Below are 121,896 nucleotides of genomic sequence, written 5' to 3' on the forward strand. Positions count from 1 at the left end.
TTATCCGAAATTCAAAAACAACAAAAAATTTTTATTCTTTACGACATAAGCCTATCTATTATGCAAAATATGTAATATGTATATAATCTAGCATTGTTTATTTCTTCGCACATCATGGTCATACAACTAAACTTTTGTGGAAAAATAAATATATATTAGTGGTATAGTAACTGCACTTTCTCACATAGACATCTTTATGTGGTATACGCCCGAGTATATAATTTAGGGCATACCCTACGGTATAAGTAATATATTATGCATTATGCATCTTGCCTGCTATGGGGTGCATACATTTTTCTTATTTTTAAGTCTTAACTTGTATATACTTACGACTTTATGAGTATAATATTATCATCACACGTAAACTCGAATTAATTTACAAACAATAAAAATAATACACCTTAATTATATATAAATACTGAAAGCGCATACTTAATATTATTGCAGAGTCTTTTGAGAAATTTCTTAACTATCGTCTAACAGAAATTAATTTTACGACCGAACGAACCACTCGCAATTTCAAAAACTATTTGAAAAACGTATCGGAAACACAAAAAACCACGCGATGTGGTCTAAACCGAGGAATTGGCAACTTCGTTTAATTCGTATAGGTACGTAATTATATAAGTTTGGTTTGAAAGTTGCGCCGATTAATTTACTCGGTATCGTCAACACGTACCACGATGTACCGATATTTGAGCATAGGCAGTTCCAACGAAATTCGTCTGTTCCTTGTCTGTAACCGTATATTAAAATCCACGTTGAATAATAATATTATACTTTATACTAGGTATATTATACTAATGGTGTGGCGCTTTTATATTTCCTCTTATAATATATTTGAAAAATAAATCGATGGTATATTTGATATTTAATACGCTGATGTTATAGCTTATAAATCTTTACATCAACACTCTGTGAATTCCACCGCGTTATGTTTCACTTAACAACTCGGGTCATATACGTTTTCAACCACCTGTAACTACACTCAAGGAGAAATTGATCTGGAACTGAGCGTCGTACTAAATTCGTGTCTATACTCGGTGGGGGTGGTGGATACAAGGGATGGAATATGGGGGCTTAACCCTCCCTATGCGACACTGATATGTATTAATTGTTAATTGTGTATTACTAAGGGTTCAGATGTTTTAACACTATGAAACTTAAATTTATATTTATTTGACGTGATAGATATTGGATTAAAGTAAAATCTCCCGAAAAAAATGTTCATGCTTCTTACATATTTAATTTAATGATTATGTTACCACACTTTCATATACTATGTCATCATGTTTATACTTAAACCAAAAAACCACCCAATTATCCATCATTGTATCAGTCTATTATCAAGGCCATATTTACCATAAGGCAGGATAGGCAACTGCCTATGTCCTCCGTTATTAGAGGGCCTCAGATTTGTATGAACATTTTTAATTTTTTTTTAGAGTACTACTTTCATCGTATAAAATAAATATAAGAAACATATAATATTTCAAAAAAAAAATAAATAATTAATCCTTATCAGTGTAAAATGGAAATGAAAATAAATAAAAGTCTATTTTTAAAAAGAAAGAATTGATAACTTAGGTTTACTATCAATAGAAAGCGATCTTACATCTTCTTTAAACTTCGATGACATAAATCAATTTGCTTTAGAAAAATCAAGAAAAGTAATTTTATAAAATATCTTATTAATTATTTCTATTATGAATATAGTTAATAAATAATATAAAAAAAAAGTGTTTAATTTTATTTCAATATCAATAATAAATATATATATATATTAATTAATAAATAATAGGTACAAGAAATTTGTAGCCTGTAGAGATAAAAATGAATAATATTATAATTATGTTTGTGAAAATGTATAAGTCAATACTAAATTGATATAAATTATTATTTTGTTATGTACAACTTGTTTGAGGAGGGGGGGCTATAAACGCTACTGTTGCCAAGGGGCCACGTTTTTTATTTTGCCTAAGGCCACAAAATGCCTAAATCAGGCCCTGTCTATTATATTACTCCCAACGTTGTAAAAAGTATTCGAAAAAATCCTATTCAAAGGAAAACTCATCCTACTACCTAACTACTACCTTATCCTTATACTACTCGGTAGATCTTTTTTCTCGGTCCGCTACGAGTCATTCACTTCTTTACCAAAACCAATTGATGCTGGGGTTCTCCAAGGAACAATAGCCACAACTCTTTTGTTTAATATCTTCACATCTGACCAACCCACTCTATCAACTACTCTTATTGGAGACTTCTCACACTTCTCACCCTCCTTAAAAAAAAATGGTTCAAGGAGTGGGGTGTAAAAATGAATGAAACAAGATCCATACAACGCACTTTCATTCTTCGAAATGAAAAATGTACACGCTTTATTCTTAATTAACTAGTATTACCAACTGCACGCTACCTAGGCATTACCATACACCAACATTTCACCTGGCCTTCACATCTATGCAACAAACTTTTTTCCTTAAACGATAGTTTCCATATCCTCCAATATCTATTAATTTTTAACCACACTATAAATTAAAAACCAAACCACTATAAAAAACTTTTCTTCAGATCGTTTTGGACATATACGGTATCTAACCAAGGGGCTGTGCCACAATTAAAAATACAAATCGTCTTCGCCGTTGTCAATCCAAGACGCTTAAAGCCTAAAGGTATAACCAAGGCCATCCCTCCAGTTCACGATGTAGAAAAAATTTAACTATAATATCGACACGATTTAAATTTCCAAAATCACACAAATCTGAATAATGAAATGACATGCGTGCATAAATATACCGGGTAATCCTCAAAAAAAAGCCAAAAAGGAGGTGCACGTGATATCGTGAACGCTTGCGAACCACAATATAGTACCTTTATAGCAAATAATAATATGAAAATTAGGGTGCGGATTTGTATGTATTAAAAATTCAAAAATGTGTACATGTTTGTATTTAATTTTATCCAAATATGTAATTAAAAAAACAAGATATTATGTAAAAAAAAAATTATCATTCATAATATAAACACTTAATATCTTCCTGTTTATGTCAAAGTTCTTCCCCTGGGAGGTTTCTCTATTCTGTGAATCGTGTTTTTTTTTTATTTGTCCATACATCGCAATCGCTTATTGCGTTCGACGCACGCTTACTTATGAAAATATTGTGGAATAAAAAAATGATTAAATTCCGGTGCCAATTTTTTTGTTTACATGTTTGTGAGCAAATCGTTTCAATAGACATCCGTCCAATACATGGATTAGGATTTTTCAAAAAATAAAATGACAGACTACTGGTGTTGTGTAATACATAATAATACGAGCGTGCAATATATTTTTTCTATCAATTGTGCGACACTATTGTACTACAAAGTTTGCGTTTTTTCATCGTAATTTAGGGTGTAATCTATGGGCACGAGTGGACATGCGTGATGTGTAGATTTCGCGTCCATATTTGGACAACCATAATGATATCATAGACGTATTCGTATATAAATGATGAACGTGACTACGAAAACGCGAAAACCACCGAAAATCAAAAGTCGCAACAACAACAATAATGGAACAAAGGCGGGAGCGTGTGTATCCGGACACCGTTTTAGCGCTTGTTGGCCAAGAATAACTTTGGCCCCCGAGACAGTCGATATCGTTGAGAAAGTCTACTTCGAACAAAGAATTCCGTATGATTCGTGTCGCGCTCGTGTTACATCGTCGCCGACGCCTCCACACCGCGTCAAAGAGCGTTCGCGTTCAGCCCTTGGGCACGGTCACTGTATATGATTATTGTTGTTATATTGTTGTGCACACACACTACGAACTCGCGTCGAACAATTAAACGGCTATGGTTTGAATTTATGGCGGATGAGAAAAAAAAAATCGTTTTCCGTGATATTTTACAGCCGTTTTAAATTTCATATTAATCGTTATTACGACTTCCGCGCTCGGCTGCAGCGGTCGGCGTCACAACATCCGCCGGCACCGCAACGAGCACGGCCGCGACGTGATCGGATTTTTTTTTTTTTGCGCTCGGTTCCATTTATTTGCCCTCTCAATTACCTATACAATACGTACGACCAGTCCAGCCTCGACCACCGTTTATTCTGTCGTGAAATCACCCCGTTTGCAACCCCGTATACCACCCACTACCGCACCCCTTGTCTAGACTCTAAATCGATATGTAGGTAAACCGTACATGTGTATTATTTATGACACACTGATAATAATAATAATTACGCGATTCTTTCCGTATGCGCCTCTGTGTGTGTCTGTGTGTGTCTTCGTGCGTCTGCGTGCGTCTGCGTGTGTCTGCGTGTGTCTGTGTGTGTCTATGTGTACGTCTGTGCGTCTATGTGTGTTTGTGTGTGCGGAGATTTTTGATAGACACGCCGGCACCTCTCTTCCGGCCGATCGCATGTTCGAAACGTGATGCGAATCCTCTGCCGATACGTTATCGCCGCTATTATATTATATATAGTTCTAGTCAGCTTCTACCGACCGGCAAAAGCAAATTGCCTACGACCGATTTTTTTCCGCTCTCCCTTCTCTTTCTCTCTCTCTCTCTCCTCTCTCTCTCTCTCTCTCTCTCTCTCTCTCTCTCTCTCAACACACATCACGTGACAGTTGATTCAGTGAGCGGTGCTGTCTGTTACGTGCAGCAGCTAGTGTCGACCATAATAATACATACGTTTATATAATATATTGAGATTATTTTATAAGGTGATTCATTTATCACTAAACAGTAATTTTCTCAGTATAAATATGTTTTTTTTTTACGTTATTGAGAATCATTACAACATCTTTTACCACGATATTCCTAAAACGTGGAGTAAGGTATCAACATTCTTAGTGACTGCCAACTATATACTCGTATACCATATAAATGTATATGCTATAACACTGGTTATTCATCAGCTTCTGAATGTATACCTATTTGGCTTTTAAATATAAATTATAAAAATAATCAACCTTGGTATGTTATTATGAGATTAAAAATATTTGTTGTTCTAAATGTATTAAAAAGTACATTAAAAACTTTTTTTCAAAATTGTTGTATTGTAATAATTCAAAAAGTGGGTAAGTGGATGTCGCTCTGCTGTACACTAGGTTACAAGTGGGTCACTGTAATGGATGGTGTTATATTTGAATTCAATGATGTAATATCATTGTATAAGAAAATCGATTCTGAGCGAAAACGGTCAGTCAGCCTATGATATTACCAAGTATATTTGATGATATTATTGTGAATAAAGTAATTTATATACAACCTATTTACGTGGAACCTTGTTTTAAATTTTTAATCCTTAGCTACAAAAAATGAACATTTTATAAATTTTTAACTACAAAATAATTATTACATTTTAAATTTGATAAATTTTGTCAACATTTGAACTTTCAATGCTTATAAAAAAAAATTGTGCCTATATATTTTCAATATTTTTCAACTAATATTAGAACGATATATCAGGAGCCTTACATTAAATTTTCCCGCTTTTTTACCCAACAGTTAAAATTTTATTTATAATAAATAAGAAAATTGTTACATGAGAAATCGAGTGAATATCAAATGTTGTAAAAACATAAATTTCAGACGCTCATAAAAATTTAATTTAAGTTTCTTGTAGACATTTTTTTTTTGATAAAGGTAGACAAACTTATGAGTAATCTTATATTAAATTTTCAAATCTTAGATTTAAAAAGAAAAATTTTTATAAATTCTCAACTCAAAATAATTTGCTAATTTTCGTGATTTTTCCTTATTTTGTCAAAATTTGAACTTTAAATGCTTATAAATAAAAACTGTGCCTAAGGATTTTTAATTTTTTTCATCTGCCTTTGAAACAATAACCTAGGAGCCTTCTATTAAATTTTCAAGCTTTTTTACTCAACAGATAAAATTTTATTGATATTTATAGAAAAAAAAACTAAAAATGGAAATTGACAATGTCTGTAAACAGCTCAAAATAAGTCAAAATATTTGGAAAATATTATGGTGTATAGGAAATGCAATTATTAACATTCAGTCAAAATTTCATGTCCCTACGGTCATTTGTTTTAAAGTTACACTAAAAACCAAAATCAATTTTCTCGAAAACAGATTTTGCGTAAAAATTCCCGTTTTCCTTAATTTTTCTTTTGTTTTTTACGTCGCGTGTGAAAACTACTTAGAAATTTTTACTTTTGACCTCCCTTTTGACCAACTAGATTCACTTTCCTATCAGAAAAGTTACTGTTGAAGAAAATCCAAGCACTTTTACTGTCCTAAAAGATGATGATAGACACACAAAAAAAATAAAAAAAATACACACATTATTGTAAAATAAATACAATCATCGCTTCGCTCAAAATCTTTAAAAACACACTTCATTATAAAATCAATACATTTATCGCTTCTCTCAGAATCTAAAATAACATTCATTTTTTTTTTTTTTTTTTAAATTATGTCTAATTAGTAATAATCATAACAGTAATAATCACTCTGTAAACATAATATATAATATTTGCATGTGTTTATCTGGGATGGAAATAACCAGAAAATAACGGTATAAAAAACACAAGACACATAAACGCCAACCGCCACGACGTGCGTAATGATTACCGACCAAATGTGTTTATAACCTGGTCTCGACGTGGTGTTTTTACATTTACTATTCGTTTCAATTTTTTTCAATATTACAGTACTCGCGTACCATATATATTTTTTACCCTATGCGTTTGCGAGTGCCACAATAGACAACGGAACAAAAATAATAAAAACGTATTTTGTAGGTGCCATATGACACACTTACGCCACTACCTGCCCCGAAACGCGTTGCCCATCATTCGATTGCCGTAACCGCTATTCAATATTAAAACCTGGACGATATAGGTTAAGCCACGCGTATGTTTACATAACCACTTTTATGCGTATTCCGAAAATCCTCTGGACTTCGCGGCTTCCATTATACTGATTCGAGAACATTATTATTTTTGTCGCCGCACAGTCCGCATATATTTTGTTAAACCGTTATTATTTATACGTTTCATACTTTGACGTGATCAAAATATATACTGCAGTGGATAGGTATCCTCTCGATAAGTGCTCGGCTGCCGGTGCTGTCGTATTAATAATAATATATACTCGTCCGTCCCGTCGCCAATGCGTATGGGGGGTAGGCACATATGTGATGTATAATAATATGAATAATAACGCAAGAGCGTATATTTTATAATACGTTTTAATCACACCGCTCGAACACATACTAACAATAATAATAATAATATGCGATTATCATTAGGTATTATTATCCAAATAATATGACGTCTTTACAGCACTCGGATTTTGACACGTGAAACGATGACAAAGTATTAACGCACCGAAGTCCGTTAATGTGTTTTATACGCACACACAGTACCTAATCATCATCATCGGACAGTTGTTTTATGTGGACACAGACGGTAAACGGTCACTTTGTACGGTCCATTGTTCAAAATGTATAACGCGGACACTTTGTACGGTCGGGTAAAAAGGTACATTGCAGAACGCGGACACTTTGTACTATCATAACATAAAGTATATATATTATAAATATAAGTTATATACCTAAGTTAGCAAGTAAATAATACTATATATTATATATGACAAATTTTACTAAATTTTTGGACGGTTTTGCGAGCAATACAATTGGATGAATGTGGCAATAGACTTCATAAGAGACAAAAATCCTATACTGCTGGCAATAATAAACTATTTATTTAACGAACATCAAAAAAAGGAAATAACAAATATGGAATTTTTAAATTCCATATATTATACATGTAGTTTTTAAAGATTTTTTTAAATATTAAAGAATGGAAATTTTATATTTTATAGATCGTTAATTTTGACGAATTATTTCCATATTATAGGTAAAAAATTATATTTTATTTGTCATTATGACATATTTATACTGTACACATTTTTAATTTGCTTTAAACTAATATCTAATATTATAATACAATTAAGATTTATAATAATATTATTGTTTGTTTGATTATTTTGATCATTATTAATATACCATGATACAATTTACTTTTTATTTTTAGTTTTTCTATTTTAATAATTTACATTATAATTTATAATATTATATATACTTACTACTTAGGTATAATTCGCACTGTCAGTACAAGAGGGCCGTATATCGAAATTTTTAAATTTTAAGGTTTTGGTATCTCTGAATTCGTATTTTTTTTCTCTATTTTTATAGAGTGGCGCGATCTATGCTACTATATTATTAAATTTACTATTAATGAAATAAACTTATTGCACTGAACCAGTTTTATAGGTAGTTGATAATAATAAAGCCGTAAAACGAAATGTGGCCTCCTAAATATAACTATTTAGAACAATACCGCCGTATAATGAAATACGGCCTTTTGAATAAAATTTGTTATACTTATATCTGGCTGAAGATAACTCACTAATTTGTATAAGCTATTGAATCTTAAAAACGCTCTCCTGAACAATTTACCTTTTTAGATATACGGCCCTCTTGTACTGACAGTACGTATTATATTATAACTTATATTTATGATATATTGATATATATACTTTATGTATATAATAGTACAAAGTGTCCGCGTTCTTCAATGTACCTTTTTACCCGACCGTACAAAGTGTCCGCGTTTCGCACTTTTAATGCTCGACCGTACAAAGTGACCTAGAACCACACAGACACACACACAGACACACACACAGACACACACACACACACACACACATTCACGTCACAAAGCTGTCGATCGCACGTTCGTCAGAGCATAAATCCTCGAACCTGCGTCGTTTATGCTCAATCGGAATTCGCGCATATGCTCAACCGGAATCCACACACGTCTGCCGTCGAAATTTCAGAACGGAAGATGTTTTTACGCGTCCGATTCCCTCGGCATACTATTGCAAAAGTGATGCGGTTATCACACGCGATCGTATTACGTACGGAGTACCTGCCTGTGCGTTAGTGTCGGTAAGCAATATTATTATTTCTGTCACTATAAACGAATTATTACTATAATTACTCTATCGAGTGCGCACGGTGAATTCAAAACTATAGTCTTGCCATGCCCAGACATCATGGCATTATCAAAGAGCCTCGTTGCGGTGGACACATTCGGCTTTTTGATAAGGAATATCCACAAATCTTTGGACAAAGAATAATATACCTGCAGTGTATTTCCGATGTGTGAGACCGAAATGAAGAATATTAATCGCCATAAATCAGATTAAACGTAAATACACGAAAACCAAGCGCAGAAAAAAATATGCGAAGACTATAAAAATTGACACTGCAGAATTGACTTTTTAAAGTCGTTACCGCATGGTTTTGAATTTAAAATTATTTTGAAAAATAAATATTTAAAATTGTTTATTTAATAATATATTCGTCGATCTCTGTATACCTAATGATCGATTTTCCTCTCGCTTACCGAACATTTTATAATACCTCGTGGATTAAATTTGACAAGTCTAATAATATTGTAGTCTATATCATTATACTGTGGGGACCATCAAGTTATTATAAAGAGCAGCGTACTATTTTAAATCGCGTTTCAGTAACTTGAAATTGATCTTGTCAAAATATGAATGTCCTGAAGAAAGCTTGGGCAATTCAATAATCATACCATAAAAATAGCAAAACTAACAGCATAATGTTATAATAAATTGCTGAGCGATTACAATGCAATTAACTGTTCCGAAACAAATGTTCAGCATACTCAATTACGTAACAAAATGACGAGCGTCAATCGAATAAACGTATAATACAATATTATTATCGTTCTAGCTAATGTGTGTCGGTATGCACATGTCTGTCGCAGCTATGCTACAGGACAAACGCCTTTCGACGATACGACCCGCGTCGTTTGACATCTCGGAATTCGCAAGATGCACCTGGGATACCTCTACTATCGTAACAATAATATAATATTTTTGTTTTTGAAACACGTAATAAATGCACGCGACGACCCCGCGCTCCTGATAAATTATATCGCCTCGTAAGTCGTAACGAGAACTGCAAAACTTCGCCAGAAAATCCGTCGTCATAATTGAATATATTCAATTAGCCTGTCACGGTAATCTCAAAAGAGATTGTCTCTTTGCAGCGCTCGTTTTAACGACGACGACGACGACGACGACGATGGCAACGACCATGGTATCACTTCAAAGAAAAACAAATTTCAACTCAAAATGCAGAGAGGCATAAACGAATCTCGATATTAAAGCTCGTACCACGCACGTGTATTATACTGCAGTACTATCATCCGGATAATAATATTTTTTACCGCCGTTTATATTACGGTTTCGAGTTACAGTAGACAAAACCGTTTCCACTCGTTGTTATTGCATTATTTAGCCGCGACAAAGTGAAACCTTTTGACTAGGTACGGTGTCTTTTGAACGCTCGGAATTACTGTGAGATGGATACCTCTATACCTAATCGTATTCGTATAATATTTATGGTGTTTATTCTTTTATTATTATTATTTTTTACGGCCTTTTTGACCAAACACGATATTTGTGTCCGTCCCTCGTTTTTCCGTCAGACCGTCGTGCCAATCTGCATCTTGATGCATTTTTAAACACATTTCGATTTCTTTTACAAAGTCCAACCTGTGCGATCTACACGTATAGAAGGTCTTACAAACGATCTTTTTACCTTTTCCGACACTCGAACGTACTGCACCATCTTCGCCGATGCTTCTTGTTTTTCCCATATGCAGGCCATACATTTCAGTATTTTCCTTTTAATCTTACACTACATAAAGGCATCTTTATTCTTCGTTATGAATCATATATGTATAGTAGATATTTATGGTATTTACCTTGTGAAAACCACCGTTGGGATTCATAATAAAATGTACCATACTGTGTTATGATCAAACTATAATGATGCAAAATTAAATTGGGATTCCGACATAGTTTTAATTATTGAGATCGTTATTAAAATATTATTATGCCTTATATTATTGTAAGTTTGTGCAATATTTTCAGCGAAAACTAATATTTAAATATGCGTGGAATTGTGTGTGTGAATTGGAGTGGGGGAATTTCTCTTGTCTAATATCATAATATTTTAAAGGGTAACTTCTTACCTTTAGAAAATTCTAAAAATATTAGATAAATAAATAATATCACAGGTAATACACAACACGATGGAAAAACGCTTATGTACAATATCATATGTTATAAAGAATTAATAAAACTAATATTTACAATGCGTGGTTATGAAACAATAACAGATTTCAGCATGTAGTTCTGTATAAAAGCATTTTTGTTTCAAACATACTGCAAGACTCACAAATAACAGCATGGTGGGTTGTTCAAATATCTTGATATTATATTGTAGAACTCCAAAATATTCCATTGAGAAAACTGAAAATAATGTATATAAACATATTATATAGGTACGCTAAATTATACATTATTATTATTTATCGAGCTTAGCAATAATACAATTTGAGTTATTATCATTGTCGTTTTGTGCATCCCTTCGACCATTATTATTACGAGCATAACGCGTATACATTTCACATTTCTAATATTTTAATCAGATTTCGATTTTTATGTTCAATCAGCGTACTAAATTATATTATTACACCTGATAAAAAAAAACCATCCGTTCACTTCGTTATACACACATGTTATATTATTTTTGTCAAAAACAATAGTGTTATATATTATGATAATATATAATTATAAAAACAAATGGTAATTTATTCGTTAGAAATTAAAAATACTCATTTTCACTCAAATTGTTATTAGGTACCTGCTATGTAGGTATTATAGGAGCAGTTGTATTCATGAAAACTTAACGTTTACTGTCGTGTTTGTAAGAATTTATACACGGATTGAACTTATTCACTGTTCGGTTCTAGCGATTCTCCTATTTTATATGCATATTATTAACATTTGTTAAAATAATGGTCATTATAGTTGTAGAACAAATACCAACATACTTTTTAAGAACTATAATTTAAAAACGCTAAAACAAATTCATGCAAAGGGAATTCTACTTAATGTACATAATTTAAGGGGTAGTGAAGTTAGTCTTACACATAATTATCCGGATAAGTTGAAAATAATGTTTTTAGATGCAGTAAGTGTAATAAGGAATTTTAAAAAAATTATTAAAAGAGATTCTTTTAATATTAGCATTTGAATGTGTAATCGATTAGGTATCAACAGCAGAAACTTTAATAATATTTTAATAGTTACGAAAAATATATTAGTACAAATGTTAAATATCTACTGTAGTTTTTATAATATTTTTCATAGGAATCTATTGTAATTTTTGTAGTTGTATATTCTTCTTCTTTTTTGGTCGTATTTATACATAGACATTATTATGTTTTTATGCATTGTATATTCTTATATTTGGACCGGTTCTTGTTAAAATTTGCATGGTATTTATTGAAGTTTAGAACTCTGTGTCTCCTCTACAGCTTTGCTGTTTGAAGACATCATAATTTCAAAATTCTTATTGTTATAATTATATTATGTATATTTTAGGAATGGAATGAAACAAAATGTATTATTATTATTTAATGTACTCAAAAATTAATACAGAGCTTATAAATTGCGTTTTGAGAATTTTATAGTATATTAGTAAATTACATCGATAAAGTCAAACATTGCCGTGTTGACGGAACAAAGTCGTATAGGAGTTTAGTAAGTCTTATAGTATTAGTTGTGTTCCTATATACTTCTATCCTTCAGCTTCTCACCGTAAACTAAATCCATCGAAGTATATAAAAGTCAACAAACCTACAAAACACCAGTTACATATTAGAATAGTATTATATGTTATTATTATTCACCATGCAAATATATCCAAAAGTCGTGACAAATCGAGTTCAAAGTTATAGAATACTAATTGTACCAATTAATGGTAATTTGACAGATTCGATACAACGCGTATGGTTACACACCTTTACTATGGTTATGTAGTTAAATGCTTTCTATGTGAAATGTATCGATCTGTACTTAAATTATATCAATAAATATTTTAACAAGTAATAACAAATAAGGGACAAGGGATTTCCATGATGTTTAGTGGATATTATTTTAGTATAATTTAACTATACTGTTATATGAAAAAGTTTTAACACATTGTAAACACTAATGTTAACTCAACAATTCTTTAAATTGAGAGGGTAAATGTTAATCATCTAGTACTGCAAAAATGTAAAACTAGTCCCTATAAAAAGGCTTGAAAAAGGTTTTATTTTAGTTTATTTATTTGATTATATTATGCGTCATAATATCTAGAAATTATGTATAGTAAAATAATTGAAATTGAAATTAAAAAAACCTATAGATTACATTTTACAATTTTAAACATTATTTTATGTAATCGATTATTTAATATCCATATTCAAAATAATTTTTTTTTTTATTTTTAAAACATAACATAGAATTAAACATATTTCATTTTTCAATCAATGTTTATAACTACGTCTTGTACTCTTGTGGTGCCGACATATTAGACCTATATTAAAGAAATATAATTAATTTCAAAGCCGTTTAAATCGCTCAACCTGGCTCTATAGAAATGTAACCTTTTTATTTATATATAACTAAAAATGAACATAAATCATTACCTACCTACAGAAACTAAAATCAATCTTATAATAATGTAAGTAATATTTTTTCGTAATTTAATACACACCTTTGTATAAAAATCATCCTACATGTTCGATTTTACGATATAAGATTTGATCCACATAATACATTTTTATTTTTAAGTAACATGATACTAAAATACGTAAATATTATTTTTGGAACTGCAGGCTTCAATGGCCTGGATTATAAGTCTATAGTGTCAAATTAATACATATTATTTTAAACATTTACTTCTTGACAATTTCTGTTTGTATAAGAAAAAACTTAAATATTATACTTACAGTGTTGTATCGGTTGAAAGTCGCTTCTTCTGATGTTGTTGGGTTTTTGAGGAAATGTCGTGCTTTTGAGTATTTTTAAAAGTGGATAATTATGTTAATAATATTGACAATTATGTTTTAAATTATAAAGGTATTTCGCATGTGGAGTCACACGAGGGTCTGGGTTCCTTGCTGAATAAATAAGAGTGTGTAAGATGCGAGAGTCCAATTAATGACTATATTTTACTCTCTTATAGTCGAGTGAACCCATTTTACAATTGTTTTTTTAATGCTCTTCGACTTAAATATTGTCAGGTGGTACCTATTGAGTTACAGTGGTTTTTCCATGTTTTTATTATTGATTTTTGTGCTTCACTTATTGTTTCTTTACTCATTAGTTGGTATTTTGTTTATGATGATAGTATTTTATATTATGAAATTTCCCTGATTATGAATTTGTATCATCAATTTATTTTGTTATAACTAAACATTCATTTATGAACTCGACACTTCCAACACTATTATCAGTTACTTCGAGGGCTCCGTTTTTCAGACTCTTGTAGTCTTGTAGAGTTGTAAGTATGTTACTTGTAATTATTGCTAAATGTACGTTTGCAAAATAAATATATTATTATTATTATACATATTATATAATCCACTTTTATTAATGAATAAAATGATTCTTATTGTCTGTATCAAGTTTAGTATTTTCGCCTTAATATTTTGTAAAACACGAAAAAACACTGAACTTAAGTTTCAAATTATGTAAATTACAATTTTTCATTTTTCTTTTTTTTTTTTATTATACGGTGCATGATCCCAATTAACCACTTATTGGTTACTATTTACGATATTATGGTTGTAAATCACGTGCGTTTTGGTAATTTAAACAATAAAAACGACCACGTCGTGAATTCTTATTGCGAAACATAATAATATAAATTACTTAACGCGGCGCATTGGTTATGCATTATCGCTACACGCGTGTATACGATGGCTTCAGATCGAAGACCCAAATGTAAACCATAATATTTTAATAAAAGTAATATTATAAAAAACCTCAATCATTATTTATTTATTAATTTTTTTACCCATTTATTCTTCAAGAAGAATTATGGAATATAATATTTCATTTTTTTTTAAAAAAAACAAAACATCACTTTATTTATTGTTTATGATAAACGTAACTATGTATTAATTTAACATATTCATTATTTATAAATTAATATATTATTAAATTAAATATTTAAATTGAATATATTATATTATTATTAAATATCTGTGACCAATCTTTTAAATGACATAAAAGTTTTTTTATTGTTATCTAAACTAATTAGATGGGTTTTTTCTCCAATACTATATTATATCATATTATACTTTACACAGCAAAAAAATAAACCTATCTTATTCAATCACACATACAAACGTCAAACAAAATATTAAGTTCTGTGCAATACACTTTTATTAAAAAGAACGTATAATTTGAATTTGAATTATTTTTTTATCGTAAATGCGATATATTTATGATTAATTTACCAATGATTTGAGTAATTAATGTATTATGACGTAGCCTATTGTAGTATCAAATAACATATTCCATATAATTATACTATCCATAGCTATGATATTCATTGTTCGTAGACCGTAATAATTATTATTACCAACACATTCAAAAAATATAATGACAGTAGTTTAATAATCCCACGAGATCTATTCAAAACCATCGTTCGAATGCAGTTTTCACCGTCGCATTCAAATTTAAAATATCAATACAATAATACTCTACTTGAAAGGAGGTGAGCGAAGCGAGACGAGTTCCAACATTTGGTTTCCAAGACCTTTCCCTAATATAATATTAAAATATATATGTATACATATATTCATTTATTTTTGTTTGTTTTTATCGTCGCCATCATTAAAATATATAATATGACTCGTTAGTATTGTGGTATTCGCTTTTTTTTCCAAACATTTTTATATGAATAATAATCATCTGAATACTTTAACGGATACGTATTGCAGATTAACTTTTAAGTTATCTAACGTAGACTCGTCAACGAACTATTTATATCTCTTTTTGATTCTAAGTGGAGCAATGAATGTTTTGGTTTCACAATTATATGTTTTTTTTTTTTTTGGTGTCTGAAGGCACTTTTTACATAAAAAAAATGATTCATTTATCTAATTAATAGTTATTTGAATAAATTATATAAATAGTTGCTGACACGTTGTCTCCGTTCAAAAGTGGTTTTCGTATGAATGACGAATTATCATTGAATTGAAGTTAAACACTTCCATCATACCTGCTCGATAAAGAGGTACACTCGAAACCTAATATAGGTACAGGCGTAAAGCAGATCTACTCCCTCGGTTTTTTTTTAACATTCTATTTTATTTTTATATAGGCACTATTATTTGTATTGTAAAGGCAACAGAAAATATTATTACGAATCAGAAACAATATCGTCTAATGTTTTAAAATAAAAACCCAATAACTGTAATAATAAACGTATTTAATACTACTGCGCGGGTCGTTAAGACCCCTGTGAACTTATATAACTGGTAGGTAACCGGGCAACGATTTGAATTCCACGTCTTGAGAGCAGGGCCACTGTAATGAAAACGAAATAATAAAATGTTTTCAAGAAGTCAGCACGTTTGGTTAATTAAAAAAATAGACTTTTCCGGAAGTTCACAAGCATCCTGAAAATTTAATTAAATTATTCCAACAACGTTACAAAGTTGGTAGTGGTATGCACATTTAAACTAGTCGGGGGGCGCACACGCTTTGGCCATATGCACATTGGCCACTTGAGACTCAAACTACTCGCTAACACGTCCTGTTTAATAATAATAATGCGTTTTCGTCAAAAACAAGACGACTTATAAAGTATTAAGTATAATGTATTGGCTGGGTTTTCAGAAATCAACCATCATAAATACGTCAGAGCATAAATTGTGAGAAAATGTATAATACATTCCAATTTCTTGAGTGTGAAAATACATGGAATCCTAAATCTGACGGAGTAGGTAAACAATCTATAATAACAGGTACCCGTATATTCCACCTAAATACAAACGTAATATTATTTGGCAAGTCCCAAAGTAGATACTAGTAGTACCCAAAGTACTAGGTATGAAGTCTGTGTAGAAATGATTTTAATATTTTTTTTTCTAAAACGCGTTGTCATCTTTTAAACCAATATGGTATAATAATATAACTATCTAAATAGCATATTAGCATCCAACAATTTTTGAAGAACTTCCGGAAATTCACAATATCAAAATATTTAATCCTTATTAAACATATTTTGTCAATAATATTATTAATCATTTAAAAGTTTTAAAAATATTGTGTAAAACTGTGTTACATAAATCCTTAAAATGATTGTATACAGTGTATACAGAGTAATTTATTAAGAAGCAATTTGAATTAACGATTATTATTATTAAAAAAATATTTTTTTTTAATTTTTGACTAGTCGCGTTACATTTTCTATCGCACGTGAGTTAAGACAACATTTAAATTAACATTCTATGTAAATTAAATTTTATTTTTAATATTTCAAAATTATTAGCAGCGCGATAAATAATTATGGACATTTAATGCCACCGTAAATAACTATGTTGATCCGCAAGATTAATGTTTACGTAATTTAATAGGTACGATGTTAACGAACCAGTAAGTGCCAAGTGGTATAAAGTATTTCGAACAAAAATTGAATAAATTATTATTGAACAATGCATTATAGAAGCTTCTTACTCAGACAATTTCAACTTGAGAAACTTACCTTTCCATATTAAGCTAGCGGAAAGCCTGCTTAAAGTGACTTGGTAATTATTTTGGTATACTTGTCCTGGATAAACCAATTAAACGAAAGTTTTCACTGTAATTATTTTTGCCTCAAAATGCGTAAAAAGTAACCTTTGTAATAATACAAGTTTAAATCGTTTGTGCTTAAATAATATTTTTAGTGTCGATATAAGTGTATAGTATACCACTTTTATACTCCGTAAGAATACTCCCCCACAAATCTTTATCAACAATAGTTCCATCGGCCATCGCCACCGTCAACAATTCAAAATACCTAGGTGTGATTATCGCCAAAACTCCTCACTTGGTCTCCAATCAGTTACAAACAATCCAAAACCAACAATTCCACGCAAAAATCTCTAACATTAACAAAATACGAACCCCCTAAGTTGAACCCAATAGCTTATATCGTATCCTCTCCCCTGCGTGTCATCTTAAATAAATCAAAAAACAATCACCTCCTTGATCTTACTGATACTCATCATCTGAAAAGGTCATGTTGCAAATAAACACTAACTTATAATAATCCGACTAAAGTCAGTAGGTAGTGGTACTATTACAGAGTGGCTTATCGTCAAACTACTTTTTACTTTATAGTCATTGATTACGTATTGTCTTATTTGTAAAGATCGTATTTTTTCTAATAAAAACTGTTGACTCGTCGAGCAGATAAAGCTATATAATATAACATAATAGTAATTCAATATAATATAATAAGTATAGTATAATAATAATGTAGGCATATATTATTATAGACTATAGTAGGTACCAATATAAATTACACTTCTTTCTTGTTGTCAATCAGGACTAAATTTTGAGTATAATATTTTCGTCTTTTTCCATAAAGGTACGTGTGCGTAATGGCTTGTACGCGTAGACTAAGTAATCTATTTTACTTATAAAACACTATACGCCTATACCATCAAGTTTTAAGCTGTGTCATCAATAGTTTATATCAGGCTCCTCGATAAAACTTAGTTGATTCCGTCTTGAGTGTTCTTCAATAACATGAAATGATTTAAAGCACATACTTTAACGCTGTTGTCACTGCTGCCTAATATAAAAAATACGATTTAACCAGCAATTGATTGAAAAATACTTAAAATCGATATTATTGTTGACAAGGGTCAATACAATCACTGAAAACTTTTACCAATCAATGTGTTGATTTTACAATTTATTGTATTTTTCTTACAATCAGAATAGTCGTATTGCATTATTGATTCCATAAGATCATAATATCTACAGATTATAAGCTAAACATAAATCGTGACTTAGGAAGTTAATATTACTGTGCATTAATTATTTAAACATTTCAAGCAAACATTATGCAAACATAACATATAATAATAATTCCGGAGATATTATGATCAGGGCTCGCATTTGAAAAAAAAATTTCTTGTTATTTACAATTAAAACGTTACACGATTTTTGCGTTATTAAGAACTGAAACGTAGTAAAATAATTGCATTTATCGTATTTAAAATTAAAACGTTATACAAGTTTTACGTTTATCGTATTTAGAATAGTGTTAATTATACCTATTAAATTTAAAAAATAATAACTAATGCGGGTGGCTCATGGCCCGGATAAAGAATATAATAATATGATAAATCCTTAGATTGTTTGCTAAGACAAAAATAAATCGCATGAAATAATTATTTCTAGGTAACCAATATAACTTTTAAATAGATGGATTTTAAATTATTTCGTTTTGCGTTATGTTTTGTTTAATGATAATATATTATTATATATTTTGTTAATCGTTGTTTGATTTTGCGGTATTTGTAAAATTTTTAATTATCGCTTTCCGTTATAATTTATTACGTTTACAAATTGCAATAGTTTTTTGTCAAATATAACGTTATAATCATAACGTTATTACTTATTATAACTTTTACAAACCCTAAATGCATGATACTTTATTTTGGTATGACAAGACAAAATGTTGAGTTTTTATAAAGCTACACCCGAAAATGTAATAAAAGAGTTGATCATATTATGTAGTTATTTATTTATATGATAACCTACCTACAATTTACAATTGAAACTTATTTGTTATAATAGCATTTAAATGTTTACCATAATAATATTATAATAAATAATTTTATTTATGTTATACCCTCTACATTATGCACTAGTATTACTTTTAAAACTCAAATTTGAATATAAGAATTAATATAATTGAAAAATATATAAAAAATCTTTTTTTATATAACTATGCTTATATACTTTTAAAACTCTATTATAAACTAAACTATTTCTGTGTCCCACCTTTTTTCTCATTATAATTTTAATACGTTGGAACATATTATTTTGCATAATATCGAATTCAATATAATTTTCTTTCAAATTACTTCTTACAAATTGATTATTATTATATGTAATACGTATATTACAACTTCTAACTCTATACGCATTCAGACCATGTCTTAGTTGCGGATTTATACAACTTAAAATGATTAAGTTTGTTATTGACAGTAACAAATAATTGTAAAATCCATTAATAAAAACACTATAAAATTGTATTATTCTCTTTTAATGTACGCAGTAATAATTATTGGTCAAACACATTGAAATTGTTTTCAAAACGCAGTCAATTCACTCACTATACAATTTATTTATACCGCGTCATATTTAGTTTTAATTGAACGCCGTTTATAATAATATTATTATGATCCAGACGAATAAAAAAACAAAATAAAATAAAATATGGACGTTATATTTTCGTTCAAACAATTAAGAATTATATTTAACGAGCACTATAATTAAAGTGTATTACATACAAATATTATAGATAATAATATATTGTGGGTACTGGAATAGCATCACTTTTCATTTACATTCTTCTCACTATACCTACTCTTATTTTTCATATTTACTTATTTACTTTTCAAAAGTATTAAAACTATTTTGATTAAATAAATCTTTAACTATAATAATATTATTATTGTGAAGACGATTTTAATCATAAACTATTAAAGTTATGCATTTTTTTTTTTAGACATTCGTCTTAACATTTTGTCACGTGCCGTAAAATATAATACAATTTGTACTAAATTTAAATATTTCTGTGACAGTACACTTAAAAATCGAATGTTGTTCATATGATTGAAAGCAAAATGTGTTTCATAAAATATTATCACTCGTAGGTGTGTTATATCGCATTATATATTTATACACGATCGGCGAGTACTCCAAATACGGCTGTAGCAGGTAATGGAGTAAAACGCATAATCTGAAATACACATCAAGTACTTAATTTGCATTGTTACTAAAATAGGGGTATGTCACGCACTATTTAAAATCGGTTTGCATCAAGACCAAACTGAACGGCTAAAATATGTACCTACGTGCTATTTTTACACTAAATGACAATCGATCGAAACAGAACCACCGTACGACGTGTTTTGGCAATATACGTTTAGCAGTGACGTTCGTAATCATATTATTAATACCTATATATACAATTATTTCTCGTTTCAAACTATTTTCGGTATATAAACCGATCAACGTCGAATATTTTATAAAATCGGAATTTTATTTCAATGGTGTTCGCATCAAATTACACACAACGCAAAAATAATATGTAATAATATTGTGTGCTGTTACTCCGACAATATTATCGGATGACATTCCGAACAATATTCGTGAATAAGTATATAAACTCAAATGTCTGCGCGTTGCGTAGGTACAATGCTCGCGCCGGATCGAAATTTCGACGTCATGTCAAAACGTATTCCAAATAATTTCTTCACTTAATGATACATTTTCGTGTATTGTCGTGCACTTAGATAGTATAGTATCTATGATATTATTATCTACACGACATTCTGTGTTTATTAAGTGTATTAGGGTATACTATATATAAACGAATTTATAGGTAGGTACCTAGTTACACGTCAAATATCATACCAGTTATCTTTTTACGAACAATATTATATCTTGAAAATTGTTTTAACTGATTAACTTAATATGTTTTCTGCTAAAAATAAATAAATAAACTCGATTAAGTGAATGTAGTTTTGTATACAAAAAATTAAATAGATGTTACTTTTGGTATAATTGTCTTAATCACAAACTATACTACAACACTGCATAATGCATTATCATTATGTACATTTCACATAAAACTATATTTCTATAAAAACAATTTTAATTTACATAAATAATGCATTTAAAAAAAAGGTTCAATTCCTGACTTTCGAAGATTTCACTTAGATTGTTTTATCCGCATCAAAGTTAGGTTTTAAAGTTTACAAACTCGATTTAAGTCATAATAATATGTATAATACCATTCGCGATGGCCTACCGAATACCAATATAATATAAACAGTTGACTGGAACTTGTTCTGATAAGTATCGGTTTATAGTTTGCTGTATTGTATTTTATACTTGTGTCACATTTGAGACTTGTAAACCAAATATTTAAATGTCCACCGTGCCACCATCGTCCATAACGTATCTATACTATATATATATATGTGTGTGTGTGTGTGTAATACCGTTTCACGTACGTGTGCATCGTGAATGTGAAAATTATTATAATTTCTACATTAACAAAACACACGTTTGCATAAGTTTTTAAAGCGACCGTATATTGACACGATGATATTAATAATATATTGTTTTGCATGCACGGAATTTCGTAGCAAAACATTATTATGGTATCGATATAATAATATTTGTTTATGTATACCTATATCACATTTTCAATCAATTAAAATACAGGTCAAATTATAATATTATCACTTAGGCGGTACACTTCGTTTTGCAACATTATATGTACTTACCACATTGTACCTGTGTGTTATTAATTGGGGAGATTCTAAACTCGACCAGAATACCGGTAAGATAAAAAGGTAATGAAAAGGTAATGAAAAGGTCTAATTTAAGCTCCACCAGTTTTTTTCTTACCTAAGTAATGAGTATATGGAAACTCCAACAGTGTTAAGGACCCACTTATGTAAAACTTAATAGCATATCTCAAGCCAATAAAATCAAAATATCTAAGAAAAAAAAGGTAAAGCAATATGCAAAAGCCAAACAGGGACACAATAATTATTATTGGAATTCGAAATACGCGAGGATTAATGTTTTTCTAAATTACTCGATACAAATAAAACCACAAAGTAAACCAAAGTTAAAAAGGTGGATAAGTGCATGTCACTCTGCTGTACATTAGGTTACAAGCGGGTCACTATAATGGATGGTGTTAAATTTGAATTCAATTATATAATATCATTGTATAAGAAAAATGATTCTGAGCGAAAACGATCAGTCAGCCTATGATATTACGAAGTTTATTTGATGATATTATTGTGAATAAAGTCATTTAAGTAGCCTACTTTAGTAACCTATTTACGTGGAGCATTGTTTTAAATTTTCAATCCTTAGCCATAGAAGTTGAACATTTTATAAATTTTTAACTACAAAATAACTATTAAATTTTAAATTTGATAAATGTAGTCAAAATTTGAATTTTAAATGCTTATAAAAAAAATTGTGCCTATGTATTTTTAATATTTTTTAACTGCTATTGTAACAATATATCACGAGCCTTGCATTAAATTTTCATGCTATTTTGCCCAAAAAATAAAATTTTATTATTTTTATTTTATTATAAAAAAAAACTAAAAAAATTAAAAAATTGACAATGTCCGTAAACAGCTACAAAAACGAGTCAAATTATTTTCAAAATTTTATCGTGTATAGAAAATGCTAATATAAACATTGAAATTTTCAGGTATCCACAGTCATACGTTTTTTAATTACAACAAAATAAGAAAATCGATACATGAGAAATCGAGGGAATATCAAGTGTTGTAAAAATTTGAATTTCAAACGCTCATAAAAATTTAACTTGACTTTCTTGTAGACATTTTTTTTTGATAAAGGTAGACAAACTTATGGATAACCTTGTATTATATTTTAAAATCATAGATTTAAAAAGCAAAATTTTTATGAATTCTCAACTCAAAATAATTTGCTAATTTTCGTGATTTTTCCGTATTTTGTCAAGATTTGAACTTTAAATGCTTATAAATAAAAACCGTTACTAAGGATTTTTAATATTTTTCAAATATCATAGTAACAATATAGTAGGAGCCTTGTATTAAATTTTCAAGCTTTTTTACCTAACAAATAAAGTTTTATTGACATCCATAGAAAAAAAACTAAAAATAATGGAAACTGAAAATGTTCGTAAATAGCTCAAAATAAGTCAAAATATTTGGAATATGATATGGTGTATAGAAAGTGCTAATATAAACATGTAGTCAACATTTCATGTACCTACGGTCGTTTGTTTTAGAGTTGCACCAAAAACCAAAATCGATTTTCTCGAAAACAGATTTTGCGTAAAAGTTCCCATTTTTCCTTAATTTTTCTTTTGTTTTTCACGTCGCGTTTGAAAACTACTGGGTAATTTTTGCTTTTGACCACTCAAAGTACCAACTAGATTCACTTTCCTATCAGAAAAGTGACTGTTGAAGAAAATCCAAGCATTTTTACTGTCCTAAAAGTTGATGACAGACAAAAAAAAAAAAACACACATCATTGTAAAATCAATACATTCATCGCTTCGCTCAGAATCTAAAATGATAGTGTTTGAAAACGGTATAAATAGTGTTATAATAATGGACTTATATAAAGCTGAGAATACCTATCGAGAACTTACATCACACAATTGTATTTCACAGTTCAAAATAAAAATATTATTACATAACATACCTAGACACAATATATTTTATGACTTGTACAATTTGTATGATTTGTTTGGACAATAAATTGTATTATTATTTTGATTTTTAAGTTGTATACATAGTATAATATTATATTTACATATCACGCATACCTAACTATTGTTTATGATAACGATTATTATTATAAAAATTATGATTTTTTTTTATAACAATAATTAACCTATTAAATAAAAATATATAATTATTTTATGCTGTTACTTGATTTTCTTCACTGGTGGAGTTTCCATGCGCACATTAATTGATTGCAAATTCTTTTCAAATAGGTACTACCTAACAGTAAACACATCAATAATGAAAGAACATAATAATATCACACATTTGAAAATGTCGTTGTTCAAAACTATAATAGTACAATACCACCATAAAGTGGGCTGGGTGGTATAAATATATCTGACGGCGACTATATATAGATACCTGGAAACACCTGTAGATATGTATAAATTGATGTGTACTAGTGTCCCATGTTTTGTATACTATGTAAGTTATCAACCGTATATATTACTATATTGATATTTGATATACCTACTATTATATAGGTACATCAATAGATCAACAGATATAACGATTAACCTGTATAAAATATGATCAAACCCGAACAGTTTTTCGACAATATAGAATATTCATATCATTCATATAATACAAATTTATATCACGTTATTAATTTGATTTTGTTTTGTTTATTATGTTTTTTTTTTACAATTTATTACAATTTAATAATTGTTTTTCAAATATATGACATATTATCTATATTTTTTTGAATTTATTTTGTCTTATTCCATGGCTATGGAATATTTAAAAAGTTCAAGAGGAAAAAATTGACTAGTTTGTTTCAAAAATATATTTATTTTTGAAACAAAAAAAAAAAGGCGTAGTACTGGAAGTCTAATATATAAAATAAAAATATTATATTATATATCAATATATTTGTGTACGATAACACACTAAAATATACAACTTATTTTTTCACAATGATAATGAGTACCTATGCTACCAAAGCAGCTGAAGTTAAAAGTGTTATGAAAATAATAAGAATTGTTTTTTAAACAATAAATTGTGTGGACAAGAAGCATCTTATAGTTGAACTGGGAAATGTCCACCAATCGTTAATAACTATAATAAACTTTGTATAGCACTGCAAATATGCATAATCAATTTGGTTGGATTTAATAATTATTATGGTGCAAAAACGTAAAAACGCCCCATCACCCGACTCTCTACGATGCCCGAATCTGAAACTAAAATTAATTATTTCCGCCATAATCCTGTCCTAAAACGTTCGCCGAACACGTCAATGATAAAATATTTCGTCTAGACCAACGGTTCTTAAACTGTGGTCTACGGTCTCCTGGGGTCCATGACACTCAACTCGGGGATCCGCGGTGGCTCTAAATAAAAATAAAATATTGCTTGTTTTTAAATAATTAGGTGTAGAAAATAATTATAAAACATTTATATGTATCTACTAACTAATTATGTGGGATTCCCTAATAGTGCCGGACGGTAAAGTGGAAATCCCAAAAAATGCTGGGCGCACATATCACTCGCGTATCCTCTGCACAACCAGACACCTAACTTTTGGTTACATCTTATATTCATATTATTATAACCTCCATGCGTCACGCTTAAAATAAATCAAAACCAAATCGTTTCTTTCATGAAATATCGTTGTCGTTGAATTATGGACTAGTTGGTGCATAGATCCCTGCATTACCTTCGCCGTAATCGATGAATGCAGAGGCGTGATAAAAAAAATAGTATGTGTGGCTCGTGCTGGAGGGCAATTTCCGTCTTGGGTGAAATATCGCCCCCGACTGAAATAGCTCACTTCCCGTCCTTGTCACACAATATACTATTACAAGTTCACGTAAAAAAGAGCGTCCATTACCGCAATATGAGTATAATGTGATTATGATAGGACTAAAACTGATTTATAGTTTAAAGTTGCATACCTACATATTTTTTATGTTACGTTCAGTCATAATCAGAATGGATCGAATGTTGTCTGGAAAACACGTGTCTTTGCGTTACCTGAAAAGAATAATGATGTAAAATTGTGTTTGTAAATTGTAACACAGCATTATGGAATTCGGAAAAAATTCCTGTAGATCGATTGAATATTTTAATCGAAATAATAATAATGTCGTTGATTGAATAAAAATCGAGGCCGGAATTCACGGTGGTGGGTGTATGTTGTTTTTATTCGTTTTACTCCACGTGCGCACTCGTCGAGGGGCCACGTATAATAATATTATATACCCATAACGGCATGTATATAGATATATATATATATATATATGGAATATATACAAGTAGAAGGTTTTATATCTGTTTACGTTGCGTTTTGATGAGCCGGAGGCCGGCAAAAACGCGTAGGTACATACATGCCGCGATCGCGAGTCACGGCGGCGAACCACCACCCACCAGAGGGTCATCGGGTGGACGAGCGGTGCGGACTTTTGCGGGGAGAGACAATTTCCCGTGCGGAATTAAAAAAAATAATAATAATAATAATAATAATAAAAATGAAAACGAAAAGAACGGCGGAAGAGGAAACGTGCTGGTGGCGCTCGCCCCGAAAATAAAACAATATAATATATCGTCAAACGTCGTCGTCGTCGTCGTCGTACGCGGTCGCGGGAAAAATAACCCGTTGACACCTATTTTATTTTTTACGATTATTTATACGACGTCGGCTATAACTATAATAACGCAACGTGTTGCGCGCCACGACGGAGGGCGACAGCTAATTTATGTACGAAGCCCCGACCCACCCTCCCACCACCCCTCAAACATTCGACTCGCTCGGACGGGGGGTGGCGAACATCCGCCCCCTTTCATTATTCTAAAAACCGACTATCCGTTACACGTCGTCGTGGCGATGTTTACAACGCGAGAAAAAGTATTTTATTCCCGTCGTTATATTATTATTATTATAATATCGTTGTCGTTACGCTCGCGTATATAAATAGGTATACCTATATACATATTATATATCATACAAACTTACAGATATTTTGCAAGCGTGTGGGTGTGTGATGTATACAGGTTGGTGGTGTATCTGCTGGAAGATATGACACGTTTAAAATAACATATTATAATTTCGGTGTGTAACTATTACCGTCCACCAACCCTCCAGGGGGGGGGAGGGAGCGCTCGCGACGAAAAAAAACCATCCCCGTCCCCCGCTACCACCGCTCTCCACTCCGGCCAATCCGAACGAGATTTATATATTTTATACATACGCACGCGTTACTATTAATATCGTTTTGGAGGACGCAAAGGCGTGTAGTAGGTATGGTACCCCTAATGACAATTTATAAAATATAACAAAATATGCGATAATATATTAGCGCGCGGTTTATATGATACATTGTGCATATTTTGACAACGACCGTTCCCGTTTTACGTCTAATACGCCTATGACATAATACCCGCATATATATTATATCATCCCCTAACCTACCCACCACCCACATCTGTCAGCTGTCCGTACGTCGTCGGTGGTGCGTCGCCCGTAAGACGGAAAACGTGTCGGTAAAAATGTTTTATATAATTATATTATTATACTCTTCTACGCGTCTCGTCCTGGCGCTCTGCTTACGTAACGGCCCTCTGCGACGACCCGCCGCCACCCACACCACCCACCGACACACCACCACACCGCTCTTCCGCAATATATAGTGGGATAACCGTTTTATTTTTTATGCCCCTTTGCGTACGGCGAAACTTAATTTTAACGCGCGAAAAGTCGTTTAGACGACTCGTCTCGGAGTTATTTGCTCGTGGTTTTATTTTTCGGTATTTTTTTTTTCGTCTCATTTCCACGACACCGTAGACGCGCACAGACGCGTTGAATAATAGACGCGCCAGGCGTAATTTTTTTATTCGTCTTCTAACCGCGGCTATCGCGATTAATATTACCGAGGAGCATATATTATTATTATTATTACAGCTATACGTATATACAATATCGTCTGTTGCAGTATTCGCCCATTCAAAAAAAAAAAAACAACCCATTAAAACAAAGAAAAATATTATAGTAGTTCATCGAGTTTTCTATTATCCCGTATCCGTGTCATCGTCGTCGAATATTCGTTTCAGCGGTATTTATCGTTTTGACACCCTTGACAGTCAAGAAAAACCACGACGACGGTAAAATCAAATACTTATAATAATTGTGATTAAATTTTTAAATAATTACTAAATTACCAAAATCAATCATTATTAACCTTTTACCTTTTTATATAAACCTATATTGGTCATTACCCACACGCACAGTCACACAGGCGAAACTACAGCCTGTGCCACCTGCAGGACATTATTCCGTGCTAATTGGTCTCGTATAAACAGTTAAATATATATTTTATAATAATAACTATGTGTTTTTTTTTTCGAATATTAATAATAATTGTAAGAAATGAATTTCAATTAATAATCAAATTTTTAGAACTATCTAATACTATTCAATGTATCAATCTTTGTTTAGTTATTTTTAAATTGTTATTCTACATTTTAATACTTTAATGCATATTGTAGATGAAATTATACAATATATAATATATTATGTAAAAAATGTATTCTACTAACGTAAAAATAAGATAAATATTAAAATATCTATAAGAAAGACTCTAGTCAATATAGTTATATTAAAATTGGATATTTAAGTTAAGAACCTGTATGATTCTCTACACTTATACCTAAGTGCTATAATTACAGAATGAGAAAAATAAAACTGATTCCAAATATAGTGACACAAAAATCAATGTCCACTCGACACGTGCGTCATACGTACCTACAAAACAAATAATTTAGGATCAAACGATCGTATGCGATTGTAAAGTCTTGTTTGATTTCCACAGACTCGACAACCGAAGCAATTTTTTGTATTTGGTCCTTTTTGTCGTCGGACATCATTAAAAATTCAATTAATAACATGTTATACACTGCAGGGACACGCGGAGTATCTAGGTATTATATTATGTTATTATTGTGTGTAGAGTAACAATCGTATAATATTTGTATACCCATTCGTTCATGTCGTCTGAAATATTACGACCTAAACAATAAAAAAAAAATTAACAAACTAGTTTTATAGGTCTCTATATTATAATAATTATTATTAATTTAGGTATACGTCTTTACCTTTCATTGCCGATGGGTTCGTTTGTCTGTCCGCTGTGAATTTCTTACCTCCAATGCCATTGTCGTCAATATTATACAAATATTATTATTCGGCGACATCTGCGTTCGCCCATGTTGGTGGAGGTATAATCTATATAGCTTTATTGAAATTCAATTAAATTATATCTTCACTATAATTCACTGCACAACATTATTACATAATATAATATAGACTATAGCTGTAGCCTGCAGTAGGTATTCATCACGTGAAGATCAGACGTGTTTAGTGTTTCAGTAATGTCAATTTCAAAGCATATTGTATTTAATTTGATTTGGTACTATCATCATCGCAATATGACATTAATGATATTATTGATTGAATATAATTGTAGACTTATAAATTACGTAGGTATAAGAACTGGCACAAACTTGGTATAATACATTATCCTCGTGCCAGAGCGTTAAGAGGACGTTACACCGACATTGGTTGTCTCCGTCTTACAAGTGCGTAACATGACAAATTGTACGCTCAGTAGAACACGTGTAGCTCCGTTAGTTAAAAAAATTAAGTTTAAAGGTAAGATTATTATCTGGGTAATCTCGTCGGGTTTTTTTATTATATTTTATTTTAAAGCGAGTTATGAGTATTTTAATATGTACAGACAATTTACAATTTCAAAATAATCATAGCTCGCTTTAAATAAAAAATCTAATAAGAAGCCCATGAGATAGCCTAGATAATAATCTTATCTTTAAATGTTATAAGAAGTCAACTCACTATAAGTTTTTTTGACTAACGGAGCTAAACGTGTTCTGCTGAGCGTACAATTAGCCATGTTACGCACTTGTAAGACGGAGACAACAAATGTTGGTGTAACGTCCTCTTATGCGATTCCTTTATTGTTTACTATAGGTACCTTTACCTACATTAATATAATAAAATAAAGGCAATTTTTTTTTTTTAATACGCGCTGGTACAACCGCGGCTAGTTTATTATTTTAATAACAATCAACTATATGGCGTACGATTACAGTTTGTCATTAAATTTGAACCTAATGAGAAGCAATAATAAACAAATATTAATGTCTGTTTATATTATATTATTTTATATGACGCGTTCGGTGTTTATACATAATACATACATATTATATAATATTATCAAGCCGGAGAGCCACCTTCATTATAATACAATGTCACAGTACCCTGAAAAGCGGAAGTATATCTACAAAATCCGATCGAAACGTATATTATCATCAATCATCACCGTCGTCGTCCGTAAAACGTTAACATTCGTCAAGTTGCCTATTAAATATTAATTCTACATATATGGATAATTTATATGGGTAAAGTAATATTATCATTTATGGACATTCCAACAGTGTATAGTGCGCATATTAGTTTCCATTATACCTTGTCGCATTGACTTGTTCGGTCGTTTTCCGTGATATTAAATTTTAATGATTTCATTTCTCTCCAGCGTTGAATGGATAATACCTACGCTATATATTTAATATTATATTGTTAATATGGTTATCGACAATGTGATTTATAAGACATTATGGATTAATATTACTGTAAATACGAAATACATAATCAGATAATCTTGACGACGGCGGCGTAATCAGTGGCGTAGCGAGAGACTTATTAGTGGCCCTAGGGCCATAATAGAGACAGAGGCCCTCTTTAGCACAGAAAAATAAACTCTGATGAGTTGTGCACATTTCTCTATTCATTCAGCTGTATTATGTTTGGTTATTAAAAAAAAAAAAAACAAAATAAATCCTCAAGTAGTCTTGATTTATATAACTATATCAAAACTGGTTAATTGACGGCAGTAGATTGCACAATAATTTTGCCTTATTATATCAATAAATATTTTGATAAAGTATTTTATAGAAATCTTATAATCATACTATTATTTGAAAACGAATCGTAGTATATTATTATAGACGATTTCAAAATGCAATATAGTAAATTCAAATTTAAAATACACAAACCAAAATACAAAATATATTTTACGAAGAATAGGTCACCATGTTCTATTCTGAATAATATTAAAACAAAAAGGGCCCTTCATTAGTTCTGTGTAGTACTATAGTGTATACAATTATATGATATTAAAAACTAATTAAAAAAATTTAAAACACCACAACTCCAACAAAACCGTAAACTCGTTTGGCTCCACATTATTTTCAACGTTATAATTGTCATTCAATTTTACGATAATATTAAAATATAATTATTATAAAAAAATTACGAGATGGCTAATTAAAATTAAAAAAATAACTTTATGCCAGTTAAAGATAAAACTGATATAAACATTGTGCTCGTCCATGCCAGTGTCTTTAAAATTAAATCTGTTATACAAAAATCATAAAAATGTAAAATTTACTTACGAGACTTGAAATAACTATAATATAATTATAATATATTATATATATTATATATATTATATTATATATAATGAAAATTCAATAAAGTAAAGAAATGGTGTAAGAAATTTTCGATGTGCATTAATTATTTTTAATTAATTAATCATTAATCATTAATAATTATTTTCGATAAATAAAAGATTGTTTGGTAAAAACTTGAAAGATTAATACAAGGCTTCGCAAAAATTGTTATTAGGGTAATTAAAAAAAAAATTGGGCTTCAATTCAAATAATTTTTTGTAATTGCTGAAGCCTTTACACAATTCATCGATATCGAGAAAATTTTCAAATTATTTTGACTTAGAAATTTATAAAAAAAACCTTTTATATCTAAGATTTGAAAATTCAATACAATATTTCTCATAAGTTAGTCTACTTTTTACAAAAATAAATAAATAAATATTACTGGGAAGTCAATCGATTTTTTTATGAAGTTTAATTTATTTTGACATTCGATATTCACCGGTAAAATAACGATTTATCATGAAACGATTTTCTTATTTTGTTATAATTCAAAAACAAATAACCGTAGATAATTTAAAGTATCATCAAATGTTTGTATTTTCTATAAATGTTTATAATATTTTGAATATAAATAACATAAAATATAATATTCTTCAATAAATATCAATAAACATTTTTTCGCTGAATCAAAAAGCTTAAAAATTAATTTCAAGGTTCCTCATAACAGTCATAAATTGTTAAAATAACAATCAGTCCAAAAAATAATAAAGACACGTAGGCTTGGTTTTTTTTATAAGCATTTAAAGTTTAATTTTTAACCCCCCCCCCCCCCTCCCAATAACTATTTCTCAAGGAATCTGTAGATATATATTTTATTGAAAATAGTCCAGTGTTTTACATATAGGGTTTCCATTGATTACCAGCAGTAGTATCAGAAGTAGTCTCTGATCCTGCCAGTTTCCCTGCGTGTGAATTGCTCTTCAGATGTTTGAGCAGATCTCCTAGCTGACTATGTTTCAGTGATTTAAAATAATTTTCGGTACTTCGTGTTTGTTGACAGATGAGACGTCCAACACAGTGTGTGTGTGTGTGTTTATTATTTTTCATTTTTTTTTATTGTTTGCGTACATTTTTACAAATATTTAATTTTATTCATTACGAACACAACAGGTACGATTAAGTTTATTATTATTTAATACAAAAATCATATTAGTTGTTTATAAAATACGTAGATATATTATTTAAATTACAAAAAAATCATATTAATAATTTCTTTTTGATGTTCACGATATTTGATGCGACTATGACTATGACAGTTAATCAGAAGATATAAGACAGATAAGTAACATAATATATACCTTTCTCTAACATAGTTGTGACATGAAAGGAAAATTTATAATTTTCTTATTAATTAGTTTTAAATAATTCCGAATAAAGCTATGAATGTATTGATTTTAATATGCATCATTTTCAGAAATTAGTATATTATCAACCCTGAAACGACCGAGCGCAATATTAATTGTCTATCGACCCTAAACATTTTTGAGCGCAATTGGTATGAGAAAAGGTTATTTTAAGTGCAATTGGTAAACTTCCAAAACAACATAATATGTCACGGTGAAAAAAGGCAATCGAATCTATACCACACACGTGATAATATGATATCATAGCCAATATAATATTATATTCGATACCCATTGCATACCGTATAATATATTAACCTATACATGTTTGACATAAATTTTAATAAAATATTCTCACTTACCGACCGTACTTGAACCAGACCCAACCCTTTCGCAAAACACTTATACTTAAAACGGACCTGAAAACAATTCGTAACAAAATAAAAAAAATAAAAAAAAAAATAAATACCTGCAGCATCGGTGACTTTTTTGCTCGCAAAAGTTTCGTAGAAGGTACTTAACTACAAATCAACGGCAGAATATTTACGACTTTGTTCACCGCGTACAACGTTAATACATATTATTATTATTATTATTATATACATATTATAGGTACAGATAAACGTATATTATTCAACTTTGCCGACGGTATAGGATTTCGCGTTGGAAGTCAAATTACGCGTCCTCTTGTTCTCGCAGTAGGTATAGACTTCGTAGACGCGCTATACATTGAAGCAATGCCAATAATGAATGAGTGGGACTACTTCGTAGAAATAATTATCACCTGTATTCAGCTTGCCGTGTTCGGTTTATTTACCTTGATATTTAAAAACAGGTACAGATATATTATAAGGAAGGCGGAAAGTAGGTATGACGAGGGTAGGTGCATCGTCTCTGAGTAAGTCACAGCTGCAGTTGATGTATGTGTGCATTTAATTTCATACCTAGTAAATCGTTGCACATACGAAATACGATTCGTAGCGAAGTCAGCCTACGTTACATGAACGCATTTTACTATTACTAATGCGGTAGATTTAACTAATTATTGCCGAAGAATCATAGAATCTAAGAGATTTATAAATGCAATGTGTATTATGTATAGCATGTGGTATATTGTACGACTAGCGGGTACCTATACTTATATAATAAATAGTAAATAATAATAATAATGTGACTTTTTTATCGTCTACGATACCTATGACGTATGCCATTAATAATAGTCAGACTTTATTTAAAATAATATAATATATTATGTTTAAAGCATTTATAATATTTACGTAAAAAACGAAAGTATGTCTTGGTTGCCTACGAGGCCTTGTAGTGCTGTACGTATTAATTACTGATTTAACAGTATTTCCAATTTGATATACAAACAAGTAAACTCAACAAATGAATAAATTAAACGACAGGATAACTTTATGTAACAAACTTGTTTTACCACATTTAACTTGCCTACATTTGTAAACCAAATGTGTACTTTAAATATTAATCTAACTTTCAATGCGTCAAGGTTGGGTAAATAACATTTTTTAATCATCGTTCTTATTAAACTTCTTTTTATAATTATAATCTCCAGTACAATATGAATATTAACTATTAAGTTAATGTATTTATGTCAAAAACATATATCTGTCTGATACACATCTAAGATTTTAAGTAATAAATGTATTTTATAAATAACAAAATCTCTTTTGTTAATAAAATATATATTTCTTTTTTTATCTCGCGTTTATTAGGCAATATACTTTTGTGACTTTGAAAGTAATTACTTCAGATAAATATTTAAAATAATAATTCGATGCCAAAGATTTTGCAAACAATTGATTGGATTCTGTACCAAATCTCAAATAAAATATAATAACGTGCCTATGACGTGATAAGCTTTTAGTGTTTAAGTTAGGCTTTTAGATTTAGCGTAAACATTTAACGATAGTATTCAAGTATCAACACATTTCTATTTTATTCACAATAATTAATAGTCGTATGGAATATAGGTACTTACTAATGACCTGCAAGGGCCGGGCTGGCCTGACCGGGTCCTTAAAAAGCCCGGCCCGTAGTGACATTGGACCGGGCCGGTCCTTTGAAATAAAATAAAGGGTTGGACCGGGCTTTTTAAGTCTTGTAATTTTTTTCAGGACCGGGCCTGGGCTTTTTTTTGTACAATTTTTTGGGACCGGGCTGGGCTGGGCTGGGCTGGACTTCGAATAATAAATCAGGGGTTGGACCGGGGTTTTTAAGGATTTTTCTTCGACAATAAATAATCACAATTTCAAATAACAAATAATAATTGATAAGACCAATGTTGGTACGGGTAGATACATATAGAGTATACTCTATGGATAGATACTAGATAGTAGATACAATCACAATGAATATAATAATATATTGATTGGTGGGTATAATAAAGCTATTTATATACCATAATAATATTATTTTTTTTTTCACAATATTTTTTGGACCAGGCCGGGCCGGGCCTGAGGATAAAATTGATGGACCGGACCGGGCCGAAAATGTACGGGCCCTTGCAGGTCTATAGTACTTACTATAATAGTGTTATGATAATATAATATAGTGGAAAACATAATATTATTACGATGGTCGGGGGAATGGGGGCGTTGGACGCAGTGGTGGTATTTTATACCGATAAATCATTACATTATTACGCGAACGGGTTAATCGTATCGGAGAATAATATGAGCATACAATATATTGTGCTGGCAGAGTTTAAGATATCTGAGTCGAATTTGTTTATTTTTGTTTTTAATAAAGCACTCGCGGCGGCATTTTGTTTCGAGAAAAATAGAACGGGACTATATTATTATATAGGTACAGCCGGTATTTATATTATACACCGGGAAAGAAAAAGGACAAGATGGGTAGGTACATTTCTAATATACAGATATATACACCTATATCACGTGTATATATATATATATATACATAAGTCCAATGGTATATCAGTACGGTAATATATAACCGCGTGTGCATACATAATAATACCGAGCCTATACGATATTAACTACCGCGTCTGTGTGCCGGGTATATGCGCGCAAACCGTATTGTATATTATGTATGTATAATATAGATGTGTATATAGGTATATTGTATTATGCTCCGACGACAAAGGTATATATAAAAAAAAAAAAAATGCCGGGTGCGCGGGGAGGGGAGGGAAAAACTAGTATAGAAATCAATTTCGCTCGGGATAGTGCATTATGTGAAGCATCGGTGGATACGGTGGATCGCGCGCATTGTCAAACGGGCGCACAATTACTCTGTCGTATATCATATATAACGCGATACCGCAAAGTTCCGCCGCCGCCGCCGCCGCCGCCATACGAATCCGCTCGTCCGCTCGTCGTCCCTTCCGCTCATCCGCGCCCGCCACCGTCTCCGCCGCGGCCTTTGCGTAATTATTAAACTCCCGCTCTAATCGCGCGCGCCGAGTTCGAGTGTACCGCCTTTGCCGGCGCGCCAATTACCCGCGACGAGAACGTTATGATAATGTAGAGACGGCGAACGTGCTGCGCATCGGCGACGATGTCGCGCCCGCCGTTCCCGTAGTCGGTCTTTGAAAAAACGTCGTCGAGATTCCGTCAAAAACGGGAGTTCCCGCCGAAAATATGTTTGGCGACCCCGTGCTCGACGTGCGAAAATTGCATGCCATGAGAATTTCAGCAAACCGTTTTTCAGATATTGCGGCCCCGCCCGCGGGTTTTAGTGATAAGACCTGGCCACACACCTGTTGTAGTTCTGACCAACCTCGCCCACAGTTTAAAACGACCTGCTAAATAGCCTTCAGACCGATGAACATAGGTGTTGAAGCCTTAAATCGATAAAAATATTATGTACCTATTGTACAATAGTGCAGGCCATTTAGTATTTAGTGCCAGCAATGAAGCAATATTATTATTATTCGTCACACTCTACATAAAATCGTGAGAGATTTGCACTTCCAATTGTCCATAGTATGACATAATTATATTTTATATGATAATAATCTTATCATTTGATGAGTCGATAATTTTTATTATTTACTATCATCATCACGGCGATTCTCTTACTTTTTTTTCATTTTGCTTTTAGCTATTTATTTTATTAATTGTATGAAACAAAATATGACAAAAAAATGATATTATAATTACTATAAACAGTAGTTAATATAATAAAACAGGAAACTGGTTTTTTTCGGCGTAAAAAGCTTCTATTCTGTATAATGCCTATGTGCATCTTGTACTATAATAATATATTATTATGAACCCACGATGGGTTCCAGCCCTAAAGCAGTAAATTGTAAATACCGCCTACAGTATTACAATAAACAGTGGACCGGTCGGGCAGCGTATGTGCCGGGCGGGGATCGATGGGAGAGTTTAATTGAAAAAAAAAAGGGAAAAAAACCTGGGATGAGGAAAACTTTTAGAGAATCGATAGAGGTGATCGCCGTTTTGGCGGCACTCTGTAGATGACCGATAATATTTTAACGTGATGGTTAAAATAAAATAATATCACTAGGTAGGTAAGTATAGTATGCAAAGGTGAGCATTAACTTGTTAAAAAGTTAAAGTTAAGTTAAAAAGTTAATTTTCTTTTAACTTTTTAACTTTTTAACTTAACTAGTTACTTTTGGCTTTTCATTAACTTAACTGTTAACTTACTACATTTCTTTCTTAATTAACGTGAAATTAACGAGTTAATTTTTCATTTTAAGAAGTAAGTTAAGTTAATTTATTTTGTTTTTAATTTTATAATATTTCACTGTTCCAGTCTATTTCGTTTTCAGGTCAAAAAATATGTATCGTAAATTGTTTAAAGTTAAAAATGTATATCATTCGAATCTAACTTATATGGAAATACTGTATGAAGTATTAACGCTATATCCTACAGTTTAGTTTTGGGTTGGAAAAAAATTAAGTAGGCTAGCGTTGTATAAACAAATTAACTTTTTTTTAACTTAATAAAAAGTTAACAAAAAGTGTGTATTAACTTTTAACTTAACTGAGTTAACCTGTAGTTAAATTAACTCTTAACTTTTAACTTTTTGTTATTGGTGCATATTAACTTAACTTAACTGAGTTAAAAAAAATCATTAACTTGCCCAGCCTTGATAGTATGTACGTTCGCACTTTTCACAACGGATTTTTACAGTGAGATTTTAAAAGTTTAAGCGTGGGAATGTTCCACTCAAAGTCATATTTTTTTACCGTGTAAAACAAAATCATGAAACCTATGTATTACCATGGGCGTGCGCACGTGGTGTGTGCTTGCATACTGTGTGGGCTGGGGACAGACGCTTATTTTAGATGGCATAATATGAACAAAGTCGTGAAAAACAACACTTTTTAAATACAAAAAAATAACTTATTTAGTAAGTACGATCTACGTTCACGGCTTGATATTATGTGACAAGAATAATGAAACCATTATATGATATACACATCTTTATAAAAATATGTTTTATTTTTGAACATAGAACAAAAAAATTTTAAAAACCTATTTTTTTTTTTTTGTAGGTAATAAGAAGCGATGATAATCAAAATGGTTATCATTTTTAAGTAAATATGGTATTTTTGCTCATGGTGAGCACTAATTTAGGGACATAAATTATACTTTTAGGGAACAGCCACATACCCTGCAACCAAAGTCTGTGCATGCCTATGTGCATTGTGCATTTCCAAAAAGTGTAATGTATGTTCACAGCGGATTGATACTGTGAAACTTAACCTAACCTGTAAAAAGGTGCTGTGAACATATAAAATATATTATACACTAGTACACTACTATTAGTAAGGTATTCAAAAAACGTCTACGCCGCGTGCGGATTTGAAAATCACTCGTCACGCTCGAATATTGTCGATATTCCGAAATCCGATCGATAAACGACAATTGTAGTAGCAGGCAACAATAAAAACACTCAAAATTCGTCGGGAGAGCGGTGGTCCGACTTAAACTATCGATTTGAAAGAAAAAAAAATACGTATAAAATACGGTAATTTATTGGTTAAAAACAAAAAAAAAAACAGAAAAACAATTTCATTGGACGTGGGTAAGTAATATGTTTTTAAAAATCATCCACCTCTTCAATGGTGCGCGCGGCTCGCGGACTCATAAATTAAGAACGCTCCGCAAACACTGAGGACGGTGTACCTAAAATTACCTGTTGTTATGTTTTCGCGCGAGTGCATGTGCGCATGTGCAGTAACGAGACGATTTGAATTTCATCATACCGACGGAATAAAACCCATCGCGCGCATCTTGGGCTAATAATTTTACGACCCTTCCTCGGACAGTGAACACTACATCCTCCCTGTGCGTATGTGTGTGTGTGCGTGTGTGTGTGTGTGTGTGTGTGTGTGTGTGTGTGTGTGTGTGTGTGTGTGTGTGTGTCTCTCTCTCTCTCTCTCTCTCTCTTCCTCTCCCTCTCCATCAACCTTTCCCTCTCCCTCTTCCTCTTTCTCTCAATATATATGTATATTGTATACAGATAAATACTATCAGAGCCTACGTATCACGTAGTATACCTGACCCCGTATACCGCGGTAGTCCCGCCTGTTTCGATGATACCCCTCTCGATTTTATTCGATTATACGGTGGTTTTAATTGAATTTCCCGGTGATAAATTTATAATCCACGCAGGGTATGGAGGATAACGGCGGCTCCCCGCACACACTTATCCGCCTTCCCCTCACTCGGCCGTCCGACCGATGGGTCTCGTCGTCGACTCACAAATATACGGTACCGATAAATACATTTATATATATATATATATATCCATTGTGAAAACGACAACGCTACCGTCGAAGGTATAAAGTCGAGTTTGTAGGATAGTGATAATCAACGGTAGGGAAAAAAACAGAGTATCGAATGTATACAGAGTGATTATTTTACATAGCTAAATATATAGCCTAGCATACAGTCGTCTTACAATCAGGTACCTACCTAAATTTAAAATGTATTATTTTTTAAATAATTTGAATTATTACGATACTTATATGATGGTTTTTGAAAATTCTATATTATCTGATATTTTTTATCGGTACAATATTGTACATATTTAGTTTTTTACATTTTTAAACGATAATATTATATAATTTTAATTTCGTTTTTCAAATAAAAATATTTTTCTGGGATTTTTGATGTACATAACTGAATTTCGCTCTTTTCATAAAAAACTAATATGCTAATGAGTTATAATCATATTAAATAACATACTCAATGAATGTTATTTCGAGAGCTAGGATTTTAATGACCTAAAAAATACACAAAAATGCACTAAAAAAATAAGTTGTATATAATTAACATATTTGATATATTTTATTGTTTTCAATTGTTCGGAAAAAATCATATATAGATTTCAACTAGGAACGGATCTGAAAGTCAACTAGTCGACACCGTAACTAATGTCACTTTTTTACGTTCGTATAATATTCAATAACTGAAAAATTAAATTAAAACAAACAAAATGTATTAAATTGTGACGTGCTTTATTTGTCAGTCCATTTTAAATTAAAAATTAAAAATATTCAAATTGTTGATAATTAATTAATTTGTTAGTATTTCAAAATGATTGACGCAGCCAATGATTAGTATTCGTCATATTTGTTTAAATTGTTAATATTAACCTACCTATCATAATTTTCCCCCACAGCCAGTTAAATCAAAACCACCGATAACGTGGTAAATTACATTTTTTAACTCAGGGAAGAAACATCCATGGTTGGTATTAAAATATAGAAAACCCGTGAAGAAAAATAATTTAATAATATAATATAATATATAATGTAGTAGGTAGCGGCTGTGGAGCTGTCGGTTTCTTCCGTGAAGCGTTTCTTTTCATACTTCTCTCGTCGATCGGACGGGGCTCGCGCGGTAATGGATAATTAGATATCAAGCCGATGGGATTAAATAAAAAATAAATATGCGAACAAAACGAAAACGATGGGAAAAAAGCGAAACATTTCAAGTACATGATAGTATGATACACAAAAGGAGTGGAGAAAAAGAACGAGTAATAATAATGATAAAAAAAAAACCACCAAACTGTTTACCCTTGAGGGTCTTTTTGAAACAAACGCGCAACCTACCTGCCAACATAATATACCTGTGCACCGGCTGCATACTACATGCGTCTCCAAAATGAGGTAAATAACTAAGCAGGCAATACGTTCAAAAGCTATATAGCAGGACGCGAATTAGCAGTAACAAAATATAATATAAATATTATCGACTTCGATTGTGTTTCAAAAGTCGACAATCGCGTTGATCTAGACCGTAGAAATATAAAATGTATAAGAAAAATAATTTTTAAGAATCAAATAGAACATAATTTTTAGTAGAAAATTAATTATTCATCCTTAGATTTTATTAAAATCATATCTTTTACACTGTGACCCGTAGCAGGGTTTGCAGAATTGAACATTTTATTTAAATATGTATTAAACGATTAAAATCAAACACTATGTATTTAAAACATGTTTTTTACATTATTTAGGTTTATGTTTAAAAATGTTTTTTAATTCTTTTGAAACTTTTGAAAAAAACATACATTATTTAAATTCCATTTGTTTTTGGTCTTGTGAATAAGTAATAACAACTAATTATATTAATTGTTTTGGTACTGATGTCCCTTAGGTATAACTTTTTTGTGCGATAGTTTATCATTTAAATATAACTATTTATTTTGATTACCGTTTATTACAATTTATTATTATAACATCTAAGTTTAGGCAACTAAAGAAATATATTTTAATGTTAACTTGTACCCAACTATATAAGTTAGATACTACTAGTTGTGTATTGAACTATTGTTTATGTACTACTAAGAATCACGTAATATTATGAACTTTACATAGGTACCTACTTTTAACATACTTTTTATGACAATCATTGTACTATAGTTATCATGATAGTGTGTCTGTGTGTTCTTTGTTATATTATATAGTGTCTATTTAGGAAATACGATTTATGATTGATACCACTAAAATTGTCATATTATTTAAGAATTAATATTTTGGCATTTATTAAAACTATTGCATAATAATATATTATTATATAAATCAATTAATAGTTATGATATCGATCGTAGTCGTCGATAGGTCAATATGCATGTAACTATGTAAAACAATGGCACGTTGGGACTCATAGGACCTATGACGTTTTCTGAATCGTCTTTTTTTTTTATTCGGCCACGACTTACCTTCTGGGTAGAATAATTTAAGACGCGACCATCGTATGCGCCCTGCGTAGTGTACCTACGTCCTACGCGTATAATATATTCGGACGCCATCGAGCCGTCGCGGTCGTCTCTCGTACCGTATATGCATATATATCTTTGACTTAATTCAAAAATGTTGTCTGTACAAAATAATGATTTTACACGAAATTGAGGGATAGAGAAATAATTGATTTAAATTAAATTGTTTCAATCAGTTGTTTATTCGGGTACCCAGCAGCTGTTAATAATATAGAAGAAAAATGAACAAATACCAACAATATATTATTATACAATATATTCAAAAGTCAAATTCTGGTATTTTTTTTTAGTCAAAAGTGTGCTTAACGCTTTTAAAAAGCTTATAAAATATTATGTAGGTACTTGTGACATTTCGAAACGATATAGGTGGCGCGTAGCAATTAATTGTGTATTGACATCAACGCGTTTCCGTTATAGGCGCGATTTCTATACAGTTGTTTTTAGTGTGAAGGAGAGGGGGGGGGGGGGGGGGTTATAATAATAGTTTAGGACGTAAGTACAGTTTTGGCCCTACGTATAGTGTATACTATTACACGTGTACGCGTACCCATAATAATGTATTCGGACGCGATCCAGCCGTCGTCTCCCGTACCGTGTGGCGTAGTTAGTATATTGTTTAGTCGCCACAGTCGTACGTTTAACATTCGCAGGACACGGTCGTGCTGTCGCCGGTGTACGGTAATTAACAAACCTTGCAATGGTCAACACTTTGCATAACCCTCTTTCAGTTAATTAACGGTCACCGCTGTGTATAATAATGATAATATCGTATCGGAATTCAGCCCACGGGAACTTGCCCCTCGTAAACAGATTAAATATTTGTAAGTCTTGGTTCCGGATGACGTTCCGCAAACACTTGTTCGCTGTTCAACAAAGTGTTTATAATCAAAAATCGCGAGTGCTTTTATCATTGTTGTTGTTGTAGTTGTTATTGATAGTATAATTAGTTACGAATATGGTTCTACGGACACATGACAGTATATAGAGTACATTTAAATATTTACAATGGTCTTGAATTTATTATAATAAATATAATAGGTAACAATAATGATAGGTAGTAATAATAATAATAATATATATTTTTTAATATACCAGGAGAATCACAAAGGTTTACGATATTTTAATTAAAAATCGTCAAATATTTGTGATACATTCTGTATAATATACATATTTCGCTGATTCATAGTGAGAGGTTTTTTTTATTATATATTATGTTACTATAATGTATAAATTAAACAATATAGTTACAATATTTGACGATATTTATTATAATTATAACATAACTATTTTTTTTTTTTAATGCGTAATAATAATAAACAACATTATGATACTCGAATATAATATATAAATGTAATAATGCTATAATATATTATGTTTTATGCTAAAATGATGATAACATATATTATAATGATTAACGACGATAGCTTACGGAAATTACAGTATAATTACTATACATTTTTATATTTGCTAGGTACTCATTGATTAAAATAAACTACAAAGAAGAAAATATTTTTTTTTATTATTACAAAATATTGCAGTAAAAAAAAATGTAATGATACTAATAAATAATAACGATTTAACACTTTTCGTGGAAAAAAAATAATAAACATATATACTTAATATTAAACTTTGCCTTTTGATCTGAAATGAGAATAATTATTTAAATACAAGTAAAATAAAATCTATTTAATGCCATTTTGTTGACTCCAAATATTAAACTTTTCGGGGAAACAATAATATTGGATTACACGATGCTCAACAAAGACATAATGAATAATATTTTCGTAATCGAAAACATATTTCAGTTTGAAATTTATTTGAAAAACGTGAAATAATAATGTTTACAATATAGCTAACAATATATCGAACGCTTCGAAAATGTAACTAAAATGTACTTAGTATCAAAGTCCGTAAGTTATGTTTAGATTTATAGAAAAAAAGATTTTTTTCGAGGATATGTAAACTGATATGTGACGAAAATACATTTGTCCTAAACACTCAATCAAATAAACACGTGACTGCAATATAATATCATTATTATTTACACATTGAAATAATAAATAATGGCATTGATAAGGAAAAAAAACATTACCTAGTTATCGATTCAAATTCGCTTGAAACCACATGACGTGAAGGTACATTACGCCCAACGGTGTTAAACGCAACTCTTGAGGATCGCCTGATAATTATACACAATATTATATTTAAAAAAAAATTCTTTTGGCTTTAGCAGTTGGCACTGGACGACGATACGTCTAAGTTATAACAATATTTATAATGATATTTATAAATTAAAATTAAAATATATCAACAGTATTCGATGGACAATTTTCGACTGTAATAGACGGCTAGGAAAGTCCTTCAACTGAATCACACCGCTAAGTCATGCAAGAATGAACCGGTCGACGTGAGGACCACCGCCGCAACCAAGACCGCAGTCGTGGTAACGCCGGCTTGAGTCCTCGGAGGGGCGGCCACCGACGTCTGCAGGCACTTGTCAACGACCGCGGGATCAACGACAGCGACGGGCTGTCCGTTGAGCTCCAGTGGCGAAATGCAATAGTTCTTGCCGGTGAAAAGGTCTCGGGACGCGTTGCCGAACGGGTGGCCGTCCAGGAACCGGAACAGGTGACAGTCGCACGGGAAATGGTTGCCGACCACGGTGAACCCGTCGGAGGCAGCGGAAGCGAGCCCGGAGAACGTGCCCCGCCGTGGGCTGTCCAGCACGTGGTTGCCGTTGAACCGGAAGTGCCGGATGCGGTTTTCCCGGGCCACGGTCAGGCTCTGCACCGCGTCGATCTTGTTGTTCAACAGGTTGAGACTGCCGACGTGCGCTAGGCCCGTGAACGCGTCCGCCCTGATTACGCCCAGGTCTGAGTCCTGGATGGACAACACGTGCACGTGGCTGAGACCACGGAACGTGTGCGGCTTCAGCGACGTCAGGTCCATGAAGGACAGCTTCAGTAGACCCACCGAGTCCAGACCGTTGAATGCATCGGGCTGTAGCTGCTGGATGCCCGACGGCAGGATGAGGTGCTCAACGTTGGTTAGACCGGAAAATGCATTGGCCGATACCTATATACCAGGTACAAGCAGGCACATAGAATTTTACAATACGGTAGTTGAAATAATGATACATTATTTTGATTGTTTTTACCTTTCATCTCATTAATGGGAAAATAGCATGCCTACCTAATAATATAATTAAGACACACCAGAAAATTGACCTATGATTAGTGATGGAGATAAATTTTCTATTCAAGACGTTGAGTTTCCATAACGATTAACGTTATTGTGTAAATTCATTAAAAAAAAATATACAACGTTTTAATTCTTATAAGGGGACTCCAGTTAGTTAAAAAAAAGTGAAGTTTAGACCAAAAGTCCAGACAAAACTGAAGGAATTTGGTTTGAAGAATTTTAATTTGAAAACGGATCATGATTGATTAACTAGATTTCCATCTAGAGTATTTTAATATTCCAATTATTGTTAGTGTCATAATGCGTATTAATGTATTAATATAAAATATACAACATTATCATATTTTTATTCATGGATATCACAGCTGAAAAAATAGATATTCAAAATTAGCTAGATGAAACCTATATACTATATACATGATAAGAGCGGTACCGGATAGTAGACTTGTGCAAATGGGTGTGGCTTCGTTCTGAATGCTGAACCTGGTGGTTTAATTGGTGGGAGAAGTATCCGACCGCCGCCGGACGAAAACCGATTGCCCCCCGGTACCGCTCTTATACTGAATAGAGTATAGTAAACTTGGTAATCAATGAAACTTGGTTATAAAAATGTAAATCCATTAAACAAAATTCTTTTTGTTTTGTCCGGCTTTTTGGTCTAAAAACCACTTTATTTTCATCGACTGTAGCCCCCTGTAGCCTCCTTAAGATTTATTTTATGATACGGATTTTAAATATATTTAAAATATTAAAAGAAACGAAATTTATGTTTAGTTTGGTCAAGTCTACATTAGTTTGACTTTTGACAAAACCGACTGGAACCCTCATAAGAGACACTGATAAATGGAGCAATAAAACTATAGTATATAAGGAGACTATGTTATTACTACACAACGTACCTATTCGGTATATACGTATATGAATAAATTGAAAAATCCTACACATAATCACGTTTGAATAATAATAATAGTAATAATACACAATTATACTAATATCCAACAACCCGGCAGCGTCGCGCCAAGTATAAAAAGAAAAGGCTCATGATGTGATATCATTTTGTAGCTATGTCTCTGAATTATAGATATCATTTGTATTAAAACAGTCTGCTAAATAATTAAACTTAGCTTGGTGACTTAAGTTAAAAATTTAAAAGTACTATAGCATAATGAGTACCTAGATAATAATAATATAGTCTACTATCATTGAAGTATGCACTATATTACAAATCAAGTGTTTTAAAGTCAATTATTTTGCATTTCACATACATAATATCTATTGTTCAAAGGCATAGCTATAAAATGATATCACAACTTTTAAAGCAGTTTTTTTTTACACGGAGGATGGTTGAGTGGTATTGCATTTTTTTCTAGGGTATACGCGCAACATGGATTGCTTTATTTTCTTAGCATTGGATAATATTAATATCACATTGTATGCATTTACAGTAATTTTACAGAGGATAGTTTTTTGATTTTTTCATCATTTATTAGAATTTAAAATTCAAACATTGAGGTTTTATTTTATTAAATATTCAAACAAGTTTAAGATATTTTTCATACGATTAGTAAGATTGCTTCCTTTTTCCTGGTAAATTCAAATCATATTAGTAAAATCCTATCTTTTATATCTTTCATCTTTTATTCATCCGGCTTAAATGAAACTATAATATTCATCTCGTCGATAAATCACTATAATATACGTCTACGTCGTGGTACAGCATTAAGCATTTTATCTCAGGCGTTATCTGTGCAGTCTGAAGTCAAATATTGTCTAAGGAGTCTCACCGTGTGCAACGGATTGTTGTTGAGCAGTATGAGCCTGATGTTGGCGGTGCCGGCAAACGCGAACTCGTGTATGACGCTTATCTGGTTGTATCCCAACAGAATGGCCGTCACGTTCTGGAGGCCGGCGAACGAAAACTTCTCAAGCGACTCGAGCGGCGTGTGCTGGATGGATAGTTCCCGGAGCCGGCCGAGCCCGCGGAAAGCGAACCGATCCACCCGGCGTATGCCGTTGGTGTCCAATGTCAGCTTCCGCAAGTGCCGGAGACCGGTGAAAGCGTCAGTGGGCAGGTACGTCAGGTTATTTTTGGTCATCGACAGGTGTTCGACGGTCTTGGGTAGGTCGCGCAGCGGCACGAACGTCAGGTGTCCGGAGTTGCAGAGTATCTGAAACGGAACGGCGCGTGTATAGATAATATTACGTCTTGTTGTATCATGCATAATATTGTATAAAAATATTACAGTTAAAACTATTAACTAGGTTAAGTAAACAATCATACTATGTAACAGGTAAAATACCAAAACAAATTATACAATATTCAATAAGCTAAGTAACTACGTAGAAATAATGTATTCCGACAAATTAGGTTAAGATAACAATTATGTAATAAAATAACAATAATTAGTATAATTTTAAGCATAGTCAATAATAGTACAATGTAACTAGGTTAAACTTAATATCAATATTACCGATTGTGTTTCGATAGTAAAATTGATACATAAGAAATATGTGAAGACAGAAAGAGGGTCACCACTGGAAGTGCTTATTGTAATTAAAAGGTTCGTTTATTTGTGTGATACAACATTTTTTAACAAATTTTTCCCTAATCAAAAGTTTTAGTTATTTTTTATGCAAATTTAAAACGTAGTTATTGTATTGTATCAGAGTTCCTGACTATACCTGTCCATAACTCCAGCAGAACAAATGTGCCTAATAGTGTAACCATGATTGATGATAGCTAATTGTTTTAAGTGTTGTACATAAACGAATTGTTGTTAGTTCTTAATTTTATTCTGTTCAACAAATATAATGTAAATATTATTTACTTTATATTTCGGATAGTTAATACAGTAAAAATGTATAAATCATAACACGTACGAGTATATTATATAGGTATTATATATTTTCCTCCTTGAAGTCTGCAATAGGCTGTTTTTATAGTTTGTACCGGTATCTGGCCCCATCACGCCACTATATTATGATAAATTATTATTTGTATTATTATTATTATCATCTGTGTGCAATTTGTATTATAATATTGTACTCAACGCCACCACCTATCACTCCGGTCATATTAAATGTTCACATACCAAAACGTCATCAGTACACACACACACAACTGTAATTAGTTTTAATATTTTTGTAATTATTTCGTATGTGAGTTTTAAACTTATAATATAACATCGATATAATCCATTATCATCGTTCCATCGAGAATGCGACTCCAATACTACCATTATAATTTGTACAGTAAATAAATAAATGCAATATAGATATATTGTATGCACGGCGTTACGACTCTAATATTGCTATATTATAATACCTACTTGTTACTTAATATTAACGGTGGCTCATCTACTCATACAAGTCCAATAGTCAGTTTATTATTTTATTATTTATCCGACACCCGAGTGATCGAATGATTTAAAATAATTATATTTAATATGTCACAACTCACGAGTATGTAACTTGTATATTTATATTTTATTTGTCGTGTCTGTGTTATGTGAAGAATTTATGTAGATTTGAGGCAAAAGCTATTTCTGGCTATAGGTACTATGCGTATGGATGACTATAACTATATTGTATTATAATGTTATTGAATTATACTGAAATAAATAAATATGCGTGCCGTTTCGGCAATAGGTATATTTTATCATGTAAGTATTTATTATAATGACTGATCACTAACTAATTATTATTAAGTACCTACTTAATTCATTTTAAATATTATTTGATGATGAATTTATATGAATAATAAATAAATGGGCAGGAAAGGCTTGTTTAATACATATTATCGTTGAGCAACTAGGACTTAACTGTATGGTTCTTAATATACCTAAGTGTCTAATTTTATTATATTAATTTGTGTATAATTTATTAAGCATATTGTTAAATATATTTAACAAATAGGAAATAGCCACAAATATGTTCCTATTTTTAATAGACTACAAGATTACTCACAAGCACCTGCATACATGGGTGTACAAAAATACTCGTCATGTAACATACACACTCAATTTAGCCGCGTAGCTCATCAATATTCTAAAACGTTTGCCCGGCAATCCCAACCACTGCCACTGCTGATTGAGCTCCTTACACACACAGATAGAATACGGTATTACGGTTCCAATGTCCCATTCACTATTTACTCTTCATAGCTATTCCGTCTGAGTACAAGCCGGTTACTTAACTACAAGGACCACATAGTTTAGGTCTATGCGTGTATGCAGCAGGGATTAAAGTAGGGGGGGCGCAGGGGGACTCAGCCCCCCTACGGCGATTGAAAAGCGTCCCCTTTAACATATTAGGATCAACATAATTCCGGGTTAAAAGTGGAATGAGTATGCTTGCACAATCATTGTTCATACATTACATATCATACATATTTAGACATTATACATAAATGTATACATGAAATGCTCAGAACTAAATCATAGAGACATTAGTTCCCCTCTGGAATTTTTTCACAGTTTAAGTCCTGGTCACGCTAAGTCAGTTGGTGTAGCCGCCACGAGTCATAATATCACTACCGCCCAGAGGTGGTGGTTTGAAAGTATTACATTTAATGTTGCAAGAAAAATAGATATCCACCCGTTCAGATGAATTAGTGATGAAAATAACTGTTAACTGTATAATATCAGTTAGTTAATCACAACCAAGATTAAAGAATTAAAACAATAAAATTAGAGATAATAATATTATCATCGGTTACTTTCTTGAAATTAAAAATTATACATTGCGGACAACAAAATATGTTCTTGAGCTAATAATAGTTAATAAAGGTATAATAATATTATGTTGATTGGGCGGGGGAGGGGACAATACTACACTAGGTACTGAATTTTAAATACGCAAATACATACCTCGCGCGGTCCAAATTTATTATTACGCTTGGGTCATTTAGGTCGCTAAATTGTCTCCAATCCAACCCACGATAGTATTATCATATTATTTAAGGTATAACAAAACAAATCACCTTTTATAGGTAATATATACTACGTTTTCCATACATTGTATCTTATACCTCCAATTCCCCGTCGCTGGCTACTAAGTCAACACAGCCGAGTGCAAACCTTAAGAGCTCTCTGCTGATTTTCAGGATATTTTGCTGCTCAAACAACTTGTGCCCTGGTGCATATATTAATATTCAAAATGTTGGTGATCTTAACGCGATTACATGATAACTTTTATATTATTTTATTATATTTATACGTACCTATTATCTACACTATAGTTTATTGGTATTTGGGAATAAAAAACGTTTTTTCTATTTATATTCGTAAATTGAATTTTAAATCTTTATTTTGTGACTTTTCGTTTTAATGTTTAGTAGTAGGTAGATATAAGTAATGAATAATAATTACAATCTTACATATTTTATAATTTTCTGTGCGTGTACCTTGGTTTGTAAAAAGCTTCTATTTACATACAAATGTATTATTATTATATAATATTATTTTTTTCATAGCTAATATTTTACAGTAGTATAATAATAATTAATTTATAATATAATACTTATTACAATTTGAATATTATTTATTTGTACACTATATAATTTATTTCGTTGTAAACTTATATTATGTAGAAATATAATTCTCGTCAGCAATATCTTAGTTGTATCGTGAATTGTTTATTTTCATATCAAAACCTCTTCAAATTAGGGCCTTGCACCCGAATCATTTATTCGGGTTTCGGGTTTCGGGTGCTGGATGTATTTGGGTGTTCAAACACCCGAATAAAAAATTTAAACAAACATTTGGGTTTTCAAAACCGTTATTATTCGGGTTAATATTGGTTAATATGGGTGCTGAGAAATCTGGATAAAACTGAACTTTTGATGACCCCCCCCTGTACCCTTTTGAGTATTTTTACATAATTTCGTTCGGCCATTTAGAATCATTCTGAATAAAAATTTGGTAGTATACCTACTTAATATTAATTTATTCAGCCGAGATATATATTGTACCGTAGCAACTAACAACTATCAATGACCGATATGAACACTAAATTGATTCAAGATAATAAAATATTTAATAAACTTTATGCTTCGTTGTTTGTTGTATGTATAGGTACGATGAAACTTCCAAAATGTTCTGTTTAACGAAATATTTTTGAGAACGAAACCAAATTACAACTAAATGTTGACTAATTAATTTACATTTAAAGAATGTTAAAAAAATGTATATTCTATATGATCTGATTACAAAAATTAAATATTGAATTTGTATAATATTATTATAACTCAGTTACTAATATAACTGAATAATTATGATGAACTGTATTTTAATCTCAATCACTTGTTTCTCGGTTGACTTAGTTATTGAGAAAAATATATTATATACCTAGGTATACATAATTACATGAAAACTTTGTATACCTTGCTGAGAATTCCGTACAGTCCTGTTGTACTGATAACCTTACGTAATACAATCGATGTATATATTATATTTATTAGTGATGGGCAACACTATCGATGATTCGATACGATATCGATATCGTGACAAATTTTCAATAAAGCTATTGGTTTATACATAATATTATCGTTGCCCACCGCTAATATTTATTATCCGCGGACTATTTCGTGTCGTCGATCGAATAAACGAATGCGTACTACAACATTTTTCGAAAATAAAGTATAATCGAATATACGATTTCTAGAAACGTAAGGGACCCTTTTTTTGTATTTCGACGCAAAATAAAAAACCTCCTATGTACAAAAACCTTTGTGATAAAAAAAACCCCGTGTCCCGCCTGACATATCCCACGTAAAGCAGTTGCCGTAATTGATTCGGTAAGCACGGGGACGTGTAATATAATAGCACGATATTTGTGCACAACGGGAGCGGCGTGAAATATACAATAGCGAATTTTAATATATCAGCGGTGTCCAGTTCAGTAGTTGGAATAAATCCAAATTTTAAACGGGAGATTATACAATAATAATAATAATAATAATAGTGTACAATATTTTGGTATAATAATATGGCCAGAATCCCGCACAGCCATGCAACGAGTTTCCGCATGATAATCTATTATTATTATTATGTACTATTATTATTATTTACTTGCGTGTGCGATAAACAGATACAGTCCGAAGGGCATGTCCACGACCGCACCGAGTTGGTGGCAGTTATCATTAAAATCAGCGTCATCAAAGCTCGTGTGCCGTTCATTTGTCTGGAAAACAAAAAAGTTTTTGAAAATAAAAATAAAAGTTTACAAAACACGATTCAAATTCATTCGCGGCGTGGTGACACTCTATTCCCGCAAGACGCGTACGCCCGCAGAGTACCGGTATGACTCGCTCACATCGTATATATACAGTAGTACTGTGTGTGTGTGTGTGTGTGTTTTCTCTTTCTTTTTGGAATGTTAAGTTTTTAGGTTTTAGGTTATTGCGGCCAAGCGAAAAGGCTTTCGGACGACTTGTTAAATATGTATATAGGGTTGCGAAGTAAAAATATAACGTAGTGGAGGAAAGAGTTTGTGTATAGTTAACACGGCCGTTGACGAAATAAAATATAAAAATATGAAAAATAAAAATAAAGGGAGCGTATTCGATGGAGTTGGACAATCCCGGAGCGCCGCAGTTTGACGAGATAAAATGCAAAACTTTTCTCGCGCATATACACTATTATTATATTGTATATTATATACACAACCGTCATACAAAGTCGACGGCCCGCGTATGAATAAAAGTGCATATTATAATAAATAATAAAATATTCTATTGGGCCGCATTATAATACAATATAGACCAACTAAAACGCCATACCATATAACATGATTTACCAACTATGGTCACCTCCATTTATGTCAGTGGTTCCTAAACTCTTCTATTATACGCCCCATTTGTGGATTTTCAATAATCTCGCGCTTCCTCATTAAAAATTGTAAACAAATTAATTTACGAATGCCGTGGAGGCATAAAATTATGAAGTACCCAGTGCGAAGATTATGAGTGTTTAGAGACTATCGATACCCGGTAACTGGTCGTTATTAATTTTTAACTTTTTCCCTGCATTGTAAAATACAATTAATTGAATAAATACAAATTTTAATTTGTGATGGCTGCTTGAGTCTGTCTTTTTTATTGCCACATGATGTTTTTGAAAATGATGATTTATCAAAATTGAACATGTAATTTTTGAGTTATTATACATTATGAACTAAAGATAATATAGTATATAATAATAGACTTGGAATATAATATAAGGGGGCTACACTAAATATTGCATCTATTTTATGTTTTATGTACGTATATGTTTCGTAGTCCACATACTATTATCTAACAAATCATAGGACATTCCTTAAATAATAAGTTCAAATTGTTCATAAAGGAATCTAAGTAGGTATGTGAAAATATTGTGATTGATAGTGAATATATTATACGAAAAATTCCAAAAATCAAAATTTTTAATTAAGTGATGTAAAATTCTACTAATGTGGAAGCGAAACGCCGCAACGAGCCTCTTCCCTTAATCACGCGTTAATCGTGTGAACTGTCATATTATTATTCTCACAGCATATATTTTGCCATAACAGCATTGTTATATTTTTAAAAAGACTGTAATTTTTTCTATAAAATACCTAAGTGAAAAATAACGGCGGAGCGTGGTTATAACGAATCACCCGGTATACATATACCTACCTATAACTGCATAATATTATGTATAACAAACGCATTGTACGCAGGTACTCGACTTGCCCTGCACCCTTACCCCTTACGGTCGCGGGCTATTTGCAGGCTCGTGAGTATAATATTATGAACAGATCCGATACACACTCTGACACACAGTCGCAGACAATGGTCCATCGAAAACAATAAATAGTGTCATCGTGCTCGGAAGTACGCGTCACTCCACCCCTACGGGCTCCACATACTCGCCGCGCACAATTCGATTATCATCCCCTTCGGCGTTTTTTCTGCGACGATCATTATAATATACGCGCGCATCCCATTATAATATAAAAATATATTTATGTATACGGGGTGATTCTCTTTTACGCAGCCGACCCGCAGCAGACAATAATATCTCGCATAAGGGTTATTATTTTATTTATTTTTTGCTCTTAAACGATAGACGTATTATAATCTTACGCATAATATTATATTATATTTTTATATTTTAATTTTTGTATTATTACACGACCGTCGTCGGTGTTTGCAGTTCTTAAAGTTTCAAATAACATTTTTCTCAAGACATTACCTGGTACACGGTAAAATAATCGTTCCATATATTATTATAATATATAGACTCACTGACATTGTGGAATGCCGGGACGGAACGCACACGGCTGCGTAGGTACTCTGGTGACATGAGTGAGGGGTATACTCGTCAGATCTATGCGTACTTGAGATCCACTCTTTATAAAACTCGCGTAAGGTGAAAACCACTTGTACTCTATATTATACATATTATTAAGAATGTATTAAAACACATAGACGTAAGAAATATTTTTTTTCCTTTTATTATAATTATTAATGGTTTCGCATAGAGTCATTTTAGTGACTTTAAATCTCCAGGAGCGTAGCCAGAGTTGTTCAATAAGCGAGCGGGGGTGTTAGGATTTAGATCTAGATATATGATAAATGTCAAAAAATATTTTAACTACATTACATTAACCGAATTATTGTGCTTGTTTTGATCGCTAGTCTATTTAGGTCATCATAGGGGTCTATCATTATAATATCACTCTGTTTATTCATCATTGGCAAACCATTCAATCTACTTTCACACGTCATCTATCGCAAAATAGATAGTTCACTGCTAGTAGTTGTAACATAGAGGGTTGCTAAAATCTGTAGAAGTTTGAAAATAGAAGGGAAAATTGTTATTACATTTTTGAAGAGCGTCAATATAATTTTTTGGTAAATCTTTAGTTCCTGCAAATTTTTGTTGCCACATTTCAGTTTTTGGGCCGAAGTGGCGCAGTGGTCTCGCAGTTGACCACGACTCACACAGTCATCGTTTCGATTCATAGCAAAGTGCAAAAAATTTGTGTGGTTCTAGGCGATCACCATTTTCCCGTGCTGTCGTCCGATTGCGTCATCCGTTTTCCAACTAGGTCCCACTCCACTGGGAGTGAAGACAGCACTAGGGACGAACCGAAGGAGGGTCATGGGGTAGGGGGGGGGGGGTGTTACACCCCCCCCCCCCCAATCGGCAATATTTGATTTTCAGTCGGCAAAATGGAATTTATTTTCACCTGAATTAAACCAATTTTTTTAAGACGAAGAAAGAAAAATTAAATATATTGTTTAAATGTTAATATTGTTTTAACTCAATATTTTCGTAATGGGTTATGGAGCGGATTCGCAAAAGTATAGCGAGACTGTGAGAATCGGCACTAGGTACAAAATAAAAACCGAATGGACGGCTTATAACCATAAGCGCAACTAGGGAGGGGGCTTAGCCCCCCAAAACTTGTAATAGACCCGCAAAATAAATTATTCATTTGTTTTCTAAAATATTAATAAATCTTTATAAATTAAACTGTATTTCTTACTTTTTTTTGGGGGGAAAAAATTTAATTATCTAATTTTTATTTTAACTTTACAATTATTTTATATTGCCTATGATAAAATAATATGGTAAATATAATTTGCTGTATGCCTGTATTTGTTTGAAGGAAACGATTTATGTCGGTATGTTGGTAAGATTATTAAACATAGTTTTAATGAATATGCACTGAACTAAAGTATAGACTACAGAGACAGTGAAATTTTAAGTAGGTAGGTATGGTAGGTTAGGTTAGGTTAGGTTGCCAACAATTTTTTTTTTTGAACATTTTAGATTACCGATTCAACTATTTAACTATTTAACTATATAAAAAGGTTATATAAGTTATATAAGGAAAAAATATTTAGCTCTTGTACCTAAATGAGGTATTTCAGTTAAAAGTATTAATGCATATTATACTAAACTTCAGATGACTAACCAAAATTTATCATTTGACTGTCAAAATGTTCAGAAAAAAAGCTTTACCGGAATACATCAAAAAATATAGTTGTTACCATTTGAAAAATAAAGTCAATTTTATTATTGGTACAACTGCGTGTTGAAAAATTTTGAAAAAGTTATAAATAAAGAAACGCGTGTCTTTTTTTGTTTTAACGAAATTCCCTATCATCGATCCATAATTGTTAAAAAAAACCTGCGTACAATGACATAAGATACACTATGTACATTTTTTGTATAGTAAAAAAAATAATAAGTTAGGTATTTCTAAGTTTCAACTTCAAATTTAGTTCAAACTAAAAATTGAAACATAAGGTAGTAAAGAAATTATAAATTTATAGCATGTAACTAAAAATATAACTTAATAGTTAACAAAAATTTTGAATTTCAAATTCTAGTCAGCAATTTTGAAGATCGTCCGTGAACAGCACATGTCTCATCTTAGAGAAGGGGGGTAGTATCATGCATATAGTGATACGTACATAGATCAATAGATCATATTATCTTCCTATACTACCCACTTGTGATAAGCATTGACAAAGATCTTGAGGTCGTTTCAATGAACAGATACATTTTAATTTCACTCACTGCTGCTAACAAAATATATTTAATATGGGTTGTATTAAAAATATTCAGTTACAAAAATATCCATTTCAACTTTGATATTTGCAACTTATAGTTCATGAATTGTGTAAGTTCCTCTTTGTTTTGATTTAAACGTTTTCAAAAACATGTAACCTAATACCTTCGTGGGTAAGTTCTATCTAATAAGGTGAAGTGCAGGTGTTATTGTTTATTGTTATCTGTTCTCTGTAATTACAATTCGCGGTAAAAGTAAAAGTTTTAATATCACACCGCGGACAAAGTTCAGTTCTCTCAAAATTATAACTATTATAAGTTATAACAACATAACTCGAGTATTTCATTGTGGACATTATTGTAACGCCTCCGCCCAATACAGTCTATTATTGTCTAATCGTATTTTATTGTAAGCTGTAAATACGCTGTTGTCAAGTTAGTATTACAGCTGCATCGAAAGCGATGAATAAAAACAAAGCCCCGTTTCCTTGATATTTTGTTTTATGTTCGTCTCTCGTATAGTCTATATTAATTTTGTATACACAATATTATGTATAATGAACTATCTACCTCAGTGTGTATACATTCGCTTGCCGGCATTCGCACCGAATAATAATACATATTAACGAGGTTTAAGTTTAGTCAAAATAATTTCGAATTGCTATATTAATGGACGGAAAACAATAATATTAGAGAGTTCACGTGACGCTCTAGCCGAATTATTAAAATACAAGGGGGGGAGGGTAAATAGGTGGTAGCCGGTAGGTAATCATATTTGCGAGATCTTTTATTACAGTAACAGCTTTTTTTTAAAAAAAAAAAACCCCCGTCTAGAGTTTTCCAACGTAATAATACACATATTTTATTTTTTTGCATCCCCTTCCCCTGCCGGCCGTTTGTTGTCAGCGAAGTTTAATCTTGTACCAGTTCCGGAATTAGCAGAAGCTCCTTTATGTACAAATTTGATTGTTTTATATTCCGTCGTCCTCGAAAACGGCACGCGGCGCAGAAAAAAAATTAGACGGAGAGAGCAATAGAGATGGAAATACGTTTTACCTCTGTTCCGGAAAAAAATAAACAGAAACAGAAAAACGTTTACAATATTATTAAGGTAATACCCGACTCGTTTTATTGTCTTCATTACGCGAGCATTTTACTCGTAACCGTACCTGCACACCTTACACCCTTCCCACCCCACCGACAGACCATGTCATATTTACCGTGCCCCGTCTGTCGTCTCTATATATGGATACTAAATCGAATTGCTGGTCGTTTTCCTTTTTATTTTATATTGCGCGGCCGTGGGTTGTTGCTGGTTTATAAGTATTTTATATTAAAAACGCACGACAATTTATTTACCCACTGTATGCTTTCCACAAGTTAATTAGGAGAAAAGCTGAAACATATCAAGTCTAAATGTACTTACATTGTGTGTGTGTGTGTGTGTGTGTGTGTGTGTGTGTGTGTGTGTGTGTGTGTGTGTGTGTGTGTGTGAGTGAGTGTGTGTAAGTGGTTCTTGGGAAAAGTTCAACGGAGCGCGTTATAATATTGTTGCATTGGGGTCGTCGTAAATACTGAATAGGTTATTATTATAGGCATTACATTCGGTCAAGTCAAGATATGTTTTTTTAACATGTATTCCGACTACTCGTCAAATAATATTTATTAATTATTAATTATAGGTATATTATATTTTTATACACAATAATAAATGAACAAAACCAAGAGTCGACGATGTTAGATTACAGTTGTTATACCTACATATAGACTAAACGCATACTTATACGGTTTGATTTTAAAAATTGGCTCAGTAATAGTATACAGGGTGATTCTTTTATCATTGAACACTCTTTATTTCAAGAAGTGTAAATGTTTTTGAAGATATTATTTTAAAAAGTATCAAGTCGCTTACAAAACAACGTTTTTATTAAAAAAATTATATTCTTAAATATTTTTTATCCTTCTCATTTTTTAAGTTTTTTACTTTTTTGAATGATAACAGAGTTTTAATATCATATTCCAAAGCAGAATATTTGTCTAAGTATTTCGAAACATAAAAATCGAATGTAGGGCGAGTAGTTTATAAGTTAATAAGTACTTAAAGTTTTGATGAGCGGAGTGGAGTGGTATGGGGTTACCCCGTGAAATGATTGTCCACTACTCTGCTCATCAAAACTTTAAATACTTATAACCAGGGCTAGGATTTGTATGCAATAAAAAACGGTAAAATATGCATTTTATTTACCAAAATATGCAAAAATATGCATTTCAATTTTTACAAGATAAACACAAAAATATAGTTACAAAAAAAATATTTTTTTGTTGAAATACATCAGTGATTAGCTGTTCGTCTTTAGGGTCACGTTACCAGTTTTTCAAATTTTTCACAATTCTATAAAATTTGAAAATTAAATTTTATATTTTAGTTGCTACTTCAATTATAAGACTTTTACACTAATCTACTACCTGGTACCTATTTAGGGGGGGGGGGGGGTTTGATAGGGTGTATTATATCGAAAAAAAACTACTTTACGGAAATAACGCTCAAGCTTTGTAGAATTGTCGGATTCTGATGACTTTTTTTTTATCTGAAAGAAGAAGACTTCCTACAGCCCACACCAATCTCTGATTTTGTATTTTATTTCAAATAATTGTATTAAAAAATTTGTAAAAAAAATGCTTTTTATCTTATATTTTTTTAGACATATTATAAAGTTTGAGAATGAAATATTGAAAAACAGAGATCGATGCGGGCTGTAGAATATTTCTCTCTAGCAATTAAATAAAAAATTATGAAATTTGGTTGATTCTATAAGGTGGTATCATTCTCCCGCAGAATATATTTTTGAGGACAAAATGGCATCGGCGTCGGGTGCCTTAATATAATATAATTGAGAAAAAAAAATAATTTAGAAATAAATTTTATAATTCACATTCACTACGAGTGTTACATGCTACGTTCACATATTTTGTCAAATTTTCGAAAATGAATGTCAAATTATTTAATCTTTTATCGCATACCTATTGTACCATAGGATTGTATTTATAAAAATAAAATTTATGTTTGACAAATAACCAAGTATTATGAAATTTACTATAAAACATTTATTTTTCGCATTCTTATAATCAAAATGTACAATAATATTCATTTTATTCAATATATGCATTTCATCCAAAATATGCAAAAACATGCAAAATAAAAATACCACCATTTATCTCATCATGAGGTGATTCGTGGACATTACTGACAAAATCAATAATCAGAAGTCGCAAAAAAAACATGCTTTTCCATATAAATCCTAGCCCTGCTTATAACTCATAAACTACTCGCCCTAAATTTGATTTTTATTAATTCGACTTCTTGAAATAATGAATTTTCAATGACAAAATAATCACCCTGTATAGGTTGGCATCGTGTAAAATGTGAGTTTCAAAATCATTGTATGATGTGTAATTGGATTTGTAAAAAGGTATTATTAAAGTACTCGGAGAGAGAAATACCGCGAAAATGGGCACGACTGATTCGTGCATCTATAGTCTATACCATAGTAATATTGTGCACGTAAAGCTATGTACTTTCAAGTATTATAGATGAGGGTGGTTCTGGCAATAGTGGATGGGGCCAACGCGATATTCTGGCAAAGCGGTGGTTAGTGGCCTGGGCGAGAGAAGGACACGGCCCCGCGCACAATGGACTCGCCGCAGTCGCGCATGTAATCAGTGACCGCAACGGACTGATTAGAGGCAAACTGCGCCGGACCACGGTAGACCACAAAACCGATGGCATCCCAGGTTCAACACAAATCGCAATACCTATATTATAATATTAAATAAATACGTTATACGTGGGCGGCGGCGGCGACTTGGGAGATTCCGGTTTCAAAGTCCGTTTTATCAGCGTCTCCCTAGTCGGGCAACAGGGAACTAGTGGCTGCGACTAAGCAGTCGCACTCCCGGGCGAGGGTCCGTATGTTTAAGCAAGTATAATTTGTACAAATTGTCATCGCCTTAAAAATGAAACGCAATTATCAGTATCATCGTTCCGCGGTTGGAAGGACGTTGACATCGGTTCGTATAGTTCCATCCGAAAACACGCGCATGATACAGGTACAATATTATTTTGTGTTTACTATTGTTCATTTAACAATGCACAGTATTTTTTAAAAACAATTCGATATGAAGAGCTGAACGAAAGTATCGATGACCCCGATATTTGGGGTACATCTGGTTCAAAAGTATCTTGTACTAGTCCAAATTATCAAAAAACTCCATCCACCAAGAGACAAATCTAACGACTGTATCCCTGATATATTATTTTAAAAATTTTTTTCTGAAAGTACTGCTCCTTGTCGGTCTATGTTTACAGTAAGATGTAATAAGTTGCCTTACGAAACTGATTTTCGGACTATAAGTAGATATTTTCCTACTTTAATTTTTACTATATTAAGGTTGAACAATTTTAACCTAAATTGTGACACCTAAAGGTTACTTACTTGTATTTATAGTACCTATATAATAATTATGAAAAAAAAGGTATCAAAAAAAGTAAATCCTTATACAAACTAAGATAAATAATCGATGTAACATTCCCTATAAAAGAATTTGGAATGGAAATGCTTGTACATTAATAACAATCATACATATTGAAACGACATACACTGAGAAAATCTTCTGACTTATTAGCCAAACTAAGAGGTGGTTTAGTTGACTCAAAAACAACATACGCTCACCCTACTATTTAAAAGACAAAAAATTTTAAAAAAACGGTATACAATTTTCAATAATCAAACTTGTGGTGAAATAGTAACTATTGTAATACGTTACTCTTATAGTCTTATATTACTACTCCATCTTCAGTACATTAATTATGGTATTGACTATTGGTATACCAGGGTGAATACAATCTCAAACTGTTGCGAAACAAATTATGGCTGTCAATTACTGGTTCTCTGGCATACAATTACAACATAATGGTAATGTGATCGACATTGTCAATTTTCATCCCCGCATTTAAAATTGCATAACAATATCACACTACATTACTGCATTGATAGGTACAGGTCACAGGTCACCACTGACCCGGGAAAAATATATAGGTAGATTATGCCACCGGTTAACGTACATGTTCGACTCGGTCTCGGTGAATCTGAAAAGTTCTTTGAGACATAAAAACTTTCTAGTTTCTGTAAAGTTATTAAAATAACATTTTTTTACGAAATTGCCTATCGACGAATTTACAGTATATAAAAATACCTATATATCCATACTGACTAGTTCAAATATATTAATTTTTGTTATCATAATTATTATCTTGTTATTTTACCCACCAATTAAATGAACACATTATAACTTTAATAGAATGGCAGCTTGAAAATAATATAAATAAAACAATTTCATTCGTTTTATGTTATGTTAATTATCTACATTGTGTAATATTGAGAAATTATATTTATCTCCTCCTTCACATTGTCATTTATCCTCTAATAAATATATTATTTATATACGAAAACTGTAAAAAATGTACTTTAATTTATAATTAACCCCCTCCCCTTCAAAATCCTGTCTACGGCACTGGCCACTGCACCAATTAGGATTTAATTGATTTAAATTTATGTAAAGTGATTCTTAGTTCTTGGTATGTGAATATTGTATATAATATCATTAAATCAATTTATATATATTATTTGAAGAGTAATTGAAAATATCGTTATAAAAGTCTAAGATAATAAGGAGTGTCACAATAGGTGGTAGAAACAGTCACTTGCGATGGAGGTTGGAATATTAAAGATGAAATTTCTTAGAGAATTTAAATAAGGTACATATCAAGAAATAAAAATTGTCTGAAAGTTGAGGTAAAAACAATATTAAAATTTAAAAAAATATTTTTGATAAGAGTTGTATAGTATACTTTATGATTTACTAAATGTTGATCGTCCTCGTGATGTGACCTCAACACCAATAACTAATTTAAAATCACCTATATAATTTATTTTATTTTCTATTATATTGTACCATTATATATTTATCGATGTAAATTCTTGTAATTTGTTGTAAATAATTATGCATTATCAATTGTTAAACTGTTAAAAATGTTAATTAATATTATCAATAAGTTAGATGACCTTGTCAGGAACACTGTATAATAAAAAAAAAAAAGCTAAATGTTGATATAATATATTACTTCTAAGTTACTCACATAGGCATAATAAAATCATCAAAGAACGCCTTAGAAAAAACAATTATTCTAAAAGCCAGGTGAGGGTTCTGAAATTAATAACTTTATTAGTAACTGTGATACTTGTATGAAGTTTAATCATACTTATAAGGTGGAAGAGCCGTGTAAAGAATTATTATTTACTTATATCATTTGAAGAAGTTGTTGTTGACGTTTTAGAGGACCATATAAGGTTGGAATTTATCCCATTGTCACGAGTTATTATTCTAAATGCTTATTAAACTTTTAAGTTTGAAAAACAAAATAAACTATTCTGAAGCTAATAGACCTATTGAAAATTGTTGTAAAATTAAAAACACACACCGAAAACGTGTGGTTTAAAAGGGTCTCTGTGAAAAAAATAATGTAAATACCCTTAATTAATATACAGCTTATAAAATTGTTACTTATGATTCACCTTCCCTCCATCAAAATGTAACTAATACAATTTTATGAACTGTGCCCTAAGTGTGTCTACATGCTTTGTATCTACAATAGATGTATATGCATATATGTATATGCAATAATATTCCTGTATTTATATTACATTTTTCATAGATTGGCCATTTCATAAAAAAAATTAATAATATTTTTCATATTGATTCGTTGCAGAATTAGGTTGTATGTGTAGGACAGGACATTCAATTCAAAATAAAATAATTACATTGTACCCGTCAATATTTAAAAATATAAATAAAGGGTTAGTAAAATCAAAACTCAAAAGAAAAAATGAATTCCGTCGTTATTGGATAACCGTACAGCAAAAGTATAACCCGAAGGCATCGCTAAAAAAAAACCATGTACCTACCTATGTTTATTTTTTTAAATATAAAAACCACTTCAAAAAATGATTGAAAAAGTAATTATTATACATTGGTATTTATAAAAACACAATGCATTATGATACTCATCCAACATAACGGATTTAATTTCTGTAATTTAATATCCTACAGTAACAAGCAACAGCCACAATAAATGTGAATGTTGTACTCATATAGTCTTGTTAATTTCAAAACAGCGCAGTCAAAAAAAATGCGTCAAAACTCAATCTGTACTACTTTAGTTTAAATTATATGATTATATTTTATCATTTTTAAATAAAATATAACGACAACTGTATTATAACTTATAAGTGAATATATATAAGTGGAATTATACAGTTTAATATATAGGTACCTACATAACATATAATATGATAATATACTATAGTGATGGGTATATTGAAATGACAAATGCACGAATAACAGTCGCTAAAATTTATCTTAATCTGAATACAATTAAAATTTAAAACGCAACTTTCTGTTACAATAATATCTACATTGTAAACAACAATTTATACGTTGTTATACGTTTTGTTATTTTCACCGGTAAGAAAACCTAGTTAACAAAATAACGGGTACACCGAGTCGTATAAAATGTATCACCCCGCCACCAGGTGACCACCTTAAGTCAGCAGTTTTTAATCTAAATTCTAAAATTTCGATATTCGTGATCGATGTTTCTCTGTCCTTCTCTGTCTAAAAGATTTAACGTGTAGGGGTTGGTTTAATGTGTGATCTATTTACGGAAAATGAGTAAATACTTCTTAAAATATTTTTAATTGAATTTTATTATAATATTTTAACAGTGTTAATATTATGTTGTTGGCTTGTCGCTATACTGTATTATATTGTAGGTGCAATTAAAAGCGCATACCTACCTATCTTACAAATCTTATTAGAATATTTTAAAATACTGTTAAAAATTAATTTTTATGAGTTTTTTCCAGCAATGTTCAATGATAGCATTTAATTTTTACAAAAAAAATATAATATTGTTAAAACGAATAAAATGTGTGATATTTGATGATAATATTTAAAAACCTGTCTTATTTTTTTACGTGTAATTATAAAACATTAACTTTAAACAACGTTACTATTAATTCTAAACAATTTATTATTATTATTACTATTTACTCTTATTTGAATATTTTGTAACGATATATAAAAATTCTTATAGTACAATGGTCACCCGGCCGCATGGCGATTACAAACCAGTAGATACCCAAAATAAAATCATATATAAATATATAGTTATTAAGTTATAAATTATATTAACTCAAAAAAAAACTCTTTTTAATATTTTAAATAAATTAATAAATATTTATGCACTAGAATTATGTATCTATTTACAAAAATGTAACAAAAAAAACTCTCAAATACTAATGAGATGAACTCTATGAGGCAAAAATAATTAACTATCATGAACAGATTTCAAAACAATTATTTTATTTTACCAATTAGTTTTATATAGAAATAAAAAAGCGGAATTTTTTCCAGACAATATGAAATTGTAAATGCTGTATAATAATATGTTCCAGAATTCAATATTGTTATTTATCTCCAACATATTATATGGCATATTTATAAAAAGGTTAATGGTAAATTAAGTTTGATGTAAAGTGTAAAATAATTGTGCCTTAAAATATTTTATGCATGAGTAACATTCAAATTAAATTATTGTTGACGTCAACTGTTGCCATATTAAAAACGGTTTTTAAACTAAAAGAGTCGAAAGTCTATTTTTTATGTTATACTGTTATGTACCTAGGTACTCTCGGAATATCTTAAAATGTTATACATATATTGTTTTAATAGTTTAAAAATCAATAGTGAAACTTATTACTAATCAATTTATAATCATATATTTTTTAACTATATATTCATAAATATAGTTTATTTTACGTTGTGCGCCACAATAAGTATTTCTGAGATCCAATAATTATTGAAATATAGAAAAAAACGGTTTCAGTATATTTTTACGTTTTAAATTTAGATTCTGTAGGTATTCAATATTCTAAAGTATTTAATTATTTTTTAATATTTAAATAAACATTAAATGGATCAGTTATGCAATTGTCTTTAAAATAACTTATTTGAATACATTAAAATATATCACTTAAGCTTAACAAAACAATATAATATGTATTTATTTCCATAAATTCATAAACAGAAAATAACTTTCATAAAATAAATATGCAACTGGAATTAAAGCATTTTTAACAATAGAAAAACTATTGGAAAAGGTTACTTAATTTTGTAGTATATTATATTAAATGGTTAATCTTTACTACATTTTTAAAAGAAAATTAAAAATAAAACTTTCAAATATAAGATAGTAACGGATATTATTTCCTAAGTGCATGAAACCTTTGTGTGTCCATTCTAAAACCAACTAAAACAATACATTCATTTCATCCATGTTATTTAGATTATTATTTTTGGTGAGAAATATTTTCTAAAAAAACGTTTTAATAGTTTCAATAGATTAATATGATGTAAAGAATTGAAATAACAGAAGTCCAAACAATGTATAGTTTAGTTATTTGAAAATTAATAATCGTGATAAAAGTGAAACTTTTAATATTATTATGTAAATAAAATACTTTATATAATTTAACTGTCAACTTGAATAAATACAACAATAATGATGAAATTAATATTCTATAAAATCTTTCTTAGTAAAGGTCGGTAACATAAAATTGAATGTATCTACCTGTTGCGTTAAAAATTGAACGTCCTAATATTATATTTACTACATGTCGATTGAACCATAACTCATAAGTAACGCACAATTTAAATTTGAAATATTATTAACGACGTAAATATAATACATAATAATATACTATATAGGTACAATGTCTAGTTGAAATTAAACTTCACATGTGACGTTAGAGAAAACCATTTATATGAATTTTATATTGCCAACACGCTATAATATTGTGTTCGCGTTTTCGTGAGTCGTAGAAAGCGAGAGCTATTTGGTTAACACAATAAAATTTAACAGTTGTAAATATGCAATATCAACACATATACTTACCCAGCTACTTATGGCTCTTTTACAAATCATGAAATAGCTGTAAATATCCCAGAGCAATATTTGCTAAAAACAATAAAATAAAATATTAACGGTTCTCCTAAGGAAGTCGTCGTGAAGTAGTGAACTAATACTATAGTTTCGAACTCAAGTAGAGGTATAATAACTAGAAGTAAACTGATCCCTCATCCGTGCTTGTTTGTACGGGGTTTTGTGTACAGAGTGAACTCGCCAATAACTCGTCTTTTAAACGACAAAAGAATAAATTGGAACATTTCCTTCTTACTCAAAATTAACAAAATTAACAGACTGGAAACTGCGGTGTGTGTATACTTATATTTATCCATACAGTGGAAACATGTCAGTAAATACGATTTTGTTGTAATTTCTTGTCTTCAATAATCCCAAATATACATTGAAAATGGATGAATCAAAATATTGAATCAATTATTTATTATTTTTAATTCAAACTTATGCAAATACCATTGAGTATATTATTAAGTGTATCAAGACTAAATTAAGATTAATCCAATGGGGTATTTTTTTTTTTAATAATACAAATTAAACAAACGAAAAGAAAAGTTATACTCGAATTAAAAAAAAAAAGTGGTATATGGTATAGTGCAATTCAACTTTTTTGCTTGTTTAATTAAAGTATGTTTATAGTATTGTACACAAAATAAGTTTTATACTAAAAACAACTCTTTGAACCGTATTTTTTATTCGCACTTTTGACGCTATGCTACTTTTTGTTTTCTTTAGTCGAATACAAGATATTATGTAATATATAATTGCAAATTCTTACGATAAAAATTGTCTAAAACTGTATACTTATTAAAGATTAAAGTTTAGGTAAGTACCTACTTGTAATACAAATAAAATTTGTTTAAAACAATTTCAGCGCTGTGGAATTTAACATTTTAAATGTATTCAATAAGTTAAGCCCGGATTATATTAAGGACCGTTACAATTTAATTGAAAAACAAACATGGAATGCTTGCATAACAATATAATATTTTGAACCTTTGTAAAACCAAAAGGTATTATTATTCTTAGTCTAGTAATTAATTAAGTGAATAAATACGAGGCTATCTTACAAACGGTTCGTGCCTGTGTGGAACTTTAAGTCCAAGGATTCAAAACAGGTAGGTACATAAATAGCTCTAGTTAAAACCCAGTTTGTATCCCTAGACTATATAGAACTAATATGGCATATGGTTATGTTGGTCATAATATAAGATGAAATTTACTTAATTGCGTATTTATACATTATTTAATTTAGGTATACCAAATACCTATAATACGTCATATATCTTCAATATAATAATTACAATTTATATTACAAAATTATATTTGAATAATCAAAATCGATAAAAATTCGAAAACTATAGTTTTAATTTGTTCGGGTTTCGAGTTGGATAATATTACGATTATTGAATATTAATAATAGTTTAATTTCCATATTATATACTATGCCTTTTTCTAATGTTAACATTACACACCCAAAGCTTTAATCATAGTCAACTAGGTATTCTCAAGTTTTTTAATATTGCGAGTATTTAGTTAAATAGTTGTACCTACAACTTATCCTTTCGAAAATGTCGATAGGATGAATTTGTTTTTTTAGCATATTATCATGCAACACGCTCCAACATTCGTGATTTATTTAAGTATAATATAAGCAAATATTCAGCACAGTTACTAATAAATTGAATTTATAGATCTATATTAAGTATCTACAAAGTCATATTATTACCTATACAAGATTTAATACAATTTTTTAAAAGTAAAAGAAAAATTAAAATTAAAATTTGAAAATATCCTTAGTTATTGAATATTCGCAAGAAAGATAAATCGACCATCCTGTACCCATCTTACAAGAATAGATAACAATATGCTATAAAATAATATATAGATAGTAATATGTTAGGAACATTGTACAATTGTACATAGGTACTTAATTAAATTATATGGATTGTGATTACGCGAAATTGTGAATTTGTGGGTAGGTAGGTACACCAATTTTTTCTGGTATATTATTAGTAGGTAGGTATGGTTTTTAAAATATATTTTGATCATATTGTGAGTGACTCGGTGGTAACGATAAGTACAAGGTAAAATTAATTTTTGTAACACACACACATTTGTCTATAACAGTTTAACGGGAATTTTAGAAAACTAGGTAATTATTATCATTCCTTCTTCGTGATATCATGTTTGGATATGCAGGGTACGTGTGTACATTACCACACTGCTGCACACGTCCAAGTCCATAGTTTTCAAATATTATTGACGTGTAATTGTAAAAAATGAAACAAAATTTTTTCGCGTTACCATTATAATCGATGCGAACGATTTGAGGTTTTAATATACACACATTATAGGTATATACTTTATGCATAATATCCGCTGTACGCGTATCGAGCAAATATTATAATGTAAAATACACACATGGGTAATATACCTATGCGCATCGCACACGACATTATCCCAACACTAGCTCTGTATTATTATATGAGGTAATAACACTCCATAGTACATATTATTATTGCTGCCGCGACCGTATTGTACACGCGAAACATACGCGGTAATAGGTATGACAGGTGACCCCGGAATGTCGGCATACAAAAGCGGAACAACAAAATTTAATATAATAACGCACCGATATTAATTTATTAAAGCAAACTGGGAATTGGAATACGTTTTCGGGACGCTTGTCATCGGATTCCCCGGAGCGGTACTCGCGTTACAATCTCCGTAGGTAGGTACTGTGTAAATTTAATCAGACATTATAATATTCCGATTCGCGTTCATTCCTATATAATAATACTATTATTCAACATGTATGATAATACAGTAATTAATAATAATAATAATATATCGGAGGAGATATACCGGCTGGCACTGCCGGATCGGTCGGAGTGCAATCGTCTTCTCAGTTGTGGTGGTGGTGGTGGTGGTGGTGGTGGTGGTGGTGTTGGCTTATAATTGTAATAATAATAATAATAATAGTAACATCGATAATAATTGCAGTTGATAGTATACCATAATACTATTGTTGTACGTCATGAAGATATTTGATTTGTAAAACGTTTGCTCGACTATTTCATCATACGTAAACCGCGTTATTATTGCAAAGTTAATCCGACCACGCCGTGCGGATTGCGATTTAATAATATCCTAACAAAACGCGGTCGTACGATTTAATAATAATAATTATCAATCTCGTTTGCGGGCATTATTATTTTGTTGCGTTGTTGCTAAACCGATTTGAACAATGTTCAGTGTTTCCGCATATTGTATAAAAGGATACCACGAAGCTGTGCACGAGATTCACGATAGCCACACGCTAATAGAACACGAACGAGAACAATAATTTTGTTTAAACGAAATCATATTAATATTTCTGACGTGGACGCAATATTATTAATCAAATCATTTATAAATATTAAGGGCATCCAATCACCGAGTGGAATTCGCGGGGCACAAGCTCGTCCAATTTTTAATCACTCATTTATTAAAAACTACAATAGAATATTAATTAATTAATTAAAAAATGTATTAAAATAATAATAATTTATTTAGCAAAACAATATATATACATATATGTGTGCATTGCCGTGTTGGATGGCCTTAGATCGATTTAATATTATTTATACACAGTGTACGCATTAACATTTTTAGAATAGTATAATATTCTGCTTCGGTCTATTAAGATAATATTATAAATATAGATTTTGATTAAAAAACCAAGAATTCATTGATGTCATTTCCAATAAGAACATTTTTAATTGTCAACAGTTAATATTAAAACGATTATAATGTTATAATTTTATAACCAATATAGTATATACGTGAAACAGCTGGTATTTGCACTGTTGAAAGAACTATCGAGTGTATAGATATTGTATAATATTATATTAGCTGACGTAAACTGAAGTATATGAAAACTAATTATTCATTACTCTAAAAGTCTTAACCCTTAAGCCTTAGCATGGCTGCGCTTACATGTTAATATGATTGCCCATGTTTACCTACGTCCTATACATAATATATTTTGCTAATTATTATGGATGCATTCGAACAGTTTTTGTCGGTAACTCTCAGTGTTTACCCGAACACAACAATATTGTTTAGGTACATAATATTTATATTATATTATCTGATTTCGTATAAAACGATAAATTATTGCAGTTTTTAATATTTCCTTAATTTTTCATTGTATATCTGTTGTTTCGTGTAGTTAAAGATAGGTTCGCTCCCTACACACCCTCATAAATAATTCTTAACAAATTTTTAATTTAACAATCAATTAATATTTATATTGATTTAACAAATTTTTTTTTCCTATTTTATATTTTTTAATTTTGTAATTTTAAATGTTTTGTGTCTGTGTGCACGACAAGTACTCAACATTATGCTTTGATTTTCGACTTTAGCAAGTACCTTTTCCAGTGATATAGTGAATATAGTAAGTGCATTAAGGGAGGTAAAAATTTAAAGCCCCAGGAAAACCAAAAAAATATTAAGGAAAAGTTGGAATTTTTACGCAAAATCAATTTTGGTTTTTGGTGTAACTGAAAAAAATAATTACCGAAGATGCATGGAATTTTTACTGAACCTTTATGCTATCATTTTCTAATGACCATTCAAAATATTTTAAAGCAATTTAGGTATAGGCGAAAGTATGAAATTTTCGATTTTATTAGTTTTTTTTTTCATTAATGTCGATAAAAAAATATCTGCTCGATCAAAAACTTGAAAATGTAATACAAGGTTCCTCATAAGTTGATGTAAGTGGAAATAAAAATAATGTTTAGTGTAAATTCACAGTCATTTATTAGGCTGATCGTCTTCGCTCTGCAGAATCGTATTTCATATACAAAGCTTTAAACTTAAATTTGCATAATTTGTATACTTTTGCAATAACTTTTAGGGGGGGGGCTTGGTGGGCTTTTTTTGAGGGGGCCCCATATCCATCTATGATTACGGGGTCCGCAATCATTTTTACTATAATCTAAGGGGTCCAGCGGAGGAAAAGTTTGGGAAACGCTGCTTTGAAGTTTATTATTATTTATTAACAATTTAGAAGTCTTGTCCGCAGACACGTATGTCGCATATAATATCATATAGTAATAATTTATGTATGTTTTTACATTTGTTTTTGTTTTTCGTGTCTTACTTGTATATTATTATTTCCTTTGGCAAACGTTTCATAGCCAATTAAAACCTGAGACGCCGCGACATACACCGCCATTGCTGCAACTTCCTATTGTATTATATATAATACATTCGTCGCGCATACGGATAAACGAAAACAATTTTCGCTCTTCTCTTATTTGTTTCTTTGATAACATATTATATAGGTATATATTTGAAAACTAGTAGTAAAATATTGAAGACGTTCAAATCGTATATTATGTAGTTTTATACTTTTATCGCTGCTCCCCGAGAGATTATGTGCTCGCGTCTCACCAAACAAGTTTCAAAAGAGCATATATTTTATATATATATATATATATATATATATATATATATATATATTATGTGTATGTAAAATTGAACTTTATAAGGTGTTAAAACGGCCACGACGACGTCTTTTATTTGTTTATTATCATAATTTTTTTTTTTTACTAACCTTTTCTTTTAATTATTATTATAACAACTGAAACGCTACCTTTTATGTTAATTATTATATTTTAACAACATAAAAGCTCGGAACTTTTACAAGACACTAAAATACGCGTAATACAATGTTTAACTACGTGAACATATTTTGAATTGGTTTAATATCAATAAATTACTATTTTATTCGACGGATACTTTAAAAGAAACTTATACGCATATTGTTATTTAATATTTTCGTTGACCACATTAGATTTGTACACATTAGCCCTTTGAGCCTTGAGGCGTTCAAAACAAATTAAATATTTACCAAAAAAATACACCTAACAACCTAATGACACGTGTTATAATGTTTATTTTACTGTTTTCCTCTCAAAAATTACCTATATAGTAATTTGATTTGAGTCTTTGATCCATAAACAAATATGACTATACAAGTAATTTTAATACTCTTAACGTGATTGGAAAAATAATAAACGATTAGGTTGAAATTATCGTATATGTGTAAACCACTAATTACCACCAAAAGTCAGTAGGTGCCTACACTACAACGTATCCTCGTAAACTTCGTGTAACTCGCGATTATAGGTCGAATGTTTAGAATTTCACTTAAAATGCGTCCTTTGTGAAACCGACGGTTATACATAATATTATAATGAGCATATTGTATACACGTCGACGTTCACGATGAATATTATATAGATAGGTGTAAACCGTTTGGATCAATTTTATAAAAACAACTCATTCCGTCTGCACAAAATACCATCATCCGTTTTATAACATTCTTTGTACGAAGGTAATTTATTCAATCAGACCAATATTGAAAAATGTTTTATTTTCGGCATTTTCCCCGGATCGTCGAACTTCAATAGGTTTTGTTACAAAGTCTGCTTTTAACTATTGAAGTCAAATATTGAACTATAATAATTATTAAACTATTAAGAAAAAATTAATTTCGTTCAGGTATTATTTTCATGTTAATCATGACAAAACATGATGATATTATGTCTATTGTTAACACTTTTATAGTTATGTTCCTTGAGATCGTATACCTCTATACACGTTTTTTTAACATACATATTATTCATGTCTAATATGTCTCTCGTTTCTTAGTATATTTACGGTATCAATGTTTATAATAATAATATGTAGATACGTTTAGATTTTATCATTATTATTTTTTAACAGACAACAGTGGTTATTGTGTCTATTCGGATTGTTGCTGTACCCATACTTTATTATCCTTATTATAGTAATATAGATCTATCGGTCGATATTATTATTTCATCGATCAGTAAGTCGTTCAAAATATGTGCTTTTCCCGCATCATAGTTATACACTCGCCTACGGTGGGCTATATGGGGAGGGGGTAGAATTCACCGAAACGGGATCGTCTCGTGTTTCGATTATATTGTGTGCACGGGGGCAAAACCGTCACGACTTTATCGGATGAACTAATAACACTTTGCGCGGTCGGTCGAGTGTCGATGACCGAGTACGCGTGAAATAATGACGGACGTGGAATGGAAACTTTTCGCGGTGGCCCTCGTGCGTCTATGTTTACGAGCAGGTATACAATATAATATACACGGCTGTGTACCTATATGCGCGTTTTCCAGACCGAAAGAAAACACGTCAGAATGGGTTGTGTTATTTCTATACGACATTCGCGGGGTGCGCGACGTTCTTATAAACACACGACGTATATACAAATATATATATATATATTCGTAGGTACCTATATACACGCATATATAATATATATATACATGTATAATATAGACTCTAGAACTACTTAAAAAACTGTTCAGCGTTCTCTCGGAGGGGGGGCCCCAAGAGGCTTTGCACACACACGCACGCACGCGCCGCACTCGCCTATGCCGCCCGAGAGAGGCGAACGCGCGCATGTATATAGTCTCCGTTTCAATTTGCATGTGTCTCTTGTTTTTGTCCACTTCTGGGAATATAACTCACAAACTTCGGTTTACCTGAAATTCAGACCTATAGCAAAGTGTAGTGTGTGCTCGCGTATATATATGTATATATAAGGCAACGGCGGTGGCGGCGGTGGCGGCGGCGGAGTAAACTTTTTCTCTACTCCGCCGCCGTCGCCGAATCAAATGTAACGCAGCTGAATTGTTGCCGCGATCAAAAGTGATAGCGATCACAAAACTAATCGCATGCGATTTGTTATAGACGCCGAGACGCGCTTAGGTATAAATATATATTGGTCTGTGTACATTATAGGTTTATATATATATATAATAATATAATATGTATATGTGTACACGCTCGTCTTACTTCGGATGATTCAATAAACTCGTTTTTGTTTTTTATATTTTTCGTGAGTAACTATTGCACGGCTTTCTTATGTTGTGTACGTCATGTCATTGCGTAACGCATATACAATATTATAATAATATGTTTATAGTTGGTTTTTCTCAATGTAAACTAACAAATATAGACGAATAGAAATCTAAAGTTATAATATAGATAGGTACAACTATTTTTATATAATATAATATATAGAGATTCTGTTATCAGTAAATTCGGTCGTTTTCGTGGACGGTTTGTGTTTTTCCTTACAACATTTTGTTTACATGATTTGAAGTCATATCAACAAATTTTCAAAAAAAAACTACCGTTAACTAAACTGATGCCTTACCTTGGCACACCAAGGTCAAAATTTCGACTTTTATGTCGAATTTGATAACGCTACCCCAGCAACCTGAACTCAAATCCCTGTTTTTCGGGTCCCCGATGTGGTTACTAAATTGTAAGGATACAAATAATCGCTACATAATAATATACACATACCTATAATTACCAATCAATTTTCATGACGACATTTCGACCTTGGGGTGACAGGATAAAGCACCTAAACCTTATGAGAACGAATGAGATATGTTCACGCATAGCGGTTATAACCCAAATATGGTATTATGGAGACGAATTTTTCCAGGAAAATCTCGTTTGTTATCCTTTGTTCGCTTTATAGCGTTATAGGAGTTATACGCTCATGCATGATGGCTTCAATGGTTTTAATGTCCAATACAATAAAGTCACTTCATAGTTCATATACTTATCGTCATACAAGGAACAGTAAAGTAGATATCTGATGGCCATATTATGGTGGAATTTAAACTATTTAAAGCGTAATTTACTATTTTGAACGAACCTATAAATTTGAGGATTACTATTTTTCTTTAATATACAGGGTAATTCAAGCATGCCCACCCCCATTTTTTATTTAATAATAAATTAATTCAAATTCTGATTTTTAGAATTTTTTAATATAATATACTTAAAGACCATATTTTAAAATTCTTGAGAATTGTTGTACTAGGTAATTGAAGTGTCCTGTTGCAATACAAACTTCTGTTATTATAAACTATTTGGTGGATATTTTTTTTTTTAATTTTGATGTACCTTTTTCAAATTTTAAACGAGTAGTTTTTCAAATAATGGTCTTTAAAAATGGTTTTACAAAAATATAAAATAGATATAATATCGGATTTAGTATCTATTTATTATACTTGTATTATTTTTTTTTTTATTGTAAATATTTGTGTATTAATATAAATTACTAAAATAATTTTAAATCACCGTAACCCCTATATCATCCGAATCCATTGCCATGGACCTATTATACTTAGTACCTACACAAAGTTAAATAAATCAAATAGCAAATACTACTTGTTCAAATTTTGATTTTGATGCGTCTAAATGTTCTGAAAAATTAACCGCTAAATAATTAACTACCTGTATAAAAGGGCTTTGTCATTTTGAAAACAGAAGTTTGTATCTCCATATGACACGTCTTAAGTAGTCCAAAAAATGTTAAGAATTTTAAACTATGATCTTTAAGTATATTAGAAAATTCCAAAAATCATATTTTGAAAAACTGAATTTTTGAAGGAGAAATTAACGTGAGCAATGAGCATGCTTGGTGAATCACTCTGTATAAAATGTGAATAATATTAATCAATCGATCAGTAGTCAGAAATAGAATAATAATATGTTCTATATAAAACTATGATATTTTCATACGCCTTTTTTCAGAACATTTAAAAACATTGTGCAAAAATGGTTTTAAAAAACAAGGTTATTAATAGGTTTATAGATTTATTATCTACGATTGTATTTCCGTATATGATTCAAAATTCAATTGTTGTATAACCTTATTATGGTCATATGGATACAGAGATTTTAATTTATAATGCCTATTACCCACTCATATAACCATATCTTAAATTTTAATTCCATTTTCGCAACGATTTTTTCTTACTGATTATTTCAACATGGAAAAATATATATTAATAACTATAAAGCAAAATAGAATATGACTGTAAAATCGAAAAAAAAAACTAATTGCAATTGTTTTATTTACTTGACAATTTTTCTTCTCAATTTTGTTTTTTATTTACTTTTAATTTTAATGTGAATGAATTCAATTTCAGTACGCTTTCTGTAAATAGATCTTTAATAACTTTTTATTTTTTGATCTTTTTACATACAATTTTCTTCCGTTAGCAAATATATTATACACAAATATATTCATATTGGTTTAACCAAATCTCAATAAGTTAATTACATTTATGTGTGTTATTAAATCTACATAAATATTTTGTGAATATTAGGTAATTAAATAGAGCAATGTAAAATAACGCAAATAAATATATTATATTATAAAATATATGTACAATCAAATATTTTAATTAAATTTGATTTCTAGTTGAATATTTACTTAACATATTTGACAAATTATATTAACCATCGGCGTCCAATATGTTACCATAGAAACTATATTATAGTAAATAAAAAATTACCTTATGGGTCAGCTTGATAAATAATTGCATCTAATTTTAGATGCTGAGCGAAGCGACGAATGCATTGATTTTACAATGATGTGTGTTTTATTTTTAATTTATTTTTTTTATTATTTTTTGTGTCTGTCATCACCTTTTAGGACAGTAAAAGTGCTTCGATTTTCTTCAACAGTAACTTTTCTGATAGGAAAGTAAATCTAATTGGTCAAAAAGGAGGTCAAAAGTAAAAATTTCTCAGTAGTTTTCAAACGCGACGTGAAAAACAAAAGAAAAATTAAGGGAAAACGGGAATTTTTACGCAAAATCTGTTTTCGAGAAAATCGATTTTAGTTTTTGGTGCAACTCTAAAACAAATGACCGTAGGTACATGCAATTTTGACTGAATGTTTATAACTGCATTTCCTATACACCATAACATTTTCCAATTATTTTGGGCTGTTTACGGACATATCATCAAATATACTTGGTAATATCATAGGCTGACTCCGTTTTCGCTCAGAATCGTTTTTCTTATACAATGATATTATATCATTGAATTCAAATTTAACACCATCCATTACAGTGACCCACTTGCAACCTACTGTACAGCAGAGCGACATCCACTTACCCGCCTTTTTAATATCTATCTCACTAATTTTAAATTAACAATAATTGTTTAGCTCATGATAAAGTATCTCTATTGATAGTTAAATCTTTATTCTGGAAAACGTGTATTTTTTTCTTAATTATATAAGTATCACATACACTAATAACTGTCCTCGGGCCTCGTGCATATTATATACAGGTTGATTCACCAAGCATGCTCACCCCAATTTTTTCCTTTATTAACGAAATTATTCAAATTCGGATTTCGGGATTTTTTGGCTCATTGCAAACGTAAAATTATAATACTATAATTGCATACAATTGTATTCTTGTATTTTATATTTGGTCAAAACCACCCAAAAAAACAGTGTAAAAAAAATATGAGTAGTTTACATTTACCGGGGTGTAAGATGTTAAATCCACTGGTATTATTTAACTTGTCACGGGCAATACCGTGCTGGATCAAATATAGCATATCATATTCATCGGTTAAAAATTAAAAAATGTACAAAATAAAACCAGTTGGTATAATTTAATATAATAAATAAACATTATTATTGTTATAATTGATAAAATTGATAAAAAAAATATCACATAAGTAGAATCTAAATAATTGTCAGTTTTCAAAAAAATCCAATTTTGAAAAATGTATATGAATAGGTTAGGTTCAGTCATGGATCCAAGTATGAAAAAATGAAAATCTAGACACAATTAATAAATTTGGATGGTTTATTTTATTTTGTTTTCGTAACACTTTTTAAATAAATCATACTATATAACATAGTCATATAATATATATCTTTGTATATATAATATTATTTTTAACACTATCAAACCGTCCGAATGGTCTGGACAAAGAGAAATATTTGATTGGGTTTTTATAATATATTGAAATTAAATCCATCACAATATAGGCACTTAAATACTTCAATCAAATAAATGAAAAAAGTCATTTTCCAAAGGTGAAAGCTGGATCCCAATTCGTGTTCCTCTTCCTTCCTCCCGCGCGCTGTTGGTTTCCACCTCCTAGATAAAATCCTTTCAAGTCTTAAAATGTATGGATACCTTAAAATAATGTATGGCATACGCTACATATATGTGTCATGTCCAAAGGCAGATACATTTGACGAATAATTTAACGTCTTTGCTAACAGCTGTAAGTGCTCTTAAGTTGCAAGTGCACTAGGTATAATGCATGGGTGTGACTGTGGCGCTATAAATTTACACCGAAGAGACTAGCTAAGAAAAAGACAGGACTTGAACTTCAAAAAGCAGAAAGCTGTTTGATTTATGTACAACACGGTTTATTTTATAAATTATATAGGTATATACTATATAATATATAAGCATAATATTGTCGGTACTCCGCTGAAACAAATTATTTTCACATCTTTAACTAAAGGTAAAAATAATGTGTATACAAAAACTGTATTTTAAACTACAGTTTCCGCCACGATATCAATATTAATAGGTATATTATATTTTGAAAGTATCACATGTGTGCATTTTGTAGAAAAACGTATCTATTTATCAACCCCACACATTTCTACGCGTCAACCTAAAATAAAATAGCAAAAATAAATTTAATATACACTTCAATATTTGTATAACATTAATATATTTACATATACACTTATATTGTAACCTAACACAACAATGTGATAACAATGAAATTATTTATATGACACGTTGATTTACGTATCGTTTATTATTTTGACAAAAATTTAAATAATATAATAAGCACGTATGTGATAATTACACCTATACATAATTTTATAACGTCGACATTTGACCCATTTATTGCTAGATGCTGACATAAATATTATTATTTTAACATAAATGAGTTTTTAGGCTGGGTACAGATATTTTTATTTTCCAACCGATTTTGCATAACGTTTTGTTTATCGCCATTGAAACGAATAAAAATGTAAAAATTACCTAATTCCCACTAGGTATATATTACTTATAAATACATATTTTTGATTCATACATTTTCTTCTGAGTGGAAAATACAGAGTAGCGTATATTACTATTACTGATGATCCCGAATTACTGAATAAAACGACCATTTTTTTTATTATCACTATTATATTTTATTATTATTACCTATTAAACATAACCCGGTGGCAGCATTGGCCATGAATATTACTTTTTCAAGATGATAATCGGTCCCTATGAACATATTACTATTATTTCACGTTTATACACTTACAATAATACACGGTGCTTAACACTATGTTAATTCGCCGCTGATTTTCAAGCTAAAGCAGGGGGGTTTGCAGTAGTTAATAGGAGCAGAATTGAACCGGGAGCAAACAATTACAACAAGTTGATAATTGAACCATTATCCAGACCAGTCCAAGATATGAAGGTTCAACTGACATGGTTGAATTTTCATTGATATAAATGAGCCCATATAATCAAATATGCATATTATAACTATTAAATTAATTATTGTATTATAGTGACTTACTGTGTACGCCGATGACAATCAAAACACAAATACGGCATTAGGATATTGGATACAATAATATAGGCAATAGAGTATAGACAATACTCCGTAGCAAGTTATATTATTATGTATTTATATTACACTGTTCAGTAATATTGTTATTGACATATATTATATGTCTTACGGCTGGGGGTCATTCTATAATTTTGTGCGGCACGGAGGGCGTTGCAGTGATGGCATCGTGTTGAGGCTGGGAGCCAAAAATATTTATTGTATTTTTCTGACCGATTACGCGTTACAGTTGACAACCAAACAATAACAAAGATGACATTAATGTTATAAAAAGTGGGTAAGTGGATGTCGCTCTGCTGTACAATAGGTTACAAGTTGGTATAATGGAGTATAATGAAGTATATTAAACTTAAATTCAATGATATAATATCATTGTATAAGAAAAACGATTCTGAGCGGAGACGGTTTGTTAGTCTGGATATTTTATATTGTTATTATTTATTATAGCCTGTAAGTTAAATTGATATTATAAATTATAATACCTATTATAATTTTTTATTCGTTTCTCTGGTGATAAGCAAAGCGTTAGAAACTGAAATCCCATTTTTAGCGATTTTTCGTAATTTTTCGGTAATTTTTCCCGCGACATTAAATAACTATTGAGAATTTCGAAAAATTACCTCTTTAAAGTACCATTTTGATCCAACTTTCTAAAAAATTAGATACTCTTTGTCAAAATCGAAGTAGTCCGTCTGGTAGAAATTATGTATACAGGATAAAAAAAAATAAATACCATTGTAAAACCACTAAATCGCCCCGCTCAGAATCTAAAAAATATAAAGTTCTTAGGTTTCCCCTAGCAACCAATGATTAAAATAATTAGGTTACCATAGCAAATTGAGCATACCGTTTAAATTTACGAGACATACACGTACCCTTGTATCTACATCATAGAATGTATCACCTATGATCTACATTCAGTATGGATACTCCTTGATTGTTCCTATTATTATTGCTGATACAGTCGTCATAAATTATCAAATCACTGGCCGGGTTGGGTTCATCAATCTACATTATTATTTTTGTTACTATTTATAACTATTTTATCATAGAGTTTTTTTTTTGTCACAGTCAACTGGTAAAAATAATTGCCTACCAATATAATATAATACTATTTTATTTTAATTTGCAGGCCTGTATAGTAGTCGTTAACACTCGACTTGCTCGGATGATATAGAAGTCTAATCGTATTTTTCTGCGGCATTTATAAACGTATTTGAGAACTCGTCAAAGGGACAACGCCACTATTAAATTTTAGTTTCGACTTAAATTCCAGATTATTTCACATAAAATAAGTGTGAAAAGTCGGTACGCTTTATTTATATTGTTTAATGACAATGTTGCACGTTTGTATAGTATTATAAATGCCGCGGTTTAAAACGTTGAAAAATGATACAGTCCACGGGACAGTATTACTCTTGGGGGAGTTAAACGCTGCCATGCTATATACATTAATTAGACCTGTGCAATTAGAAATATCCTATTTGTTCATGTTTTATAAATTATGGAGGTCATAGAATCTTTTTCCTGTGAATATTTAGTTTTTTTTTTTGTTTTTTTGTGTTTTTTAACCGGCTTATAAGTTATTATTATTTTTTTTCTATCCCGCATTAAATAATCTGCGGTTCATAGAAATAAGTGTCTTTATATATAATTTTTTTTTTTTATCTCGTTTTGATTGACAATCAATAATAATGCGTATAATTGTATAAAGCAATATTGTGTTATAATTATTATATTATATATTTAACCCAGCACAAGGTGTCATTTTTTTATGCGGATGCATGACAGAAAATTATTATTTAATAAAAAAAATTATACCCTCTATTTTCGTTTGTTTTTTTTAATGATTCCAAAAATATTACAGTTACGTATAATTATTTTGATATGATACAAAGAAATCTAATAATTTAAACTTTACAATTTACTTGATGAGATCATTAAACTCTTCAAACACTATATAGTTCATACAATTCCATGAAATAATGTGAAATTATATGGCTCACGTAGAGTTTAAATAATTAATCACGTATTGAAATCGTAGAAGGTTTATTTCAATTTTAAAAGCTTTTATCGAAAAGTTAATTACATACTATTTTAAAAATATGTTTTTATTATTCATAACATTTTACTTTTAGTACCAATTTATTCTACAGTCATTGTATCAACATAATTTTTTTTTTAATTTGGTATTATTGGTCTATCTGATATGATTATATACAAATAAAATAAAATAAAAATCTAAAATTTACTATTTTCACCAATTAATGGTAACACCAAATTATAAAAATATGTATCCGGTAAGCATAATAATTTAACATAATAACATCCAAACATTATACAAGGTCATTCTGGTTAAGTATGCTACCCCTATTTGTTTATTTAATAATTTATTTATTGAGATTTCCATTTTTTAAGTATACTTAAGAACTTAATTTCAAATCACTTTTTATACCATTTAATGGGTGTAACGTAGCGATAAAAACATTAATTTTTCAAATAAGACCGTACTTTTAGATTCTGCGTGGAGCTAATATACTCATCAAATATACTTAGTTATATCATAGGCTGACTGACCGTCTCCGCTCAGAATTGTTTTTCTTATACAATGGTATTATATCATTGAATTCAAATTTAACACAATCTATTACAGTGACCTACTTGTAACCTCCTGTACAGCAGAGTGACACCCACCTGCTGACTTTTTTTATTGTTAATTTGTTAAACGGATTATTTTTTTTGAAAATGTTGAGGTTTTCAAATCGAGTAGGCATAGTTTTTGAATTATTACAATTTATGTACTAAGGATGATATTCCTAAAGGCAAAATGGTTTTAAAAAATATAATATAAATAATAATAATAATCATATAACTATATTATTTAAAATTTATATAATTATATAGTGGTTTGTTATATTATTTTCTTTAAAATGTTTTCACGTAACTGTATTACGCAGTTCGATCCGCTTGGGTCTTTTCGGTCCAGGCTTTTCTTGAAGTTATATTTTTCTCTAAGTGACACCTACTAAAAGCCATAATATGTTGCGGCATTTCTATACCGACCGTTTAATAATGTTGCTTCGAATCGACTAAACGAATTATCCCAACCAGCTTCTGTAAACTATATCTAAGTTACCTGTAATGGATATGCCAAGCATAGGATATGATATGCTTGCATTATAATATTACGAAAGACTCTGCACAGTATTCGAAAGACGTCGCTGCCTTTTGAGAGCGTGCCACTAACGCGAAACATTTTTATGACATCATACCGCCGCCGTTGTGAATACGATACCTACCCACTCAGATCCAGTTACAAATTTCATTACAGTTTTCGAAAATTCGTGTTAACGTAGTTACATACAATATTGTTTAAAACTGAGGTCCAAAATGAAACGGATCGCGAATTCTGAAAGACATAAATTCTAATAAAATATAAATAGTGAATATTCGTCGTTTACGACGGTCAGCCTCCGGCAAGGCCTGTATTATATTACAGGGTGATTCACCAAGCACGTTCAGTCCCATTTTTTCCCTTTAACAATGAATTCGTTCAAATTCTGATTTTTAGAAACGTTTAAGTGTATGCCTACTTAATGAGCATATTTTCAATTATTCAAATTGTTTATTCTGTTTAAAGAATGTCCGTTTTTACCGATACAAAATTCTGTTTTTCAAATGAGAAGAATTTTTTTTTTTTTGCTTATTGATAGTCAGGTTATTTTTTTGAAAATATTTATGTATCTAAATCAAAATATTAACGAGGAATTTCTCAGTTATTAAAATATATAAACTAAGAATAACTAATAGTCTTTAAAAATGGTTTATAAAAACATATATTATATTAGATGTGATGTTGAAAATAGTACCTATTTACTATATATTTATTATATTCGGACAATTTTTACAAATTATGAAATATGTTAATTTATTAATATTAATTACTAAAATGTTCAGTCTAGGGAATAAAATTGTGTGCAATGCGAAATACTAGAATCAGAATTTGATTAAATACTATATATTAAAGGAAATAATGGGGGTGATCATGCTAAGCGAATCACCCGGTATAATACTCGACACCTTATTCATAATTATATAGACGCCGTATAATATACAGTATTCAGGGGTGATGTATCAGAAATAACTGGCAAAATATAATATACAATTACTTGTTCAAATCAATATTTTTCAATTTCATTTTTTTTATATAATTGTACATAAACAATAGTATTGATAAGTTTTTTCTGTTGTATATATGTGCAATATGTACCGGACTTAGGACTTGCAGGTGATACTTGTCTAATCTGAAACGTTTAGTATTCGCGATTTGCCATTTACGTGGTTGACGACAAGTTTTTAAATAAATACTATTGTTAAAACCTAAATTTTTTTTTTTTAATTTTTTACTTTTTGTATTATATTATAGTCCTTCAAAAATTTTCTGTGACGAATGCAATAATTGTGTATGGTTAACATATCACAAAACGCAACAAAGTCACCGTTGTTGGGCATTTGTGCAGATATCTATAATATAATAGGACGTATAATTCTAATATTATACCTACTATATTATACTACAGTGGGCAGTGGCGCCGAACACGTACTTCGGTGAGTAACTTCAAGGTTGTGTGAAATAATGAGTTTTTTAGCTATAGTTTTATTGGACACGGGAATGTCATAAAATTATTTATATATGATTAGTTAAGCCCGTTTAACAGTTATTTGAAGGGTGGATCAATCAAATTATTTGAACTGCCAGTTTCAATTTCATTTAGCGCCACTGCTATACTATACTATATAATATAATACAATTCAACTCGCAATATTGTGTGCAAGTGACAATTTTAGTGACGCGTAATATAAAAGTAAAATTAAATCCTATTTTTCAGGTAGAATCAAAACCATATTATTGATCGCTTAATTCGTCCTGACATGACGTTCGACAAGAACGAAAAAAACAACAAAAACAATACAATCAAAAACGTGTACGACGATGTTGTATAATAACAACGATTAATGAGTAATGACACACATTACCTATATAAGTATACGTAGGTGCCTATATTGTGATGGACCACGATCGTCATGGATCGCGTTAGCCCGCGGATCCGCCGCAAATATATAATCATAATACGTATAGGACAAAGATTCTCAACCTTTTTATATCCGGGTACCACCTACACAGTTTGGATATTATCATGTACCACTTGAGTCCAGGGTTGTTATGTTTGAAACTCGTTTAAGACATCAGGAAAAAGACATATTGATTTTGTTTTGAACATCAATAAAAAAAACGTGTGTTTAAAACAATATTATTAGTAAATTTTAAATTAAAATAATCTATGGAATTTTTCTACTCTGCGGGATACTTTTTTTTAATTTTTTTTTTTTTGTTGAAAATCAACAATTTAAAAATTTTAATTTAAAAACAATGAAATCCAAAAATATTGAGCAAATTATTGTAGATAAAACTTCATAACTTAAAATAACCACGAACGCCACCCCCCCCCCCCCCCCATATTTTGATTACATCACCGTTCCAAGCGTCAAAACCTACATAAGTATGAATAAAAAATAAGTTTTTAAAAAAGGTGTCCCGTAAGGAGGACCTAATCTACATATTTATAAAAAATGATAATAAGTAATAACACAATAACATGATGACTGATAAGTGATGAAGGGGATGTTACCTATAACCTATCTATAATTTACTATTATAATTTATATGGCTTCATTAAAAACCTATATTTTTTGTTTTAAACGTTTTTTTTTTGTTTTTATTAAAATTATTTTTTTTTCAACCCTGCACTTGACCAAATAACGTTTTTTTTTTGCTATCAAAAATAGCTACGTTATTTTACACGTATGGAAATTAATTTTATTGGGAACTATAAATATTATAAGCATTTGATGCATAACAATAAAATAAAATGAGGGACGAAGTGGCCGAGCAGACTAAGGCGTCGGCTGCGACATTTTTCTTCAGGCAATTCACCGTGTCCGAAGAACAAGTGCCGCCATCCCCCACCTAGGGCATGGCAGAAACCTACGGGTGCCCCACTAGAAATTCTGCCAAAATAACCAACACACGTGTACCAACCTACCTAACCTAAAAACCCTACAGTTCTCTCCCCACACCCAATGGCCTATGTTGCCGCGGGTTATCTAATAAAAAAAAAAATAAATAAATAAAATAAAATTAATGATAATATTATGTACAATTTTTATTAGTAATACTATTATATTAATATCAAATAAACCAAATTATATTGATTGTGATTAATGATCCATTCCATTTTTTTTTTTATAAAGGGAGATTTTCTCGGCGTACCACCTTTCAACATTTTCGCGTACCACGGGTGTAGAAACGCTGGTATAGAGGAGGTTATAGGTTAACTTATCGGACCGTTTTCGAGTATAGTTGTGGATTTAAAAAGTACAGAGAAAAGACCGCCCGCCGGCGCCGAGGAGCCTCGCTGCGACCCACGTGATATTTTAGCATATTATATTATTAGCGCGGAAACATTAAACAAATTAGAATGGCCAAGAGGACTGCAGTTATAGTTAGTATAGGTATATTATAAGTAGTGCCTGGCAGCATACCTGGCCGGCTACACATTATTATGGAGGGTTATAGTATATATTATATACAAAACGAGAGTTAATTGTATTAAGTCGCATCGTGCGCGGTGCTTGTTTATTTTACGGCTTTAGGGAGAAACGCACACGCACACACTCGTCGCCAGCACAACACTGCGCTATACACGTACAGTGCGGTCTGATTTTCACACACACCCGTAAATGCATATTATATGATATTATTCGTTAGACCGAAATCTCTGCAACGGGCCCGCGTATGCGTGCGTGTGTATGCGTGTGGGTGAGTGGGTGGGCGGGTGCGGGTGCGGGTGTGTGTGCACTCGCGAGTGTGTATACTCCTTTACACTGTACACTATTACGCGATGTGGAATTTACCGCGAAAACACGGCGGCGGCGGCGGCGACTCGCGATACGCATAATATTATTACAGTACGCTCTGGGAAATCCTTTACATAAATCTAGATTATGAAATCGCACGGCGCAAATACGATATCACGTTAGTATCGCGCTCTTTTAACGGCGAGTCCGCGGGGGGAGCGGGTGGAAAAGATGGTGCTGGCGCGTAGGTAATAATAATATCGCAGTGTTTAAGTATATTGTTGTGTTGTACGTGTATCGCGCGACATGATGTAATATGAATAGTGTCCTGTGCGACGCGGGAGAACCACGTCCTCTCCACCTCGGACGCGTCAAAGCCGCGGAGGTATACTGAAATACGTAACCAGAATTAAAAATCTACCGGACCACATTACCAGGAAATATCCTGCACAGATCACCTCTACCCGCCAACCTATCGGTTAACCATCGTCCGATTTTCGAAAACTTTTTAACAAATGGGCAGTGGAAATTCAGGTACCTATATCCGGTAGTCACAGACGTCAAACAAAACTCAGTCTGCGTTCCCTCCCCGGCCCAGGTCACCGAATATCAATACTCAACTCACCAAATACTGTAAATATATTACAGATAACTATTAACCGTATCGTGGAAATAATATGTATCAACAATACTCGGAATACATCCTGCTAATGCCAATAAAAATATAAATTATGTAGGTTTTTTGGTAACCACCATATTTTTTGTAACCTACATAATCAGACATCTACATATAAATATACTGAATTTGAAAATCGAAGCATTATTTCGAATACACAGACACATAAAAAATAAATTATAAAAAAACACACATCATTGTAAAATTAATATATTCGTCGCTCTACTCAGAGTCTAAAATATGCAATAAATAATTATTATCCGTGGAAACTTAATAAATTATTAATAACCAGTATGATAGTTCCGATGAAAATTCGGAGTTTCACCCATATGTGTTTGCTAACCACCTGCAGCAGTTTGTGCATATAATATACTACAGCGCTGCATTTAACCAAGGTGCACTAACCGAAAGTCGTGCTTTTTGTTTCAACCATGGTTACGTGATCGTCGTGGTCAAGCCCCGTCGGCCGTCGTAGACGGTCTGCGTAGCGCGACAATAGTAATGGTCGCAAATAATATCAGTACAGCCGGCGTGGAAACAATATAAGATACGATTGCCGCACACCAATAATAACAAAATAATTGTGATCAGTGCTTTTATGATATTATATTACATTGCATTGCATTACAAACGTGAAATATTTTTTTGAAAACGTTAATCGTATACCATAAAATGACTCTCGGATGATGACGATTGACGATGATACCTAATGATGATGATGATAGTGATGATAATAATAATGATGTCTTTTGACTACCATCCGGTGAGTAAAAACGCTGTTCGCGCGAATGCTTTCTAACTTCATTAGTTTCGTTAATCAAGTGTGGCACATTCGAAAAAGATTTTTTTTAAACGCTCTATTGTTTTGAACCAGTTTTTTCAAGTCTGTCGACTTTCTTTTGTCTCCAGTATCATAGCGTACCACCATTATTACGACCTTTTGTCTTTCAACGTGAAATATATTATGTCTGAATGTAGGTATACGCTGTTTTTCGTTACCTAATATATTTTTAATCCACATGAGAACCTTTTAGATATAAAATAAATGGAAAAACGTAAGACGCATTGAGTTTGTAAGAGTTATATAATCATGAAGCGGGTCCATAAAAACACGGTTGGTGACACGACTGATTTTAAAATTCCATGATAATACCTATCCAATAATGCAGTCACTTCAGTTTTCAATATTAGTGACACGGGAGTAATACCCAGTGGTACACTGGCAGGAGCGCTTAACAATTGGATGCTCACAAGGTCATTATTAGGGTTGACAACTTCTAGTTTTTTCATATTTTTTTAGAAAGATCGTAGAAAAATTCTAGTGAATAACAAATGTGTTTCATAACACCAGGAGATCAAATAAAAAATTGTATTTTGCATATTTTGTCAGCATTGCATATAAATGCATATTCGAGTATATTAGAAAAATTAAGATCATATTTGGCAATTTTCGAAATAAGTTCTTAAATTAGCTTAGACAAAAAGAACAAAGTGGTAAATTTTCCATTTCAAAATAATATTTTTATTATTGGTTAGGTAATTTACTATCTTGGATTTTCTTCCACAGTAACTTTTCTGATAGGAAAGTGAACCTAATTGGTACTTTGGGGGGGTGAAAAGTAAAAATTTCCCAGTAGTTAAAAGCGACAAGAAAAACAAAAGAAAAATTAAGGAAAAACGTGAATTTATACGCAAAATCTGATTTTGAGAAAATCGATTTTGGTTTTTGGTGCAACTCTAAAACAAATGACCGTAGGTACATGAAATTTTGACTGAATGTTTATATTCGCATTTTCTATCACCATGACATTTTCCAAATATTTTGACTTATTTTGAGCTGTTTACAGACATTTTAAGTTTCCATTTTTTTTAGTTTTTTTTCTATAAATATCAAAACAAGACAAGACGTTTTAGTGTTATACTTCTATTATTTTGTATCCATACGATTTGAGGGAGGCAATGGGTGGATCACTCATTGTTCGGAGTGAGACTTAGCTCTTTTTATGTACTTAAAACAATTATTGTCGATATAATAATGAAACTGTAAAATAAGTGTTAAATAAAATGAAAAATTAGAATTACTATAAAAAAAACCAATTCAAGAAGGTTTCCTAATGTAGGAGCAGGTGCCCGGTAGGGAGAGCACCTCGTATCAACAGTGGCAGGTACTTAGGGTATATAGGATGAACGAACCTCTAAGACGATCTTATTGAGTTAATACCCTGACCTTCAGATACGTCTGTACAGCTCATGGTATAAATGTATTATTATGATTATTATTATCCTAGTAGCGGTAGTATGGTAAAACGATTAGACATATTATTGTGTCATTATTGTCATACCGCATCGGTTGCTATAATTATTATTATCGTGTGTACATTTTAATACCTATAACATAATATTATTATAATATTAAGTTATTATACGATTATATCGTTATTGCAGCGCAGTGAGCAGCATAGGCGTACCTAATAGAGATATTATACGATTACGGCATGGAACATTATCATCGTTTCGGTCACGCGCTCCCGTATGACATTATATATATGTGTATAAAATATTCGGGTGCACAAACACCCCTACGCCGACGTACAGTTTTTAAATACTTTTGGCGCAACGACTACAACCGCAACGCGTTGTAAAATATTATCAAAATGTTATAATTATTATTGTCATTATCATAATAGCGGTGTGCCGGCCCCGGCGATCGGACCGCGCGTTCTTCGCAGCAGCATAACAATAATAATAATAATAATATAGTCTATACGCTTGTGTATAATGTATATTATATTATTATTATGTAGGTATACAAGCGCCGCGCACCCCTATATCGTTAATTAATTACCTACCTGTGTTTGCCGGTTATTATTGTTCAATGGGATCTGCCACGCGGATATATTATAATCGCAGTAGCAGCAGCAGCAGCAGCAGTAGTGGTTGTATTACTGTATTATCTTCTATATAGCTCAGTGTGTATTATATAGCCCGTAGTGCCGTGTAGTATACCATAATATACCTAAATTGGTTGTAGTGGTGCAGTGTACCGGCCACTGGCCAGTCGACCTGCTGCAATTAATAGGATTAGATCCGGCGGCACTATTGTCGCTGTGATGTGTTTCGGCTGCGGCTGCTGCGGCGGTGGCGGTGCGCGGTCGTGTTATATTTCGCAATTGTCCGCTAATTTATTCTTCTGTCCGGGGTTCGCATATTATTATATGTTGTATAGGTATTGTATATAATAATAATATTATTATTGTTGTTGTAATACTGCACCTGCCCTCCGTTAAGCGCGGTTAAACGGATTTGTCTAATTCGGTAACAGTAATATAATAATAATAATAATGATACGTGCGCGCGCAGACCATACGTAAAACCGCGGGTGAATACGCTTACGCCACGCCGCGCGTTTTATTGTCGTTAGACGGCATACGTTATATACCTATTATATGGTATATGTTATATGCGGTAATATATATATGTAACATTGATATATATTATTATAATACCTCGGTGGTAAATTTTAAACAATACAATTTCGTTTAGTCGGAAACTCTCGTACTCGGTGAGGTTTTACACCGCGCATTATAATAATAATAATAGTAGTACCCACGTGCGAGTGTCTACAGAATAATATAATATTATAAGACGAACTGTTCGCTGTATTTAATATTATTACTATTATTATTATTATTATACACGCCGCAAAATACGTAAAATAACATAATTAAATAGGTATATCACATCATGACGTGTGTTGGTGTCTGGTGTGTGTGTGTCCATCATCGTGGGTTACACTCGACGTATCAACAGCCGGTAGGTGCATGCAAGGTAATAATAATACCTTGGGTACATGTGAATTAACGACCCCGGGCGACCGTGGTATAAACCACCTATGGTCTTGTGATACGGATTGTCGAGCACGCGGTTTTTGTTATGCGGCGCGGTGAGACGGATAAACCCGCGTTAAGGCTCTACATACAATACCTATAGTGCCCTACCCGCGTATGTGTATTCGGCTCGCATTATGCACTTTCGTCGACGTGCCGCCGCCGGTTAATTGCTTTTCGAATCATTTTATTGTTTTCTTTCCGCGGCTATTTATGTAGATACCATGACGCGGTATGTAATTTATTATACCGTGCACATTATTAAGACGTAACCATTAAATATGTCTATATAATATTATTATTTACCTACCCATACTCTTACCATCTTATTACACAGCGATTACACGGGCCACATCAACTTAACACACTACAACTACACGTCTTCGTCGTCGTAGGTTATGCTCGACTATATCAACAGCCAGTAGGTACATGTGAAATAACAACCCCGGGCGACCGCGGTATAAACCACCTATGGTCTTGTGATACGGTTTCTCGAGCACACGGTTTTTTTGTTATGCGGCGCGGTGAGACGATAAACTCGCGTATATTATGTGTATTCTGCTCGCATTATGCTCTTTCGTCGACGTGCCGCCGCCGGTTAATTGCTTTTCGAATCATTTTATTGTTTTCTTTCCGCGTCTACACCTATGTATATAGATATGACGGTATGTAATTTATTATACCGTGCACATATTATTACGATGTAATCATTAAATATGCCTTTGTATAATATTATTATTTACCTACCTATACTCTTACCATCTTATTACATACCTATAACGATTACACAGGCTGCTTCCGACGATTTTAGAACCCCATGATTTATACGCCGTGCGCCATTGTCGATTTTTTTCAAATGGTATGTATTATTATTACATTGGATAAAGCTTGATTCAATTTTCGTACATGGTTTTTTAAATTACTAATTACTATTAACATTGTATAATTGTAGCAAACAAGTGGGTTAACAGTCTTGTGTAATATTATTATGTCCGTCCAAATCATGTACCTACGTCGTACCAACATGAACAATTGTACCATTTATATCATAAGACGATTATTATTGTAGAAAAATATATGTCATAAAAATATAAATATTAAACCAAGGTTGTTAAATGCATTAAAAAATTGGAAAACATAATACAGCTCTTTTATAAAATTTGTTGCTTGTGACGTTATGTTACAACTTTTTACAATCGGCATATTATTAAGCCATATAATTACCGAATTTTTTAATTATTATCGTTTTTTTCTACCAATATCGTTGGATATGGCACCAATTTAAAGATTCAATGGAAAAAATAAAACAGTCACAAACGACACCCGTCAAAAATAGTCGGAAATAGTACGCACCATCAACCACGTCGTGAACAATATGTTTACCCAGTCGGTGTGTGGTTATAATTGGTTTCGCTCGTGGTGCATCTGTAGTAAATATTATAAGTACGGCTTTTAATTCATACAAAAAAAAAATCATAATAAGTAACATGAATTATGAATAGGTAAATAAAACATATTAATATTATAAAAACTTGCAAATTACTTGGAAAAAACACTTAATACGTTGGACCAATCACCGTATTCTTATTATTTTACATTTATACCCAATTATTATACTCATAGCATATAGCTAGTAAAGACCTGCTAGGGCCGGGCCGGGCCCTTGAAATAAAATAACAGGTTGGACCGGGCTTTTTAAGTCTTGGAATTTTATACCAGACCGGGCCTGGGATTTTTTTTGTACAATTTTTCGGGACGGGCTGAACTTCGAATAATAAATCAAGGGCTGGACTGGGCTTTTTAAGGATTTTTCTTCGACAGTAAATAATCACAATTTAAAATAGTAAATAATAATGAGATAAAACCGACGTTGGTACAGGTAGATACATATAAAGTATACTCTATGGATAGATACTAGATAGTAGATACAACCACAATGAATATAATAATATATTGATTGGTGGGTATAATAAAGCTATTTATATACCATAATAATATTAAATTTTTTTTCACAATTTTTGGACCAGGCCGAGCTGGGTTTGGGGATAAAATGTATGGACCGGTCCGGGCCGAAAATTGACGGCCCTTGCAGGTCTTTAATAGCTAGGTACCATATAGGTGGTTTTATTATTGATTTTACGTTGCCTTTTTCGTAGTAAGAAAAAAATATTTTCAGCCCCTCGACCTATAGGTACTTACAAGTTACAATATTACCTTCATAACGTATTATAATTTTTAAAACGAATTTTTCTTAAGTCTTGGTGATAATTTTTTTTTAAAAGTCTTTATGATTATGACTAATAAGTTAAACCTATACTAATATAAAATGTACTGTTGAAAATGTAAACTGTAAAAAAAAATTATATTACCCACGCATTTTACCTATGTTACTATAATACTATTCTATATATATTATTAGACTATAGGTACATTGTATGGCTTGTTAAAATTACTATATCTGCAGATGACACATTGAACCGGAAATGCTCTTTCCGGTATTGCAGCAGCGAGTGAGAAACTGCTACATTTATTTTGCAACTGACAATTAATGCTACTAACTATAACTAAGAAATATCTTTAGTTCCATTCAATATTTTTTAATTTTAGATTATGTGAGCGGAGCGAGGAAGCTAGTAGTTTTACAATTATGGTGTTTTTTTTTTTTTTTTTATATCCTGTATACAAAATGTCTACCAGAATGCTTCGATTTCAACATATAGTACCTTATCTTTCAGCAAATTGGATTAAGATAGTCATTTTTCGATTTTCTCAATAGTTATTTAACGCCACGAGAAATACTACTGACAAATTACGAAAAACCACTTAAAATAGGATTTTAATTTCCAACGCTTTGTTTATCATCGTAGCAACGAATAAAAAATTATAATATTATAATATTAATTTAACTTAAAGGCTATAATAAATAATACAAATTTAAAAAATCCAGACTAATAAACCGTCTCCGCTCAGAATCGTTTTTCTTAAACAATGATATTATATCATTGAATTCAAGTTTAATACAATCCATTATACATTGACTCACTTGTAACCTACTGTACAGCAGAGTGACATCCACTTACCTGCTTTTTTAGTTGTTAGTTTAATATGGTTATTAATAATCGTAATAATTGTATTGCAATTGTTTTATATAATAAATGGGACTATCACTCAATCTCTCTAAGTGTCGTGTTTTTACTTTTAGTAAGTTAAAGTCTCTGTTATTATTTTCTCATTGCCTGGATGAGAACAATATTCCGTGTGTATCAGATTATGGCTTCAAATTAAGCTATAACCTTACTACATACCTAGCTAAACACGTATGCTGTAAGGCATTTAAAAACACTAGGCTTTGTTATATAGTTGTCCAAAGACTTTCAGTTTGGTATGTCTGTTAAAGCGTTATATTGTGCCCTTGTTTACCCAGTGCTTGAATATGGTGGTGTTTTCTGGGACCCCCATTCAGCTAACGACACAAGCAGGCAGCTGGAGTGAGTCTAACGTAAGTTTTTGCGTTTTGCAAGTTACATATTAAAAATTCCTTGCCCTCCACTTGATTATACTCCGGTAACTAATGTACTTGACCTATCTTATTTAGCTGAACGAAGACATACTGCGGGTATTAGGTTCATTGAAGGCTTATTGAATGGCAAAGTAAAATCTTCTAAAATGTTATATTTCATTTTTTTTAAGGTACCTCAGAGTTCAACCTGATCCACTGCCTCTTTTTAAGTCCCACATACCACCACGAATTATTTAGCAAACGAGCCACTAAAGCGATTAATGCCAAACGCCACACAAATTTCGTATTCTTTTGATAGGTACCTAATTTTGATGTTATTTTTTTATATTTTTTTTTCTCTTTCTGAATGTCTTCTATTACTGACCTATTGTTGTCATCGTACACATCATACCTGTTATAAATGTAAATATAAATTGTATATTTTTAACTATGTAACAAGGGCTTAGCCTTTAAAATATATAAAATAAAATAGATTGGAACAAAAGTTATATTATTAAATTAGTTGATTACGTTTGTTAGTTTTTCATGCCACACTTTTTATATATATATATATGTATATAAATAGATATACAATATGATTATAAGGGATCAAAGTTTTCCCGTTCGATATTGTACACAATGTCTAATGGCTATGTGACACGTGTACAAAATACTATGGAAAAATGTTGCATTCTAGAAATAATAATTATGCTATAAACTTACATGAATGTGGTAAAATAAAATAATAATAAGTATTTATTATTATCTCAAAATCTAAATCAGTCCATAGTATCTTTAATTTTATATTACTAAATCCAATAACTATTTATGTGCAAAAGTTTAAAAACAATATAATTTATTATACTAGCTTCTCTTAATAATATAAATTAGGTATAATGCACGAGTACCTATATATTATATTATGCAATCGTATTTTAAACTGATTTATTGAATCTGTATAATCAATGATCCTACTTGTTGTGATCTTTCTATTCGACATTTAAATCTGTTCTAAATATAATCTTTTTTATATAATAAAAAAATAATGTTTAGTAAAAACATCAAACCATTATATTTGTGTTTTTTGATTGGTGAGAAAGAAATGTGTATTCCAATAAAATTAACAATCATATTATTTTTCATTGTTTTAGATTTATACAATTATTTTCTATGAAATTTTAAAACCATTTCTGAAAAACCCATTAAAGCACATAAAACATATTTTAAAGTTTAAAGTACTGATCATAAAAATATCCACACATATTGAATTACAGGAGAGTAAATTAAATTCGTTTTAAATACTAACCTAAATTTTTTTTAATTAATTTAAATTAAATACATTGTACCAACTTAATTTGTACATGAAAAAAAAAACAATTCAATATTATGTAATAAAAATATAATACGATTTGTATAACTTATATCAATTAATTTCGACCGTTTTTTTTATATGATTTTGAACAATATTAAATTCAAAAAAATATTCTGTTTGGAATCAAACTCTGCTTTAAATCATATTTTGAAATTCTATGTTTACACATCCAATAATAATTAGTAATACACCATTATCCAGTAGCCTGCGCCAAGGTATACGAATACCCGGTCCGTTACTGACTAATTGTACATGACCAGTATTCTATGACGGCGCCATGAATAGGCAATACAAGTACAATAGTACATTACTTTACGACATTTTATAACATTTACATCTAAATTCTAAATTTTACAGATAAATTATTCAATATTCACTTCATACTTAATAATGTTATACCTTTTATGTATAACTTTTTGTTTTGGTTTAAATGTGTCCATGTCTCATAACTTTTGAGGGGCATTGCGTAAAGGACGTAATATACTAAACTTTGATCAGTCGTGGTTTGTACGTAGTAATTAACCAAATACTATGTTTCGTCTACCAAAAGTTTTGGGCTAAATAAACACTACCAGAATCTTTTTTGAATATTGTTGTGATTTTCTTCAATAAAATAGAATAATGATTATACAATTAATTTGCTCATAACGAATTAGTGTTCGTACATTTAAAATTTACGCACAATAATGAATAAATACAATTTACAAATATTTTATGATTTTACCGAAATTCAAATTTTTTTCAATACAACAATAAAAAATACAGTGTATATAACAACATAACACACCTACACCCTGAATATGCAAAAAAGCACCCACACAAGATTTATTTATATATATTTACTGTTAATTTTCGAATAAAATTGAACAATGATAAAAATATAAAACATTTTGATAAAAAAAAAACTTCAAAAGTACTTATGTACAAATAATTATTATAACATTATAAATACATCTATTATTTGCTTTCGTCGTACATTTTTATTTTTTTACTCTCAAACAATTAAACCACAATAACGGAAGAATTTATATTATTGCATAGATATAATTATGATTATTATTGTTATGATTATTAATAAACAACAAAAAACGTTATTTTAAAATTTAAAAATTATTGAAATTAAATAATAATATTATAATTGTGCTCAAACAAAATATTAGTTTATATGTAAAATGTAGTATATTTTCTACAAAGATTTCACTTATAATTAAAATAAATTCAAATTTACAATGAGTATAAGTACAGAACTTTCTTTAAAACAATTTCAGTTTTAATTATATTATGATAAATATAAATATTTTACTCTCAAATTAAGTTCATATAAAATAAATACATGCAAAGACATAATATTATTTTTATATTCGAAAAACGGATGATTTGTAGCGCTTATCACTCACCATACGTATTTTAAATATTCTTTATAGACATTTTTAATTGCACAACAATTCTACAATATTATAAGTTCTTTATTAAATATTAACGACTTTGAACTTTTAAATCCACTCCTATATTTATTAATTTGATACTTAATTTAGGCTAACCAAAACAAATATATTGATAATATATTCAAGAATTTCGGCTTAAATTTAATGTTGTTCATATGCTTTTTATAATATATAGGTACTTATAGTATTGCAAGACACGTGTTGCATTTGATATTTATTATGATATTATGATATTATTTCATCTAAATCGGTGTGATATTAAATATTCCAAAATGCCAACAAAAGTCAAAAAATACAGTTATGTTACTTAATAACTAATCATTGCTAAATTATGAATTTGTATAAAAGTGTAAATTTTAAATCTGGTTTTATAACCACCAGAACTTTTTTCAATGAAAAAATAAATCATAATATTTAAAAAAACTGTCAACCGTCGATCACGCCATGATCAAAATCGGATAATCTGATTTTAATTGTAGATATATTTTATCGCAAGTTTAATCATTCAAAAATAAAAACGACGCGTTGGCCCGTCCATGCATATAAATATATGCTAATCGTGCGTGTTATACCTATGCATATACACTGAATAAATCGGTACAAATTCGCATTCATAAGATACGATATTTAAACGAAAACATTTATTCAAAAACTAAATTAAAACATAAACTTTGAATTTTAATTGAAAATTATACGCGTACGCCATATATTAGAACTCTCGATAAAATAAATGACACCAACTGCATTTGTATCACCAATCTGTGTATAACAAACTAATGTTTTTTTAAACATGCGTCATGCACTGGATGTTTATAAATTTCAGTTTGCATGAAACCGATAAAAATATAATATTTATATACACTATGGGCACACGAGTGGATAGGTAATATACTTTCTTGAAATTTGACGAAAGCGTCAATCTATTGAAATAAAAACGAATTTGGTGGCATCGTGATATTATCTAGAGCGACCCACATAAGTGTACCAATGATAATGTCAAAACGACAATTTATTGCCGAGAATAAATCAAAATTTCGATCACACAATAATTTTATTATGATGATATAATATATTGATTGAACAATTCGACCGGTTTCCCAACACTCAATTTCTCAGCCCGTACGATGTATAGTGTACCGAAAATTTCACCAATTTTTAAAATGTAAAAAAAAATACTTATTTTAAAATATTCCCGATAAGCAAATAATTAATATTATAATACAACGGATAGTATGATTAATTCAGTGTATAATGTATGATAATTATATACGTCACCACTTACCTTGTGCGGAACACACGTGTCGAAGTGGTATTCGCCGATGACGAATTCGTCGTCGAATGCTGCGCACGTTGACGACAGTACCGTTTGTGTGACCATGTTAATCGCATGCCTTGCACTGAGTCGGCGGCACGTTGGCTCGCGTATAAAACGGTTAGTTTGTATACTGCTCATTCATACCGGGCGGCGGCAGCGAACGATAACGCGCTGTCTGTTTTGCGTCCCCGACGAAGCTCCTCCTATTCATCCACATCCTCCCCCGTTTACCCTCTCGTCCTGTTCGTCCTCGTCCTCTGAATCCAACGCCGACACTACCTCGACTCGAAATTTTTTAATTTATTTTATACCTATAGTCACTCTTCTGCAGTCATCCCCGGTACCACTATTCCACTATAATATTGTACAGGATTAGCATTTTACCACAATCTTAGCTCCGAAAATATACTGTAATAATAGCATATATAGTCGTATACGAGATAATATATTTAAGCTAGATTGCTGCATCTATTGATAAAACTGAGTATAAAGCATTTCGTACAAGTAATACGAGTCTAATGACTACAAAAGTAGAACTGTTGTTTCCAAAGTTTTGTTAATACCTATGCCATATTATGATAAAATGTACGTCAGTTTTCCACCGAGAGCTTGATATATTATTTGAACAAAATATTGAAGATCAAGAATTAATTCATTTTTCCACAGTACTTGAAAATAAATGAAACTTCGAAATAGACGGCGATGTGTTTTAAGTTTCATGTTAAATCTTAGAAAAGAATTCATAACAAGATTTAAAAGCTGTTGTAAAAATGCTTATGAATAGTTTCTCCGACGGGAGAATAGACTGACGTAAATTTGTAAAAATTTTAAATCTAAAATCTTCGCTTCAGTCGGAGATTATTGACTTTAAGAATATTTTTGTTTGAAGATACATAAAACTGTACCTACCAACAATGTTTGATTTAAGCACTTAGCAGTAAGCATGTCTTGGAAAAATATACGAACGGTAATTAGGCGTCAAATTAGCTATCATGCGTTTGACTCTATCACATTTATTAGGTATATTATGTGAAATGTCGTTCTCATAATGTCCTTTTTATTTAATATTGTTTAAGATGATCTGATATCCATCTTGAAAACACTATGCGTATTATAGTTATTCACTAAAAATGCCAAATTTTAAAAAACTTGCTCAGGACAAAAAAAGATGCCATTTAACTGACCATAATGATAAAAAATTATATTTTTAATAATTCTAGTTAGAAATAAATGTATAAAAACTGACAATTGTAGTCATTAAAAACATTTAGTTGTACTACAATATTTGTATAACATTTAATTAATTGTACGTCGTAAATTTCGTCTTAAATAAAAATAAACAAACTTACCAACTACATTGTTTGGATTTTTTTTTTTGGAATTTGAAAATTATTATTTAAATTATACAGACCTCTTAGGAAATTAATTGCAAGTCCCTGATATAAAACATTATTTATAGGTACCTACACCAGTTGTATATTATTCTATACATAATACATATATAAATATATTATAAAAATATTGTCTTCTCGGCTTAGTAATCTATGATAGTGGGATTCGCGTTCAAAATTCATTAGATCACTATAAATATATTACGTTGTAATTTTATATCGATCTAAACTATTGCGGTTTATACAATGTCGAGAATTATGATTGATTTTAATGTTTTTATTTTTACTTCAAAAGCTTCAAATAGATAATAGATCAGAGCACAGATGGTACACAATAGACAAGACGCATTAATTTGGAATGCTCTTTGTAAACATAAGTAGTTATCTATAAAATGTTGAGCCTTTTAATTTATATTATTGTAGAACTGTTATTACTGTACAGATGTTGTAGTTTGCGATTTTCATTTATGGTTTTTAATGTTATTACTTTTAAATCTCCCCGTAACTGAATTATCGTTAAAAAATAATAACTAAATGCTACACCGTGTTTTTATAATTTTTAAGCAACCATAGTACCATTGTACGCGTAAAGAAATTTGTAGTGCTAAAAAAAATAAACGACGGTCGGGCTGTAAAAATAATTTATTGTATAATAACATTTGTTAAAAAACAATTACAATATTAAAGATGGAAAATGTAATATTAAATATTGTCTGAACGTAATTTTCTGATCGTAAACACAACCCTACACATTTAAGTGGTTTTAATACTAATTAACATATTAGACAATAAGAATAATTAATTTATTCTAAAATTGAAAAAAATAATTTTCATAATTTTTAACTTTTATGAATTTAATTCAACCAAACATTTTTTTCTATACTTTTCAACTCGTACTTTTTGACGAGAAAACTTTTATGTATTTATTCATTTAAATTACATAAATTGATAATCAACATAAAATGATTGTATTAATAACTAATAAACAACTGTGTTTTTACTACATTACTGTCTAAAAAAATGTATTTCAATAATTTTAACAAGATTATGATAAAATCTTAATTTTATTAATTACACTCGATGGACAATGAGCCACAATAACTAAATAAACTAAACTAAAATTCAAAAAACTCAAGTTCTTAAAATTCCGTAAAATTGTCCATTATACACATTTCTAATCTTTAAATATTATTAACATCTCGATTAACATTATTATATTATTATTTAATATTAACGTCAACGGAAGTTTAACATGGTGGATAATTAATGTGATATACTTACAGGAATAAGAATTAACAAAATTATACATGGGTAGGTATATGATAAATTAATACACAGAAACAATGCATATTACTAACTATACATATGATAATAATATGTTAGTATAGATAAGCAAAAACATAGTAAACTATAAGATAATTATAATTTATAATTGATTAAGATATTTAAGTGTGACATGAGAATTTAAAGCTATTAACAGCTCTGAGCATGCGATGCGAGGTTTGAATTATGCCTATATGATATTTCATGTGCCAGCAATTCGGATTGGTTTCTAGAAGAATAGGGAGGCACTCTACATGATATGGCAGTAAAGAGATCAGAAACGTCGAGCAACCCATTTAACATAGCTGATAAGTCTGCTTATTTAAGACTATTTCTGTATAATATTGTGCAGGGATGTGCGTGCATAATATACAGAATCCGGGTGATCGTTTTCGGGATCGGGAAAAAAAACTCGGCCGTTGTATTTTCGCAATAAAGTTTTTTCCTTATCGTCCTGTTTGTTCTTTAGTGTTTGTGGTCGCCGTGACCCGCAATCCGCAAACAAAAACGAGATCGCAGCACGCCAAGATTACGGGGGAATCCGATTTTCGATTAAATTTTCCGGTTCTAGAAAATCAATACTTACTGTATTTTTTCCTCGGAAGATGCGACGATGGGTATTATCGACGGCGAGATCGACATTGCAACAATAATCAGGCACGTAACGGGGATTTTTCAAAAAGGGGTGTTCCAATTTAATATAATATTTAAACACAACTATGGGTGGAAGGGTGGTGTCATAACACCCAAAACACCCCTCCCCTTCCCTCGACCAAATACACGCCTCAGTCAATAGTGATATTTGTACTTAACATTGGTATTTGATATCATTATACGACCATTTAGTCAACATTAATTAAGCCAGCAGACACATAAATGCGTATACATTTTAGGAATTTGCTTTAAATTATGTGAGAATAATATCATTGATAATATATGTATAAAATTAACCAATAGCGTTATAAATTATGATATTGTTTTTTCTTAACTACAGTGAGTGATTTTAAAGCTATGCGTGGCCAATGCTGCAAAATAGATTTGTATCGTTACCGAATATGGCTTTGCGTGCAAATTCAGCGGCCGAAGCACCTACAGATGTCGGTTGGAAATCCACGCCCGACTTGATGGTACCTGCTGTCGACGATCATCGGTCGGATATGCTGAAACCGTCTGAAAGCAGCGATGTCCTTAGTTTCCCGGTGAACAAGAGATCTGTGTCTTTACCTAATGTGGCCGTGCGTAAAAATTCCTCGGGCGATGCTCCCGAAATTGGATTGTCGTTCGGTACGTCCGCGGAGTTGCCCGTTTCGACGGATTCGCCATCACGTGCCGAATCGTCTGTTTTGGCATTGATGCCACCTGCCACTGCAGAAGATGGCTGCTGGATCAAAACGCCGTTATCCGTCTTGTCGCCGTTGCCACTGGTAGAAGCCGGAGTAACGGATACGGTACCCAGCAGAGGCCGTAGTGACGCCTATGTAATGAATTTTACATTTTTTAATATAAAAATATGATTCTATGGTTTAAGCCACCTGCCTAATACCTTGCTATTTTTTATTTTAGTTTGCTTATATTATGTTACCTACATTACGCTTGTTAATTTTCTTGTGTATAGACTAAAGGTATTTTCGGTTGTACCATATACGGGAGAGTGTGAGACTGTCGTAGATTCCGACTGTAGGTATAGGTTCCATTGTATAAAAACAAAATATGTATTTGTGTATTAATATAATATTATGTATTGTTGTGCAAATGTGCTGTGTACCGACACGGCTTTGTATACGATTTCGTTATTATGTCCATGCGTTCAGCAATAATTAGTAAATTTTCCGTCAGCGAGTTTACGTGTGCCGTTGATATCATAATTATTCCAGTCGTTCGATTGGGGTTATAGTCACTTTGTAATTTATATGCAACAACGAATAAACAAATAAGTACAAATTTCAATAAATAGAGTACCTATTAATGGGCCGGCGTATAGTATATGCAAAAAGGTATACGTATTAAACTTGCCGTGGTGAAACGAAGACGGCCTTTGGACTGTTCGGTATTGCGTATTTTATACATTGCGCTTTTTGGATTAAACGTATAAATGCTTCTACGTCACCTAGTTAACAGATTGTCCGTGGCAATAAATATTTAATTAAAGTCTAAAAAGTAAATATAAGCCCCAAAATAAAATGATAACAAACTTACGTGTAAACATTGACTCTTCCGGTAAAACCTAGCTAGAGTGCCGCCGTCGCCGAAGAAACAGCTTTCTTCACAGTGCCGCAATAACCGAGTGTGTTGCGTGTGTTAAACACACGGGCCCAAGGCCCCAACCCATAATAGGGGGCCCAATGATAAAAAATTAAAAATATATAGAAAGAAAAAAATAAAACCATTTTGTTATAATAATAATTATTAATAAAGATCGAACAATAGATCGGTTTTGTTTTGTACACAACATCAAACATACATCAACGTTTCTTTTGCGGCCTGTATAACCGAAATTAAAAAAGTTTGGTTGCAATTGATTAAAGTGCGTCATACGAAGGAATGCGCATTTTGACCGGTTTAGTGTAAGTGTATTTACGCGTTTCAATTATTGGTGTCTATTTTTGTTATGCGGGAAAAACGAGACCGGGCTCACTTTTATATTGCACGTTCAAAAGGCGGGATCTTCTACGGTCGGTGTTTTGTAGTCGGTCAATAAGCTATCCATTTTGATAACGTATGTATGTAAAAACTTAGTTGCGATATTTATTTGAATAATTAAATTTATAAAATAATAAATAAGTGATTGCCATAATTTTTTTAAGTGAGTACAGTATTAGTATTTGTGAGTTTCTAATTGAATGTTAATGTATGGTATGTTCAATTTATTTGTTATTTGATAATTATTTATATTTAAAATGAATAAAAAAGGCTACAAATTATTACATTTATTTATTTGTACGAAAATCGCTGTACTTTTGCGAATCCGCTCCATAACTCATTACGAAAATATTGAGTTTAAGCAATATTAACATTGAAACAATTTATTTTATTTTATTTTCCTCGTCTTAAAAAAAATGGTTTAATTCAGCTGAAAATAAATTCCATTTTTCCGACTGAAAATCAAATGACCCCTCCTTTGGTTCGTCCCTGTGACTGCTTTATCGCGGCGAGATGAGGCTAGCGTATAGTAATGTTAAGAATCTGTAGTCTTAAGTTGGTACAGTCATGTCTCAGAGGGTTTGTGCTGAATATTCAATATTAAAGGAGAGTGGTTCAAAAATGTATTTTGGACACGTTCAAGACGTAGTCCTCGGCTATGTAGGAGTGTCGGACCGGACTGCCGATCCACTTTCCTGCAGCAACGGAAAAATATAAGGAACAGATGAAGCATTTGGCTGACTAAAATAATGTTGTGTTACGTTTGATAAATCCGAGAATTTTAAATGCTCTATAGACAGTTATGTCGAAGTGAGGACTAAAACTAAAATTTGTTGAAGACTTAAAGCCTAGATCTTTAATGCAGGTAACACGTTCTAGTTGTTTAGACTCATTAGAGATAAAGTTGAATAAGATATCCATTTACAAAAAGTAGTTTATGACTAGTTTATGAAATATCTTTAGATCGTCTATATTAATAGAAATTTTACTGGAGTAAGCGACCGGCTATCGTAATATTATAGTGATACTTAATGAATAAAGCTTAAGTAGTCAAAGTATAGTGTTTTTATTCGTTGCTATAGAATATTCAAAATTATTTGGGATTTTTTTGAATATATGAAATATATAGGTATATCGTGCATAGATAAAATCAACAACATATTTTTATTTTTTTTTTCGATTCAACCTAAGTTTTTATCATATAATATGAAAAATTATTTCCTCGTATGTTTTTTTTTTCAGCAGCAGCAGTTAAAAAAAATATCAAAAATAAATGGACAAAATTTCATTTTATAAGCATTTGAAGCTCAAATTTTTAATTTTTAACTAGCTATTAAACTAAAAATAAAGATCTTTCCCTCAAACAACTTTTGTTATTTTGTTGTAATTCAAAAAATATTATGCGTAGTGATTTGAAAATTTTCGTTACTAAGTATATTATTATTTACTATACACATTGGACAATGACATGTTCAAGATAGTTAAATGTATTTTTATTTAAAATACCATTAACCTATCCATGACATTATACGATACGTTGATATTGACTTTTAAATTAATAACAGCTATAGTAATGTATTATATTATGAAATAATATTATAATAATCACCGTAATTATATAATATAATATGCTATTTATTTTGGCAACAATTCGTTCAAACTACTGTATTACTAATAAAATTAAATGATTAATAGAATTATAAATGTATGATAAAATAGCCTTAGAAATAAAGCCACTAATGTCGTATCCGATCAGGATTTATTGTTTTTCGTATGCAACGATCTATCATTAAATTTAAATTTAACACATCATTACAGTGACCTAATCAATGACAAACTACACTATGATGCAGCAGAAGCGAGTTCCTCGGTTTTTCATTATGCATACCAAACATTTTAATTAACCTGATATCGTTAAATTAGCCATACGCAAATTACAATTTATTATATCACACTAAAATAATTTATGAGAATCATTTTTAAATATGTCGATAAAACCGTTATAACTTAATTTTTATCTCAGAATTCTGCATTTGACTTGTTGAGCTTTTAGCTGTCCCTAAAATTAGTTTGCCAAGAGCACACATCATTTTTACAATCACGCATGGTAAGGTAATTCGAATCCCACGAGAAACGTATTCTCCGAGCCACTAAATTACATATTGTGTTTTAGATTATGCGTTACCGAACGGTTTTATTATGAATCAAAGCTTCCAAAACAAAGATCTCTTGAAGCTTATGGCTTATATCTATGGCATTTACATAAACGTTTGATTTTATAAGTACGTTAAAATCTATTAGTATAAATAAAGAAACTATAACCTGAAGCCTTATGAGAATTTTAAATCTATGACTACATGCGAAAATTGTTGTAAAGTGAGGGTAAAATGGAGTTACCTTACCCTTTAACGCTTCAAAAAGTGTTTAATTCTCTTGTGACTTTGAGACAGAAACAACAATTTGACAGAGTAAATATGTTCTGCAAATTGCTTATATTCATTTTTTTCTTTTAATTTGTTGTCTAGATTTTGGTTGGATAAAATAATAATAATAATGGTTATAATTTTATATATAATTTTTTATATAATTTTATGTATGATAAGTTATAACTTATTTTTAACCAAGTATTTTTTCCCCTATTAACTTTACATTTTTAGAGTATAACTATAGGTATATTGTTTATTAGATGTTTTTCATTTTAAATGCTTACATTTGCAAACTTATGAGTATGAGTAAGTGATAACTGACCAACATCCATTTTTAACGCCTTAAATTATATTTAACATACATCTATAGGTATGTCGTGTCGTATACATTCTATATTTAAAAAAAAATTTTAAAACATTTATTTGTAACAGGCAGCCTCTTAGAATATTATTTATACCGTTTCAAGAATTTGAATTCTAAATAAAATCGGGAACGATAATTTTTATTTAACGTAGTGAGGAACCAATAATTTCTTTAATGATGTTCATTATTTTGATGTTTTGATGTCAAGTAATTATTATAGAACTAAAACATTATTTATAAACTACGGATTAAATAAAAATAATAAAAGTAAATATTAGATATAATATTTTTTAAAACATGTTAAAAGTTTTTAATGACATATTATATTCAAGTTCTATTTGCTCGGATTTAAAATGTATTTATGACACCTTGTAGTCTGTAAGCATGCTTATATATAGGTAATTACTTTGTAGCACTATATGTCTATGTATAGACAGTAAATTAAATATGTATCTATTTCACAAGAGCTTTATACATATAGCACAAAACCCGTGTATAATATTAGAATAAAATAACCTTTTTCAAACTAACAAGTAATTGAGAAGTATTCAAAACCTATACTGTGCTTTGTACACTTTTTTAAATCCCTACTAAATCTTGTTATGGTACTTTTCTAGAGGGAACCCAATTTAATATAAAACGAATCCTAAAATACTTTGAGCTTGAAAATACGTGAAAAAACAGTTGACCCAGAATATTTAACTTCTTTGATAGGTATATGCATGATGATGAGAGAAATTTAAATGTTTTATTAACTGGCGGTCCATAACGAAGAAAAACTATTTAGGTTTTTCGTTATAGGTATGAAGCATAATATTTTAGAAAAAAATTTAATATAAAATTAATTTACGGACCATATTTCAAATAAAAAAATGTATTCCAATTAAAATGACTGTTAATATTGTTCGTGATTCCTGGAATATTCAAAGTAATTGTTACGAAACTTTTCTTATATATATTATGTTTTAACAAATGTTGGTGATATAGGGAATTGAATGTATTGTCTACGTCATGTTGTTATCTTGTGTATAATATACTATATAATATTATTGAGTATAGATATATACCTAGTACCTACAGACTACAGTTGAACAGCCTGTATCAAATTCATATATATTACCAGTTACCACGAAATTAATGTATACATATGTGAAATGTGTGTTACTATGAAAAATATAAATTTTTTTATGAATATAAAATCTAAGCTTTTTGTGAAAATAAAAACATTATTTGTATAGGTACTGTGTACACTATCGGGCGCGTATTTAACGGTGACAATGTATATTATACATTATACGCAATACGCATGATATGTAATCTGATTACATTCGTGTAAATTGAAAATAAATAGGTACATAGGTAATATATTTTATTTAAATGGAATTTGTAAATTGTAAACATGAAAAACTAATGATTTTAATTGAAGGTTTTAAATTTAATTTTGCATACAAATCGATACAAATAAATATTTTATAGTATCGCTATTTTGTCGAAACCACAACTATTCATGTTGATGACAATAATGTTTTAGTAAATTAGTAAAACGAGTACCTATGTTGATTTTATTTTGTAGTATTTAAATATTATATTTATCCTTTATACTTTTTGTATTAATTAGGTTATAGTTACTGTATAGATTTTAGAACACAATTATTGGTTATGAGAACCACCTCCTCGTAGTCTTGGTGGTACCTGGGTAATTCTAAATGGTTATCAAAGTATAATTTAGTAAAACCTAGATTTGACAGAAACGAAAATCAAACATTTTTGTTTAGGCAGAAACTTTCAACAAACTAACGATAGACCTGGTTTTAGTCATTCAGTTGCTGAATGCTGTCGGTTAAAAACAAAATAAAAGTATAATGCATACCTACATTTTATATTTATTTTTAGTTTGATTTAAAAACAATTTCTTCAAAAAAGGTATTAGCAGAGTACATGTACATCACTTCCATGAAAAGAAACAACTAGTGTGAAATACCTAGGCATGTACTATAAATTAATCAAGAATACATCCATATTCGCCCATTTAAAATATACAAAAGAAATTCCATGTTTTAATATTAATCTATAGCAAATTATAATAGCAATGTGATCAAAATATGCACATAAGGTATCAGTAGAAAAAGAAATAGAAATTGAAATAGATAAAAAAAGAAAGGCCGGAATAAAATGGGTTTGGGAGTTTATTGTTGCAGAATACTGGGCCAAATACCTCCCAGTCTACCCTAAATATTATAAATATTATTATGCTGCAATAGCATAGTCTTCTATAGTTCTATAATATCCGTGCATGAATATAATTGGCCTTTACTCAAGGCCCTCTTTTTTTTTTAGTTTGGTACTGTTATACCCAATACTATATGTGCACTCAATGGTAAATGTTAATACGTGAATCATGAATTTATGTTCGTCTCGTAAAGTTTATTTTTGCAGTCATTACTAAAAGACTACCTACATTTCCCGACAAAATATTCTGATCTCACCATATTATTGTTTTTAGTGTCAAAAATGAGTCCCGTAAAGTGCACTAATTCCTCAGTTGATAAATAATCACCTATGTAAGATCATATATAAGTATATTAATTATTAATTAATAGGCGAATTTCTTTTTTTTTGTCTACGGTATTAAGTGTCAATATAGCATCCTTTAATCGACCATCTTTGCTGTACATATTATACTGTAGACTGTAATTGTGTGTCTGTTCGGCAAGCGTAAATCTTTACGGAGTTGGTGAATTTTATTGCACAACGAAACATTATACTTCATTAATATAAATCTATTATGTTATTTTATTAATCTTGTGAAATAACATAGGAAATTAAAATATGGGTTTGTTTTCGGAGTTCGTGAATTATTCAATTTCGAAACTTTAGGCGCACAAAATAAATATAATGGTTCATTAATAATTTCCATTGAGTCATTGTTTATTGATGGTTAAATTTAAATATAACTAAAACTGCTGGAAAACTTTGAATATTTACAGTATATATACATACATATTGTGATTGAATTATGTGACTACTGTGGTTCATCGATATATGTAACATTATCATATAAAAATGTTGGGCAATCTAAAATACCATTCTAGCTAATAGATATCTGACTTCGATGAAATCTCAAAAATTAAAATAGTATTTTTCTTTCTACTTTGTATATAATTAAAAAAAAATGCAACGTTATTCATATACTTTACATAAAAATAAACAATAATTTCCACTTACGGCTTTTAAAAATTAAATTCTATAAATGTATAACAAAAGAACAAAAAGAAAATTCAATTTCAAAATTCTATATTAGCACAAAAACTTCATATTGTTTTAACTGATTTAATACTGCTGTCTGCAGTGGCCAATTCACCGTAGGTAGGTAGGTATACCTATAGGTACTCGAAACCATAATGTTATATAAAACGAAAATCTGAGCACCAAATTGAATTTTACTTTGAAACGGATAAAAATAGTTGTAACTTTTTTATCTGTTCGTATATAATATATATTGTTTAGAAACTTTATTTTAACTCGAACACTTGCACTAGCTACGTGAGTTTCACTTTCGCGCAACAAATGCAAAACAGTCCACGCCTAAGTCGCACATAAATAAAATAGCAAATAGCAATATCCACTAAAAGCTACACGATATGTAAGTCGTACGAGTATAATATGAAATTATATAGGTCGTAACTTAATACTTAGGACAACTCGTATCAACAATATGGCGTGCTCAAGACACCAAAATGCTATCAAAAGGGATAGAACTATATAGGTCTATAGGGATGTAAATCATCAAATTATCGACAATCGAAAATATTTATAAAAAAATAAAATAACGGAAACATGAGTAGATAAATTGTCATTAGTGCATTTAATGCGTTTGATTTTTCGATTATAATATTGATGATGGTTGCCGAAGTTCTTGATTTTACGAGGAATATTTCGATATTGGAAGAAAGTAGAAACTTATATATTACTAACTAGAGTAGGTTTTAACACCATCGTCAAACACCATTTGCGCTCATATAGGTATACATATTTTGTGGTTTTATCATTAATATACTAACTGATTCCATGCACTTTGTTGCCCATACAAATGGCAATTCTTAAAAAAATTATGATTGTTCAACTTCTTTGGGTGTTGCTTGTTGCAGTAAGTGCAACTCAGCCACCCTGGTAGGCAATCCGACTACGTCATCCATCTTGGTATAGGCAATGTTCAAAAATTCAATTTCATGCAAGCTTGTACCTGATCTTAATAATTTATGGACCTGACTACCGAATAACCAATGGTAACCAATAATAAATAAATACTAATTATACTAATTTTACTAGTTATTTCTCCTATAACCAATATCAATCATTTATAAACAAAAATGTCCACCGTAAATCTCAAAATTCCCGTTTGAGCACCTCCACGGTTGGTGGTAGGAGGGTGAAAAATACTTAGACTTATTCTCATACCTACCAAAAATGTCATTAAAATTTAAAATCGGTCGAGCCGTTACGTAGGAGTACGTACACTAATACGAGTTTTATATATTAGATTACAACTTATAATACATCGCATAATCGCATCTCATTTAAAATTCTTACACCAATACATATCAGAAATTTATAGAATCCCATAGATGCATGTTTTTTTTCAATAAAAAAAAAACGATATGATGTCCCACACTACACGGTCTATCACCACTCAAGTCTCAATTAGCTGCCCCGCTAGATTATATTATTATTATTATGATAATGGGTCACTTGTGCATGTCAAAATAGTAAACACTCCAAACAAATAATTATTAAATTACTTATAATATAATAATAGTTTCTGTCGTGAGTAAATAAGCGACTGATTTAGGTACAATAGCCAATAGGTACCAACTTACTGGACACTACTGATACAGGTGTAATGTAGTTGCACCACACCATACGATCATCATTTTACAACTGTAATTAATTAAAACAATATCATTAATATAAAAATTAATAATTGATAAGTAAGCTATATTATAGTTTGAGAAAAAAAAACGCGGAAAAAATTGCAAAAAATTTATCCAATTCATCCCTGGTGGGGATCGAACCCACGACCTTTGGATTAGAAGTCCAACGCGCTATCCTCTGCGCTACAGGGACATCTGCGTGCCTCGTGTATTATGAGATTATTTGACTACAACATTTGATAATTTTATTTTTACTTTCATTATTTTACAAAATTTTCTATTCGTATGGTTTATTTTCCCTATTCGTTATAAATCGTACGGTAATATTTCATACAGCCAATCAACTGTACAATCATATTTATAATTATTTAAAATATTGTATTATGCCCCGCTCGATTTGTTCACGAAAATTTGTCTACTATTATGTTGTGCTATTATTCAGGTCGTAATAAATTATTCAATGAATTATTAGGCATCATTATGACAAATCTTAAATCCTGTTCCGGTCCATTAAGTAAGACCTATAGTTCATGATCGTCAAGATCTGTAAAGAATCTAAAAAACATAAATATATTATAAAAAATCTTCATGCTAAACATTAACTACCAACTACTCATGAGTCATCATAATTATAACCAACTGGCTACTACCAAGTAACAAACCAGAAGGCAGAAATACGTAGTAAGTACTAAGATATCAATATGCTCTCTATTCTATATTTCTATGTAACAACTGAAGTTAACTACTAAGACCACAGAATAAAAACTAAAGACATGATAACATATACTTATCACTTATCAGTTTATCGACTATCAAGTAGTCGCACTTCGTTACGAATATGTTTTTGTTTATGGTTTTTTACAGTTTCTAAAAAACAACTTACAAGGTACGAATTAACAAGCTCATTGCCGAATACACATTACTCTTGCTGATGCGAGTGACTGAGTTGGTTGACTGGCTAATGTCTATTGAGCATCGGCTTCTAACTAGTGGCTATCTAAATAAAAAGAGTACTATTTTCTATTATATTATATTATATGAAATTGCGTCTTACGATGTAGCTTTATAAGTAGGCAGAGAGGTAAAAATTAAATTTATTAACTCATCTACAAGTTTGCAGTGGTACTGTTAATATTATTATACTTGTCTAACTTACTCTATATCTACCACACTATGGACGTTGATAAGTGGAAAAACGAATTTTTAACTTCTCACAATACCGGCGCCGAAAATGCAGATATTCAAAGTAAATTTTACCCATGGTATGCCATTTTTATCACTGAATTACTACCACCTACCTATGTGATTGGTATTTATGTTTGTTTATTTTGTTTGTTTCTACGCATCTAAAGGTTTAAAGATAAAGGGATAATTAACAATCTGCGAGCACACATAAGAGAACAGATGATCACTACTCTGGAAAACAGCTCTACGTGGAACACTAACAAAAGAAACGTCACCTCTCCAAAGATTCAGGCCATCAACCTCTTAGTTGCTGATTTTCTGATGAACCAAGAAAATGTGTTCACATTGTCCGTGTTCATTACGGAAGTAGGTTTTGTTTTGACTTTTTTGTGATATTGCACACATACACTATAAAGCTTAAATTATAAAATAATTGCGTTACATCTCGTCTAAAAGTACAATTTTTTTCTAGGTACCGTTATTGGGCAATTTACATGAGTTCTCTTCCTATGTAAATCGTTTGGGTGATAGCACTCGAAAAATTCCAGTCACCAAGCCTAGTTTTCAATTAAATGATGTTCAGGATATTTTAGAAGCATTAGGCATTCAACCGAATTCTGATATCATCGAATTGACGTGCCAATACTATTTTAATGAAAAACAAGTTCATTCATTGTTGGCTTGCCTATTCAAATCAATGACTACTTTAAAAAATAATCTCAGGTGTCCTAACACTATAATAATTATTATTTTAACAAAATGTAAAACAATTTTAATTTAATAACTGGTCAGTAGATGCATAATTATTGAAAAATTAAAATGGCGAGAGCCTTATCAAAACTCAAAATATAAATCCTCTTCACTTTGGCCAGATAGTTAAATTATATTCACATTTATAAAAAGTAAACTGTTTATCACATGTATTAATAATTTCTATTATTACAGTCAAGACAATGAAGTTAAAATCAATCAAAATTGTAAAGAAACAAACAAATCTAATAACATTGAGAGTAATACTTTTGAACATAGATTAAATAGTTGGCTTGTAAGTGTCGAGGACATCCTGAGTTCATTCAATTTAAAAGAAGGACAGAAAAATACTTTGAAAATATTATTAAAAAAGTAATAATACTTAATAAATTGTAAGACATTATTTTTATCAATTTTAATTTCCAGGTACCATCAAAATATCAATGCTCAAGAAGAAACTAAGTACAAAGAACACTTAAAAAAACTAGAAAGACAGAACAAGGAAATGGTAGAAAAAGTTGCGGATGTAGAACAAATGCTGACTGCACATTTTCATTCTCGTGATAGTAAATTTTTGTTTCAAAAAGAAGAAGTAGAATATGCCACACAACAGCTCCGTTTAGAACAACAGCAGCTCTATCAATTAATTAATGTAATTGAAGTAAGTGAGAAATGTTAATTTAAATAGCAACATAAAATTTTAATTTTTTTTTGTTAGGTATCTACAAAAAAAAAAGCTAACATCTTTAACAGTAAGTATATAAATAATAAATATATTATATAGATATAATATATTTGTATTTTCTTTTGGTTCTATAGAATGTTTAGTTATATTATAATTAAAATCATAAATGAATGACTGAAACTGTTATCTTATAACAAAAATATTTTGTGGGTAATCAAACTCCTATTCCAACTCGCTCAACTTCTTACTGCCATAATCATATGTTACATAAAGTACTTAGATTAGCAAATCTGGAATGACCTTTGTTCACACCTTAAATGCTTACTATAATGTTATATTACTCATTCAATACTTATTTTATGTTTACCGTTCATCCCAAAACTCACGTTAGCTGCACACAACTACTAAAGTATTTACATTTACTTTAATTATTAATTAATTGTTATAACCAGGGCCGGTAGCAATGGGGGTATGGCAGGTCGTCACACCTCCCCTAAATTTCTGTACTTATTAATTGGTATTTTCTTAATAGCATAGAGCTGTTAGCAATTAAACAACTTGTTAAAACCTGTTTTCCTACATTTTTTTAAACTTTATAATAAAAACGAAAACGGTCCTCGGTAGTCAGCAGTATTTTGATTTCTAAATCAGTAATTACAGAGGATGACACTATTAAGAGAGTCACACCCGCCGGTGTTGTCTCCATCTTACACACGTACGACATGGACAATCCGCATTTAAGCAGTCTAAGTAGAACTTGCCCAATTTTGGTTTTAGAGTAAAAATACCTATTATAAATTTTAAATGTGACAATATTTCTGAGGGCAAGTCGTTGCATTTTTTCCATTACACCCAATATAACGTTCATTATATCGTTTAGAAATAGAAAAAATTTCAACATTTTTAAGATACCATACTAGTTAATTGTAAGAAAGTTATAATATTCTCTGACTTTCAACAGACATTAAGCCAAGTTCACACTTTTCATGTTGTGTGTCGTATTGTGGTGTCAATCAAATAATATTCTGATTAAATGTTACTTTTTTGGTAACTTACATCGATAAATATATATAATGATACAATAAAAAAAATTATAAATTTAAAGGTGAAGTATTTTTTTTTCTCATATTATTAGAGTTGAAATAGGGCGTCAACTGCTCAACTATTATGGTTACCAGTTGTAATCATAGTTACCACACCCATACATGATATAGCTGTGAATCCAGCTTTAATGTTCTAAAAGTGATAGAAATAGATACTTTTTTTTTATTGTTGTGAATTAAAATAACATCAGACTTCTTAATTTAATTTAATTCTTATTTCTTATGCTATAAAATATTTTACTAATTTACTAAACTTTATTTCAATTATGTATCTTAATAAAATTAATAAATAAATAACTAATATAACTTCATGGCACAGGAAAAAGAAAAGTTCATGCAAGAAAAATTGAATAAGTCAGAAGAAGAACACAAAAAAAAATTACAAGATATTGAAAATCAAAAATATGAATTAAGATTAAAAGAAATGGACATTTTAAGGCATGAAAAAATGTTAGTATTATTCATACTTGCGCCTATAAAAAAATAAAATATTCTTTTACTATAGTGGATGCTTTCAGGTTAAAAAGAGAATCACTAAATTGCATGAATGAAACAAAAATTAGTGAATCCAGTCAAATTAAACTGCTGCAAGAACAGAATATTGATTTGGCAAAACAATTAGGGGAAATAAAATCTAAACTTGACAAGTTTGAAGAATATAATAAAGTTGAGCATGCATGTTCAAAAGAAAATGATAACATTCAAAGAATAGATTCTTCTTGGGTTAGTTAAAAATATTTGAATATTTTGTTTACTTCTAAGTTAAAAATTATTTTTTATTTAGGTACAGGATCGAGAATTGGTGAAAAAATTGCAAAAAGACAATGACGAGTTGCGTGAATTTATAAAAGTCCAGCGACTTAGGATTGAAGAATTGTCAAATAGAGCATCAAATTTGTCAAAACAAATTGAAAAAACTCATCAAATACCAACAACTAAAACAGACTATGAAAATAAAAATGTAAAAAAAAAACTATGCTTTGTTGACGATTCCAAAAAAAAAACCCGTTTTACCAACCAGAACATTTCTTCAACAACTACAGATTACTCAACAACTGTGTTAGAGTCTGATAATCTAACAGAAGATGATATAATACAAGACGCCGAATGCAGATTAAAAACTTTAGAAATGAATACAGCAAAAATAGAACAAAATTTGAAAAATTTCCAAATAAATCGTTCACGCCATAACATAGATTTCAAATTAATTAGAGACAATAGAAAGTCATACAACAAAATTCGTTCAAACTTTTCAGACGACTCAGATTTAGATGCATTAAAACACAGCAGTAACAAGATTAATTTAAAAGAGCTTGCCAACAAGATTGGTTATCACCGATCAATTAGGCGATCCATAAACAATTCACAGTCTGAAAATGATACAAGCCCTGAAATCTTACGAAATATTAAATTTCAGGATTATACGAATTCTACAAATATTTCGCCAATAAAATTATTGTCGTCCAGTATTAAAGAAAATTATATGTCCAAAGAATCACCTGTAAATAAAGTTGGTTCAAAAACTGAGTCTCCAATTAAAAAATCCAATTATCATACTGACATTTCTCAGAATAGATCTAATATATCTACTCAATTGCCAAAAGTAAACAAATTACAAATTGAATCAGATGCAACAAACACGCTTCTTCCTGACACTAACAATGAAGTTCAAAACAATGATAATGTTGATTTACAATTGTTTAAACATACAGAAATAATTGATTCACCGCATAAACAAACATCTGTACAGCGAGACCGTTCAAATGGAGTGGATACTTTGTCAACAAGTAAAAAATTACAAGAAAGTGATCACTCAATTTCATTTGGTAGTAATAAAACTGATAAATCTTCAGACTTTTGGGCATAATAGTAATAAAATTATTTATTTTTATATAAAATGTCCAGGTATTATGATTTATTTTGAACAAGCATGTTTACATATGCCACAGATATCAAGTCTTTTTCTTCAACTCCCATATGAGACATCAGGTCTTCTGCAATTGATTGTCCATCCTCAACTGTTTGGCTATCATTCAAAACTACCTAGATGAATAATAATTAAAATCAATAAATTTATTTTTTAATATCATATTTAAAAACTCACTTCCAGTTCTACAAAATCCCCAAGGCCATCAACCCTATCAAAATGCACTCTTGTTTGGCCAACCATGATCAAACTTCTTTCTTTATTCACGACTCCCCACGTACCCAAGGCATTTGTCAGTACTTTTTCTACATCTTCGTTTACTTGACATTTATTATAAGAGCTTAACTTTGGTCCAGTGCTTTCCTCGCGGTCATAATAAATTAACTCGTTATAAAGACCCTGTGAACATGATAAATCCATAGTAGGTATGTAATATTTTATACAAATACAATAATTAATCGTTAATCAATTAAAACTATTTTTTGATTATTATGCTTTAATTTACATTGTATATTATATTATTACTGTCATACCCAATGTTCTGCATTTTTGATTTGTTGGAGGGCTGGGGTAAAGTACTAACTGTTTTAGTATTTGTCGTTTAGGTAAACAGCTTTCATTTCTAATTTTGGAAAATTGAATATATTTTTAAGATCATCACAAAAATAAATCATTGTTGGGGATAAGATATTATCTAATTACAATAATATAACTAGAGTTGTTTTAATATATTTATAGTTCTTCGACACTTAAATAGAGAAACCCCAAGATTGTTTGTGCAAACCTTCAAAAAACTACAGTCAAAATTATATATTTCCTACCATTTGTCTGAGTTTCAATTTGCCACATTTTCCGGCTGGTAAATTGAAAAACGAGTCTTTTTGTCTCATGACCGTGGGCTCCGGGCAGACGTCATAGGCAGCGTTCGACCGCAATGCTAAAATGCGCTGTTTGACGGCCTCCAAGTCTTCGACTCGAGCTTTGATCTCTACGTTTCTAGGCATGATTTCGTTGAGTAAGGATGTTATATGTTTCCCTGCGCGATAATCCAATGATCCTTCACGTCAAAAACTTTTACTACACAACAAATCTGATTAATCCGACCCACTTGAATCCCGAGTTCTTGTCAACTTTAGACAGACGGAACACTAAAGAAAACTAAAAAGTAACGGCTCACACTGTCTTGTTAAAAGAGTTGCTAAGTCGGGCTAACTGCTAAGTAAGTGGCTACTAGCCGGAGTGTATAGTTGGACAAGTACTTTTTAGTTTTCTTTTACCCGTATCACTTTCTCTATAATATTATCAACACGATGCCAAATATAATTGGCGGGAAACTATCACCGTATCTGACGGCGTATCAGCACAGAAACGATGAAATCGTGGTAGCCGGTTAAATACCATTGGGAAAAAAGATCTGATATTCAGCGATGCAATAACGAATTATTCATGGCTAAATATATTTAGCCGTGGAATTATTAAGGATTTATTTCAAATCCTTTTACTAAAATTTAATAAGTATAGAACAGCTAAGAGTTTAGTTACGACTTACGAGTCATTGCGCTACTGCATTATTATGTAAAACCAATCGGTGTTGTTATCTCAATATTATTATCCTGAAATAAAAAAAAATATGGCGCGACTAACTATTATAACATCGACGCTGTAAACGCCATGTTACTCGATATCTTAGAAGACGTTGTGGTCAACACAGTGGATGGCCCTTACGCTGACGAAAACAACGAACACCTATCGTGCGTTTAGTTTCTCCTCTTCTGTCTGCCATTGATGTGGTACTGTAAGTGCAGGCGACGAGCAGACCCCAGAGTCGGAGGCAGCGGACATGCAGTGTTGTTGGCCACTGGTCACCTCTGCACGTTCTCACGACCTGTCCCGCGGGTTGACCAGTGTCGCTGGCGCGTTTGCTCGGACGCTTGACAACCTTGCCCAGCCCGCGTGGCCAGACAGAGACGGCCGAGGGAGCGGCCAAGAAGCGGAGCGAGATTTTGTGCTGCGGAAACGGTGGAGACGAGCGAAGCGGGCGATGTGGGATACTCCCGTCCTGTGCGTCGCCGTCATCCTGTCCGTCCTCTTCGGTCAAGAGGTGAGCTGTGGACAGTTTCTCATCAGCCTAACCTAACGAGGTGGATCGCATTTTCCTGGTGCTGCTGCCGGGTCCAGCCAACCGACCAGCTCACCTAAACTATTCTTTGCAGCTATACCCCTGGCCGGCTCAATGTTCTCGTCCAACACATCTTCTGAACGCAAAACGTCGTCGAGCGGTCGGAGTGGGATCAACAGGCCCCGACTCCGAGGACGGCGCGTCCCCACACGACGACGTACGACTGCTCGGCAACAAAACTGATTTGTCCTCGTCTGCTTCTGAAATTTCCAAACTGTCGTCTTCCTGGATCGTGTTATTGCCGAGCGGTGCTGCCTCTGGGATCGGAGCAAGCTCCGACTCTGCTGCAGAGGACAACGCATCGCCGCTCGGCAATCCATCACTGTGCAAGGATTCCTCGACGTTTTCGTCGAACTCCTTTTTGTCTGCGTCTCCTAGAATCGGATTGTGTTCTTTAGTCTCCGAAACCCGCACCAATTCGCCATCTCGCATTCTCCCCCCCCCCCCCTTTGTTTATTGTGTCTCCTGTCCGACGTATTTTTTTTCCTTAAATTTCTTTGAATTATCTCAGATTGTCAAATTGTTTACTTATTGTAAATTTTGATTTTTTTTTGATTTTTCTCCCTTTTATTATTATGAATATAATATTATTGATAGCCAATGTGCAATTATTTTCAAACAAAATACTGTTTATTTTTTGAAAATTATTGCTTATACCTTTTTGTATTATTTTTGTTTTTGTAATTAATAAACATATTTTGTGAACACAAAAAATATATCGATAAAATATATATTTTAAACATGAACTAAGATTAAAAAAGATTAAGATTCACTAACTAACTATCTTAGTTCATGATTTTAAATAAAAAAACTCGTTAGTCGATTATACAAAGTATAATGACCATAGTATAAACG

The 121,896-nt window shown here is 31.0% G+C and overlaps 3 protein-coding genes and 1 non-coding gene across 4 annotated transcripts; 1 reads left to right on the top strand and 3 right to left on the bottom strand.

Moving 5' to 3' along the window:
* Positions 1–43,825: 43,825 nt before the first annotated feature.
* LOC132943818 (leucine-rich repeat-containing protein 70-like) lies at positions 43,826–100,247 on the bottom strand. Its single transcript, XM_061012934.1, has 4 exons — positions 100,105–100,247; positions 52,918–53,029; positions 47,632–48,015; positions 43,826–45,721 (listed from the first exon to the last, which is right to left on the bottom strand). The coding sequence occupies exons 1-4, from the start codon at positions 100,209–100,211 to the stop codon at positions 45,017–45,019; spliced, it is 1,308 nt and encodes a 435-aa protein (XP_060868917.1). The 5' UTR covers positions 100,212–100,247; the 3' UTR covers positions 43,826–45,016.
* Positions 100,248–113,332: 13,085 nt separating this feature from the next.
* Positions 113,333–113,405, bottom strand: Trnar-ucu (transfer RNA arginine (anticodon UCU)). Its single transcript has one exon. It is a non-coding gene; the product is annotated as a tRNA-Arg (tRNA).
* Positions 113,406–114,026: 621 nt separating this feature from the next.
* Positions 114,027–118,802, top strand: LOC132942942 (centriole and centriolar satellite protein OFD1-like). The gene is made up of 8 exons (XM_061011660.1): positions 114,027–114,474; positions 114,565–114,763; positions 114,870–115,120; positions 115,343–115,519; positions 115,574–115,808; positions 117,255–117,385; positions 117,454–117,658; positions 117,720–118,802. The coding sequence occupies exons 1-8, from the start codon at positions 114,386–114,388 to the stop codon at positions 118,800–118,802; spliced, it is 2,370 nt and encodes a 789-aa protein (XP_060867643.1). The 5' UTR covers positions 114,027–114,385.
* LOC132942943 (uncharacterized) lies at positions 118,739–119,866 on the bottom strand. The gene is made up of 3 exons (XM_061011661.1): positions 119,684–119,866; positions 119,040–119,261; positions 118,739–118,978 (listed from the first exon to the last, which is right to left on the bottom strand). The coding sequence occupies exons 1-3, from the start codon at positions 119,864–119,866 to the stop codon at positions 118,844–118,846; spliced, it is 540 nt and encodes a 179-aa protein (XP_060867644.1). The 3' UTR covers positions 118,739–118,843.
* Positions 119,867–121,896: the final 2,030 nt, after the last annotated feature.

The sequence above is a fragment of the Metopolophium dirhodum genome, chromosome 4, assembly GCF_019925205.1.
Source record: "Metopolophium dirhodum isolate CAU chromosome 4, ASM1992520v1, whole genome shotgun sequence".
NCBI lineage: Eukaryota > Metazoa > Arthropoda > Insecta > Hemiptera > Aphididae > Metopolophium > Metopolophium dirhodum.

Excerpts from the sequence above, each read along its gene's own strand:
- LOC132943818 (XM_061012934.1), bottom strand. The coding sequence starts at position 100,211 with ATGCGATTAACATGGTCACACAAACGGTACTGTCGTCAACGTGCGCAG. Across the intron at positions 53,030-100,104 it reads ACACGTGTGTTCCGCACAAG|ACAAATGAACGGCACACGAG; the intron begins GTAAGTGGTGAC and ends TTTGTTTTCCAG. Across the intron at positions 45,722-47,631 it reads ACAACAATCCGTTGCACACG|GTATCGGCCAATGCATTTTC; the intron begins GTGAGACTCCTT and ends CCTGGTATATAG.
- LOC132942942 (XM_061011660.1), top strand. The coding sequence starts at position 114,386 with ATGGACGTTGATAAGTGGAAAAACGAATTTTTAACTTCTCACAATACC. Across the intron at positions 114,764-114,869 it reads TGTCCGTGTTCATTACGGAA|GTACCGTTATTGGGCAATTT; the intron begins GTAGGTTTTGTT and ends ATTTTTTTCTAG. Across the intron at positions 117,659-117,719 it reads AAAGAATAGATTCTTCTTGG|GTACAGGATCGAGAATTGGT; the intron begins GTTAGTTAAAAA and ends TTTTTTATTTAG.
- LOC132942943 (XM_061011661.1), bottom strand. The coding sequence starts at position 119,866 with ATGCCTAGAAACGTAGAGATCAAAGCTCGAGTCGAAGACTTGGAGGCC. Across the intron at positions 119,262-119,683 it reads AATTGAAACTCAGACAAATG|GGTCTTTATAACGAGTTAAT; the intron begins GTAGGAAATATA and ends TCATGTTCACAG. Across the intron at positions 118,979-119,039 it reads GGGATTTTGTAGAACTGGAA|GTAGTTTTGAATGATAGCCA; the intron begins GTGAGTTTTTAA and ends TTATTCATCTAG.